Raw genomic sequence first — 138,802 nt, 5'->3', positions numbered from 1 at the left:
TTGATCGCTAACAATTTTCGTTTGATCGCCCCGCGCATTGGCGTAATACAAATAATTATGTAGGAGGGTCAACAGGTTAACCTGTTAGCACCCCTTGAAATCAACGAAATTGGGTTAGATCGTTTCATCGACGTTTGATTGCCAACAATTATTGTTTGATCGCCAAGCGTATTGACGTACTACAAATAATTATGCAGGAGGCCAACAGGTTAAACCCCACGGCAGCCTACCATGGCAACAAATTTGATCGGTATTGGGTCAAATCGTTTCATCGTCATTTGATCGTCAATATCGTTTGATCCTCACGTGTATTGACGTACTGGAAATAATTATGTAGGGAGCCAACAAGTTAATTTGTTAGTCCCCCATGAAACCAAATTTGATCGAAGTTGAGTCAGATCGTTTTATCTTCGTTTGATCGCATTTGATCGTCAGGAATTACCGATTGATCGCCATGCGTCTTGAAGTATTACAAATAGTTATGTATGGGATGGCATCAAGTTAACCTGTTAGCCCACCATGGTACCAAATTTGATCGGAATTGGGTCAGATCGTTTCATTGTCGTTCGATCTCGTTTGATCGCCACACTTGTTGACGTCCTAGACATAATTTTGTTGAGGGGTCGACACAGTAACTGTTAATCCCCATGGAACCCAGTTTGATCGGAATTGGGTAAGATAGTTTCATCGTCATTTGATCGCGTTTGATCGCCACACATATTGACCTACTACACACAACTTCGAAGTATGGGAGCTAACAAGTAAACCTGTTAGCCCCCAATGGAAGCAAAATTGATCGAATTCGTTTCATCTGCGTCTGATCGTGTTTGATAGCTAAAGATTATAATTTGATCACCCCTCGCATGTGAAGTTGTCAAAAGTGTAAATATTTGTTTTTCGTTTTCACCATTTAAGTTGTGTAAAAAAAGAAAACTATACGCCATACATTTTTAGGAATAACTTAAGTCAGAGGTAGTGTGAAATAATACATATTCAGACGTAAAATAGTTTCATTTTTCTGCTGTGGAATGGAGATAATAAGTCTTTATAACTAAAATGTTTTAATTTGTAGCTAAACTTGGAAAATTTAAAATACAATAAAAGATGAAAGTACGCATAATTATTTAAAAAGTCAGTATATTCATTTAAGTGTTAATATTTTTTCTACATGACGGTTCATAAAGAAGTAACAAAAGAACAATTTAAAAAACTACTGAAACTCTTAACTGAGAAAAAAAACTTAGAGAATAGAGTTAATATGTAAATGGGTTAAAGCTTTAACGGTAATATTCACATTTTCAATTAGGGATGCGCACGAGACAAGATTTGTGACTGTCTCGACTTGAAAATGTGCTGTAAAAGTGATGTCTCGACTCGAAAAATGTATATTTCTCTATTGGAAGAGCCGTGTCTCGACTCGAATTTTGTCAGGAAAATCCTGCCTCGACTCGTCTCGTGCGCATCCCTATTTTCAATGTTTTCCATCTTTAACATAAAGAAAAGGTACGGTTATAAATTCTGGAATAAAAATGTAATGTTATCATTTTAAGGACTCTCTAAAGCGAGAGAAAAGTTTTAAATTTTCCATGTTGCCTACTAACCTATGGTTGAGGTGAACAAGAAGAACCTGGATTCGAATTTAATGTAAAGGGTTAAACTGAATTGGATTGAAACCCTGTATATTAGCAAAGTCAATGTTTTAGCAGGTCCGCAACCAGAGGGGAGCTAGGGAGGCCTTGTCCCACCTAAACTCTTCGTGGCCCTTCCGGACTTCAATACAAAATGCAAAATTTAGATATTTGTAAGAGAATTTTTAATGATTTGCTCCCCGTAACATCTTCATGTCCCCCAAACCTCTGTGGCTGGTTTCGGGCCTGTGGTTTAGACGACATTTAATAAAGCTGTGATTTACTACAAATTTTCTGTTAATAGATTGATTTATGTAGATCTGTTTTCTGTGTTTAAATCATGTTGTTTCCCTATAAAGTAAGTTACACCAATTTAACTTTAAATGCCCATATTAAAGTGTTAATCCCACCCACAAATTAAGGTCTTACATCACAATGCGTGATCAGATAAAACGACCTTACCCAGTAGAGATATATAATATATTGATCTGGAGACGACTACCCAGTTAAAAATTAGCATTTATAAAATTAAGTTTACTATATATAGCGTTTCAGATCAAACACTGATGGTGTGTGATCAAATGATCGGCCACTTCCGATCAATTTCGTTTCTGTTCAGGATGTAGGAAGTTAATAGGCGAACCGCATTACAAAAATATGTGTATGACGCTACAATGATGGAGAACGCTCATATAGGGGAATCAAACGATTTAGCCCAATTCCGATCAATAGTGTTTTCACAGGGGGAGAGCTAACAGTTTGATTTGTTAATTACCCCTACAAAATTACGTATAATACGTCAGTACACTTAGCGACTATACGATAATTGTTAGCAAATAAACTATCTGGTCCAATTCCGATCAATATTGCTTCAATCGTGGGGTCACATTTTAATTTTAAATCTTTAGCCCCTCCTACAAATTTATGTGTATTACGTCTGTACGTGGACGTTTGATTTGTACGCCTGGCAATCAAACGATATTTGCTGACGATTAAACACGGTCAAATGACGATGAAATGATTTAAAACAATTCCGATCAAACTTGCATTCATAACAGAGTAACAGGTTAACTTGTCGCGTCCCGTACAAAATCATGTGTAGTACGTTCATACGTGGAGTGATCAAATGATAATGGTTGGTGATCAACCGAAGATGAAACGATCTGAGCCAGTTCCGATCAATTTTGCCTCCATTGGGGGGCTAACAGCTTCACTTGTTAGCCACCAAACTTCAAAGTTATGTGTAGTAGGCCAATACGTCTGGCGATCAAATGATATTTGTTGTTGGTGATCAAACATGATCAAACGATGATCAAACGATCTGGAGGGGGCTAACAGGTCAACGGTCTTTTCTACAATAAGCCGGCTTTTAAAAAACAGAAGATTTCTTCGTTCTACATGATCTGTGGGAAGTTATGATTGAATACCTGCAAAGTGAAGTGATTCATACCCTCAACTATAGGATCTTTTTAAATTTCCGTTTATAATGTATACATTAAAAAAAAAAAACTCAAAAATTATATCATTGGTTTGAAACTTAACACAGGTCCTTGCACAAAATTCACACACACGATATATATATAAGAAGATTAGTTAAATTATACCCTATATACATATACGAGGCAGGATCAGAAACTAAGGTTATAATGCCGATATTTCTGGCGTGCCATGTGTAATAGAAGAATAAGGAGTGTCCTGTAATTGTAATAAACGGAGTTGGCAACTGTGTAGAGTTTCAGCCACCTAGTTGTAGATAAATACAAATGGCGACCCGTATCGTCCAGAAAACTGATCTCGCGAAGAAATCCGCTCAGTTATTCGATTTCTGTGGGCGAAATATGTAACCGCTGCTGAAATTCACCGGCCGCTGGTAAAGATTTACGGAGAGACTGTAATGTCTCGTCAGCATATCGCAGAATGGCGTGGAAAGTTTGCAGCTGGTAGAGAAAACGTCACCGACGAGGATCACAGTGGCAGACCGAGCACGGCGTCAACAGATTTTAACACAGATCGCTTGGAGGAGCTGATTCAATACAACGTGAGTGTGTCCGCACTTAAACCTGTTCCCGCATTTGAAGGAGCACCTAGGAGGCCGTCGCTTCGCTTCAGACGATCAAGTGAAACACTGTGACAACGTGACTGAACGCGCAACGACAGAATTTTTACCAGTACGGAATCTTCAAACTCATCCCACGATACGAGAATTGCTTCAACCGATATGGAGGCTATGTCAAAAAGTAACCTAATGTATGTACCTAATGTATGTCTAATGTTGGCTGTATTTGTTATATGAAATAATATATACACGTTTCACTCCAGGCTTTGTAAACTTCCCAGACAGCATGTTTGCTTGCCGCAAGCTTGCCTATCGCTTTTATTTGATTTTATTTCGCTTTGGCTTATACACAAAAGCTTATTTCTGCTTAGCGCAAGCCGTAGTGCGGGCAACCCACGCTTCGCTTGCGAGACGCTTTTCTTTAGATTGAAGTAAAAAGCCAGCGCGCGTTCGATTTTCAGTTGTTCTCAAAATCCACGTGACGCTGACCTCCTTACTTTCGGCGATATGGTAGTGTTCGCGTTGTTAGTGTCTTGTTAGCATTCAGCTTGAATAAAGGACAAACTTAATTATTTTTTTAATTGTTCCGTCTAGTACTCTAGTCCCACGTACCTATAATATCGCTCTTGATATCCTCATATTTCGGTAACTATGAGGCATAACGAATTGTAGTATTTCGTATAAAGCATAAATGTGAACATAGATGGCAGCAGATTTGAGCCTACTTATTTCGCGAAAGAATACAGAACTGTTGCAGATATTTTAATATAAACTTCAAGTTTAACTTACAGTTTACTATAAACTTTATCTGTACGCTGTGTTTAAAGTATAAACATTTTTCTGCGTTTTTATATAAAAAGATAGAAATTTCAAGTAATCGCTGCTAATATAGCAACATGTTAGATATTTGTAAGAAGCAACGGCGCGTTGCGTGTCACAACTAAACCGTAACAATTATGCTTATTTTGATGTTTTGCAGAAGCGGATGGGAGACTTGGGTGTTTTCATGGTTGTGCATATTCTTCAATAATTGGACAATATATTGTAGCATAGATTTAGTCAGACGGTTAAATTATACGGATTTCATACTGTTTTATCTAAATTCGCTTAGTGCAAGATTCCATATAACTTCTTTGGCGTGTTTCGCTTGCAATAAGCTTAATAAAGCTTGCCATGGATGAGAATACCCTTATACTTGGCTTGCGTTTGAGATAATTTGACTTGTGTTTAACTTGTGAAGACAAGCTTGCCCCAAGCCTTGCCCAGATGTAACTATCTAGCTTGCCACAAGCTTAAAGCAAGCTAATTGGCTTGCATAGTATAGCTTGCGGCAAGCTAATTTACCTTGCAACAGCAAGTTTGTGGCAACTTGCAGCAAGTTTAAATTGCTGTCTGGGTTACTTTCTGATCACTCCTCGCATATTATAAAGGAAAATAACATGATAAAATATTCTTAAAACCTTAGTTACATGCATCCTACTTTACTTTGTTGATTATCTGGTTGCCATTTATTTGAGGATAAGTTTTATTTTCATCAGCCGTTACTGGAATTATTTGAAATTATTTTTTAATAATTAATTATTGTTTTTTCCCCAAATATTTTATACATAAAGACCTTCCTTGAGGATTGTTTTCTCGATTAGTGAAAACTGCATGGGAATATGGTCAATAGTTCTCAGTATAATTGCAAATATAGACACATATGATGTATAATTCAGGTCGGTACACATATATTCATACTTAAAAAAAAAAACGGTTAAAAATATCTGTTTACAACAAGCTCATGGGATTATCCTTGCGTGTTTAGTACAAAACATTCAGCTTTTGTGAATCTTATTTTTTTCTCTCTACACATAACATCCTTATTTCATATGCCTATACACAAAATGATCTGACCTTGTTCATATAATGCAAAAAAAAAAAAGTTTTAAAACGTGCATGGTTACATCATATGGTCTATTTACCATACAATAGTAGACAATTAAACTTCTATTTGAAATAGTTAACTTTTAAACTAACGGCAAAAAATTTTTGTGCTTTGGGAAAAAACTTAATATATATGGCAATTAATTGACTGTTTATATTGTGGTACAGCAAATCATGTTGATAATGTTGAAGGAATAGATAAAAAATAATTAATGTGTACATGGGAATATCCGGTATCAGAACAACACCAACTGTTGCAAATTGTAATTATTCTACGTGGGAAAATCAAATATAAACCAGAATAATTTTTTTACAATTTTATTTGAGCAATCAAAAACAAAAAAGATATATGTAACTTCTCTACATAGAATCCTGAGTTTGTGAATTTATTTAGTCCATCGACTGGACAATTGCTTGATGAGGTCCAAGAAGAAACAAGAAGGCCAGAAATTCTTCTACTTCGTTGTTGTCCTCAAATTGGTGTCCTTCCACTGTTTCTTGCTAGTTTCAGGGTGATAAATCCGAATAGTAAGGAGGGTGTTCGAGAGGTCATCAATGAAGTTCTTGCAGTTTGTTTTCGCGATGTGTGACCTTGGGTTTTTATGGTAAATAAATACGTTGTGGATTTGTCTGCTGTGTTTTTTTTCGCAAAGGCACAAGCAGAAATAATTATCTCAAATATTATGCACCTGTCTGCTTCAATAAGCTCACAAAACAGCACGAATGTTGTCCGCAGTGATGCTTGTCCGTGGTCGTCTGGAGCGAGTCTCGTTTTCCACAGCTATCTTCCGCCACAAACTGTTATGCGATTTATGCACTTGCATTTTTAAAAGGATTTTTCCCCAAGAGAGCGAATGAAGCGTTATTTTTTAAAAAAGAAGATTTGGGGTCTTCTTTTGCGAAAAACTTAATAGTAATACGCTGTGCCACGAACACGTGTATTTCTTGCTTACTCATGGCATTCTAACACGAGCTGTTATAAGGAGTGTTCAAAAAGAAACGAGCCGGAGGCCGAGGAACAGAAACTCTTACCTGTATGTTAGAAATATTGGCCCTGGCTGTTGAGGCACTTGTCCCATTGTGTCACAAAGCGGTGAATGTCTGTCTTGTAGAATTCCCTAGGCTGTGTTGCAAAATAGTTCCGAACGTATTTGACGAGGTGAATCATTTCCCTTCAGAGCCTTTTTAAAGAGACCAAGAATGGCGTAATAGCAGGGACAGTGGTCTGGACCGTACGGAGGGTGACCGAGAACTTCCTACTTGAATTTCTGCACGACTGCCCTGGCTGTGTTGGTAGTATGAAGTCCGGCATTTCCATGAAGCAAAATGACACCACGAGTGAGCTTACCTTGTCGTTTCAATTTGATTGCTTGGCGAAGGTTGGTCAATTTTGCGCGTAACGCTGGGCATTCACTGTTGTCCTGTGTTGCAGGAAGTCTTTCAGAAGGGGGCCGTCTAGGTCAAATAAGAACGTCAGCATAACCTTTTCTGCAATTGTGTGGATGGCCTTTTTTTTTTTTTTTTTTGGTGGTGGTGGTAGTGACCCTGGATGCTTCCACTGGAGACTTTGTTGTTTCGATTCTGGTTCGAAGTAATGACACCAAGACTAATCTCCAGCCAGCAGTTGTGCCAGGAGCTCATTCCATTCCCTGGCATAGCGCTACAGATGATCAAGACATTGGGCCATTCGACATGCTTCCTGTTGTGGTTGAAGACTATTGGGCACCCATTGCGCACACTTTGTACCAGTTCAGTCGTTCCGTCATGATGGTGTGTACACTTCTGACGCTCAAGATGACCTCGGCTGTCCCGGGTAACGACTGCATCAATCAGCTGGACGATGTCATCGGTAATGCGGTGTGGTGTTCCAGACTGCATCATCGGCTCACGACAACCGTCCTTCCCTGAAGCGCTAGTGCCACTCCTTGACCCCAAGGTTAATAGAGTATTAAGGTTGGGCTATAGAAGAAACGAGACGGTGATTGGCTGGTGATATGACGTCACTGCAGAAGCAGAGCGAGAGAAGCGCGCAACCACAGGCAAGACAATGCATGGCGTTTGCGAAAGAATTAATAAATAATAATTTCTACATATCTTTTCTTACTTAGTTGATTGTTGTGGGGTTGATTTTTAACTGTGCATGCCATTGTCAAGATTTTCTTCTTTGGGCAGGCGTTGATTTCTGATACATCTGGATATTTTTCTCTTATTTACGTGGTCAGTGTCATATTGTCTTCCCCGATAAGCTATGTATCCAGCAAGAATTCGGAACCCTTCTACTGAATAATCTGTCTCTTGTTCAACATCTGATGATTGAATAGTTATTCTCTCATCTGAAATAAACGCTATAGTCAATTTCAGTTTTGCCTTCAATCATTGCTAAGGGTTGTGTCATATCGCGTAGAACACCTTCTAGTAATTTTGATGTCAAAAAATCTGAATCATCTTGTGCTACAGCAACTTTATTTGAAAGAAGTATTTCATTTATATTTTCCCCATAAGTAGGAGCCGCAAACGATGTTTGAATTTAGTTGGCGTCGGATGGTCATAAAAACGACTAAGTCCTCGTATTTGTGAGAAAAAGTTCTCCGAACTATCTTGACTTACTTAGTTGCGCTCTCAAAAGATTCTTAATATTTAGCAATTGGAGATCAGAAAAAAGACCAAAGAGCGAATTGTTGTTAGGAAACCTTTCTAAAAAGGCAAGAGATGTAAATTTCCTACGTGCATTCCTTCATAGCAAACATAAAGATCTCGTAAAATTCTCTCTTGAATTTGATGTGTGTCACAGACATATGACAGTTCCTTTTACCATTTCTACATCTGGCATTTAATGTGTCAAATGGATCATTGATAAAAAAAATAAATGAATGAAAGAGTTTAACGTCCCACAATTATGCCCTTTAGGCTAAAGGAGACAATGATTAAAGCAAGTGAATGATGATGGAAGAATTGGTGGAATGCGAAAGTGGAAATAAATTGGAGTACCCCGAGAAAATTCACTGGCACAATGTTGTCTACCACACTTACTTGGTCGGGGATCGAACCAGGGACCCCGTGTACCAGAGATAAGCAGTACTGCTCGCAAATCACGATCGTAATCATCTGCTTTCAAATGTTGGGAACATACAGTGAAAGTTGAAACAATGACGAGGTCTTTCATTCGACACTTAAGAATTTTTTATTTATTTATTTATATTTGTTTACTTAGTTACTTTTTGTAAAAGAGGATTTTTTGGAAAGGAATGATACACTATGTTTGTACCCTTAGGCATGATACACTACGTTTTTACCCTTAGTTTTTCTACTGTAGGCTACGTATGACACCCGGTGACTTCGTAGCCAGGTATTATGTTTACTTTTTCTGTAGTAAATACACACAACACAATGCGAAATAAATGCAAAACAAAATAATAATAATAATAATAATAATAATAATAATAATAATAATAATAATAATAATAATAATAATAATAATAATAATAATAATATTAATAAAATTTAAATTTATCTTAAACACTGTACTTGCACACACACACATGTACAACAATTGAAAAAAAATCAGAAAACTAAAATATTAAGACACTAAACACATATGAGCTTATGCAGAGTCGTTCTTACGCGTGATTGGTACCATACTAAAGAGTTCGACTAACATGTATTTCCTACAGTAGTACGGTTTTCAGTATGACGCTAATCATACGTCTAAACGACTCTGCATAAGGAAGGCCCGTAATATCGAAACAACCAGAAATTAAAATTCAGCAATGAATGCAAAGAATCAACATTTCGATAAGCCGTGAATTGCGAAGCCGAATCTTTCCGCTTGTATTTAAAGGCGCTCTTATCAGTACGTACTCACTTGCTCCTATCATGACGTCATGTGCAAAGCAGAAATTTAAAATGTATTTGCGCATCACGTGAGGAGCTCCTCCTGCTTGACCCTTGCAAAGAGACATGCAGTGTTCACCGTCCACTTGTGACATCCTTCGGTTAATATCCGTTCCTCTACTCCTTCCGCCGTCAGAAAACGAACATCTCTTTGCTCTTCCTTTGACTCCTCCAATTCATTGTTACACTGCTCACAGCACGACTGACCGCGCTGGACGATTGGCTCAACTGAACTGAACTGAAGAGTGTCTGTTTATCCTCTCTGGTGGGAGAGGAACGGACTTCCAGCCAGGGGCTGCTTTGTCCATAAGAGTGGTGAAATTGTTTTGTTAGATGAAGTGAGCTGAAGCAGCATTTTCACAGAATGTGTGGACGCAGAAAAGCAGAGAAGGATCTCTTGGGGAGGTTTGAAGCTGGACGATTGGCAGAGCAGAGCAGCAGAGCAGAGATTTCTTGGCGGTTTTTGTGGTTGATTTAAGTACCGGGCTTGGGCCCTTGCCTTCCATTTGTGTTGTTGACTGTCGTTTGTTTTGCGTGCGTATTTGTTGTGAGAGAGGACGCAACTGTCGCGCTCCTCTTTTGCTGTTCCTATGTCAGTTTAGTGGTTGTGCGTTTTAGGGGTGCGGCATCTTGTAAGTTCGTCTTCTTGGGTTGGCCGTTCCTATGGTGGCTATGTGTTGGTGTGGCGAGGCTCTGATTGTCCTCCAGAAGTTGGCTGATCTGTGAATTCTGTAGTCATGTAGAAATGGGAGTTCCAAATCTTCATGTATTTGCTCGAGGCGAGTGTCTCTCGAGTGTCCAGTGATGGCCCTGGCTACTCTGTTCTGGATGACTTGTAGTTGGCTGAGGTGCGTTTTTGCTGCGTGTTGCCATGCAGGGTGGGCATACATCAGGATGGGACGAATGCTCATCTGATATATATGGCGTTTGGTATTCAGGGTGAGGGATGGGGAGAGGAGTAGCGGTAGCAAGGCTTGATGGCGTTGACTGGCTTTCTTGGCGATGGAATGTATGTGGTGAGCAAATGTAAGTTTCCTGTCCAGTATTATTCCGAGGTATTTGGCATCATCTCGGTTCTGGAGGGTGTTCCAGCCATGGTGATCCTGACGTGAACCCTTCTTCTGTTTCTTGTGAAGTTTACTACTGAGGTCTTCTGTTCGCTGACTTTGATCTTCCACTCTTCAGACCATCGGTGGAGAAGTTCGGCGTGTCGTCTGAGGTATAGTTCAGCGTATCTGATGTTTCCATGGCTGGCAAAGATTGCCGTGTCGTCTGCGAATGTTGCTACCGCTGAGTTGGGGGTTGTGGGAATGTCCGCCGTGTACATGGCGTAGAGGGTTGGGGATAGGCAGGATCCTTGGGGGACTCCTGCTAGGATAGGTCTGGAGGGTGTTAGGTGTCCTGCATGGGCAACACGAAAGGTTCTTCCTTGAAGAAAGGATTTGATGATTCTCAGAAGGTAGTGCGGAGTGCCCTGGAGTATCATCTTGTGAAAGAGGCCTTCGTGCCACACCTTGTCGAATGCTTTTTCTATGTCGAGAAAAAGCCCCAAGGTGTGGCCTCCCTCGTTGAATCTGTCACATATCTTCTCTACCACCCGTACCAGCTGCTGATCCGCGCAGTGTCCTTTCCTGAAGCCGAACTGGTGGTCCGGGATGATGTCATGATCTTCTATTAATTGCTGAAGTCTGCTCTGCAGTACTCTTTCAAACACCTTGCTGGTATGCGAGAGCAGGCTGATAGGGCGGTAGTTGGCCGGGTTTGATCTTTTCTTTCCTGGTTTGGCCAGCATTATGACTTTTGCTTCTTTCCAGGCTTCTGGGTAGTGTCCGGTTCTCATAATGGCGTTGGACAACTTACAGAGTAGGACCAGGGCCTTTCTCGGGAGGTGCTTCAGTGCTTGCGGCGTCACTCGGTCTTGACCTGGAGCCCGGTGTGCATTGATCCTCTTGATGATTGTTTGTATCTCCCGCGGTGTTGTGAGGGCTTCTGGAGGAGGTGGGTCTTCTATTCGGGAGTGGTGGTAGGATCTATGTACTGCTGCAGTGGTGGTTGCTGGCGTGTTGGTAGCGTTGATCTGGAAGGTGGTTTCCAGGGTCTGGGCGAAAAGTTCTGCCTGTTCTTCCGGTTCGTGTATTGTTCCTTGTGGAGTTTGAAGTGTGAGTGTTCTGGGGTTTGCTTCTGGTCTTGTGATGTTTTTCACTAACTTCCAGAATTGCCTGCTGGGTGCATCTAGCTCCTGGAGGTGGAGGTTCCAGTTTCTGATTTTGACTCGAAGGAGCCTTTTCCTGACTCTGGATACTAGGTGGTTCCAAAGTGTTTTGAACTGGGGAATTCTGGTACGTTGCCACTGCTTCCGGGCCCAACGCTTCAAGTGGATCAAGGCTGAGGTGCGTCGTTCTTCTGGAGTGGTCTGGTGTGATGGATGAGTCGTTGTTGAGGTGGTTGAGGCGATGGCTATGGCTGAGTTGATGGCTGCGGTCAGGGACGCAGTGGTGGCCTCTATGTCTTCCGTTGTTTCAATTATCCGGCGTGGATCTAACATGTCGCTGAGCAAGGATCTGTAGTGGTCCCAGTCTGTTGTGCGCAGAGTTGGAAGGGTTCGAGTTGTGAAGTGGTAGCTGATTGCGATCGTTTGTAGAACGGGTAGATGATCCGAGTCGAGGCCGTGGATAACCTGAGGTACACCTAGGATTGCCAGGTTCGCTGTCAGTACCATGTCCAGTACATCAGGCATCCCGCCGTTTCTTGGATAATGCGTGGGTTCCGTTGGAGCCGTGGGAGTGAAGTCTATGGTGGTGAGAGCGTGGTGAAGGATCCTTCCGTTTGCGTTTGACACATTGGAGTTCCACGCCGGATGTTTACTGTTGAGGTCTCCCCCTAGTAGAATCCGGTGTCCTAGCTGTCGCAGGGCTTGCAGATCTGTTGCGTTGAGGTTGTTGTTGTGAGGCTTGTAGGCTGCTATTATTATTATCGGTCCATTAGCTGAGTGGAGGGTGATCCCTGTAGCTTTCAGGGATTGTAGAGGTGGTAGAGGGAGAGGGTCGTACGGGATACTGTCTTTGATTAGAATTGCTGTTCCTCCAAGGGGTCGGTCGGGACGGTCGGTACGGATGGTGGAGTAGTTGCGAATTTTTAGGGTAAGGTGTGGTTTTAGGTGGGTCTCTGACAATAGGGCTATGTCCACTTCTTCTCTGCGGAGAAAGTCCTCCAGGTTGTTCTTCTTCTTTTGGATTCCTTCTGCGTTCCAGTGCAGCACTTTGACTTGTCTGTTGATTCTTCTTTTAGTCGGTGCCATCGTCAAGGATGGACGCGACTACCTCAAACATGATGGTGATTTTGCTTAGTGGGTCTGTCGTTTCTTTCACCTTCCGGAGTCCTACTCGCAGCTTTTCTAGCATTGAACGGGGATTGAGGCCCGAGAAGAGTTCTCGGATCTCTTTGAATGTGTCTGCCAATGATGGTTCAGTGCGTTTGTCCTCGGTGTCTTCTTCTCTGGATTGGGAGTTGTCCTGGGTTGTTTGATTTTGCTTTGTTTCTTGGTTGGGGGGCCTCCTGGTTTTCTGGTTGGTGTTGTTCTTGTCTTCCGGCGTGACTGCTCCTGCGTAAGATGTAGCGTTGTTTCTTCTGCGGCTGGTATTAGATTTTGAGGGAGGGTCCGACTTAGCTGGTGGTTGGGTTGGCTGTTTCCTCTTGGCTTTGGCCGCCTTGAGCGTGGGACAGCCCATGTAGTTGGCGGGGTGTTCGCCTCCGCAGTTACATTTTGCCGGAGTGTCCCTCGTTTTCTTCGGACATTCCGTGGAGAGATGGGATTCTTCGCATTTGATGCAGCGAGGGGTCGCCCTGCATGTTTGCGTGGTGTGCCCTACTCGTTGGCATCGGTAGCATTGGAGAATTGACTGACCCTTGTAGGGTTCCACTGCCACTCTGTAACTAAGAAGGTACTTGAGATCGTAAATCTTGTTGTTCGTTGGGTCCTTGGGTAAAGTAACAAGGAATAGCGGAAACAGGGGCCTGTTGCCAGACGGGTCACTGCGTCCCCTCATCTGGACCACATTGGTTGGGGTGAACCCCTGGTCCTTCAAGTCCTGTAGTATGTCAGCCGTTGGAGTGTCGAGTGGCATCTTCCGGATGACTACTTTGATTGGGCGTGTTTGTTTCGGAAGTTCTGTGGCAAATGATTGTCCGGTCTGGATGCAGAAGGCTTCCATCATTTCAAAGTCGCGCCAGGTGGTGCAGTGGATTTTTATGTATGCACTCGGTTGCAGAATTTTGTAGGGATCCTTGCAGTTTGCGGTTAGCGTTTTTATGAAAGTGTGTCTTTTCTCGACGTCATATATGAAGAGGGGGGGTATCTTCCTGCTGCGGACGGTGTCCTCCGGCGTCTGCTTCTGCTGACTTTATAAGTCACGTGGCTTGCACATATGAGCCTCTAGCGGCGGGTTGTGAACTTCCGCCCTCTTATCGGAACACCTATTTATTACACACGCAACAATATTACAACTCTATCACCGGTGTGTACATTACTGCCTTTGACTCGTTTCTTTTTGAACGCTCCTTTACTTTATGCTGTGGGCACATAATATATTCCCAGCAACATCCTGCCAAAGCAGAGTTACTCTGATTCATATTTGATTTCCTCTCTTAATTTCCCACCACTGACTCTAACTTATACATTGTCCCAATGAGACTCCAATCTGGTAATGAATGTATATCATAAAGGAACTGAGAGGCATGCCCGGAGCCAAAACACTAAGACACAAGAACACGAATTATCCCCGAATTCACAGTTTTTTCTCCAAATATTTGTTCATTAATTGTTTGATGTTTAATAGGGAAGTCAACATTGAGGTTATTTGTAATCATCACAATCAACACGACCGCTCAAACACAGACTGTATGGCTAAAAACGAGCATATTAAAGAAACAACAAACTGCTTCAAAATTTAAATAAAAACCTATGTGAGAATAAATTAATAACTGTGTGAATGTGCGAAACAATAAGAATAGGAAATATATATCAAATAACAGTAAATAGTAATACTAATAGAGAAAATACTTAACAATAACAATAAATAGTAATAACAATAGAGAAAATATATAACAATAACAATAAATAGTGGAAAAAATAAAAAGACAGGAAACGTTTGAGGTGAACCTTTCCAAGTGGGCCAAGCTCAAATATTTGTGACATTCTGTAAACTTTTATTTCAGATTTTGCTATAAGAGTGACATCATCCGTGAATTAAATACACTTGAGACTTCTACATTCAACCGAAATACTTTGTTCCTTTGGCTTTGTTGCTTAGCAATGTACAGTCTGAGCATTAGCACTCTCCCCTTTATTTTTTTTTTTTAAGATAATAAATTTAGTGGAAAATGATTTGAGTAGCGTAGCCATATATGCAGAGAAATGTTTGTTTGGCATTATATTTTTTTGTTGGATACTTACAAAAAGCTTGGACTAAGTCTATATTATAACAACTATTACTAAACATTACACCAAGAAAAAACATGTTTGCAAGTTTATGAGAATGTGTTTACCTTAAAATACTCAGTTCTCTGGTTTTGTGCATGCACTGTAGAAAGAAGAAACGTGTTTTCAGTGTTTCGTGTTTAACTTAAAATACTCAGTTTTTCTGCTTCATCTTGTTCTTATTTTTTCTCACATGCTCAGTCCCATGAGAAAAATTCCGTGAGCTCTCTTCATAATAATAATAATTTAAAAAAAAACGTTTTAAAAAGTTCATGGTTATGTAACACCCAGAACATATATTGTTTATTCAGTAATTAAACTTCAATTTGAGATTGTTAATTTTAAAGGATTTTAGTTTACAAAAAACTACTTCATATACGCTGTCCAGCTGCCCATCCATTTAGGAGAAGAAAAAAAAAACTCAAGAATTAGTTCATAGATTACCTTCAATTTTGGCCAGAACGTAGACAGTCAAAAAATTAGGAATCGTGCTTGTTTGATGGTGATGATTCAGATAGCAGAAGTAGAAATCAACCATATCCGGTTTTAACCTTATCATTGTAGGGTTAAAATTATAATAGTTAGAGACAAACTACTTTCTCCAATCGACTAAACGACTCAAGAGCACATTTTATATCCATTAACCGGAATTGTGGCTCAGTGGTAGAGCGGTCACCTCTGATGCGTAATGTCCGATACAGCTCGATACAGGGTTCGATACAGCTCACACCAAGTGAGCTTTGTGGTGGACAAACACCCGCGTGTGTGTGTTTCCTCGGGGTTCTCCCGTTTTCCTTCCACTTTATTCAATCCACCATTGTATTCAATTCTCATCATCACCATCTCCTTTAGCCTAGCCGGCATAAACATGGTACGTAAAATTTCATTTAATTTAATTTCATAAACGGGAGAGATAGAAACCCACTAGAACTTTCGTTTCAACATTTAGCTACGTACAGCAAAAGCAAATTGATGCAACGAGAAGGAGTTCTTTTTTAAATTAATATAGTTTTTTAGGAAGAGGTAGCATCTTCTCTCTTAATTCTGTATTCAAACCAGAAATGGCATTAATCAACCTCTTCCACTTTTAAATTTGATCGTTGTAGAGTGAAAACGGTAATAGGTAGCGAGACTCGGTTTATTTTTGCAACCCATTAAGCGCCCCAAGAATTGTTCCATCTCTTCTCTTATCTCTCTACTAAAACCGGAAGTGTTAAATATTTAGTATCACTTCCAGTTTCAATATTAGTTGAGAGAATACAACGTCATATAAAACCAAACTTCTTCATCGTCGGGACCGTCTTATTTGTTGAATTAACGATTTCTTAGTACTTTCTTGGAAAACGTTAGAGCCATGGGTAACATAGTAAGGAGGCTTTTCGTTCTAATGGACGATCGAGTTCAATCCTTTGTAAGGGGAAAGATATGTTGTTTCTCATGCTGCCCTTCTTCCTAAGCAGCTCTTTCGGTTTAAACAGCCTTTTTAAACGTGTAGCTTTCGAAACTTCCGAGTAAAGACGACCAGTGCTTTGTGCTGTTAAAATTATTCGATAATTACTCCAATTCTCGTTAATCGAATACATATTTATGTTATTATTCGTATATTAGAATATTTGAAGATTCTATTGCTCGAGGGGCCGCGGTTGCTCAGTGGTAGAACGTTCACCTCTGGTGCTAGGGGTCTCGGGTTCAAACCCTGCTGCCGCCAAGAGAACTTTGTGGTGGACAAACATCGTATGCGTGGGTTTTCTCGGCGTTCTCCCGTTTCCTCCCACTTTTTTCATTCCTCCATTTCATTCATTACTCATTATCACCGTCTTCTTCATTACTCATTATCACCGTCTCCTTTAGCCTAACCGGCATAACCATGGGACGTAAAACTCAAAATTTCATTTCATTTTTTCTATTGCTCGAATTTTGCACGGTGGCTTAGTTGTAGAGCGCTTAACTCTGACGCCTGACACCCGCGGTTTGTTTCCCAAGTAAGTTTGCAATGGATAGCATCGTGTCCGTGGCTTTTCTCGGGTACTCCCGTTTCCTTCCACATTCTGATTGCACCAATTTTCCCATCACCCTTCACCTACCTTAATCATTCGTCTTCCTTAGCCTAAAGGGCATAATCGTGGGACGTTAAACTGAAATAGTTCATTCCATTTCATTTTCGAATATTGAATTGCCTTAATCGCATTAGTGCTGATCTTATGCTGTCGAAGTCAGGAAACTGTGAAGCCTAACGTTCTTGAAGATTGGGAATCACCTCGAACTGTCGCGAATGATGGACACATCCTTTAGCTTTCTTTATGTACCCTACAGAAGTTTTAATAAATTTACGTATGAACAATAACGTAGACAAGCTCTTATGTTAGTATGGCGAAAGGGTAAAGAAAAAAAAAACGAGTTTTCTTCAAGTCTCCAGAATTTTGTTTCACAATATGAACTAAACAGTATTATCTCCTAAGCTCTTTACTAAATTAGGCATTCTTTAAAAACTATGTATTTTGTTTTTTTCTTTTCAGAAACTAAGAAAATACTCCATGGACTAAAGGGACAATTCATTGGTGGAAGGCTGACCGCCATTATGGGACCTTCTGGTGCTGGAAAAACTACGCTTTTGAATATATTGGCTGGACATGAGTAAGTATTGGAACAAGTTCAACCCTCAGAGCTACAAGATCATTTACGTCCCGTAGAACACCAGCATAGGGTTACTTTGGATCCATGTACAGTTTATTACTTGTAAAAATTAGCCTGATTTCGAGAACAAAACCAACACATGTCGTAATTCAATATTTATTTATATACTAGCAGAAATGCCCGCTTTTCGCACGAGAAGAGTCAGGGGCAGATCCAAGATGGACTTCTGGAGGAGCGGTGGGTTGTAATACTGCTACTTAGAACTACTTTTAAGAGCTCTAAACTCTGGGATGGGTTATATATATATAGGCTATACACAATAAGTAAGTTTCCCCTTCTGGGAGGATCGCCCCCTTCGATCCGCTCCTGAGAAGAATAAAGTTTATGCAAAATATTTCAGAGTAAAGGAATGAGCTAAGCATGTAATGAAAAGCAACGTTTTTGTCTTTGGCGTTTATAATGATTTCTAGGCCATCTGACTTTCCACAAGATATATAAGGTTTATGAAATTGGATAGTAAAGAAATGACTGAAAATTAATTATAAATAAGAGAATATGATAATAATTAAAGAATAAATAATAAAGAATAACGCTTGTGGCGTTGCTCTTGCTAATTCTCAGCTAAATTGACATGCCCTTTCTTCAACAAATTTGGGTTTAAATGTAATCAGAATCCTCAGGGATCAGCTTAGACTTGAAAACTATAAATTCAACATTAGTCTTGGTCACTTTGTACATTTTATTTTTTTTCCTTCTTTTCATCACTCATGCCTATAAGGCCTGAGTTGAGTTGAGTTTGAATTTAACGTCCCTTTCAGCAGCGAAGCTATATGAGACGGGACCTACTGATTAACGTGTTGGACTTCGATTGCGTCGGGTATGTCGCTAATCAGTTTAACGAATCCTAAAACTGTATACTCAACAATAATGTCGGTCCATTTTTTATTATTTTACATGTCACCCCATCCCATCCTACCTTGAGAGGTATTAGGAGTGTTCAAGGAACAGGTCCTATGTTAGATCTTATTACTCTATTGTAATCGGGGCATATAGATGCACTACTTCAAGTTTGAGTATTGAATTCGCATAGTTTGGAAGTCTTAGTTTCACATTATAAAACGATACTTAGTTTTTTATACGCAAATTCAAAATAAGAGAAAATTACGTTAACTCTTCAAAACTAATGGTCAATTCATGCATTCTATAGACAGGAAATAATCAAACATCACCCTAGCGTCTTCACACCGTAAAGATCGGATGTTTGAACAAAACTGATTGAAGACATGCGGAAAAGATTACATCACTAGTAGTTACGTTGGTAACAGAAAACAGAATTCTTTATTTCGATTATGACACCAAAGTTACAGACTTTGTTTCTTCAAATCCGAGCACCAACAAATTCGTTCAAATTCAAGATGTGATTTAATGACGCGAATTCCGATATATCAGATACCCAGCATTTGATGTTCGGCTCAGACTCTTCGAGCTCTGTTACACAATTTAGCAAAGTAACTACGATTTGCAGAAAAACACTACTTGAAGCCCAGGAGGATAAAAAGACTAGATAGGATCACATCAAGTATGGCATCGGTTTCTAGAAATTTTATGATCGCATTTTAAGAGTTACAGTAGAAACTCAAACTTTGAACAGTTAAATTCAATGGATGGATTTTTTAAAATTAAAGTATTCGTGTTAGTGAATAGTGTTACTACGAATTCAACACGCCTTAGAATTTGCAGACAAACACGTGAGTAGATAAAGCATTCTAATTGTTATTTGGATATACCATTTCTATCCTTTTTCTCTACGAAAATCCTCTAAGTTATGAATTCGTGTTATTGGGAACAATTATTGTATAGACTTTAATAACAGCCATTCGTAAAATCTTAATGCTTTTCGGTCTATTCACTAGCGATCCACCCGTCGCACACAAGTACTGGCTAGATTTAGGTGCTCTTATTTGTTCTCAATTTGAATTGAGTTATTTTACAGGCTGTTCTAATTAACAATTTCCATTCCATTTGCAATTATTTATAAATCACGATATTCGATCATTTGTATCTATGATAACATCAAATGAAGGCTGAGATTTCGTCGGGACCTCAGGAGAGAAAGGAGTGAAGGAGATAGAACACTGTAGATATGTTATTGCTGGTTTGAGCAATAACATTGTGAAATTATTGCTGGTTAGTTTCCTGTGATTTACATTATTCTTACGGCCAACCAGTGTTTTTCATCCCCACTTTTGGATGCCGCAACGTGTTGTTTTTCTCTCGACAATAACCCATCCCAAAACGTAAAAACAGGCTTCTACGTAGTTTGAGAGCCGCGTAGTGTAGTGCGCCTTCGGTTCAAGGCCCGTCTTGAACCTTTCCCCAAATTTTTCTCAACCCATCGTACTTATGCTCATGTTGTGGATGATGCATAGATTTTTTTTAAATGTCAATCACATGTGCTGTTTCTGAAGGCTACCAACTGGAATCATGACATTCAAGGTTATCTTTATTCAATCAATGTTTGAATAATTCATGATGTCTTTGTATATATATATTTTTTTTGTAAATCACAATGATTTTTATGAGCTGCTGCCTTCGTTTACCTTACACATTATATAAGAGATTTGTTTAGTTAATTTGTACACGGTATATTCTTTTCTCATCCTCGCTTTTCCAATACTATATAGTCTCACGCAGAATTAAAAAAAAAGGATACAGTTATTCTATTTCTCAATCACAAACTGTACTTGGCACTTTTGCCCTTACATTAAATAATATAACAATATGTAGCATATGGGTCAATCCATTTGAAGTGGTCCAAAGATGATGAAAATGGTTGCTCCGAAAATTATAGAAATTGGAGTGTGATGAACCTTGTGTATGAGAAGGTCAATAACAGCATTCACGTTCTCGTATGTATATACAACACAATATACAGTTATCCCACTTTTGACGCATCTAAAAATTATTGCAATAAACTATTTCGGGAATTTAAGGAAACCACTTATCAGATATTGTCTCAAAACACGTCGTTACTTCATGTTTTACATGTAAGACATGCGTTCAATTACGGATGTTAATATATCATAACAATCTTCGGAATGCAACCTTCTATAAGTTTAAAGCAAACTTCATTGATGTTCTTCAATCTTCTAAATACAATCTCAAGGTCTCCGAACGGTTAGAGGATGAATACTTGATGTCCGTGAAAGTACATGAGACTATTTTTTTTTTCGGCAAAATGATTTTATTGGACAAATGCACCGAATTAACTGCCACGCAGCAAATTGGTTTCATTCACAATCGTTTGCTTCTGCACTAAATTGACCGTGTTTCAGGATAACGAACTTCATGGGCTTTTTAATTATTTGATTTAGCTAGAAAGAAACAGACACCGCATTCGAAGCTTCATATCATTGAAAACAATTTTTCACATGGGATCTTGTCTTTATCTGGTTTCTCGCAGCATACTCAACTAGAAACAAAACCACTTAAAGAAAAAAAATGATGTAATTAATCAATCCATTGTTGTAACGTGATAGAATTTTTTGGAGAAAATGGATTTTTTTTATCATGCTCCAGGAAATTACCCTTGGTTTTGAGTACTGGTAAAATTCGAGAGCTTAGGGGATCTCGTTCCCTTATCATTCCTCTCGTCATATATGTTGCTTACTTATTCTCGAACATTGTAAATCCTTTAGCATATATTGCTTGCTTTATTTTTCTTTTTAACCTGTAGACAACCAGGGCGTAACTAAAGGCTTACAGGCCCTTGGCAAACTTTGGTGGCCCTCTCTTCTGATTTCCACAACTAACAATTGGCATTCGTACAAATTTTATAATAATTGAATTACTTTTATAGCCCACATAGAAATAAGCGCAATTCTAAATATGATTTATATACAAAATAAATACAATTTGTTCACAAGTTTGTGTTGTTTATAAATGTAGTATTCTACAGCATTTTTATACTTTAAAATTCCCACTCTCTTGCTTTGACTTTAACAAAGTTGTATGCTATTTTTTCTAAGTCCAGCTTGCTAAGCAATGTTCAATGCAAGAAGTGCTAATTGTTTTAGTCTTTTTTTACTCATGGTGCTACTCAATTAGTTTATTATTATTATTATTATTATTATTATTATATGCTGAAGAAAAATCTTTGTATTTTTGCCGTTAGGCTGTTCATGGCACAGAAATAAACATTATTAAACATTATTATTATTATTATTATTATTATTATTATTATTATTATTATTATTATTATTATTATTATTAATAACAATCACATAGTTATGAATACTGGTGTCAATTTTGGGGATTGCAGGCATTGAGCGACAGCAGAAAACTTATTGAAAGAGATTCTATTAAGAAACTACTAGACAATAGCTATCATAGTGAATATTGCTTCCATAATATAGGTATAAGGATACCAATGTATAATACAAGAAATAGATCAACATTAGTTCCTTTGAATCCGAAATTGTAATTTTAAGAAGATTGACCAATTCTTTTAATTTAGTTTATTTTTATCAGTATAAAAGCATGAATTTTAAAGCTTGCCAAATTTTATTTTTAGTATTTATGACGACTATTTTGAGACTAAAATAATATATTTGGTGTTAATTTGACAAAGAATTATTAATCCGATTTTATTTTACTTTATTTTATCATTATGTTTTATTGTTTTAGTATGAAGCTTATATTGTATGTAATATGTGTTTATCTTGTCTAATAAAGTTCTGTATTTTTGCCGTTAGGCTGTTCATGGTGCAGAAACAAACATTATTATTATTATTATTATTATTATTATTATTATTATTATTATTATTATTATTATTATTATTATTATTATTATTAAGTGGAAAATGAAAGCTCCGCACTCCCAGTTGTGACAGAAATGGTCAGAATCGACATCAAAGCTGTGAGATTTCTGGAAAACTTGATGAAACGAAGTGATTTTTCACTATAAGAAGAGAAGCTAGTTCACTTATTGTTGTCACTTTAGAGATCTCATTGCTAAGTGTCGACTCCATAATTAAAATTTCTTGCAAAAATGCTGAAGAAAAATCTTTGCTGCATGTTTTTGTGAATTCATCAGCTTTATGTGGAGGGGCAGTGTCACTTACATTTTGCAGTATTTAGGTTGCTGCACGTTAATATGTGGCATCACTTCAGTTAAACTATTGAAATGGCATTGCATTTGGTTTGTTATCACGTCTAGCACCGGGAAAAAAATATTATAATATATGCGAAAGTATCTTTCTGAATCCTTTATTCATTCGCTTTGAGAAATTTCGTCGTAGTGACGTTGCAATTTTCTATATGAAGAAATTCAGGCTGAGTGAAGCAGCTATTTACTATTATGTTTGCCTTCTCTTTTTATTCTTTAAAATTTAGTTTTATAATTTTTCAACTCTTCAAGGTACTTTTGTACAAGGTGTACTTCTTTTCATAAATCCACGTTTTTCAATTGAATTGCGTAGAAGACAATTTTGATTGTCTGTAATACTTTAGATTGGAAAATTATTAAGTAAAGTTATAAGTCTCAACAAGCTTTTTCAGTATTTCAAGCTTCATTCTTAAGCCAGACTTGGAACTTAGCAGAATTACCTTACAAACACTCTTTTCAATGTCTTCAAACCTTACTTTTAAGACAAACTTTGCATCACAACTTCAGACTCATCTTGTTGAATTAACTTTCTTCAGAGACGCATTTTGGTCGTCTATAAACTAACTAACTAACTATATAGCCTATAGAACCCGGAAGTTAATACCACGTTCACAAAAGCTTTCCACTGATTTCTATCCTTAGTCTAACTGGATCCAGTTTCTACTTTGTATTCCTATTTCTGCAAGATCCATCTTAATATTGTCCTCTCACCTTCGCTTAGGTCTTTCTAATGGTCGTTTTCCGATTGGTCTTCCAATTAATACTTTGAAAGCGTTCCTAGTTTCTTTCATCCTGGCTACATGACCTGCTCACTTGAGCTTCCTAGATTTGATGACCCTAACAATCTTTGGTAAATTGCATAAACTATGTAGTTCCTCCCCACGTTATGAAGTTTCCAATCCCGTTCCTCTTCGGTCCAAATATTCCTCTCCGGATCATGTTCTCAAATACTTTCAGTTTACGTTATTTCCTTAGAGTAAGCGACCATGTTTCCCAACCATACAGTACAATATGCATGATTATGGTTTTATATATTTTAAGCTCCAAATTCCTTGACAGAATTCGCGACGACAACAGATTTTGAACTGAATAATAACACGAATTCCCTGCTTTTAATCGACATTTAATTTCTTTGTGAATATGGGTTTTGTCTGTTATATATTTGAACCTATATATTTGAAGGTATCCACTTTATTTTGGTCGTCTATGTCGGACAAAACCCCATTGAGTATATTTTACCGTTTGATATTGTACACAAAAACATTACAAGTTCATAATAACATTCCTATACATTACACTGAAATCTTCCGCGTTCGTTACGGTAATGAGTTAAGATTTAAGAATGGCATGCATTATAACAATTATAGACATGAATACCAAGAGTTTATTTTCTTTAATATTAAGACCGTTTTCTGCTAAAATAATAATAATACATAAACAAACAAATAGAAATAAGTAAACAAGGGTACTAGATCGAGGGTGGACCTCTGGCTTTTTGCCAGTCCAATCACCCTGAAGTTACGTCTCCGTTGACAATGCGCTTGATTCCTAGTTCTTCAAAATATTATGAGTACTTCTATGCTTCTAAAACTTCTTCTTGGTCACTATTTCCATTCTTATTTTCTATGTCATAGTTATAACCATTGTTTTCTTTAAATTGTATGTTGATCTTCCCTCATAGTATACAATCTTGAACAAAAGCAAATAACAGTTTTAGGCAATGTTTGTTTATAAGATCTTCAGTTGATAGTGCATGTCCCTGTATATTACTTGAAATATATTTTTTTTTTAGGTGACTACACATCTTCCTTTAATAATGTTATTCTATCATTTTTAATTTGATTTACTATTTAATCTCTTTTTTTCCACTTAGCTCTATGGATCCTGGAGGATCTATTTTGGTAAATGGACGTGAAAGGAATTTACGAAATTTCAAAAAGATGTCATGCTATATTACGCAACATTTTGAGTTTCTGTCATACCTCACTGTTCTTGAGACCATGAAAATTGCTGCAGATCTGAAGCTTGGTTCTGGAGTTAAAGATGATGAAAAATATAAACAGGTAAGTGATCTCTCACAACGTAAATTTCTCTTTGATGACTTTTTAAATGTCTGATAGATCATCCAACTCTTACCCAGTTTAGCAAGGACCACCATGTGGTAGTGATGATGGATTTCCTTGTATCGTAATGTTTCTCGCAAAATGTTTCTCTCATCTCGGCGAAAAGGTCGTAATCGGACGGACGCATATGTCCAGGGAATACGGTGGATGTAGTACCTTTCACCGCCAATTACACAGGAGAACTTTCCAGTGCTAGCTATCTCTCGCTAAGCATTGTAGCACAAGGTTATTTACATTGTTGGCAACAAGAATTGCCGTTTTCTCTGAGTATGGAATGAAACTGATTTTGCAAGTAGTCAGTAGAAGGCTGCATCAACTCTCTACCAGTGACATAGAAAATGAAGCATGATTACTCCATAGACGTAGTGTACCACAAAGAATATCCACCCAACATTGGACGAGAAGATTGAGGAAGCTCCCACTCATTGGATTAGCATCAAATTTCAGCCCATACTTGTCACCTTTCTTCTCGTAACAGTGCATTCAGTGCTGTGCAATTGCATAATGATGTCATTCCTGCACTTTGGTAATTCGGTGGGGTACTTCCGCTACAATTTTACAGAGCTCAAGAATGTTGTGGAGGATGTGCGGAGATGATGCAGCCCGGTTCGGAGGATGTGCAACACAGTATGTCTTCTTCCATTGCTAACTCATGCATGGTCTATTGGCGATTCTTCTTCAACAAGGAAGAAGGACGATTTGTACGGTATTACTGAACGAAATTTCTGGTTTCCAAAATACAGGGTGCTTGAAAAAGAACTCCCTAGTTTTAAGTATAAATTTAATTGGGAAATGAATGAAAACTTACATCAATAAGTACATATCATGAAAGAGAATTCCTTCAAGTTTTGTTTAATGTTGGTAGACTTCAACGTGGGATCCATTTGTACACTACCGGTTTCCTTGAAAGACTTTAGCCAATGATGGATAGTTTTTGCTGTAGGTGGTTCACCATCGTACTGACGCCTAAAATTACGTTGCACTGTTATAACTGACTCAGTTTTCACAAGCCAAATAACACACTGCGCTTTCTGTTGCGGAGTACATATTGTTGCTGAGTTGCTCTGCACTGCACGCCTGCCTGGACTAAACTGAGGAGACAGAGAAAAAAAAAAACAGCACTGGTGCCGTCTCAAGGTCAAGCAGACCTGCCAACTGCAGGGGAGCCAAACTTGGAGAGAGGATGAATGAAACACCACAAACTAGAATAGTGCATGTCACATTGTACAGATTCTAGGACATATTAAAACTAGGGAGTTCTTTTTCAAACACACTGTACTTTAATTCAATGTATCACTGTTCGATGCGGTGCGGTAATGTTCCATAACCACGTGCTTCACGTAGTCCCTGGTAACAATCTTGGCATTCCGACGATGTGGTGCTTCAATTTCAATCCACGCACGTTTCACTTTCGTAGAAATCGCGTTAAAGCTTTTGAACTCTATCCAATAGCTGTGACTATCTGATTATTATCACTCTAGTGATAGTAACATTGTAACTACTTTTATTCAGCCAATGTTTTCTTTCAAAATACTGTACTGTCCTGGATGTTACGAGAAAGCGAAGAAGAAAAAAATCCTAGTGGTTTACATCAGTTGGGAGGACCTTATCGATATAAGATAAATATAAGTACAAGAGGGAATCGAGTTTCATATATTTGTTCTATATACCCACTATCTTTGTATACTTGATGAGCTCATTCTGGAAACCTTGTACGTATCAAAAATTTACAGCTGGATGCTCTGTGACATTAGAGTTTGCTGTTCAGTTTCTCAATAAATCTCTCACATAGAGCAAGGAGAAAGCACCAAACATAGCGTTGATAGAAGACAATTAGTGACAGACAAACAAGACGTAATTAATGATTTTGTAGATGCACTATTCGCGGATTCATGAGTAATTGTGCACTAGCAACACTTGTTTTATTACATTCCACCTACTTCGTTTCCTCCCCTTTTCTTACTCAATCTGTTCTCTTTCTCTCATTTCTTATTGTAAAAGGCAGCTTCTACGTCATACATTCGGGAGTTGGAAATGACTGCTAACACTGTATATCATGTAAATATGTATTTTATCCATGTTTCTTATGAACTATATATTCGTATCTTCTTTTATTTGGAATTGAACTTCCGTTATCGAGACGGGAGCTATATGTGACGTACATATATAGTTTAATGTGGATTCTAAACCATTTAAGACCCGCTTTAGATTCGAATCTCACGTTAAGCTATAGGTCTATGTCTAATATAGTCCGTCCAGATCAGATCTAAACCACTTCTGCTTCAACTAGGCTTCGAATATGTCTTTCCCACACTGAAAAGTAATTATGGTATTTAGCCACGAAGCAGTTTTCATAAATGTTTTTGTTTCAGATATGCCGTATACTAATAGTACTGGGACTAGAAGACGCCAGCAAGACGATGGTAGGCAGTTTGTCCGGAGGTGAAAAGAAGAGACTCTCCATTGCTGTGGAGCTAATTACAAATCCTCGGATCATGTTCTTTGATGAACCCACAAGGTGAAAGACTATTTTCTTTTATGTACTAGTCACCTTCATATTAAGTATCTTCGTTCATTATTTTTTGAGCTTGTCACACCTTGTTCCATCTACTACTGCTTTGGCGAATAAGTTTAAAATAAGTATCACACTAGATGGCAGATCTATGCTGAGCCTAGATTCATAAGACTGCGTCTTTAGACGCACTCTCCGAGAACGGAGAATTTATTGTTATTATGTGCATTTATAGACTCTCTCTCCCCGGTTCAACATCGTCATCAAAGGGATAAAGCCATATTATTTATTTATTTAACAATTACCAGATACAGCTCTGAGGCCATTTTACACTGGATATCTAACAATAACAACAACAACAACAATGGAAAGGATTTGGGAAGGTATCGGTCAGGGCCTGTTTTAGTAGGTACCATCCCGGCATTTGCCTGGTAGGATTGAGGGAAACCCTGGAAAACCCCAATCGGGATGGTCGGTAGCGGGAATCGAACCCGCGACCTCCCGAATGCGAAGCCAACGCTCTACCACTTGAGCTTGTAAAATTAAGAATTAGTAAAATTGCCCTGTTAAGATAAAACATTAATTTCTCAGTTTCATGTTTTCATGTTTCTCAACATCTGTTCATGTGTTTTTTTTTTAACCTATGTGAAATTACTACTGAAAAAGCAAAAATAAACAACAAATAGTGCATTATATTTACAAAGAGTATGGAGCTTATTTATGGCATGTCTGATTACACTGTTGTCCAAAAAAGAATTCGTCTCGTCTCGGAAAGAAGACGAGAAGTACAGTATTGTCTTAAATTCGATACGAGACTAGAAAGTTTACTAATTTCGTGGACTACGTTAGTTCACTCAAGTCTTAGGTCTCAAATACAGTTTTTAAGCATGATTTACGGTATAGAAACAATAAATTGATTGTACGAACACAATTAAGAGTTTTTAGTAATGTTTAAATAAGTTATGATGTAATACCAATGTTTCATTAATACATAAGGAATAATTGCAAAGCTATATTGAGCAAATTAGCAGTTGTACGTAGTTTTAGTTTGATTAATATGTACTTTCATTTAGGAATAAAAGTAGATCTGAAAAGGTAAGGGGACACATGACGTCAAGCCGTTCGGTATCCGTACCTATCTTTGCCCATTGTAATTTTTTTTAGAAAGCGGGAGGACGCCACAGATATTTTCTGGAAGTGTGGGGACAACCTTCCCCACATCCCTAATCAATTTTATCCCTGCTTTCATACCTCTGAAAGCCTGTTCTTGTTTGTCTAGAAAACAATCAACCCCAATCAAACGTTTCATAATGTATCTATCTCTTTATAAACGCGCTGATGGTGTTGCTCATCGACGTATGCACGGGTGGGTTCTGGGGATCCTGACTTCTCCTGAAATTCCAACTTTTCTGTGAATGTAGAGATGATTTTTTTAAAAATTTAATATATCCTTATGCTGAATTTGGATTCCCCCAAAGCCTTACTGAAATAAATTCCTGCGTACGTGTCTGGTGTTGCTGATCTCACTTACCTTCTTTTGTTCATCATATAGTCAACCCTGGATTTTCCAAGTTTTTCTTTTTTTAAAATAACTAGCTGAACCTGCGCTCTCTATACAGCGCATAAATATCCTTCTCATTCCTCACAACATCTGTACATGCCCCTTTACAGACACAAGTGAAAGAAGTCTTGGAAAAAAAATCGGCAAGGCGTATCATAAAGGGGAGATTTTATCAATTATTGTTTTCTCAATATCTCGCACCGTTTGCAAGATTTGAGCCTACTTCCAGTAGGAGTTTCTAATTCATGCATGACCAGTGTTTTCTTTCTTCTTGCATGCAGTATGTAACAAGCAAATACATTACATACACAATTAATTATAATGGCAGTTATATATGGTGTTCATTGGGCAAAACACTCCAAAAATAAAGATTCATCTTAGACTGGAGAAATGGTTATTCATTATTATTTGGCCATGAAATAAACGCCTGAGACATATGCAACCACTATATACAACAGTGTGGTGTTGGAATGTATAATGCGTGGGATACAATGCTTTCGTGTTTTTTTTTTTTTTAATTTCAACACTTCAAGTGTACCAGTAAAAATGTAATAAAGAAATAATGACCGAGTTTTTTTTAAATATTCAATTAGAACTGGACAATCTACGCAAAATTTGCAATCGATCAGTGAAAACGCCATTTTTCTAGAGCCTGTAGTTTCTGAGATCTCATTGTCGAAAGAATTGACCACAAACAAGTAAACGTCCACAACATATAGTTTAAAAGAACTCGGAAGATGGAAGCACAATTCACGTGCATTGATTTTAGAGAAGACATTAAAATACAAAGACTTTGAACAATAATTTTATATCATAAACTTTATGAAAAAGATCTAGTTAAGTAATTTATTTAAAGTACACATACTTAAAACGTTTGTCCCTGTTAAACGTGAAATCACACATAACCGTAAGTGAAAGATTTGTAAGCCAAAGTTATAGGTTGGAGCTCAGGCGCTTTTAATTGCTATTGTAGCATTTTAATAGATAGATAGATAGATTACTGCTTGCAGATGACATTGAGAAAGATTGCTCTTTATTAAAAGCTTTGCGTTCATTATTCACATAATTATGTTCATCATTCTTCCACGTATTCTTATCATTCGGGAAAAAAACTAGGCAATGCTAACAATCAGTCGCGTATGCATAATTCATCAAGGGTGCTGGTTTCAAGTACTCAATATAATATTCTTTCAGGACAAGCGTGATTTTGATACAAAAATAATAGTATAGCAAATGTTTATTATTCCATAATATTTTACTCAAGAGGGATTTAAAAAACCCCATACCCACTGCCAGCAGTATAGTTTATTTGTAGAAAAACAAGCACATAAAAATGAATTATTGAAATGTAAATTAATACTAAAATGTCGAATACTTGTTTTTCACATTAGTGGACGAACTGGACAACTATTCTGGATAATCGCCTTCTTTTCTTTCTTCCTTTTTCTTTTTTTATTTGTTTTCAAATGCTCGAAAAATAAAATTAAATTGGCGAATCCCATAAATTGTACAGTCACCATTGCCTCTATTGTCATTTCTCAGGTTTCTCGCTTGTCTCCGTTTCACGCTTCTCGAATCCATTGCTATAATCAGACACAGCTACTGCATAGCTTCCTCCCATGCAAGTGCATAAGATTGAAGTGTATCACTACGCTAAGAAAACAAGGAATATCGCAGTTAAAATAGGCACACGTCAATACAAGTTATAAATAATTATTATTATTTTCACTGATTTCAGTATAAATTTTGTTCAATGGTAACACAAGGATTGGCGCTTTTTTCATATTCGTTCTGTTTTAAATTTCAGCACAGGTAAGCAATACAAAGAATTACATCCAAACTCATAAGCAGTTCCAAAGAATGATGCTAGAGGAAGCGCTTATGGCCTATACCAGTGTTTCTTAAAGTGTGGGTCGCGAGAAGTTTTTCCTTTTAATTATGAAAATTTTATTTTGATGCAGAAACATATATTGTAAAGTAAATACCATTCAGAAAATGAAAATTGGAAGCGTTTGTTAATGAGGTGAAGAGTAAGTGGTTACTCAGAGCCTTGCCCTGTTGTACAGTCAGTAGAGATGCTGGATTAGGAGGAAAGAGAACGGATAAGTCAAAATTTCTCACGGAGTAGAGCACTGCGCATTACCTGTTTTACCTTTCTCTGAAAAAAATAAACTAGAAATATGAATTACAGAATATAATTGGTTTGAAATAAACCACAATTACGTAGAACGACAATGCGTATTTGAATAAAAGTAGGTGGGTCATAGAATACATTTTAATATTTAATATGGGTCGCGGTAACAACAAGTTTGAGAACCGTTGGCCTATACTATTGAACTGCTACTAATGACAATATAAGAAACTCGCAACAACTATTCAGTTCCAATGTCAAGGAAGGAAAGCAAACGAGCAATTTTGAAAATTCCTTGTAATAGAATAAATTAAAGAAATATTAAGTATGTGGGCTTTATTTTTACGTAGACTCATGTCCAAAATGATTGTCGCATATCTATAATTGTCTTCTTGTAAGAATATAATTTGATAATGATTTTGTAGGGTACTTTTAATACTGATACTATGTGTATAATCGGAAATGTATATTTGTGGTAAATTTCATAGGAAAATAATTATAAATACGAAAATTAGAATGAGTAAAACAAAATGTTGCTAAATGGACAAGGAAGTTTTATTTTCGTTTTATTGTTATTATTTACTGCTCTTTTGACATGAAATTTGCCACATACATGTCTTTGCCGAGTATACACATACTAACATTACAAGAAATACCGGGCGAATTCGTTATCAAATTATATTCCTACAACAACATATTTATAGACATGCGACAATAATTTTGGACATGAGTGTACATGAGGTACCGCCGCTGATATGTATGTATAGGTGTATAAACTTATTATGTATTATTTAGTTTAGCATTAATACACTATATATATATATATATATATATATATATATATATATATATATATATATATATATATATATATATATATATATATATATATATATATATATATGTTAAAGTGTGTACATAACTTTAAACGAACTCTGTCTGAGTAAGCAGAAATACATACATATTCTTCTTTTCTGTCGAATGGTACAAGTTTGCTAGAAATGTATATATACTCAAATAGCTGTCCGGTTCTCAGCAATCTGTTTCTATAAAGCCTAACAATTGGTTCAATACATATGTATTGAATACTACTACTCATAAAGCTTACATCCTATACTTTTCCAAGCGACCTTATGATAATATGATTTTATCTCTTTAACAGTGGCCTCGACAGTGCTTCTTCAGTCCAAGTGATGCTGCACCTGAAATCTCTGGTAGAGGATGGTCGCGCTGTCATTTGCACCATTCACCAGCCCAGTTCCAAGATCTTTGGACTCTTCGACGACCTTTTTATTCTGTCAGAAGGCCATTGCATCTACAGAGGAAAGGCTTGCAATGCTCTACCATTTTTTAAGTCTGCTGACTTGGAATGCCCGCCATTTTATAATCCAGCAGATTTTGGTATAGTAATTATTTTAAATTTTATTTAACTTACTTTTATGTATAGTGCAAGGCTAATGTTTACAGTTTGGATTAAGTAATACAAATCCACACATTTCGTTAAGTAATACAAATTTGTTCCACATAACATCTGCTAGCTTTAAGCGTATATGAGATTTTAACTTTTCCCAGAAACAAGTTTGAATCAAATTTTCATTTGGTGTTCCTAGTGAGGAAATAAATTGACAACTTTTTCAGTGAGGCTTGCATTAATCTCATTTAACTTAGAAGTATGGCTGGAATTAAAATATTCTGCTTTCCAAAATTGTAACGCCAGCATACTGATATCTTTAATCCAAGAAAATTTTTCTCTCTGTTCCTTAGCAACAATTGATTGAAACAGAAATAAACACTTGGTTCATTAGAAAGAAACTTACCTCTTTATCAGGAGTTATGGCGTATAGTTTGGTTTACCAGCCAAGTTAATACGCTAGGGAAGGGACAATAACGTGTAGAACGATCTGAAATTATGCTTGTGAGTCCGTCTACTGGCCAAATAGATGACCGGACGTGGTTTGAATCCTATATAAAAAGTAGGTCCCGTCCTTCATAAATTCGGTGTTGAATAATTGTAATAAAGCTAAACAAACAATCAAAACAACCTTTCTAGGCTTCCATACCAGACTATACATATAAATATGTGTATTACCTAACAAATAATGCTATGCGAAAATGCGGGAAATCTTATTGAGCCCAATGCGTCCGTCCGTCTGTTAACAAGTGAAATAACAGGAACAGTAAGAGGTATTGACAAATCGTTTTTACTCTAGACTAGATACAGTGGAACCACGAGTTACGAACCTCTCGTTTTGCGAACAATTCGGTCTATGAACAAGGATCTACAAAATCAGGTTCAGACCTCCTTTTTCCCTTAGGGATCGACTTTTCGCAAAACCCTATCTAATTCGCAGCCTAGGGTTCATGAAAACATTTATACACATTTCAAAGTTCCTACGACGAAAAGTTTTGAAAATGTGGTGAACAAGGATCAAACCTTCTTTGTTTCCTCAGAGATTGATTTTCGCAAAAGGCCATTTTAACCACAACCTAGGGTTCACAGAGAACATTTCTACATAATGTCAACTTCGTTGATCAAACTGTTTTTCTAGATCTAGTGAGTGGAGTGAAAGGATTCAAGGCCCCTTTGTCTTATTAGGGTTCGACTTTTGCAAAACTCCATCGTATTTATAGTCTAGGGCAGCGTTTCCCAACCTTTTTGAACTTGCGGCACACTGCAGGTGTAACTTGAATTCTCGCGGCACACTCATATATATATATATATATATATATATATATATATATATATATATATATATATATATATATATATATTATTATTATTATTATTATTATTATTATTATTATTTGTAAACATAAAACACCTTGGTAATTTTTTCTGTGATTGCTGATATCTTTTTCACAGACAAGAAAGTTTGATCAGTGGTTTCAATCCGTGGTAAATCATTATGCTTATTTTTCATTCTAATTTAAAAATAAAAAACAATTACAATGAAACATAGGACTCAGGTTTATAAAAATACACTTTCTCTTTCGAAAATTGTACACAACCTTTTACTAAGAAGGAGGATCACTAAATAACGAACGAACAAACAAATCTCTTGTACTTTTAAAACACAAATGAGGGTTATTTGTATGCAGGTTTGCTTTCTCGAAATGATTGAATAATATTTTTAAATTTCAAGTTACGAAGTAGTCTGCAACAATAAAGAAGCAATAATGGTGATAACAAGTATAACAAATACCTTTTTAACATTAAAAATGTACAGAATAGTAACACAGTATGGAACTTAAAATTATAGATTCATAGTAGATGCTCAAAGTAATGTGAAACACAAATATACATTTTTCCTCACAAATATAATGTGAGACACAATGTCTTGCAATTTGATTGCAATAGAATTAATAATTATGTTTCGATTTCCTCGCGGCACACCAGCAGCCCATTCGCGGCACACCAGTGTGCCGCGGCACACCGGTTGGGAAACGCTGGTCTAGGGTTTAAGAAGAGTATTTGTACAATTTTGAAGATTACAAGAAACCAATTGAATAGTTTAATTTTGTTAATTTGTCATATAGGTATTTTATAGTTAAATCGTCCAAGTTGATATGTTGTTCCACTGAATTGCCGAACGTGCATGCAAGACACTTAAAGAGACTGTACAAATGTCTGATTACTTTGTTGACGAATTAATTGAGCAATATTGCAAGTCGAATTGCGAGCGGTTCTCCTTCAAAAATTGATGTAATGTCGGTAGATTGCATTTATACTTTTTGTTTAATGCAATAACTAGGATTAGTTCCTGTTACTTTGTTTGTTGTTGCAATTACTTTGCTATTCGTTCTAAGTTTTGATTTTAACTATACTCCTTTGTTAATTGCTGCCATTTTCAAAAGAATGTTGTCAGACATGTTAACGATTGCATCTCTGCAAGCTTGCAAAGTACACATTGCATCATGTTTACAGAGAATAAAAGAAATAAAAGTAATACACTTCAAAAGTGCATAAATTGCATAACAATGTAAAATACATTTACACAATTCCAGTGTAATGACCAATAATTCCACCTTCAAGGTCGACAAGGATTGGCACACGGTTAAATTTAAATTAATCAGTGATTGCACGCTTCAAATCATCACTTGTTGAAATGGCTTCGTGGTATTTCCCCGTCGTGGTCATTATCTAAACGTTAATTTCGTAGACTTTCCTCGAAAGAAGAAAGTTGTTGTGGTTTTCCCCGAAAAGAACCGCTCCGAAAGAACCGAAAAATACAATCACAGGAGAACGAAATTAATATACATTCTAATTCACAATATTAATTAAATGCATTTAAATCTTCTACTGTTAACAGGAATCCAGGATTGATGTTAAACTACAGCAGTAACATATAATTAAATAGATTGTGAATATGGACCACTCGTTACCTATATAAGACACTACTAATGTAAATACACAAACTGTTCAGTAAATTACTGCAAATAATGTAACAGCCTACAAAAATGTCAATGCTAAACTCAACTTTTCCTCGCACTTTACCCAGGTTTGGAACAGGCTATGGTTTTTTGTACACATAGGCGTGTATAAAAGCCGAGCTTGAAGCTCTTGTTCTGATGTATTAGTTCATTGTTAATGTAATCCACTTTCCATGCAAAGAACTTACAAACTCTTTCGTTGCTACATACATAAACCCATTTGTCAACTGATTGTTTACCGGAAATACTATTCGCCATTAATCAAACTTCTCTATGTATATCCAGGGCCGTGCCGTGGAAAATCAGCGCTTGGGGCAAGAGTATACGGAGCCCCCATACATATATTTCAAGTAATTTTTCCTTTCTTTTGCCCCTTTTCTCCCGATTTTTTCGCCCCCCTTATTTCGGCAACCGGAGCCGTGGCCCCGCTCGCCCCCCCACGGCCCGGCCCTGTGTATATCAATGTACGAATAAACTTATTCAAGGCTTCTTTTTCTTCGTATTTTTCCAAAATCTTCTTTATGTCGTCATCCACACGCAATGATATTTTCCTTTTATTTTGAAATATTCGAATTTCACCCGATTAAAATTTGCTGCTAACGGCTTCATATTTTCGATGGTGAACTATAAGAGAAAGATATAGGAGGACTTACATCCAATTAGAGCTTTGAAGAAGAAATACGAAGAATTATTTTGTCCAAACTATCGATCGTTGCGCCTCGGCTCGGCTATTGGAGAAACGAATACATAGTCTAGTTTATATTAATAGCCGTTAGATGTCAGTTGTCTTCTGTTTTGCTTGGTAACCCTCATATGTTTAAAATGGCTACTCCGCAGCAGAAATCATTTTGTGTTCTCGAGTTTGCGAAGTGCAATTTCGTAATTACAGTGCAAAGACGTTTCAGGTTGAGGTACCAAATTGATCCTCCGAATCGGTGGAACATTCGCAGACGGGATCGACAGTTTGTAGATACAGGATGTGTATGTAAAGGACAGAGTCCTGGCCGCCCTCGTGTTCCTGAAGAAAATGTTGCACGAATTCAAACTGCTTTCCAACGTAATCCTTCAAAATCAACTCGTCGTGTCAGTCGGGAGTTGCAACTGCCGACATCAACAATTTGGCGTGTTTTGAGACGTCGGTCGGTTATGAAGCCGTACAAGTTACAGCTGTTACAAGCTCTGCATCCTGATGACAAACGCAAACGTGTGGCATTTTGTAACGAGATTCTGGATGCTATTGAAAATGGTAACACTTTTGCACAACGCAACGTGTTCTGTGATAAAGCGACTTTCCGTGTTAGTGGTCAGGTAAACAAACAAAATGTTCCAATTTGGGGCCTAGAGAACCCACATGCAGTCATTGAACATGTACGAGATTCGCCCAAAGTCAATGTGTTTTGTGCGATATCCCGATCATCTGTTTATGGAGCATTCTTCTTTAATGGAAACACGGTTAACAGTCAGCAGTATCTCGCTATGTAACAAAACGGTTGTTTCCGAGGTTGCACGAAGACAACTTCATTTTTCAACAACACAGGGCACGCACTGGAGTCTCCAAGTGCGTGAATATCTGAATGAAACTCTATCGAACCGTTGGATTGGTCGTCAATGAGCTGGTGACTTAGCATGTCTCAGCTGGCCTCCGCGGTCATCGGATTTGACCCTGTGACTTCTTCCGGTGGGGTTTTGTTAAAGACAACGTTTAGGTACCATCACTCCCACAGAACCTGGAAGAGTTGAAGAACCGAATCCGCACTGCCATAACATCAGTGACGCAGGACATGCTTGCCCGAGTATGGGAGGAATTTGAGTATCGATGTGATATTGTTCGTGTCGCTGATGGAGGACATATTGAACATCTGTAATTTGAACTTGAGAGGTTCGTAAATATATGTCTAAAGTTTCATATTCGTATGTCTTAAAGTTTAATAAATATATGCATTCGAAATACGTATATTCTTTTTGAAACAGGGTGTATATATACTGCTTTGGTCAGTTGGAGTTTTACTAGATCTAGTACGAAAGTACTAGTGGTGGTCACACTGATGGTTGTTTAAACCAATTTCTCTGATAGAAATGAAAGTTACAACCAGACAACCGCGACTCAAGAAATATTCCCCTCAAAGTATTTATAATGTATTATTATTATTATTATTATTATTATTATTATTATTATTATTATTATTATTATTATTATTATTATTATTATTATTTACAGTGGTTGAAGTAGCAAGCGGAGATCGAGGAAAAGTGACAGAAAAACTAGAGGAATCTCTGCGTAATTGGCACCCAGATGAACAGATCTCAATCTCAAATGGATCCACGGTTGACGAAGAAGGAAATAATGCAACAGAAACAAGTAATGTATATCGTTTTAAAATATAAATTGAATATATAACTTAGTGTAAGCAACAACAACAAACTAATTAATAAGAACATAAGTATTGAACACATATAAGTAATATTTATTTATTTATTTATTTATTGAAAAAAGACAACCTAAGCTAGTGGCGTACATAACGAGGGATTCCGTATTTATTCCATCTTGAGCAAGACATTATGAAAAAGTTGTATACAGTCACCTAATATGATGTGAACAGTGAAGGTTGAATCCTCCCTTTTGTTGAAATTCTACATACATCAACCAAATCTTATCTAGAGGACGAGAATTTTAGGAATGACACAAAAAAAATGGATCAAAAGATTGCGATTTTGACCAAGAATTTTAGGAATGATCCAAAAAATGCATCAAAAGATTGAAATCTTGGCCAATAATTAGTTTTTGGATCAGGGGCCACATAATTTTTGAACGCCCTCTAAATCGAGTTTTCGTATTTTGTACGTAATAAGGACACCATACTGAGTTAAGTGATAGTTTGGGTTTGGCTACACTATACGTAGTTCTCAAGATATAAGGCCTACAAGAAAATTTTTGATTGAAACATATTGGATCTTTTGATCCAAAAATTAGAGATGGGTTTTCAGAAGGAAAGAAGAAATAAAGAAGAGTTATTAGGGAAGCTTAAAGGGACAAAATACCGATTTATCAAACGTAGCTGCTACCATAAGTTGCATGGTTGTGCAACCGCCTATTTTGTAATCTCAAAATATGTTTTTGAAGTGTAAGAGTAAAGTGTTTGGATAAAAATACAAGTTTTCTCTTTAAAAGAAGGCAATGTCGACAAATCACTCAAAAATTCGTGTAGAGAAAAGCTGAAGAAGAGAGCGATTAATTTTCTTAGTTGCATAAGCTTCGTAACTACACGCAGTAATATCCGTAATATTGCAAATTATGGATACGTTAAATTATTATCAAATAATACTTTCGATAAAGTGAATACTTACAAATATCTAGGATCGACATTAACAGACCAGAAACATATTCACAGGGAAATTAAAAGTCGATTAAAATTAGGAAACTCGTAATTATTATTCAGTCCAAACTCTTTTGTCTTCGCGAATTCTGTCAAAAAATTTAAACCTTAAAATATATAAAACGACACTTATGCCTGTTGTGCTGCGTGGTTGCGAAACATACTCGCTTAGCTTGACGAAAGAACGCAAACTGAAAATATTTGACAATATTTGAATATTCGAACGCAAGACGAAAAGGAATGGAAGAAGCTTCATAACCAGGAACTACATAATTTATACCATTTGCTCCACATTATTAGGATCATTAAATGTAGAAGGCGTAATTAGGCAGGTTATATACCCAGAATATACTGAAAATAGAAATATTCTCAAAATTTTATAGAAACCCATTCGGAAAAAGACTGTTAGGAAGATCTAGGTACAAATGGAACGACAGCATTAACCCTAGAACTCACACTCAAAAAACATTACACTTTTACATTGAAGGGGTCTAGGAGACTTCACTCGGGTGTCTCAGTGGAACTAAATATAATTGCATGTTTTGATCACTTCCACTTTTGATCACTTCCTGTTTTGATCACTTTTGATCACTTATTATTCAGTCTCTAGACCCGAGACCTTTTGCACCTTAGTCGCTGATGCTCTTTACTCTTCCACGCCGTTGCTTGATAATTTTACGCTTCGTACGATATATCCGGTGAGTCGAAAACTTTAAGACGCTTTTTCTCTGCTATTTTTTGCTATTGCGCTCTCCCAGCTTGTAATACTAACATTTTAAATGTGTACTACCACCTCGCGAAAAATGGCCCCGAATTTCATTTACCAAAGTCTGCTTTCTCCTTGTAAGATGAATCTTTATTGTTTGGAGTGTTTTGCCCAATGAACACCACATATCACTGACATTATAATTAATGTGTGTGTGTGTAATGTATTTGCTTATTACATACTGCATGCAAGAAGAAAGAAAAACTGGTCAATTTGAAACTCCAACCGCCACTAGGATCAAATCGTGCAAACGGTGCGAGAAATTGAAAAAAAATCTCTCCTTTATGGTTCTCCTTGCCGATTTTTATCATGACGTCTTTTGCTTGTGTATGAAAAGGGACAGGTACACATGTTGTAAGGAATGACAAGGAGATTCATGCTCATATGTATAGAGAACACAGGTTCAGCTAGTTAATAATTTAAAACACTATATATTTCATATTAATTTCTTAAACTATTATATCTGGCTTTGGCCATTGACTTTCCTGCTTATTTTGTTATATGTGCACACCATGATTCCTTCTCCACATGCCAGTCAATGGTTGCAATACAAATTTATCACACAGCTGACATCAGATTAAAAGTTAGTTACTTTGTCTTAAGTAAGAGGTGCTACTATGTACTAGTTACAAGAAACTTCAAAGTTTTTCGCCAAACTTTACGGCTTCTATGTATTCTTTGTCTCTGATGTAAGCCTGTTCGAAATGCGACGGATGCCATTGCTTTCCTGGCCTGCACATCATTGTGAAATATGACTGATAGGACCTTGTTCGTCATAGTCTTCCAAGCATTGTCGGTGTATTGTGAACTTGCATGCAAGTAGCGTGGCACACGATGAACATGCATACAAGCAGCGTGGCAAGTGATAAACTTGCATACAGGTAGTACGGCAGATGATGAATTTGGATACAAGTGACGTGGCAAGCGATGAACTTGCTTAGCATGATGATGAACTTACATAAAAGGACGCGATAAGCGATGAATCTGCATATAAGTAGCATGGCAAGCGATGAACTTACATACAAGTAACGTGGCAAGCGATGAAATTACATACAAGTAGTGTGGCAAGCGATGAACTTACATACAAGTAGCACGGACGACGCCTAAATGCATACAAATATCGTGGCAAGTGATAAAATTGCATACAAGTAACGTGGCAAACAATGAACTTGCGTACAAATAGCGAGGCGGGCGACAAACTTCCATAAAAGTAGCGTGGCAATCGATGAATCCTACATAAAAGGAGCTTGGGAGACGATGAATTTGTACACAAATAGAGTGACAGGTGATCAATTTTTATGAAGTATTGTGGCAAGCGGTGACCTTGCATTCAAACTGCGTGGCGTACGATGAACTTTTATACAAGTAACGTGGCAACTGATGAATTTGCTTACAAGTAGCGGGGCAGGCAATTAACTTTTATACAAGTAGCATGGCAAACAAGGAACTTGCATACAAGTAGCAAGGCTGGCGACGAACTTGCATACTAGTAGTGTGGCAAGCGATGAACTTACATGAGAGTAGCTTGGCAGGCGATGACTTTTTACATAAGCAAAGTGGCAGGCGATTAACGTTTATGTAAGTATCGTGGCAAGCTATGAACTTGTATACAAATAGTATGACGTACGACGAACTTTTGTACAAATACTGTAGCAATTGATGAATTTGTATACAAATAGCGGGGCAAATGATGAACTTTTATGCAAGTAGCGTGGCAAACAATAAACTTGCATACAAATAGCGTGGTGGGAGAAGAACTTCATTACAAGTAGCGTGACAAGCGATGAACTTACATCAAAGTAACTTGACAGGCTATGAAGTTTTTCACAAGTAGAATGGCAGGTGATGGTATTTTATCAAATAGTGTGGTAAGCGATGAACTTGCATCAAGTAGCATGTCAGACGATTCCTAAGAAACACACCCAACGACTATTTGATTCAATGCTGTAAGTATAGAGGCTAAAACGTGAAGATTTCATGCCATACTGATTCATCAAGGTTAGAGATGTGATACAGTTCTGAAATTATAAACATTTCTTTACAGTCGTCTAACGAATCTGTGGTTTAAATTTCACTTCAGTCTCACGTGATTTTCTTGGTGTTGGAATTTTTAAAAACAGCAGCGTATTTTTCTAAAATCTTAATTTCACAATTCTAATGACAATTAAATTAGATTTATGTATTTAGTTTCGATTTCCCTGCACAGCGTGACACTAAAATTGATATTCAAAATATTGGCGATGCTAATGGAAAAGCACAGAGAATACCAGAAGGACCTTCATATGGTTTTAATCGACTTAGAGAAAGCGTATGGTAGAGTACCACGGGATCTTATTTGGTGGGAGTTTATCGCTTTCCATACAACTTGTATGTAAGCTCGTCGCTTCCCACGATACTTGTATGCAGGTTTATCGCTTGCCACGTTCCGAATACATACATCTGTATAACTCAAGATAATGGATATAGGACAGAAGTGAAGATTGCGTGCAGAATAACAAAAAGCTAACAGTTAAAGTGGGTTTTTATCAAGGATCTAATATTAGCCCATATTTTTTTGCAATTGTGATGGACAAACTTACAAAGGGCATCAAGCAGTGGCGGCTAGTGTTAGTTTTGCAGCGTTGCGCAACGACCAAAGTATTTCAAGAAAAAAATATTATTAGCAATAGCAGCAAAGGGCAGAAAAAACTACTTTCTAATACTCCCATATATACTTTAAATAACATATTTTTACTTCTATAACTGTAAAATCCATTAATCCGTTTTAAAAAGCGAAAAACAACCCGTCACAGAATCTCTAATTTATATTGCGTTGCAGCGAGCATATAACGACCAGATTCCCTCAGCGCGGGAATTGGAGTGAATGTTAAGTCGCCTTTCCCCTATCTCAGAAGTTAAGGCTCTGGTCGTTGCAGTGCTTCTGCAACAACGCTGCACGTTTGGCAGTGAACGAGAAGGTTTTAGCGCCAAATAAGATCTCTGAATTTTATTTCAATACCAATTACAAATGGAATTTATTTTTATGCATTCATATTTTTATTAACTATACATATGACGTCAGCAAAAGCTGACAAGTGTTTTTTCATGTCGAAAAGAATTGACACTTTCAAGGAATTGAATGTCCTAAGAAAGGTTATTACCATTGGTTAAACTTTCCATCGAAAAAGACCAGCATGTATTAGACAGATTCGCTCCAATCAAAGTGAGAAGAATAGACTTTACTAATTAAGTAAGGTGACTAATCGGATAAAATGCTCTCTATTTTATTTTTATTTTTTAAAACAGAATTCTATTTAATTTAACACGTCACATAGCATTTGCGTCTAAAGTTATGCTGATTAGTCAATGAGTCAAGTTTATATCTTCTGTCTCCGATCCAGTGTTTCTTCCAGAGATGTTTTTGGGGGGGCACTGCCTCCCCGAAGCTCTCAGAGTGCTCCCGCAAAGGAGACCAAAATAATGTGTCTATAATATAATAATATATAGAATAGTACCAGCAGTGTTCCCCTGGAATACTAAGTGTGTCCATCCGGAACATTGTTTCTTAAAGAAACACTGCTTCGATCGTACTGCAACACCCGAAACCACAATCCACCGGCCGCCACTGCATCCAAGAGTTAGCACCTTGGAATATGCTATTTGCAGATGATATCGTGCTGATGAGTGAGACCAAGGCAACACTGCAACAGAAATTAGATGTTTGAAAAGGAGCATTATAGATCAAAAGGCTTGGAATTAATGAAACCAAGACGGAATGTTTACATTAGCTCTTTAGGAAAAATGCAATCCAGAATGCAAGAATAGACGAAGAAGAGACAGTAATGACGACGAAATTCAAGTAGTTGGAATCAATACAGTAGAAAAATGCAGAAATAGAAGAAGACATAACCAGCAGGATTAGCAGCGTTGAACAAAACAGAGAAAGATGGCAGGAGTATTATGTGACCGTAGGAGTGAGACCTGCCATATTATACGGAGCGGAATGCTAGACGACAAGTGTGAAGTCACGCGGAAGGATAAAATTAAGAATGGTGTGATCTGGAGAATAGTAAAGGTGAGACCACCGAGCGGATGCTATAGAACTGAATGAGAAATGAGCCTGAGGTCGGTCATAGAAGAATAATGGAGAAACTGTGTTAAGAACTTTATGGTGTAGTGTGGTGTTACAGCAGATATAACACAAGATAGAAACAGACAGAGCATAGCTATTTGAAAAGCCGACTCCAGCTAACTAGGAAAAGAGGCTTAGAAAAATAAGAGATGGTGAGGACTTACAGTGTATGATTTTTGAAATATCATTATAGTATATGCTATTACACGAGAAATTTTATACAAATTATTGTGGTTGTTGATTAGTTTAATTTGTTTTGAATTTTTATTTAATATTCCACAGTTATGCCTTTTAGGCTAAAGGAGACGGGGGATAATTGAAAATGAGTTATTATGAAAGAACTGGTGGAATGATACTGTGCAAGGAAACGGAAGAATCTCGAGAAACCCATGGACACGATGTTGTTCAACACAAATACACACAGATGGCCTGGGGTCATAGCTTCCTCTCGCACCAGAGGTGAGCGCACTACCACTGCACAGTTCTGGCTTACACCGAATAATTGTATTGACTTAATGTCGATTTTCAACACTGATGACATTTGAGACGTGAACCTACAGCTTTAAGGTGAGATCCGAACTACATAAATTTTTTCTTCGGAGATCGAAAGAGAATTCTCTTGCGCAAACGCACGAGTGCTTGCCGTTTAGATACGATTAAACTCGGCTGTTGTTTTTGGCGTTTAGGATCTTTTCTCATCACCGAAGCTGTGTGAGACAAGGACTTATAGCTTAACCTATAATCCGAGCTACGTAAGCTCCTGATGAGATTTGAACCCAAGTCTTCTCCACAGAGAACTGTAACGCTACCCGTTTCACCACAAGAAAGCTGTACGTATATATTAAATGTTATGGTGATATTAAGTCAGCAAAGAAGGTACCATAAATGCCTTAACTTAGATGACTAGAGAATAGTAACTATAAAATTATCATGATAGGTAAGAAGTGAGCTCATTTATTTATTTCAAGATATCATCATACAATATTGATGGTAGACTTTACTTGTCTCTTCATCTTACTGAATGTTGTTCCTTTTACTGTAATGAACTTCATTTATTTTTATTTTAGCCGAAATGCTTCCAGGCAACAGTATTGCAATACCCATTAGTGGCACGAGTGAAGCTAACGTTAAAACAAGAGAAAAACATTCATCATCTTCAGAAACATCCGGATGGTTACAGTTCTGCATCCTTTACAAGAGAACAATGTTATGTACCTGGAGAGACATGGTAATTTTTATTCATTTTATTTAAAACTATATAGACTTCATATAATCTGCAGAACAAGGGAAGAAAATTTCACGTTTCTTCCATTTCTCAATAATTGTCCGCAGTCAAACTGGTAGTACTACTTTGCACAAAGAAAGAAATCTGAAATAAAGACCCATATGAGAATTAGGAATTATTCAACTCAGCGGAAGAAAAAGATTTGATTCAGAGGAAGTAATCCTTAATTAGTGAAATCAAATCGGAGATGTATACAGGGATTTTGATTTTGATTTATTGAACAAAGTGGGAAAAATATTATCCAGAACCAATCTTTGTGTGGAATGACTTAAAAGGAATCGATTCCGGAAAATGAATTGAACTTTCTATACCAAAGTAAATCGATCTACAATCCAGCCGCGCATGTTCGAACATATTAATAAATCACTAAAATAGTTCTGTGTTGCGTCCATTTCAGGAGTTACGCTCTCATGTCTCTTAACACTGAGATAAGTCTTATGATGAATAATATATTTTCGGTCATGGGCATCGAAAATGAGGGGCCGAGAGGATCTAGGCTCCACAAAGCTTATGCTTGGGTTCCCTAAAGTCTGAATATATTTATTTTGACTTTTCCTTGTATATATTACAGTTAGACACACACATATCTGAAAGGTCCCCTTTCCCCAAAGTTATACAGAGATCTGCGCCGCTGCTTTTTCCGTGACACTACAAATTTAAATTACAGTTCGGCTTTATTCATCAAACGTCGTAATCACTTATAATAATAACTAAATATAGAGGATGTAAAGGTGTTAAGTCATTTGACGTAGAGATAACGACATGAAGGAGAAAGTAAAAAGTAAATTAGTGATAACAAATGCACGTTACTTTTACAAACCTCTTACATTATATATATCGTCTTGACTAACATCGAAGAAGTGTCCTGCAAATATACATTTTTTTTTTTTTTTTTTTTTTTGTTACACGAAGGTAACAGTGAGGTCTGGCAGACCCCGCAGCAATGACGATTTTACATAGAATTTTGAAAGTAATTAATAAAACTGGTGACTAGAATATGTCTTAATGAGGAGGATAATAAGGAAACTGACGACCTGTGTGCCACAAATAAAAAAGTTAAGAGCGCTGTCTCACCTAACCGGGGATAAGAGAGTTCTTTGAGGAGAACTCTAAAGGGCTGCGGATAATTAAAAAGGGGGATGATGTATCAATCAGCGAGATTCAAAAATTTGATTAAGAAAGCAGAGAGGATAATGTGTCTGGTAAAAACGATGTTAGTTCCGAAAATGTTACACAAGTATTATTAGTACATTTAGTGCTTTGCTCATTTTTGTTTTGTTAATACGTTGTTGAATATTACCACAGATATAATGAAAATATACAAACGGATACAGATAATAAGATCGATAGACGTAATAAACGTGACTAGCATAGTAAATAAGAGGAAAGAGGCTAATGGAATGCTTGTCTTTAAAGTATGAACTAGAACAAAGCTACTAGCGAAAAGATATTTAGAGATAACATGAGAATAGTAAGGTGAGAGTAAGGAAAGAATTGAGAAAATCCTTGTACTTCACCTTCTTTTTATGCCTAATTACCTTGTTTCTCCGTTAGAGGTCAGAGTTCCAGTTTAGAGGTTGGCTATGATAAGTGAACTTCTTCCTGGATTGGGTAAAATATTTTCATTTACAAAATGAAGACGTTCTAATATTAGCTCCCTGCCTAAGCATGCGGGAGCTTATAGTTTCACTTCAGGCATATTCTACGTGTGTTTTAGTGTGAACCGAAAAATGTGAAATTATTTATTCAAGCCATAATACCGCGGTAAAGTTGCAAATTGGGGGAACTAAAAAGAAGTAAGAAAAAGAAATAAAATCGGTTTAATCTTCCGTTCGTGTATGTGCTCTAAAAGTTTCCGAATTTGAAAAAATCACATTTCTATGATACTTTCTTTTAATCTTACTTAACTTGTCAGTATTTAAATGTAGTAGCTATAGTCGAATCTTACTCGAACTGATAATGATTTAGGAAAACGAATTGTTCAAATCGTTCAAAATATATTCATCTCTCGCAACAGCTGTCGATTCTAACATGTAAAGCATTCAGACACTCATTGTAAGAATTGGCAACCAAATTTCTTTATTGAAAATTTCTAGACTATGCCACTTCCTCTGTTGCTCTTATATTACTGCATATGCAACATTACCGAATGCAAGGACCATGTGTTAAGTTCACGGGTACCATTATCTGCATGTTCAAAATTTTGTGAGTTATGGATTTCATGCACGATGCCGCAGAATTTATATGAAACACTGGAAAATTTTAAAATTTTTCCTACGGTTCTAAGTTGAAAACAAGCAGTTTTTTTTAAGAACAAATACTGAAGCGAGTATACATTTTACTAATTTGAAAAAAATCTATGGGCACTTGACAGCATTTTTAAATCATTATGTCGCTCTGTAATTACTAACTCAAAAGAAAAAAAACCATCAAAATCTTGAAACACTTTGAATAATGAATTTTCGAGAAGATTTGCTTAGATTAAATTTATTAAGTAAAAACTACTAATACGTGCAATGTAACAGAAAGACATAAATTCTTCTACTATCCATTTCTTGGTACTTTTACAAGTCAAAAATCAGGAAGCAATTATATTTTATTAAATGACAAAGCGATCTGTCTAGATACTTATAAAGAAGTATGTATTCCCGTATATATTCATTAAATGAACTAGAGAGCAAATGAACATTATCAATAGTTTTCCAAACCTCACAAGATCACCACATCACCAGATATTTATCTTGTGCTTAACTACATAATATTAACACAGTAGGCACATATAAATATTTCAGATCTCGTACTTCTTCTAAACTAAATTAATTAGAAAGCAAAAAAGTGTCAAACTGAAAATCGTTTCAAACTGAAAGATAACTATTATACTTTAGAAGATCACAACGAAAATAACTTCTTTCGGACTAGTCATCAAAGCAACTCCTTAGCAGACATACAGTAAATGTCAAATTTTTGTTTCCTAACTAAACATAGATAAATAGTTATGTAGATAAACAAATATTTGAACTCGGGGTGTTTTCGCATCAGACGGTGATGATCGGAGGAAGTGCACTGAATTTTATCGAAATTTCTGAAAAATAAAGTGGTATAATTTAAAAGAAACACTTACAAACCCTCTACTTTATTGGAACAACTAATTTGAAGATCAAGTTTTTTTTTTTTTTTTTTTTTTTTTTTTTTTTTTTTTAAAGAAGAAGGTTGATCGAGTACACATTTTTCCTCCTTAAGTTAATTTGACAGTCTTTGGCACTTGAGAGTCTTTTTCTAATCTTTTGACTCTCACAATTATTCATATCTTAAAGGTAGAAATATGTACACTCTCTAAAACTAATAGAAATCAGAATTGTGATTACAACATCAGATTATACAGAAAAATCATATTTTCTGTATAGTCCTTGGATTATCTTTGACGCTCAGTTTGGCGTTTTTTGAATCTTACACAGTGTATTCTAAAATGTGTGGACACACAAGCCAGTCCTTTCTTAATCTTGTAACATGCCTTTCCAAACCCAGAAAACTTGAAGTGTCTTTACATGCCTAAAATTTGAAACTCTAGTAACATGGTAATCGCCGTCAAGATCAAAATATATATTTATAACTTATCAATTTCTACATTAGCTATTTCAGATGAATTGCAACCTTACACTGACGATTATTTCCCATCCTACACTGTAAAAAATCGTTGTGTTATTTCAACGACATGCCTATGTGTTAACAGGATTGTGTTAAAATATAACACAAACCATTGGTCAGAACAACTCACTCTCCATTTGGAGTTGTGTGTCAAATGCCGGTAGTTGAAATGACACACAGCCTGTGTATTAAATTAACACAAATGTAGAATCTTCGGTTTGTTTTCTGCGTGATTGCCAAATATGTTGGGCAGCTAATTATAAAGGCTTATGAATTGAAGCTACAGACAAACACAGTATAAAGAAATACTTAAACAAATCCCGGTATACGCAAAATTACAAAATGCAAACCGCGCGATGTGTTTTCAGTTGTTTTACATAATGTTTCTGAAGAAACTCTAACAGCACAAGATGTGCTAGGCATGTGCCATTTAGGTGTTCTAAATTCATCTCCCACATTTCATGCATTTGTTGCTTCTTTTTCTAAGCGATTGTGTACTAGAAGCAACAAACGCATCAACTTTATTAGATGGTGACTGGCACCGATCATTTGAAAGTGAATATGGAAGAACTATAAAATAAAGTAAATAGACAGTCGCCACTTTGTTATAAAATTAGGTCTACATGGCGAGCAGATTTTATCTTATCCCGAAACGGTTATCGTCGAATATACGCGGCTTAAAGGAGCACTCTGCTTAGCCAAATTCAAAAGACCTCAACAATTTATCCCTCTATAAGGGACGTTTTCTTCATTGCCTCCGTGGCCAAGTCGGAAGAGCACGCGGCTAGTAATTAAAAGGTTGGTGGTTCGTGCCCACCCCCCGCAACTTGAGTACAGTTTTTCAGTTTGCCGTGAGCAGCGGTGTAGTGAACATCGCTGTGGTGTGCCTCAGATCTCAACGAGCTTCTTACGTTCGTTTGAAATTGTTTGAATGTTTAGTTTGCTGTACTCAGTCGTGTGTTCTCAGTAATAGGAAATACAGTGTACCAGTGAAAAATAACAGTTCATACCAGTGACAAGCAGTTTATTGAATATAGTACCCAGTTTTGTTTTTTCTTGCCATGAATAACCTTCGGAAAAATACTGTGCGGCTTGCATTTGACAAGACGACACGAAATATCCGGCCTTCGGTTGCGCTCATCCAAACTTGGTTAATTAACGAGTTACAGTTATCGATACACGATCTTGAAGCTATTCAACTTCACAATGATGATTATAGCTTATATTTAAAATTTAAATCGCAAGAGAATGTTGACACATTCTTACGACGACACCCGGAATCACTGGATTTTCGACATGAAAATGGAACAATAATTCAGGTCATACTTTCAAATGCTAGTATACAGTACACTCGTGTACGCATTTTGGATCTCCCGATGGAAATTAGTAACGATGAACTTAGTGCTGTGCTTTGCCCTTTTGGAAAGATCATGTCCATAAATGAAGAAATGTGGCCGAATACCCTCCCTTTTCCCATTTACAATGGCAATCGTATTGTGCAAATGTGTTTAGGAAAACATATTCCCTCAAAAATTGTGGTACGAGATTGTCGTGCTACTGTAATGTATCAAGGTCAACCACCCACGTGCTTCATTTGTCTGGCTCTTAACCACGTTGCAAGTTCCTGCCCCCGCAAAACGAAAGCTCAGATGCCTTCCGTTCCCGTAACTGGATTTAAGATGACCGAACTTTCTACTGGAAAAATGCCCACCACTCCGAACTTTTATCCATCTTTTAGTGCAAAAACCATGACTAATGAGCCTAATGCCCAAAATATGGAATTGGAAAACACTTCAGTTGCCGAGGATGTTAATCTCCATGCTGATAAGGACTTCCCCCCTCTTTCAAGTCATTCTGAACCACTTGCCCCAACAGACCCAGAGGAACGGAAAGAAGATAGTGGTGTCACCTGTGAGCACCCTATACAACGACGAGAGCCACAACACGCTGTGCATACTGTTTCTTCGTCTGAGTGCCCACAAAAACAAGAAGAGTCTGTTAGCTCTCCTTCCCCTTCCCCCTCCACTGTGGTAGTTCCTTCTCACCCTTCAGTGGCTGTAGTGAGTGACCCAGTTTTCAAAAAAAGGAAAACAAAAAGGTTGCAAGACAATGTATCGAAAACAAGTGAGTTGTCTGTGTGCAATTCTCAGACTGTATCGCTGCCAGCGGCAGTGGCACGTGATAACATAGCAATAGTCAATGAATAACACGTTGCTCCGTGTATACCTGTCGATTAACACCAATGTCTCACGCAACAGTCAAAGCAAGTGTTCCATGTAAAGACTTCCTTCCTCTTCAAGGGCAGGCATGTTACTTGTTTATACTTGAGAGGTAAGAAGCTCCTATTGTCCTTCGATCCACAATACATCGCTATCGTTGGTGTTTACATTCTATGAACATAACCATAGTGTTTACTAATGTGTCGGGAAGTCCAAGGTTTTGCAGGGAAGTGTTTGCCCTGTATTGTTTATTTTTTTTTAATTGTTTATACATTGTTTATGCAAGCAATTCCTAATTCCACTTCACGATCCTATATCTCGTTAAATATTCGAGGGATTTCTAGTGATAGTAATCGTAATCTATTACGTAGTTTTATCATGCAAACATCGGCTGACTTCATATTACTGCAAGAAGTAGCGTTTCAGAATTTTGACTTCCTGCCTATGTATCGAGCCTATGTGAACGTGGGCCCTCAGCACCGAGGTACTGCCATCTTGTGCAAAAGAGGTGTCGAGGTTAGGAATGTTGTGTATCTTCCATCTGGCAGGAGTATCGCCGTAACTTGTGATGGTCTTAATCTGATTAACATTTATGCCCCGAGTGGTTCAAATAATAGGAATGCCAGAGAACAGTTTTACAATGAAGACATTTTGCCCCTATTTCCCACTATTCCTACAAAAATAATATTGGCTGGGGACTTTAATGTTGTGAATCGTGGGATAGACACTACCTCGAAGTTCATTCCTTCCCCTGCTCTCCAAAAATTAATTTCCTCCCTTAAACTCAAGGACGCTTGGGTTCAACACCGACAGGATCTTCAGTTTACCTATAAGACTCAAAATATGTCTAGTCGCATTGATCGATGTCATACAACACCTGACTTAATCGCTTCTGTCACCGATATTCATTTACGGATTATACCATTCAGTGATCACGCAGCAATACTCTGAACATGCAAATACAACCTAGGTGTTTCGGTTACTTACGGAAAGACGGAGTGGAAATTAAACAATCAATTACTTAATCATGTTGAAACGAAATGCACCTTTCGTCTGAAATGGGAGTACTGGCTCCGACAACGTCATTACTATCCAACTTTAAATGAATGGTGGGTTAAATACGTTAAGCCGAAAATGCAGAGTTTTTTTTAAATGGCAAGGTGCTGAAGTACAAAGAGAAAAACGAGAAAGTCTCGCATATCTGTATCGAGCTCTCCAGGAGTTATGGTTCCTTCCCAGTTCACAGCAAAATATGATAGCAATTAACAAAACGAAGGCTTGGATCAAACAAATCCAGGCTACTTCGGTCAGAAAATATGCCCATAGCCTGCCTCCTGGTGGTTGTCTTCCCGATGAACATATTACCCTGTATCATTACATGGCTCAACATAAACGTCGGGTTGCTAAGGTTATTGACGTAATAACGCCTGATAATCGAACGATCACATCCCTCCCCGAGATACAGCAGGTATTTTTCGATCACTATAGGAACTTGTACGCCAAACATGACGCACCTCAAGATGGATACCAGCAATACCTGAATCTCCCCCTTCCCGTCCTGTCGGACAGGGAGCGACAGTGCTTAATGTCGCCCATCACAGAAGAGGAAATAAGTAGGACACTGGCTCAGTGTAATCGTGATTCCAGTCCTGGGGCAGATGGATTATCGTATGCATTCTATCAAAAGTATTGGGATATAGTCGGGAAGGACATGCTTGCCCTCTATAATGAACTATTACGATCTCCGAACTTTCTACAAAATGAGGGTCACGTGATATTTCTTCCAAAATCTGCAGACGTCACAGATGAAACACACTATCGGCCTATAACTTTGTTAAATACCGACTTAAAATTGTTCACCAAACTTTTAGTGCAGCGCCTGCGCAATCTCTTTGCTGATAAAATTAGTCCGTTTCAAGCAGCGCTCAATAAAGAAAAGAATGTGTATTATGCACTTACGAAGATCCGAGATGTAGTAGGATACTTTCTTTTTGCTAGGAAACCGGCCTGTCTTGTATCATTGGACTTTCAAAATGCCTTTGATCGCTTATCACATGATTATCTTTTTGCAGTGCTCAGTGCATATAAATTTCCGCTTAGCTTCCTTAACATCATACAGCAACTGTATAGCACGGCGACAGCTCGACTACAGATAAATGGTTTTCTCAGTCAGTCCATTTCACTGAACAGCGGAGTTCGTCAAGGATGTCCAATGTCCATGTTTCTTTTTGGGCTTGCTCTTGAACCTCTCTTATATAAGTTGGCTGCGTATATACAACCTCCGCTTCACGACCTGCAAAATCTCTCCGTCACGGCCTATGCTGATGATGTGAATATTAGTTGCACGACATTACAACAGTTTCACTATATTATTGCCCAATTACGACAATTCAGTGATATTAGTGGTGAACGTATCAATTTCTGTAAAACAAAAGTGTTGACATTTCATAACTGGAAAATGGATGGCATGCCAGAGCCCTTCTCAACTATTGAAGTGGTAGATCAAGTTAAAATATTGGGTGTTACATTTTCGAATAGTGACAGTATCCATTATGAAAGAATTTGGGATCCATTACTGAATACTGTGCGCGGGCTATGTCTCCAACAAAAATTACGCAAATTAGACCTTATCCAACGTATTTGGTATGTAAATAGTTATTTGTGTGCAAAATTATGGTATTACGCTCACATATACCCGATATCGGACCTATATCTTCGAAAACTTCATTCTGTTATTGGTTGGTTTATTTGGGCAGAACTTTATTTTCGTGTCACACGTAATACCCTTATTCTACCTTGGAAACAAGGGGGCTTAGAGCTGATTTCGATACGTGAGAAATGTAAGGCGTTTTTCTTAACCAATAATTATAAGCAATATCAATTTCCTGACAGTATTACACATCAGTGGCTTTCGTGCTGGATGGTCTCATTTCCAGCACCCAACCCCCCTAATATGGAATCCCTCAAAGACGCCCCTATGTATATTAAAGAATGCGTACAAGGTTGGTCGTATCTACCTCTCTTGGATCCCACCAATTATTTCAATGTCAAAATTCTGGGTCAGTACTTACTTGCACCTCTGTACAACGAAATGGTTCCGCACGTTCAGCAAAAGTTTCCCACAAAAAACTGGAAGATGATATGGCATAATGTGCACAATGTCACTCTGTCAACGCAGGTAAGGAGTACCTGGTATATGATTGTGAATGAGCTTGTTCCTACTAATGTTAAATTAAAACGTATTGGAGTACTACAAACGGATATATGTCAATAGTGTGCTCAACCTGATACGATTGAACACAGACTGCAATTCTGTGCTCAATCACCTGATATCTGGAGAACGTTAACACGAATGTTAAGTGTCATCTGCCGTTTACATGCGACTGTGTTTGAACCTCAGTATATGCTGTTTCCAGAATATCGTTTCTTTCCGATCACAAAACACAATACTGTCACCTGGCTAATTGGACAATCACTTTTCTATATCATGGATACGTATCCGTGTGGCAATATGTTTGATTACATTATTTTTCTGAAAAATGCTTGTAAAAGATTTTCTGTACAGTGCGAAAACAAATATTTTGCTCACTACTTACGAATCTTGTATAATGAATATATGCACTGAGATGTTATAAGTTCCTGTAGTGTAACCAAATGAAAATAAAAAAAAATAAAAAAAAGTGGCCAAGTCGGAAGAGCACGCGGCTAGTAATTAAAAGGTTGGTGGTTCGTGCCCACCCCCCGCAACTTGAGTACAGTTTTTTACTTGTTTAAAGTGTTTTTTTTTGTTTTAGACTCAGCATAATGTAAACACATTACGCATATAGGCGATTTACCATATTTTGGGGGAGTAATTTTGTGGTTTATTAACGTTTACGGCACGGCTTAACACCGGTTGTGTGTTAAAGACGTAACACACGCCAGTGTTAAACGCCAACACCGCGGGGTATGTGTTGAACTAACACCGCATAGTGGTAGTCACGCTGGAACCACTGCCCTGTGTTAAAATTGAGTTGAATTAAACCAACCATTTTTTACTATCTACTGTAAGACCCAATTTTACTTTTTGTTCAGTAAACATAGCCAGTCTGTATTTTATATAGATACTCGTACTATTGTTCTGCATGCGTAAACAGTGTTATTCCAATGCAATTATGAAACACCTATTTTACACAAACATTTCTCCGTCAAAACGAAATGATCCTTTTGTTATTGTAACTTTTCCTCGAAATATTTCTGTATGATGTTCAATGCAAATGTTTGGAATGTTGAAACAACTGTACTTGCGAAAAATTGAACCTTTTTTTTTTAAATAGTACTTAGAAAATATTTTTGATTCAATAAATAAATGACATTTTTGCTGAATTGATTTTGCGAATTATTTTGCACAACAGAATAAAAAAGGTGAATATTGTAACTAATAAACAATCTAGAATTTCATTTTATAGTATTTCAAATAATAATAGTAATAATAAGAACTTTACATTTTATGATCGACTTTCTACCATACTGAATTCCACTTTTCGTGAGATCAACTAGTCAAGAGGTGTCGGGTTTGCTCTGAGGAAATATGGGTGGGCGTTCGTACTCATCAGGTGGTGGTGGCATGACGGCGTCTAACCAGTATCGTGATAATAACAGAAGAACTACTTCAAAAAAAAAAAAAAGAAGAAGAAGAAGAAGAAGAAGTAGCGAACTCCAATCTACGAAGTTACCATTAAAAGGCAAAGGGACCATACATCACCATACATTACCCACACAGGCATAAATGCATAAGCCTAGTTGTAGACCCTGGTCTCCCAAGAGCTGCTGCATCAGGACGTATTTAAAAACATTTCACGAGGACTCTTCATACTTACTTAAAACAGTAAAGCCACGATTATCCGCGGAATTGGGTGGCAAGTGCATCGCGGATAGCGAAAATAGCGGATAACCCGAAAAAAAAAACTAAAAATGAGGTGCTAACAACAGGAAAAATATTTCAGAATTAAAACTATTTTTTATTGTATAAAAAAACATAATAACACTTTTAAAATATGTACAGTACAGCAGAAACCTTTGTTCTACGTCTAATTTACTAAAATAAAGTACAGCAAACAAACAAACAAAAAAAAAAAACAATATTGAACGGTGAACAAAAATTGTTCAGTTACGCATTTTTGAAACATTCACTCATTTTTGATTCTTGCTTTGGAAAACCTCTTTCTTTATTCTACATTATACTTTCCTTAAAATGAGTTTTTTCTGCCAGATGTAGCTACGTCATCGGTTTAAGCATAGGGATGCGCACGAGACGAGTCGAGACAGGATTTTCCTGACAAAATTCGAGTCGAGACACGGCTCTTCTAATAGAGAAATATACATTTTTCGAGTCGAGACATCACTTTTACAGCACATTTTCGAGACGAGACAGCCACAAATCTTGTCTCGTGCGCGTGCACTCTCACTCCGCAGTAAACAATGAATGTAACTTTACTATCACGCAAATCATTCTTCCCAATTCTCGTTTTTCTTGCCTTACAAGAATCGGCTTCTGCTTGTCAGAGTATACTTGCAGTTCCAAACGTGCACTATTGTTGGAAATATTGCATTTTACAATGCAAGTTATTTTTATGTTTTAGAACACATAGTACTTATTTGGATGCGGTTTGTCTGTGATCAAGACAATATTTATGTAGCCGGTATGTTGAGTCAAAATCATACTAAAACGTACCGCTTCTCCTTTTTTTTCCCACTTCGAACACTGCGTATAATCGTGGCTTTACTGCATTATTTATCATTTTGCAAAATAACATTTGAGAGACGAGACGCTCCAAATGGCTGAGTCAAGTAATTTCGTCACTCCCGTTGGCAATGAAACTGTAATGTACCTAAAATATGTTGTTTCTGAAATTTAGAGAAAAGTTACAATTCACTGTTTCATTATAAAGAAATTAATGCACAATGTAGCCACTGTAAATTTCGTATGTAAAACGTTACATTGGAAACCATCTAAAATAATAATTTAGGAAGTACTTGCGGAAGTACGTCATGCTTGATCCATCCATCATCTACAATAGAAAGTTTTTATGTTTACACGACAACCTTTATTTATTGTTACAGAAATTGGCCTTCATTCGTGTGGTAGCTCATTTGTTAGTTGGTCTTTACATTGGCGGCCTATTCTATCAAATTGGAAATGATGCATCCGAGGCTCTCAGTAATGTTGGGTGTATTTTCTTCACAATCATGTTTCTTCTCTTTGGAAACACTATGCACACGGTCGTCACATGTAAGTATTTATTAAATAATAAAATAATAGTAATCAATCAATCATTATAGAAAGGGCGTATCTCTATTTATTTTTCCATCTGATCTTTAATTTTAATTCAATGATTCCATCGCTTAGAACTATTATTAAATATGCCGTATATTCAAGGGCGCCGATCCTGGGGGGAAAGGGGACCCGGGACCCGTCAAAGCTCATGTGGGCCCCCTATTGTATTTATGAATATACAATATTTGTCATAATTTGAGTACAATTTGTCTTAAAATCTTCATATATATAGCTTCTTCATCTGATTGGGCGCCCCCTAATTTACAGAGAAATCGGCGCCCTTGCGTATATTAAAAAGTCCGCTAACTGTTTCTGGTTTGCGAAGGTATTACACCAACATTGGCGAAATCTGGCTCTGTCTATTCACAGGAAGGAAGACGACTTACTTGATATCATGAGTCTTTAATTCTTTATTGTTCTCACAGAAAGGTTTAGTTGTTTGCTTTTACGTTACGCTTTTCTTTGGAAAAAGTTTTTACAAAATTAATAGATTATGAAAAATTGCATATTGTAGAAAAATGTTAATTTTCACTCAGATTTTCTTTGTTTTCATTCAAAATGTTTCCTGTTTCCTTGTAATTAAAACGCACACACACACACACACACACACGTATACGCGTATTTGCGTACTTGTTAGCTCCGAGTTGGGAGACCGACTTGTTGGAACCAAATGTGCATAAAAAACTAGAAGAGATACAAAAACGAGAGTGAGGTCAAAATGCATGAATTTTATTCAGATTTGCGGTGGGAAAATACTTATGTCGCTATTTCTTGCAGTTTCTTGGGAAATGCATATGGTGCCGTACTATATTTATTGGATCCTGGTGCCAACATCACCTGCAAGATATAAATGGTACCGGTACCAATAACATATCTGGATGATCTAATGTTACACACTCACACACTGTTAACATTCTTCTACAGAATTGCAGGCGTTATGAGGACCTCTCCAGTGTTGCAAAATTTCAGTTACCTATAGTGTATAATAATAGCACAAAGTAGAAAAGTACACACAGTTTTGGGGAAATAAGTCTACAAAAATTTGAAAGCATGTGAAAAGAAACTACATAGTTGTTTATATTTAAATTACCAGATATTCGTCAATTGAACCTCCTACACTACTCCTGAAGTCTGGCAACAACGTTAAACCGGGAGACACTCTGTATGTTTGGTCTCCACTACGCTTTATCGGAGAAGAAAGGGGTATTTAAAACAAGTTCTACCGGGAAAGAAACAACTCGTTCGAAAACGGGGCGAGAGGCAGTTTGAAGTTTGCTATGACCATAACTGCTCGCTGCATGTGTTAATAAACGCTCAGAAGGATGTTTCCACCTATTCGATTTACTCTCCCGCCATTCAAACAGTTCCTCTACCTTCTGCGTGACGATGACGTAGAAGCATTCTCACGACAACCAGTCTCCTTTTATATCACATTCGTCGATAGAAAGGGAAAGCATAAGACCTTAACTGTTTCGAAGGAAATATGTTAACACAGAAACATAAATAGGATGTGCTGAGAATTTTAACGCGTAGCAACTTTCTGTATTTTCTTGCTAAGTACTTAGACGTTCAATTTGAGACAACTGAAATTGCTTTTCGGATAGATGAATCGGACTTTTGATCGGGCTTTTGTACCGACCAGATCCAACATATGAATTTAAATGTATTCCACATTTGACACTTTAACCCTTTTAGGATTTTTGGTAACTTTGGTAACATGGCGTAGTATCGTCTTTGACCGCTTATTTAGGTTCTATAATAAGTATTTAAGCCGGGTTTTTATTAGTCAAATCAAGGATGGACCAAAAGAACACCTAAGATGAGTTTTGGAACCGCATCGTCAACTTGGCGGCGCCAAGTGGGGGCGGGGGGCGTGACTTTTTATTTTTCCTTAAGGCAAATTTCAAGAAGTTTTAACGCCTTTAGTTTACACGATATTAGATTGGAGCTTTTCATTCGGATTGTGTGTACCTTCGGCTATTTCTCAAATTTTTCTGAGATTCCTATGTGAAACCGAGGCCGGGCTCGAAGGACGCAAGTTTTCCAAAGGGGTGATTTTTTTTAGAACAATTTCCGGTTTTTCCCGATTTTTCCAGTTCAGGTGTATGATACGGACATGTGAGTGGTACCGTTGGAAAGGACTTGTTACACTGAAGAAAATAACTTTTGAATCATGACGCTAGGCTAAACAGTAATGACGCAGTAAATATTTATAATGTTTATACATGTTATAGGGCCTAAATTAAGATTTTCAACAATTTTTTCCGCCCTTTCTTTTCAAGATACAAGATTGAAATTTTGCACACGTATTATGTTCATAACAGCGTATTTTTTAAAATAAGATCTCTACGTCCATCCAGGCCTGGGCCAGAGTGGCAAAGTTTTTTGTTGGGATTTTCTAGAAAACTTCCGGGTTCTTCCCTAATTTTCCAGTTCAGGTATTGATACGGACATGTGAGTGATACCGTTGGAAAGACTCGTTATACTGAAGAAAATAACGTTTGAATCGTGACTCTAGATCAAATAGGAATAACGCATTACATTTCGAAGTATTTTTATATATGTATGTATACATATATGAAAAATATGGGGCACCTTCAGACTTTTAGAACTTTCTTCCGATCTCAGTTTTCAAGATACAAGATTGAAATTTTGCATATGTATTATGTACATAACGTATTTTGTTTAAAAAATCAGATACTGACATGAACCCAGAACCGGTCCAGAGGGGTACAAAAATTTCATTAAAAAAAAAAATAACCTGGTCGTTTTCCGATTTTCCCGTTGTTGGTGTACAATACGGACAAGCGTGTGGTAACGTTGGAAAGTATGATCTATCTTGGGAAAAACGAGGTTGAACTCTAATCCTACGATAAATAGTAAGGAAGCAGAAGCTGTTTGAGTGAAAGTCTAAAATTTACCTCAAAAAGTGGAAATCCTAAAATATTTAAGGAACAACTTAATTACATTGAAACATGAGCACTCAGTACAAAAATTGCACATTAGAAAATGACTGTTACAACTTTGTTTCCACAGTTTGGATGTAAAATATAGAATTAGAAAATATTCTTGTAATAATCCTGGTCACTATGTGAGGTAATTCTTGTGGCCATCATTCTTATATTACTCAATGCATCTCTAACAAGGACACTTACGAAAGTGTAACTCACAGATTTGAATGAAACTTTGCAGATTTGTAGAACATCAAAAAATAATCGACACGTTTTGTTTTATTATTTCGGCAATGTTGCGGGTTTAATTGTAGAAGGTGTTTTTAGAACAGCTGATTCAAAATCTGACGTCAAAATTACAAAATTCAAAATGGCGGATCAATATGTTGGTTACAATTACAAAAGTCTTCTGGTTTGAAATGGTTTGCTGTTAGCCAAGAACAATCGTAGTTGGCAGAAGTACTTATTTTAGCGGTATGTTTGGTGCTCTGCACTTTCACTATTAGGGGAGCTTATTTAAAGTGAGTCCCCTCACCTCTCACTATTTGAGGTGCTTATTTAAAGTGAGTCCCTCGCTTCTCATTATTCGGCGTACTTATTTAGGCACGGTACCGAGACCGAGACGGACTTTTATATACCGAGACGAGACTTAGGTGAGTCTCGAAAGTATCGGTCTCATCTCGAATATTGATATTGATAGCTATTAAAATTACCTTTACTCAAAATTTATTTCGTTGCTGAGTTAGATATGGGAACGGTTGACTGATGTACAGTGGCGTATTTAGGGAATGGCTATCGGGCTCAAGCCCCTCCGGAAATAAATTTGTGATAACTTTTTCGCATTGTACGTACAATACAAATGTTTCTTACTCGTTCCTCAAGCTTCTCCCAAAACAAAATCCACTGCCGATCTACAACGCTCTCTCTCTCTTTCTCTCTCGTTATATATATATATATATATATATATATATATATATATATATATATATATGCAACTGCAGATCCAGGATATGATCAAGGGAAGGACTAAACAATAGTTTGCCGCTTTATCCAATGTGAAGAAAGTAGGATTTTAGCCCGTTTTATCCAGTGTATAATTGTGCGTCAAGTGGGCTATAGCCTCTATAGCCCTCCCCTTGGATCCGCCATATTATATATATACAGTGAGTTCTAACTAAGGTAACAAACCTGGAGGGGTGATAGTACATCCAAAAACTAGCAAAAACTTTCTAGTGTACATAGTGGAAATTCCGTCCCATTTAGGAGTGACAGCATGTCGTAAGCATGGGAACATGAACTTCAGAGGCCAACAGATCGACAGGCTGTCACTCTTTAAGAGACCGAATTTCTCCTACGTTCATTATTAGCTTTTTGCTTCTTCTTGGACGAATTATCACCCGTCCACGTTTGACCCTTTAGTTAGAACTCACCCTATATATATATATATATATATATATATATATATATATATATATATATATATATATATATATATATATATATATATATATATATATATATATATATATATTAAATGTTGGAATTGTGTACTGCGTTGTGTGACATATTCAAGGGGAAGTTCTTCTAGATATTCTGCAATACCACTAGATGAACAAGCGTTGTTGCCGACGCAACATGAAGTGTTTTTTTTTTTAAATTCCACTACGTAAGGTATTACATATTTCTAATTTAGATATTAAATAAAACCACAATACCACATGCATTGTTCAGTGTAACAAAGGACAATACAATATCACTAACATCAACATTTTGTAGATCTCTAGTAACTTAAATGGTATGGACGGTGACATGCGCATCAATTGTATCTTAGCGTCAAATACTATGATCATGGCATAATGTATTTCGAATGAATGAAGAAACAAAGTTACAACAAATGGAAAATTTAACCTTTTCAAAATAATTTACTTCGAAAACGTGCTGACATGTCATTTCTTATCATGTAGATGTGTCCAAAAGACTTAAATGAACATAATGCCATTTACAATAATTGTTATTTCAAAGTGTTTCAGAGATACCAAACACATGTATATTGCTCAAATGACGTATTTGTGCTAAATATTTATAATGATCATTACTTTCCTTTCCTTATTACAATAGTTTTTGGTGGTTTTAATTATAAGTCGTGGGGTTGCGGTGGCTCAGCGATAGAGGGTTCACCTCTGGTGCACGGGGGCCCGGGTTCGATCCCAACCCCCGCCAAGTGAACTTTGTGGTGGACAAACACAGTGTACGTGCGTTTCCTCGGGGTTCTCCTGTTTCCTTCCACTTTCTTCATTCCACCATTTCATTCATTTCTCATCATCAAAGTCTTCTTTAGCCTAGCCGGCATAACCATGGGACGTAAAACTCAAAGATTTCATTTCATTTCATTTTTTACAACAAGTCGCAGTTACATTATTTCATGCAGTATTACTATCCTAAATAAATTGATAAATATTATTCAAAATATAGTGCAAATAACGTAGCTAAACTGCAAAATATTCTAAAATTTTAAAATTACTCGTAATTTGTTTTATGGTGCAAGAATGTTTCCAAAGACGACGTTTTTCATAGTCTTTGGTCTACTTGTCAAAGTTTTCGTTCCAGCAATACACGTAAATGCAAATTGTAATTAAAATTACCTAGGTAAATGTAACTGATAACTTTGCAGTCACACTAGTTGTTCCCCCTAAGCCTTAGGACCGGTGTACACTTTAGATTAAAACCGTTCTTAATTATAAGTTCTAATTACACCTTAAATACATTTCACTTGTTTTAGTTTGATCACCGACCACTTCAAACTCGATCCATACCATACAGGTATGTGCAATTATTCAAGGACTTACAGTTAGTAGTACACATTGTATTGATTTTTGGTTTGGTTTGTTTTAGTTTAACGTCCCACGCTTATGCTAAGGCAGCTAAAGGAGACATGGAGCTACTGATTATAGTGGAATCCGAACCACTTCGGTTGTTCAACATTTCTCCCACCGAGAATCGAACTCGGGACCACGCGAACTGAAGTCTAGCGTGCTAGCCGCTAGACCAAATGGGGGTCCTCACATTGTGTTGATTCAGATCATAGAGTCAGTGTTGCTAGATCCAAAGATCAAAAAGTAGCGTGTCTGTGCTCCAAAAGTAGCGTGTCTGTGTTTCAAAAGTAGCGGATATGAACTATGATGTTTGGAGCACAAATATATAGAAATGAATTTTTTGGCAACTAATAACTGGTACTAATGAAATAATTTTTAACATGGGCTGCAAAATGTGCTGGACATATTGCAAGAAGAAATTATGATCGATGGACGAAAACAACGGATAGCACGAGACAAAAACAGCCTAGGAAACGTCCCCATACAAGAAGGCGTGACGAAATGAAGAACCACTGGAAAGTAACCTGTATAAGAATTGCCCAAGGTAGATAGTTGTGGAGGAGGCTTGGAAAGATTTTCATCCAGCAGTGGATTGGTAAGGGTTGATTATGATGATGGTGATGATTATTCAATATATGATGATTATGATATTCAATGTATGATTATTCAATCTTTCATGTTGCAGCAAAACTACGAAAATTAATATAAAAGGAAACTAGAAAGTTAAGAATCACTTTTTTTGGGGCGAGAGAGAAAATAGATACAGATAGCTCGAATTACTTATATACTTATATAATATTATGTCCATGTTTCGCAAGAAATTTTCAATCAATTTATACTTCACATAAACTACTGCGAAGAGTAGGATGAAGAGTAAAACAAGATATTTCCGAAAAGAAACAAGTTAGTGTTTTGTCCTACTTAGTTCAGTAACAATAACTCTGTGGGTCCAAAAAGCTGATATCGTCGCCACCGAGGGGTGACATTTTTCCTGTCGTAAAAACATGTAAGTCTGCGATGTCCTTGACAATTTATTCAAATTAAGCACTAAATTCTTCAATTTCTTAGATATTATCCTTTTTTCCGTTCTCAAAGTAGAAATTTTGTAAGCCTGACTGGTTTTTTCGAAGCCGTTATGAGTGAAAGTCCCGGGGCACTGTCCCAGTTGCTCCTGCCTAGTTACGGCACTGGATATACTCGTATGCTTATGAAATGCATTACGACCTTATGAACATATATAAGAAACAGAATGTATATAAAGTGAGACTCGAACTATGTGAAACATCGGACTTTGAATCTAACTTGTTTGGTGATCCAACTCGTGACCACACATAGCAAAGATGAGTGCCGTAGCTCCCACCACAAGGTTCAGGAAGTTCGTGTTGTATTAAACACGGAGATGTGAAACGTAATAAAGCATTTGATCAATTTGAAACAAAATATTAAAGTAATAATTTACCCTATTTGTTAAGATAATGAAAGTTATAGGCACATTCTGTTTATAAAATGACAGTCACAGCAGAACGTATTGGATAATAAATGAGAAATTGTAAAATTTAAATTTCGGTACGATTAAATACATTCGTGCTGTTATGTGTTGCATTATCCGTTAGGAGATTCTGAACAATTCTCATTCAAAGGAAGGAAATAAACTACTGTATAGTCCTGGAGTTAATTTAATAGAATTTAATTGTATAGGTAGTACTGAGGCTACATCAGACAAAGTCTATTGCCGAAAGCAGGGTTCCTACGGGTCAGGTAAGTCAGAGACGTCAGGGAATCTCAGGGAAAAGATTGTAAATCAGGGAAAGTCAGGAATGTTTTATAAAATATATTTTTCTAACATTAATTGTACACCAATTTCAGTTTAGCCAACCATTAATGGTCACAGTATGAGACGTTGCTCAGATTTTTATGGGAGGTAAGTGGAATGTACGTATGAGCAATTGATTATTATTTGTCTCTATAGAATAAATGTTCTCATATATAAATATTCACCGTTCTCTATTCTTTGTTTATATGTCAGCGTCATCCGACATACGTCATGAAAGTCAGGGAATTTCCTGCCAGAGGTCAGGAAAGATCAGGGAGAAGTCAGAGAAATTGATTTCTCCAGATCAGTAGGAACCCTGTGAAAGTGAAATATGGGCTACTCTTAGCGTCTTATCCCAGGTATGATATACCAACTGATGATTGAACCTTGAACACATGAAAAGAAAGCATTAGCGCTAGCAAATTAGCTATGAAGAGGTACTACACCATAACATAATTCTGAGTCAAGAATGAGGACAAAAAATAAGAAGCGGAAACGACAGACTGTACGATAATAATACTTTCAGAATTTTAATGTCACATTATTGTTTCGAGACTTTCGAGACGAGACTGAGACTTGGCCTTCGAGACCGAGATCGAGGCAACAATCTGTTGACCGAGACGAGAAAGAGACGGCGATTTTTGACGAGAGACGAGACCGAGACCGCAACTTATCAACCGAGACGAGACTTTGTGATCTCGTCTTGATACCATCCCTATAACTTATTGAAAGTGGCCCCCTCGCCTCTCACTATTCGTAGTGCTTATTGAAAGTGAGTACCCTCGCCTATCACTAGTCGGGGTGCTTATTTAAGTGATGGATAGCATATTTCAGTTCCGAGTTAAACCTCAAGCGAGTATCTCAAAATAGAAACAATTCCTGCAAGAACAACGCTACTCAGCATTTTGACATATTCTTCTTTAGGCCCTGGAAAAAGTTCTTGGGACATTTTTCTGACATTGTCCTTCTCTATAACATGAATTTACATCTCCGTAATAATATAATTAAGGTCCAATCACTGATTCATAATCAGTTTTCTTCTTCCACATTTATAAATTATATTAGGTATCTGTAGTACGACAGCGGTTATTTGGAATAAAAACCACCTGCTTTTGACAATTTGATCATTTGACAATCCCGTAACATTTTATTTCAAAGATTGTGCAGCATTTTGCAATTTGTGCGCAGTTATTGCTGAAATAAGGTGTGTGTTGTGTAAACTATGTTTATGCATCACACATTCTTTTACGGAATATCATTACTGGAAAACGTCTTCTCAACAGATTCATAACAATTGAGGATATATGAAACTGACATACTACAAGCGAGAGCACTCACTATAAACAAGTACCTCGAATAGTGAGACGTATGAAGACGCACTTTATTCAACCATCTCGTTAAAATAAGTACAAGAAGGTGTTTCAAATCGTTCTGCAACCTTCTCGCAGTAACCACCGCCAACTGTAATTGTTTTTGGCTAACTGCAGATCATTTCAAACCAGAAGACTTTGGTAATTGTAATCACCATACTGGATCCTTGGAATTGTAATCACAATGTTGGATCCGCCATTTTGAATTTCCTAATTTTGACGTTAGATTCTGAATCAACTGTCATACCCCCCCTGGCAGTTTGTTTTCTTCTACATGAAATGATTGTTTTCCATCTATGCTTCAAGACTATCCCTAACGAACAAAGGGTTGTTTCTACCCTTAAACTCGCACCACTGCCGAAATAAAAAAATACGTGTGGATTATTTTTCGATGTTCTACAAATCTACAAAGTCTCCTTCAAATCGGTGAGTTACACTGCCGTAAGTCACCGAGTTACACTTCCGTCTCCCTGTGAGATAAAAATCTTATCTATAAATGTTTATTTGTCTCTAAAATTAACTTTTTAGATTAACATTTATCTAACACATGCATTTTATATAATGTTTGACAATATATTCACTGTCGCTCCCGTACCCTTAAAAAAATGTTTAACGTAATCTTTTGTCGTGCGGAACGTAAATGGATATCTCGTGTACTTCTGCAGCTTGATTGTTTGGTTGGTTCGGATTTTAACATGCCTTTTGAGCACTGAATCATTTGAGGCGAACTTCCATCTTTCGTCATTTCCAAACCCTTTAAGTTTCCACCGGGAATGTTGTTGATTTTAGTTTAGCGTCCCTTTCACCAGCGAGGCTATATGAGACGTGGAGCTACTGATTAACGTGACAATCGGACCACATGAGCTCCCGTCAGGAATCAACCCGCGTCTTGCGCCGAACGTGCATATCCCTACTAACTAACTCTATGGCCTATGGAACCAGGAGGTTCAATGCCGCGTTCACAAAAGCTCTCTACTGACTTCTATCCTTAGCTAACTGCATCCGGTTTCTACTTTGTATTCCAATCTCTGCGAGATCCATCTTAATATTGTCCTCCCATCTGCGCCTAGGTCTTCCTAATGGTCGTTTTCCGATTGGTCTCCCAGTCAAGACTTTGAAAGCGTTTCTACTTTCTTCCATTCTAGCTACATGACCTGCCCACCTAAGCCTCCTAGACTTGACGACCCTAACAATGTTGGAGGGGCCGCGGTGGCTCAGTGGTAGAGCCTTCACCTCTGGTGCTTAGGGTCCCGGGTTCGATCCCAGCCCCCGTCAAGTGAACTTTGTGGTGGGCAAACACCGTGTGCGTGGGTTTTCTCGGGGTTCTCCCGTTTCCTCCCACTTTCTTCATTCCACCATTTCATTCATCACTCATCATCACCGTCTCCATTAGCCTAACCGGCATAACCATGGGACGTAAAACTCAAAGATTTCATTTCATTTTCATTTCCTAACAATGTTGGGTAAATCGTATAAATTATGTAGTTCCTCGTTATGAAGTTTCCGCCATTCCTCATTCCCGTTCATCTTGGGTCCGAATATTCTTCTCAGGATCTTGTTCTCAAATACTTTCAGTCTATGTTCTTCCCTGAGAGTAAGCGACCATGTTTTGCAACCATACAGAACAACAGGCATGATTAACGTTTTGCATATTTTAAGCTTCAGATTCGTTGACAGAATTCGCGACGGCAAGAGATTTTGAACCGAATAGTAACACGAATTTCCTGGTTTTAGTCGACATTTAATTTCTTCGTGAATGTGATTTTCCTCTGTTACTGTTGATCCTAGATATTTGAAAGTATCCACTTTATCAAAAGTATTATTTGATATTTTAACGCATATATAATTTGTCCTATTACGGTCCCGACGCACTCCTATGTATTTAGTTTTCTCTACATTTACTTCTAAACCCATGTCCTTGCAAAAGTTTAATAAGACCTGTGTATTTCTTTTTATTGTTCTCCCATCATCATCTATAAAATCTACGATATTCATTATAATGGTCTGCCGCAGATCATCAGCATATGCCATAACCTGGTGAATATCGTTCAGCTCTAGGCCCTGGTTGCTATCTTTGATTTTCCTTATAGCGTATTCAAGAACAAAGTTAAATAATAATGGCGACAACGCATCTCCTTGTTTCAGGTCATTTTCGACGTGAAAGCTCGTGGACAAAAATTTTCCTACCCGGACTTTACTTTAGGATCATTTAAACATATCTTAATTAATCTAATTAGCTTTCTCGGTATTCCAAGTTCTGTAAGAACGTTGTATAATGTTTCTCTCCTAACCGAGTCGTACGCTCATAACAATAAAGGAAGCATGTGTACGTGCAGCGTTTCTCTTGGAAAATTGCCAGCTTGTGAGGTGGAAGTGGTCGGATCTGAATCACAATCTAAATCGGTTTTTGAATTTTATTCGAGATCTCGAATTAAATTGAAATTGGAGATATAGTTCTTTTGATTTCAGCGTTAGTAGACAAGTAGTTACCCATCTCTTTCCGGCTTTTAAATCATATCAATATTGGTAAATGAAAAGTATAGGTAACATACCGAAATAGAACATTTATATTTCTTTACAGATAATTTCAGTGAAATTAGGGTTGGCATCCTTCCGGCGTTTGCCGGGCATGTCTGGCATCTTGTGATTTTTCAATATGTCCAGACGTCATTTCAATTATTTTTGAATAGTGTGACAATTAATCATATTTCTATTTGTTCAATATTTTACTTTAAAACCTGATATGTTTCTCAGTTTGGTTAGAAAGCTGTCCTTCGTTGGTTTTTAATCAAATCTTTATTAAAATTGATTCTCCTAAATCTGACAAAGTCCATATTTGATCTCCTCTAACTCGGGAACTAAAAGCCAGCACATCATAGTATTTCATAGGAGTACAACGTCGTCAAGATTTATAACCATGCCAAGCTAGATTCAGATTGATGTGTTTGGATGAATTCATACTGTATAACTCTCTTTGATCTTTCCGAAAATAATCAATGAAAGACGAAACAATAAATGATAGAAGTTTTAAACCGTTTGCGTTACCGGTATGTAAGTAGTTAAGCATATAGCCTAGACCTATGTGTTCCTTATCTCCTTCATTATGTGCCCCTTATCTTATATGAGTTCTTAGTCTAGAATGAAAGTTTAACTTTTGCTGAAGAGTAATGATGAGCATTTATCAGAAGCAGTGGCGTAGCACCCTTTTGCGGGCCCTCCCGCAAAGTATGGAGAAGGGCCCTAGTTGTAAAGCCTATAGAAGTAAGGTTTAGGTTTTACTTCTTTAAATCTTTATTCATTGCAAGACTTCGGGGCCCCCCGCACTGCGGGGGTTGCGGGGACAGCTGCTACGCCACTGATCAGAAGTAACAGTAGGATTGAAATTTCCAGTGAACTGTACCAACTTTATTTTGCAATTGTAGCAGTACGGTAATGCAGCGAGTAAAGAGTGTTTTTTTCTAATCATTGCTTAGTGAAAAAAGAAGCTCATTAATACAGTCAGTTAGGGGATCGGTCATTGTACTAAAATTACGTAGTTTCATGCACATGAATTATGAAGAATTTTAGAAACACTTGTTGCAACAACATAATGCATTACTTCTGTGGCAAGTACAATTCTGATCCAAGAACCAATGCAGATTCAACATCATCCATACAATTATAAGGTAAAATGTTTTCAAATTTACATGTAAAAACGTCCAACTTTTTAACAAAACGTTAGCAATTTTCTGAAAGAATGTCCACTGTAGACAATTTCGATGTAATAATCTTACAATACGAAAGAAGAAAGAATGAAATGAAAACAAATATTGACCAGTTGGTAAGTGTATTTATATACTATACTCCAATCAAAACATCAAAAGCACACTTTCCACTGCTCCATCAGTAAAAAAAGAATCATAATAATAAATCAAAATATGACGTCAGATAATAAATAATTAACATGAATTTCAGTAACTCTCGAGATGAACCTAAATAGACGATATATTTCTGAGAATCGGATATGAAATATTTCAACCTCTCTAGTTTTAAACCAGTCAACATATCAGTATCGGGATAGCAGCTTAAGCAATGCACACGAAAGCACAACACCAGGGCCGAACTAAGGGAGGGGCTTACGGGGATATAGCCCCTGGCCGCAGGTGGATGGGGGCCTCCAATCTGATCAAAATCTCAACTGGCTTTCAAAAAAGAATCATGAAGATAAAATCATCATTATCAAAATAAAATATGACCAAAAATATTCAACATATTCCCTTAACTTTCCTACTATACTTTGATATAAATTATTAGGTGAAGTCAGAAGGGGCACATATTTTTTCTAGCCCCGGGCCTCCAGATATGTTAATCCAGCCCTGATTAAAACCTTACGTGCGAAAAAGCATTAGAAAAATGAAAATATTTATATTCTTTTCACAGTTAATCTATCTTAAACTAGACTCTTAATGTGTTATCCTGAAATACGGAAACTGAAGTGACGTTCTATTAAAACAAAGATTCTTCTTCTCTTGTACACTTTAAAATTCGTTTTACATAGCACGAGCGCACAAAAATCCGAGCAGTGGAGAGAGTGCATTCAATTGATTTGGATAAGTATTCTTATGGCTGGGTAGAACCTAGATACTAGGGTCCAATCAACATAGCATGCAGTGGTGACACCATGATCTCCATCCCTCAAGAAATTCAAGATAGTGCAATGAGCTGGCAAGCTTATGGCAACTTTTTTTTTTCTGGGAGTGAGTATAGTAAGGGTATACTGTTCATTGATTATCTCCAAGGTCCAAAGACAATTACAAGTGACTACTATTCAGAACTGATTCCAAGAGTTAGGCAGGCAATCAAGAGGAGACGCAGAAGGATGCTACATATCAAAGGGCTGCTGCTGTAGGACAATGTTTCTACTAACAAAAGGGCCGCGGTGGCTCAGTTTTAGAGCGTTCACCTCTGGCGCTTGGTGTCTCGAGTTCGATTCCAGCCCCCGCCAAGTGAACTTTGTGGTGGACAAACACCGTGCTCGTGGGTTTTCTCGGGGTTCTCCCGTTTCCTCCCACTTTCTTCATTCCACCATTTCTCTCATCTCTCATCATCACCGTCTCCTTTAGCCTAACCGGCATAACCGTGGGACGTAAAACTAAAGATTTCGTTTCTTTTTTTTTCAATGGGAACTGCGACCTGACACAGTTTAGGTAATTAGAGCAACAAAGTGTAATGTGGTGGCGCATACCTTTTTAAAAAATCAAGGCTGTAACTTCTCCCTACTCCTTGTTTACCAAATCAGAATTCTGTCCTTACTAGTTACTCAAAACGATAATTGTATCATTTTCATTACAGTTTCTGTTGTTGTTTTAAGGTTTAGTTCATAAGCATTAAGCATTAATTTTATAATCATGCATCAAATTAAACATTCATGTTGTAATTTTCAGCGGCGATCGTGAGATTTATAATCAATAAAATCCTACTGCTCGTTTTCATTGTATTTAAATCAGTGACATAGCCCAGATATATATTTTGGGATTTCGACTTTATATGGAAAATAAAAAGAATTATCGAACATACATGCACAGTGTGAGTTACCATCCTCGCCTTACTAATGTATTTCCAAGTCCTGACTTGTTTGCTGGTGACGTCACCGGGAATCTAACTTGCAATGACAATGAGTATTATATAAGATATATACTGTATACTCGTATATTTTTCAGATTAAACAGAAAAACACAATTAACGTTTAACACCGGACGCCTTACAGTGTGAAGCGGAAACGGCTGGAGCGATTGGAATAAAGCCGAGATATTAGATTGAAAACCTTCTATTTCCAACAACTTTCCTTTTTCTGTTGCTGTATCTTTATCATAGCAAAGTTTCGGTCTTTTGATACACCCAGTATATTAGGCCAGTGATATGCAACCGGCGTACCGCGGCGCCACAGTGCCATGGCAAGGTGAAAGATCTGATGCGAAGTTTTACACATCGTAAGAAGTTAATTTTTTAGTTATTATTATTGTTATTAGAATCTATTATTATTCCAGTTACTATGCTTCATACGCTTGTACAGTATTGCATTCTCTGTCGCACTTTATTCACTATATATTAATTTCGTCGGTTGTTGGAACAAAAAACGAAACCGTTTATGATTGCTATGCTGTGATGATATTAGAGGGGAGCAGGGGAACGGGTGCCTTCCGATCACATCATCCGCCTTCCGTCCTCCCACAACCCCCCAGGCATGCTGTTATCATAGGTGCTGTTATCGCAGTTTTTCGGTACACAAAAATACAAGTGGGCTTCCAAAAATGTATCTGCCTATTCACAGACACGCCTTCTCCCAAGAAAGTAAAGCTGGTGTCGTCTACTCCTAAGGTACGTGTTACGCAAAAAGTACAGAAAGCTAATTATAAGATATCCGAACTTATTGTTAAGACCAATAGATCATACACAACAGTTGAAACGTTGTTAATGCTACTTGTAAGAACATAGTGAAAATAGTCCTAGGCGCAGCTAATTGTGAAATTTCAAACTTTCTCTCTCAGCCAACAGTCAGTCTCCCAGTTCATGTTCAGCTAGGTAAGGGCACGAAAGATACAATTGGGTTATTAAACGGACTTACAGCTGCAGTTTGTAGAAGGAGGGACTATAACAGAGGCCAGATGTTGCATTGATGGCATTCTCCGTTATATCCGTTTGTTTTATGTAGCTATCGGTCCAAAGTTTTGCTTTATGAATGTCAATGCTTGTCCACATCGTACAGCTGCCGTGGCCGCTCTCCTTGAGGAAGAGGATATATTCATTAAATCTGGTGGCCGCGTACTCCCCGGAGTTCAATCCCATAGAGTATGCTGGGGTGCTCTAAGGATCAGTGTTGCCGAGCGTATACCTCCACCAAGTACTCTTCCAGACTTTCGACAAACTCTCACGGAGGAGTGGCGGGCTCTGCAACAAGAACTGCTTGCCAATCGTTTCCAGTATGCCACGTCGATGTCAGTAGTGTGTTTCTCTTCGAGGAGAGCATATTCCATACTGAGTCCTGCATGTGAATGCTCTAATGTCCTAGCACATGAGGTCCTAGCATTTTGCACATGAGGTTCGACATAAGATATGGTTTCCTTAAATATTGGCAGTATTTGATACACTGTTTTGGTGCAGACACTCCATGAATAAAGTGACTATAATGCTTTCTCATGTATTGTATTGCTGACGCAAACTGACATAATGAAACCTGGTATATGCGGTCACTTTATGTTTAGGGCACGAGTGTATTATTTTTCTTACAACTTTCTTAAAGGATTATAAATTTGGTGTGTACAAGAACTTACTTAAAGTAAAAATGGAAGCATGCATTAAGAACATACTTACCCATAAATGTAAACATAACTCTTAAAATAGTATCCCATAAAAATGATTTAGACGCGAGATTTAAACTTACAGAAATGAAACAGTAAAGAATGTCTTGTAATCATGCTACAATTGCTTTTAATCCAAGTGTTACGTTTACTGTAACCTACGTCAAATGCTTCATGTTCTAATATACTTCATGAATGTTTCAGGGTGAGCAGGGGCGTCATTTCAGATCATGTTACATTTTAGCGGGGAGAGAGTGGAGCAAGATCATTCATCGACAAAAGATTTTCACGTTTTATATAGTATATTAGTATACGATTTATTAAATTGTACGTATTTGTAGAAAATGGTAATGACAATTACTCTCTATGCCCTCCCAAAATGTCTTTCCTGGTGTTGACGACTTTTGTATTCTAAAACCACGATTATTTTGACGAAGCTCTAAACGTAATAAAATCACTTTAAAATTTGGCATTCCCAATAGATATTATTTAGTATTATTTTCGTTTACATGTTATTAATGGCCTTAATAGCCTTAGCCTCCACTTAAGAATATAGGACAGAGCAGAACGAGAAAAATTTATAGAATACTCGTATTCATGATACGAAGCTAAATCTGCTGAGACCTCAGTTGATTAAGTAATGATAAAAAGGAAACTGGAACTTTATCCAAACCAAAATGATCAACACAACTTTTACATACATTTTTATTAGGCATTCTTGTGTTTGAAAATAATTGAATTATCCAATGCTTCAGAATGGACTAACATTTTAAGATAAAGGTAAACATTTCTGTAAACACTAAAATGACGAAACGTGTAAGCGCGTCGTGACAAGGGTTCTGCTGAAGCTATAGGCTACTCAATCGAGAAATATGAAAATGTATATTTAAAAAAGCAAAAGAACAATAGCTCGTCATAACAGACAAAAGGTTACCGGATGAGCACAGAATAACTTCATATAAGCATGGGCGTCTCTTGAATGTTATAATTGATGGGTACAATAAAAGCATTATAATGCTTGTAGATTTAACTAAATTTATGTTGAAATGGTAAGGCAAATGGATGGATATTTGAACTTACAGCTAGTGAGTTTCAATTTTTAGATTTCCAAACTATGCTGTGCATAAATATCGGAAGTCTTACAGAACGACTATACCCGTCCTTCCGTTTGTCGACGGGGATTAGAGCAAAAATCGTTAGACATATCGAAAAGTGAGTTTCGAAAATCGATTCAGCGTCTCATGAATAGGCACCATCTTCTCCGTTAATCCGCTATTTAAGTCCTAAGAGTAAAAGTCAACCCTATGCAGTTTCAACATTGATCGCCTTAAAACTAGCAGTAATAATCAAATATTTTTCAAATGGCAAGTTACATGGCCTTAGTGGACTTATGCTACACCCAATACCAGTGGAGCATCTTTGTCATTTTGGGGCAGTTGACAGTACATAGGCACACGGATTTTTCGCACTACTATGATTATTGTCAATACCAGATGAGCTACCTAGAAATATCTCGTATCACTCGCTACCACTCATGTAACTTCTCACTTGGAAAGAGCTGCAGAACAAGTTGGTGTTTTCGGGAATCAATTCAATGTTTGAAAGATTATAGAATCTTTATCCATATGGTATTCAAACCGAAAGCATTAGAAATTTACTACTACTTCCGGTTTGAATATTGATATCCATAGAAAGAAACTGGTAAGATATATATTGAAAATCAGTTTTTTAATTGAATCAGCGTCGCATGATAGATTCCTTTTTACTTCGTTAATATCCTGTTCAAACCAGAAATGCTAGAAATTAAGCGTTTCTGGTATCATTGATTGGCATAAAACAAAAACTGTACTAGATATTGAGTAGTTGTTTCCAGAAATCGATTCAATGTCTCTAAAAAGAATCTGTATCTCTTTAACATAATCCGAAATTGTAATATTTTACTATTGCTTGCGGTTTCAATATTAATCTATATAGAAAGAAAAAGAGAGAGAGCGAAAGTAAGATATAGAAAGAAGCGATTTCTGAAATCTATTATGCGTCTGAAGAATACATTCAATCCACTCTGATAACTCTCTATTCAAACCTGAACCGAATTACTATCTAAAACCGGAAGTAGCAGAAATCGACCTTTTACGGCTTCAACACTGATTACCATAGAACGAACGCAGTAACAAATAGCGAGAGGCGGTTTTCTAGAATTAATTGAGCATCTCAAGAAAATATACCATCTTTATTCTCTCTCTAATAAACCGAAAATGGTAAAGAAATTACTACTGCTTTTAGTGTCAGTATTGATCCCCATTGAGACAAAACTGAAAGATGTGTATGAGAATCAGTTTTCTGTGATCTATTCAAGATCCCAAAGATCCATCCCATATTTGAGCAATTTAAATAGGAAGTGGTCAAAGTAGAAAATTTGGAAATAAATAGCGAAAAGCAGTTTTCTGTATTCGATTCATCGTCCCGAGAATATATTTTTTCACTCTTATCTCGGCAATAAAAGCGAAAATGGTAAAACCGAATACTATTTTCGGTTTCGTTGTTGATCTCCATAGAGCAAGAACAATAATATACAGGGAACATTTTGTTGTGGATTGAGCGTCCAAAGAACATGTTATCTCTAATTATATTCATCTATTATAATAGAAAGCTATACATCTCCTGCTGCCGGTTTTAATATTGAATGTACATAGTTTCGAAGTCTACCGTATTCACATTGTGAAGGAAATACAGTTATTGTCTTTACCACACTATTATATAATTCATTATAGCTCTTTGCCATTACAAGTAGCCCACTTGAAACGAATTTTCATCATTGCGATTCTCAGCAAATTTTCGTCCTAATATGCGAATTGTCAACTTTAATACCACCATAAATTGTAGTATTTGTCTCTTTCCCTCCCCCATGTATTATTGCCTCTCCCACGATACAATTTGTTCAGCAGTGATGGCCTAGCCTATTGTGGTCTCCAGTTATGTTCTTTCCTTCCCTACTATTCCCTATGGGCTCTGGTGAGTGGGGTTCTTGGTTCGATTACGCCAAATGAACTTTGTGGTGGACAAACACCATGTACATGGATTTTCTCGGGGTTCCTCAGTTTCCTCCCATTTTCTTCATTCCACCATTTTATTCATTATTCACCATTACTGTCTCCTTTAGCCTAGTGGGCATAACCGTGACAGGTGAAAATGAAATATTTCCTTTCATTCCCCATGGGCTCTGGTTTACGTTTTGCACAGCTACAGTCGCATTTTTAACAACACAAATATTTTGGATAATTCTTTTTTTAGCTCTCTTGTAGCTAAATCACTGTCGTTACTGTCTTCGATGCGGAAAACCTGGATTCTAAAACCATGACTCAAATAACTCAATAAATTAACCAGCGCTACTACCTATAAGCGCTACCTACAAATAGCTTTACAGCACCACTATAAGAAGACAATCAGACGGCAAGGCCATTCGAGAAGAGATTCTGTCACTCATGGTGCAAACATAGGTCGAATGCCTGCATGTCCCAGGTATGCTTATCGCTTGCATGACCTTGTATAGAGCTACCGAGTAGTCTATCTTAAATTGTCATAAAGGAAGAGTCCAGGGGAAGAAGGGGAATGTCCATTTTTACTACTTTTTTTAGGAAACGATTTTTAAAGTTCAAAACATTTTATTTCCGAAAGTAATCGTACAAAATGCTTCAAATTTGGTTTGTAATTTCTTTATTATATTGGAAACTAGCCTACAAAATCTTATGTTCAACGTATACTATTGTAAGTAAAAGAATACAAGAAAACTGACATGAGGTGGTGTATACTGGGGAAAACGGGTCTATTGCAGGCAAAACAATAGAAAAAAGAGGCTATTATTTTTTAAATTATAAACAATATTATTAAAAATATAATGTTTTCTTCGTTTGTCATTTTTATTCTCCTTTTCTCCCCTAATTACTTCTTTAGGAGTTCCTTATAGAAGGTTTGACCATATGGGCTGCATAACACATTCAAAGCTTACAGATCCTGCCATTTTCTTACGAGATAGGCAACTTCCCTTTAAGAAAGAGGGAACGATCTTGTAAAACACACCAAAAAATATGATGTTGGTCATAGAAACCTGTTCAAACTGTTCTCAACCGATTTAACACGGTTCTTTAACCCTTGTACGTCCCTCGATTTACGCATACAACTTATGTGTTAGTTTTTCTACTGTGACGTAACAGGATGGAGTTTTGAATTGAAATTTTTACAAAACACATATTTGGTAAAATAACTAAAAGTCACGAAATATGATGATCACAGCTTACATAGTGTCCGAGATAATCAAGTTGAAAAATCGCTTTGGGTCAAAATGGACCCGAGGGACGTAAGAAGGTTAATGTACAACGAAAACTTTGGAAATGTACTTTTATTCTCAAATGAGTTTTAAGTAGGGGAGACTGGGACAAGGAGAACAAGTGGGGTACAAAAGTTCATTGACTTTGTTGACCTGATAGTCAACGTCGTATAAACTACTATTTGACATTGCTTACGGAAAGATTCAATTGCTTAAGCTTGACGACATTAGAATTTTAAAAATCAGGTTCTGGGGCAAGAGTCATATATTTTTAACTCACTTAATATACGGTATAATAATTCATCGAATATACCTGTAGTTTTCTTATCTCATAGTAGTGTATATACTGGCTTTTGCACATTATTGCGAAGTGTTATTGTAGTAAATTACACCATTAATACAATTTATGGTATAAGCGTCCAGCTTTTCGCCGCGAGTTATTTCTGTATGTAAGAATTGTATCTCCAATAAATCTGGTTGCGGTGGGCCATTTCTTAATAGTAGGTGAATCACAGAAGAAAACCAAAGTCCATTATAAGTGTCCCTATGTATCACAATTCTTGGGTGACTTTTCTCTATTTGAAGCTCCATGATTGGCCTAGAGTGAAATGAGCATTTTCTCAAGTATAGTGGTTGTAAGAATGATATCCAATCTCGAATCATGAAACTGTCAAATTCACTTACTTGATATGGTGTAGGTTTCACTTTGCTGCCTTCGATCACATTATTCCAATCCTCTGGTATCAGCTCTTGAATTTATGTTCACCAGTACCATGTTCTTATCACGTCCCAGGTAGAAATGACACGAACTGGGAATGTTACTTGACTGGAAATGAATCTCTGGAAATGTCCTTCGTGTGCAATGTAATGAAGACATCGGAATAAAGTAAAATCCATATTTTGACCACTGCAGGAGTCGCAGAAGAGCTCAAGATGATGTATGTTGGGAGATATTTTGTTTTACTATTTTTTTTAAAGAAATAGATTTTTGAAGCTGCATGTAGCTGTACCATTAGTCAACACCGAAACATAAACACAGTTGAACATTATCGACGAAAGAGACAGAAAAATAAGAGTAAAATGAATGCACCTTTCTTCCAGTGTAAGTGATAACGATACCCCTTCTACCATTTTACAATGATTTTTTATACTGCTATAGCAGACTAGCCGTAAACCTTTTCCCCATTTTTGATATATTGAGTGGAACTCACAGCGTGCTCTACAAGACGGCATGAAAATCGAAATTACGCCCAAAGTGGACACCCCTTTTTCCTCTTGGACGCTTCAAATATTAATTAGACGGTTGCTATATCTTCTTTAATCAAGTTTTTTCCATACAATAACATTTTTCTTCGTTTCTAAATTTTTAATGCTGTGAACTAATAGGTTCGAAAGAATCATGACCTTCGTTGATAGTCGAGAATTGAATACTTGGTTCATAATTTTGGTACAAGTTCCCATTCCTCCCATATTTTGCATGTGAAGATTTGTAACAGTGTGTCAATGACACTTTGCTCTGTCTGCAGGGTGCTAGGTAGGGTGAGCTTTTGCATTGCCCACCCATATCGCTCCTTTGTATTCAATGGGTTTTCTCGGTGTTCTTGTGTTTCATAACGGAGACAACTGGACCATAAAGTACTAATCACGGGAACAGGCGCAACCGGTATGCGTCAGCACATAACCTACTGGAAACAGGATATTTGAGTCTGCAACGCCCCAGAGCCGTCGACATGTTTCACTGTTGACATTGTGCTAAAACGTCATGGTCCATTATGAAGGCCATCCATGTCAGGTCATATTCATGTCATGTAACTTGGCAGACTGTGATTGTCGACGCCGGTTAAGGAAGGTGCTAGATATGTTTCTCCATTATTTGCACTGCCTCACACGAGGATTCTGAGTAACAATATGTCGTAATGCCTGGCGAGATCTGTCAACGGCGATTTTGTTCCATCCACTGTTTAACTTCACGAATGAGGACTTGCCGTCAGTTTTGTAGATTGTAATCACTTTGGACACTGTCCTTTGCGGCACACCTTACAGATCTGCAAGTTTGGTCGCGTTTGCAGAACTTGACGCAGCAACAATTTGCCTTCCTTGAAAACTAGTTAGAACGCTCATTTTACACTATGAATGTCTGCTCATCTCACTGTCCATTCACGTTCCACTGCTCCTCACGCAGTACGGAGTTGGCCCCAACAGGCCACTGCCATTGGCTCAGATCTGCGGGAGCCGTGGTCCTTGGTAACGCAGATATCTGACGTGTTTGCAACTACAGGTGTAACCGTTAAATAGGTAAGCATTTGTAGATCTGGAAGAACAAATATTGGTACGTTGGGTATATGGACATAAAGTGAAAGTGTATTTAGTGAATTCGTAGATAGCCCATAGAAAAGAATTTTAATTTCGGATACTCTAAGAAAGACACTAGATTTCTGCTTTCAAATTAACTAGTGGCTACATGGTTAGCATGTGCGCCTTACGTACATGAAACCCGGTTTCGATTTCTGGTGGGAGCTCATGTGGTTAGGATTCCGCGTTAAGCTGTATTTCATTTTTCCTATAGCCTTAGCTGTACGGGATGCAAAGCCCTGAATCAATCAAGAACTCTTACGTAAGGATCTGAAAAACGGATGAATGTGATGGAGATATGTAATGAAAGAAAAGCTGAAAACAAAAACTACCAAAGTTGGAGTAAGGTTGGGTGTTCGAAATCAAAAGGTTTTAAGTGCGCTAAGTGAAAGATGAATTTGTGTATTCAGAAAAATAGAAACTGTCCTGATGATTTGCATGCATAGCAAAACAGATAGGAAATACAGGAGAAAGAAGAAGCGACATAATAATAATAATAATAATAATAATAATAATAATAATAATAATAATAATAATAATAATAATAATAATAATAATAATTACCATGTAGACATCAGACTCGGCTCGGGAGGGAAGTTATGTCCGTAAAAATTAGAGGTTTGTCCCATCAAACTAACAGAAAAATGTTACTTACTGTTCTTATTTTGTTCTCAACAGTCAGAACACGAGAAATTTTACGTCTGTTTGAAACAGTACAACTTTATATTTTACTGTCGTATAATTTACCTTACGAGCCGCCTTTGGTAGACACCTTTAACATAATGTGCTCGTATTTTGATAGTTGAACAAGACTAATATACATAGTGCACTAGATAATAAATAAACTGAAATTCACACGATTTTTTTTTCGATTATGCAGCTTCGGGTTATAAACATAAATATACCTAGGTACTGTCTCCTTACAAAGCATCATTTGCATATTTTATAGTACTCCAATTTAAAAATATACAAATATGTTTTTTCTAAGATTGCAGATAAGTACCTGTGATTGCAGAGATTAAGTAGAAAATATCGAAATATTGTGAAACATGAACATATTGAAGCATCAAAAGTATTAAAGAATCGTAATATCGTAATACTGAAAAACACCGAAATATTGAAAAACATTGAAATATCAAAATATTAAAAAAACATCGATCTTAAAAGTTTTCGATATTTGAAAATATCGATCGATCGTTATATGGAAATATCGCACAGCTGTATGTGGCACCTGTCACCGAGAGTTTTCTTTTATCCACTGTTCCTCTTCGAGGATGTGGTTTCAACGTAAATTTTGTAGGATTTCATCACTTTGACCGTCATCTAAATGTTGTTCCTCGCGACATACTCAGGGCACTTACCACTTTCATCACGCTCACACCGCATAGCCGAGCTTTAATAATTTGGCCTCTTGGAAATTAGAGTTAACTTATTTTACTTTGTGACTGCTTGCTCGATACAAGCATACTACCATTCTACTGAGCCTCACAGAATACGGAGATAGCCCTATCACCCCTACCAACAATCGGGCTGCGGTCGCTGCCTTTCCTTTGCCAATCCAGACCTCTTACGTGTTTACAACTCCATATGTTTGAATTAATTTAATGAATCTGTACACTACGTATTGGTAAACTACGATTGTGAGTTTTTAATTCTTAAATGTTAAAAATAAATATTTAGTTTATTATTACGTTTAAACTAACGGCTTTTCTTTGACAAAAGAAGAAAATAAAATACTATGAAAGTCGGAACATATTTATTGTATGTAGGTATGCACGAATCTCTGATTTGCAAATGTGCTTTTGAGTCTTCAATCTTAGACCATTCTAGTGTACATCTTACCATACATTTGTCTTTGCTCTTATTCAAATGGATTAACTTTCGCTTTAAACATCAGTCTCAGACCTTGTAACCTGGAGCAACAGAAAGTTGAACTACTTTATGTATATAGAAACAATAATTGTGTCCCGATAAGATCACGCGCTGTGTATATGTTTTACGTTAGCCTGTTTTCCATTCACTTATCACTATTTTTGTTTCTGTTCCCATCGTTTCTGGAAGTACGAGTTGTGAATATACGCATATACGTTTCTCCAATTGTGAACAATACCTCCCCTTATTACATCCCACCTTCTGCTCTTTAATTATGTCATGTGACAGGCAGGCTACTGAGAGTCAACGCGACTGCGCAAAACGAAAGTTTCAAGGTTGTATCGGTACCAACAAGTACTGTGCAAATTTACTTGTGTGTTTATTCCCCCGCACGACTCACCTCCTCTTTCCACTCCCCTTACGTTTCTCCATCCCGTAAGCAGAGCAGTGCCAAAAAATGCGGTATGGGTCATACTTACACACCGTTTCTTAGTTAAAGTGTGAGACCACCAGGAGGCAGGTAATTCGCCAGAGCATACACACGGTTTACACAGATTCTCACATTTTTCTATAATTATTGGGACCTTTCCAAAATTCGGCCAGGAGGCCCAGGGGGTCGCCAGGATGCCTCTGTAGGCTTAAAAATTGTTGGCACCGGAAAATGTCCCAACAATTTTTCCGGTCCCAACTGGTAAGGTGTTAAACCATATGCAGGTACCAACAAGGATAGGAATGCGGGAACACACACACACACACACACACACACACACATATATATATATATATATATATATATATATATATATATATATATATATATATATATTCCTTATAATGATGGTTAGAACATATACTCAAGATCTGAAAAGTACCTACTTGTTAACAATAATATGTGCTATATCTATATTCTGTTCATAACATGTAGTTTTTCTTCAACAGTTCCTGCCGAAATGGATGTATTCAAACGAGAATACTTGAATAACTGGTATTCACTGAAATCCTATTATTTTGCCAAATCACTAGTGGACTTACCATTGCAGGTTAGTTGATCTGTTTAACTTTAAGCATGAATTTCAGATAGCTTTCACGTATCAAAGTTATTTCAGCAGAAGTTTGAACTAATAGTGACCACATGTTATTCATTACTCTCCATTCATTAGGGGTATCTTGTTATATTAGCAGAACATTTATATAAAGGAATATCTACTGTGGGTTTTATTATTTTCATTGGTACAAACATTATTAGACTGTCTATTAGAATCGGACGCATCATTGTTCTGATATTCTGTATAATATTTAATTGACTAATAAATCATATTTTTTTCTTTTTCTAGATTATCTGCCCAGCAGTATGCCTTATCCCTATATATTTTCTATCCGATCAGCCAATGGAGGTTTCAAGATTTATGATGATTTGGGTACTGTGTTTGTTTGTCGTTGAAATTGGACAAGGAATGGGACTCTTATTTGGTGCAGCATGTGGTATAGAGGTATATTCTAATGTTTTAGTATATTTAGCTTTGTGAAACCTTACTCTCTGTTATTTGTTATAGTTTTACACTCCCTTCATGAGTTTATTTTTGTGTTTGTTTGTTGGAGTAAAATCTTGTAACTTAAGTTCTACGCACTTCCATAGAGCTCTAAAATTTTGTACAGATACATACACTAGATGAAAATTTAATATTTCCGCATAATGTTCACTCTAAGTTAGTGGTTCTCAACCTAATTCCTGCCACGACCCCATTTTATCACATCCTCTTGCCAGTGACCCCATTATAATTTTTGGTTTGTAATAAGCTTGTGTGGGAGTTTTAATATACCTATTGCCAAGATCTCACGATATCTATCTATTTCTATAATAGTAGAATCAATTTCTTATACAGTGTGGATAGAGTAACTTCCCTGAAAACGAATGAATTAAAACCAAATTTGCTCAATTCATTCATATTACACATATCGAATACGATCCATCATACTGTTTCAAAATGGAGACCGTTTGAAAATTTTAAAACTTTATCGGGGCTACTCCCTAAATTTTGGGTCAAAAAGTGATTTCTAATTTTGGTTTTTTAAAACTTGGACAGTGTTTAAAAAAAAAGTTATTGAGTATTTTAAATGACTTAATAATGTGCGTCACGAAGATTGAACCGGACATTGCCGCATTAGTGAAATCACACCATGCTCAGTTATCTCATTAGCTTTCAATTTTAATTGTATTTCAATATAGAGGTTTTGTTGCATTTGCCATGAATTGATTTTTAAACAACTCTGTACCTGCTGAAAATGTTTAGTAGACCTATTTTTTGTTGTTCTTAACAGTATATATAAAAATGAAAATATACCTATCAGAACAAAATTAAAAATATTTAATAATATTTTCCGGTATTAGATTCTAATTATGTTTGTCTCTTCCGCTTATCTTTGCGACCCCTATGAAACTTTCTCGCGATCTCCCTAAGGATCGCGAAAGCATTACTGCAATGGGTAGCAGAGCGATTGAGTCAGGCTTGCCAACCATACGATTGTTTATGTGATAGATCCCTATATGATAATTTGAGAGTTAATGCTAGATAATGCCCTTGCGTTAATAGCTGAATATACGATAATTTTAGAACGTACATTTTTTTCAGTTTTTTTTAAATGTACAAGTAATTATAAATGTGTATTAAATAATTGTAAGGCAAACACACACACTAACGCTTTTAACAGCCATTCCTGCTAAAAATAAATCAATAATGATTTCAGAATTGGCAAATGGCAATTCTGCATCCCTTCTTTAAATTCAATTACGTCTCGTTGGTGTAGAAATGTTGTTATTGTTCAGAGTAGCATTAATACGGATTTTTTGATAAATAATGAGAACAGTGAGGACGATTTGGAGTTCGAAACTGAAGGTTACTAAAGAAGTTTATCATATCGATATATTATTGCTATATTAGTATTATTGTACTTGTTTCTACAATTATCACGTGCGTAATGAATATAGAATAATTTTTTGTCATAAACAATAATTTTAAACACGGAAATGGATAAATTTTGTTCTCTGAAATTGGTAACTCTGAGTTCAATGCTGGTTCGAGATGAGTGGCAACTTTAACGGAAAATAATAATATGTAAAGCTCTCACGTTGAAATCATGTAGTATTTTCCAAGTTGAGGAAGTTAACATCAAATAATTGATTCCAGGCACGGACTGGCTAGCCTACTCGGCTTACTGGCAATCCCCGAAATGGCCAACATGATAAAGACGATAAGTGTCAAATTCTAGGTGAACCGACTCTATTGGTGGCTAGCAGTGTCTAAAGTGGGTTGCCCAAAAGTTGACAAATCCGCCCATCATTGTAGGATATTTAATAACCATGCTTTTGCGAAATACATTAAAAAGGAGGGAAAAAATATTATTTCGTCGAGTTAAAATGAAGGAATGGGACTAAAACTAAAATGCATTGGGCGTTTTTCCTAACCTTGAGAACGATTGTTTTTTTTATAGAAATCAGGGAAGTGGTTCACTTGCACCCAATGCTTTCAGTCGTAGTCTCATTTTTTTTCATATTTACTCGAACATAAATATTATTTTCTAATTTTTTTAAGTGCATGTATTTTAAACTTTGGTTAACAAAGCAATCACACTGAATTATTCCGTGAAAAAAAATTACTTTTTGTGTTCTATTGCATTTTATAAAAGCATAGGGAAAGGGCATGATGGCTCAGTGACAGAGTGCCTACTCTGGTGCGTGGAGTCCGTGGTTCGATTTCCGCCCAAGTAAGTTCGTGTTGGACAACATCGTGTCTCTGATTTTTTTCGGGGTACTCCCGTTTCCTCCCACAATCTCATTCCACCAATTATTTCATCATCATTCACTTGCATTAATCAAACATCTTCCTTAGCCTGTTAAACTGAAAGATTGCACTTCATATAAGCATTGTTTTAAAAAGTTATTGTTTTTGTCCTTTTCTTTCTTTCTTTTGTTCTTTTTCATTTGACTTTTTAGCATTTGTTCAATATTTTAAATTACATTACAGAAGACAATACTTTCTTTCGTCTTATTGGAAAAGAAAAATCCTCAAACTTGTTGCTGTCAAATTAGCAGAACGCTTATCCATCAAAAAAAAAAAAAGTCAATGTTTAGGTTATACAAGGATCAGTAGCTTAATAATTATTTTTAAATAATTAACTTTGTAATAAAAATGATAACCTACAACAAACATGGTGTAAATATATTATACTGGTATCAGTTTTTTTGTATGTGTACAACATTTCAGATTTCTTAGTTACTATGAAAGTAAGTACGTGAAATTTAAGTTGTTAAGTTTTAATTCTAATCTAATTGATTATGATTAACCAACTAAACTTGAGAATAGGTATACATTTTAAACCTATGGATCGATACAAAAAGCAAAATTGCAGAAAATAAGTAACATACACTCGTCCAAAACACCCAACTTAAATTTGATGGACGTAGCTAATAAGATTTGGGTGCAACAGAAACATAAAATTTTGTAATTCAATAAATGAAAGCATAACTCCCAAAATGTAATTATCTGTTCAAGCTTTGGTATTAAGTTAAATTTCAGAGACCATTTAATGAACTGAACTTCTCAGAATTTGAATGTGTAGTTGGCTTATTAAAAAAGCATCATAAACTATAATATAAATATCGAAGAGTAAAGAATCAAATTTCCCAAAAAATATGTATAAGTCCCTTAGAAGAAGATTCCAGAGAGTCAATCTATTTTAGATATGTTAATTAGTAAGATTTGCATAAACCTATCAAAATGATTCTATAATGTAAACATATCATAATAAATTGAAACATTTACCCCCAATAACACTGTATGGCACATTTTGAAATTTGTTGAGTTACCAGTGAAATCATACGCTGCAGAACATGACTGACTTATATTGAAATGGTGTTTTCTTCACTGTTCAAGATATGCCACTAGTATACATAAAACTCTGTATAGAATATTGCTGTGTATACAGAGTGAACCATTTATCTTGAAACGCCCTTAAACTAATGGACAAAATATTCAAGAAAATCACGATGCAAATACAGGGAAAGGAGACATTTTGGCATACTCCGTGATACCACAAGATTGTACGACTATGGTAGGTCACCATAGTTTTGTAGCTATGGACCTTTAAAGTTCATTTTTCCATGTTTTCGGCAGTCTAAAACTCCGAAAGTAAAGCATTTGTGCACCAAGGTTGGTCTATACTTTTTGTCTTATCTTGGTGTCAATAATAGCCTCCAAAACGTTGTCAGTGTTGTTTTGAATCACCCTGTATATTTGAAATCTGCATGTTAAACAAGAACTTACGATGTTAGATTTATTATTCAGTGTTGAAAACTAAAGATGCTCAGTATCAAAAACATCCAAACTTTGGTGGCCTCTACACCAGTAACAACGCAAGAAAGACAAACTTGACCTTCCACATCTAAAATACTTCAATGTCTAATACGAGCATTATGGTCATGGTGTGACAGATTTGGAACGAATATGAACAAAGTTACAAGGAATTAAATTTCGAGTCTTTTTTTTTTCAAAAGCCTATATTTGGATAAACTGCTTAGATAAATACCTCATCCAATTCCATAGATGATTTTCAATAGATGTGAAGATTATAGGCAGTTGAGAGGAATTTGATATATCAAACCGCTCTGGAGGTATGATAAACGCTGTTAAAGTTGGGGATCTGCTAAAAAATTATGTAATTTCGAGAACTTTTTGTAACTGCACCTACAAGAAAGTATTGTTATAATGTTATAGAAACAATGTAAACGAAAAAGTGTTTCAAAAAATTTCCAAAAATATGCCATTTTAAACAATACATAAAATTTTACATGTTTTTGTATCTCCAAAGTAATCTGAGATATTAAATTGCGGTAAACGGTATTACGATTTTTATATATATTTAAAAACCATGTACGTAATTAAATGTGATATTTATTTAAACGCTTCTCAATTTGAAGTTCTTTGAAAAAATTAAATTTTGAATTTCTCATAACTTTGTTTTTAGACCTACTTGTTCGAAATATGTTATCTGATAACCGTAGTATTTGAAATACATATTCTGTTTGTTACATATTTTGGAGTGAAAGTGCATTACCCGGTCTGTCTGTCTCGCTTTACTATTGTTGTAGAACCTTCTTTTTTTTTTTTTAAAAAAAAAAAAAATGGTTGTTTATAGGAAGTTAGTGCTACTGAAGTGCCCTTAGTTGCAACACTGCACGATAAGTGTAATATTGTAAATTTTCACTTTATATGTAAACTAGCATCAATTACCCGCTTCGCTGGGTTAAATTAAGAAAAAAAATAGTAATATGTTTCGTTAGTCAGTCACTTTTTACTAATACTAAGGGGGCGCGGTGGCTCAGTGGTAGAGCGTTCACCTCTGGTGCTTGGGGTCCCGGGTTCGATCCCAGCCCCCGCCAAGTGAACTTTGTGGTGGACAAACACCGTGCTCGTGGGTTTTCTCGGGCTTCTCCCGTTTCCTTCCACTTTCTTCATTCCACCATTTCACTCATCTCTCATCATCACCGTCTCCTTTAGCCTAACCGGCATAACTGTGGGACGTAAAACTTAAAGATTTCATTTCATTTACTATTACTAAAGCGCTTCTTGATATTGGTCATTTTCGATGATTTTTAAGTCATTAAGTTTTATTTATTTTTATATATCTGTCCCCTCCTCTCCCTCCCCTAAGGTCTACCGTCAAAGTGATATGATAAAAACCACCTCAGGTCCGAACCTCATCTATGTTGCTTTTTTTAAGATTGGTCGAGTGGTTTCAACGTGATGAAATCACAAAGACAGTCAATTTATTTTAAATTTTTTGACAGATATCTCCCCCTCCCCTTACTTGCCCTGTAAAAGTGAAATGAAGAAAACATCCGAGGTCCGAATCTTATGTATGTTGAAAATTTGATCGAGATCGGTCGGGTGGTTCAAGAGTTATTAAGTTTTATTCATTTTCATATATTTCCCCTCTTCCCCTCCCCCTTCCTTAATATCTACTGTCAAAATGAAATAATAAAAAATCTCCCCAGGTTTGAAATTCATATATGTTGAAAATTTGATTGAGATCGATCGGGTGGTTCAAAAGTAATTAATTCACAAAGCTAGTCACTTATATTTTTATATTTATTGATTTTTGTATATCTCCCCCTCCCCCCTTCCCTACGTTGCTCTGTCAAAATGAAATGATGAAAATCATCCCAGTCCCGAACCTCATCTACATTGAAAATTTTATCAAGATCGGTCGGGTGGTTGAAGAGTTAAGTTTTATTCATTTTTTCTATGTCCCCCTCCTTCCCCTCCCCTAAGTTGTACCGTCAAAGTAAATAGCTAAAAACACTCCCAGGCTAGAACCACATCTACGTTAAAAATTTGAACGTGATCGGTCAGGTGGTTCAAGAAAAACACAAACATAGTCACTTTCAATTTTATAATATAGATCCAAAATATGTAATTATCTGACATAATGTTATTTGAGAAATACAACTTTATGTTGGGTTGGTAAAATTATTAACCTTGTGGTATCACAAAGTATGCCAAACAATGTTCCCCTAGTCGATATTTACACGGGAGAAAATTTCAGCGTTTTCTGTATATTAGTTTGAAAGTTACAATAGCGTATTAAGATAAATGCCCACCCCCCGTACTGTTTTCATAGGTTCTTTCGGTTTCATTGAAATGTGTCATGCAATTAGGTCTATTCTCGGGAATGCTTCAGTTGTCAAAATTTATGTACAGACATAGGAACTAACCGTAAAACAAGAATTTTAGTAATGATCAAAAAAGATGGATCAAAAGACTGCGATCTTGACCAAGAATTTTAGGAATGATAAAAAAAAAAATGCATCAAGAGATTGCGATCTTGGTAGGATCAGGGACCACAAAATTTTTGAATAATCCCTAAATCGAGCTTTCCTATTTTGCGCGGAATAAACACATCGTACTGAGTTAAGTGATACTTTGGGTTTGGCTACACTATGTGTAGTTCTCCAGATATAAGGCATTTAAGAACATTTTTGATTGAAATATATTGGGTCTTGGATCAGGGACCACACATTTTTTGAACGGCCCCTGAATCGAGTTTTAGTATTTTCTACGGAATAAGCATATCATACAGAGTTAAGTGATAGTTTGGGATTAGTTACACTATATGTAGTTCTCTAGATATAAGGCGTACAAGAAAATTTTTGATTGAAATATATTGGTTCTTTTGAAAAAAAAAATACTGATATCAGAGTATTTTCTGAAATAATGTGAAGAACGCAATAAAATGATCTGATTTGTTTCGCGTTCCATCCGTGTTTTATTTATTTTATTTTAACTTTACATTTCAAACGCACTGACCGCATTCATCGTCAGCGTTTTATTAGTCAGTGAATTTGAAGCGTAAGTTAAAAACAAAATAAATAAAACACAGATGAAACATCAAATAAATAAATTTATTTAATGAAAATTATGTAGAATATATAGTGTTAGATAACTTTCAAGCATCTCTTAGAGCATTACCGTATCTTACAATTGAAAGTTTTTCTTGGGAGGTCCTAAGTGGTTATTATCAAAATTTTCCCATTAGTAATAGTACATTCAAATAATTAAAATTTATTCTTTTACATTATTCTGGGGTGATAGTGAGGGCAAGTCAAATTCTAAAATTATTGTGAAACGTAGCAGCTGGTGCGAGATTATTCATTTAATTAAGCCAGTGTACAAATCAATTCTAACATGTATCGTGATTGACTTCTCATGCCACAGACAAGGGCGCCCATCAAGGTTGGTAAGGTGGGGTGCTCGCTCCACCTAGAGGAAAGTGTACTTCAGAATATCGAAAACCCAATAGAATTTTTACATTGCTTACAGCAAAATTTGAAACTATATTTGAAACGTCGCTTAAACTTGCTCCCCCTTGGAAACCACAACATGGGCGCCCTTGACCAAAGATCCTCTAATTTTATCAAAATATCTCTGATGTGGGCTTTGAAAAAATTTAACTCTTCCGACTGAGCCCCTAATTCCTTTATGAGCCGAAGGAATAATTTACTGTACTTCTATTGTGCCGTAATTGCTTAAGCGAAGTTACCTATTAGGCGATAACAAATAGTGAAACGTGTTCTAGTAACATTTCAATCTTGCTTTCTACGTACTTGTCAATGCAACATTGCCTTTTAATACATTAAAACATTCCTTTGATACATGTAATTCAATTCGAATATTTCTCAAACATGACATATTTATACATATGATACATTTCAGTTACCAAGAAGCTCATATATTTCTATGACATTTATTTGTGCAACACTAAGTAAGGAATTCTTGCTATTAGTACAAGTATATATGCGTACAATAAACAAACAAAAACAATGCTTTCCACAATTGAATCAGGAGATGTAGGAAACAGTAATATCAATGGAATGTGTAGTTGTATTTTCTACCAGAACTAAGTGCGTGAGCCAGAAGCAAAATGTATAGAATTACCTTTGCTTTATTTATTGAAAACCGAGATATATATATATTCTAGTTTTATTAGGACTTATAACAAAAGCAATGTTACCATGACATAAATCGAGATTTCTCGATCAGAGTATTGCTGAAAAGAAATGCGAAAATAATTGCCTTTACAAAGTATAGGAAGAGGAATCACGTTTACCCTTTTAGAAATCCCACTTTTTGAGGTAAATTTTAGGTTTTCACTCAGAAAGCTACTACTTCCTTACTATTTATCGTAGGATCATGGTTCATACCTCGGTTTTTTTTTTCAGAATACAGCATAATTTTTAATGGTACCACTCGCTTGTCAGTATTATACACCAGAAAAGGAAAAATCGGGGAAAACCGGGAGATTTTTCGAAAAAGAATTCTTTCAATTTTTTTCACCCCTTTAGCCCAAGCCTGGGTTCACATAGGGATCTGATTTTTTAAAAAAAGAATATGTTGTTATGTACACTCATGTCCAAAATTATTGTCGCATGTCTATAAATATGTTGTTGTAGGAATATAATTTGATAACGAATTCGCCCGGTATTTTTTGTAATGTTAGTATGTGTATAATCGGCAAAGACGTGTATGTGGCAAATTTCATGTCAAAAGAACAGTAAATAAGAACTATAAAACGAAAATAAAACTTTCTTGTCCGTTTAGCAACATTTTATTTTACTCATTTTAATTTTCGTATTTATAATTCTTTTCCTATGCAATTTACCACAAATTAACATTTCCGACTATACACCTAGTATCAGTATTAAAAGCACCCTGCAAAATCATTATCAAATCATATTCTTACGAGAAGAGAGTTATAGGCATGCGACAATAATTTTGGACATGTGTGTACGTAATACGAGGTGTGCAAAATTTCAATATTGTATCTTGAAAACAAAGGGCGGTAAAAATGGTTGGAAGTCTGAATTTAAGCCTTATTAGGCCCGCAACTAGAGAGGGGCTAGAGGGCCGGGCCCCCCAAACTTTTCATGGCCTCTCTAGACCTCAATACAAAATGCTACTATTAATACAAAAAAACATAATTTAGATATTTGTAAGAGAATTTCTAATGACTTGGCTAGCCCTAACATGTTCATGGCCCCCCTGAACTTCTGTGGCTGGTTTCAGGAATGGGCCTTATATAGATACACATATTATAAAAATTTATTGTGTCATTATTATTTGGCCTAGAGTCATGGTTCAAACATCACTTTCTTTAGTATAACGATCCCTTTCCTACGGCACTACTCACATGTCCGTACATCTGAACCGGAAAATCAGGAAAAACCGGATTTTTTCTGGAAAAATCACAGCATCGAAACACTTGCGCCCCTCGGACCCGGCCCCGGTTTCACGTAGGGATTTCAAAAACAATTGACAAATACCCAGATATACCGGTACACACAATCCGGATGCAAAGTTTCTGTCTGATATCTTGGAAATTAAAGGCGTGAAAAATTTTTGGAATTTGCCTTACGAAAGAAAAACAGTCACGCCCCTCTGCCCCCACTTGACTCCGCCAAGTTGACCATACGGTTCCAAAACGCATCTAGAGTGTTCTTTAGTCCATTCTTCACTTGAAAAAAAAACTGCTTAAATACCTGTTATAGAACCTAAATAAGTGGTCAAAGACGATACTACGCCATGGTGTAAAAATATACCATAAATCATAAAAGGATTAAACAAACTTTCTCAGCCATTACCTTTGTGTCATTAAAATACAGTGAGATATTGATTCCTTCGTATGATGTCATACGTATTTCAATAAAACGAAGTTTTACGTTTTTGTCGGAAAAAGAGTAATTTGCTAATGTTGAATTCTCCTTTCTACAATGGCACAACATTACACTAAATCAAAGGATAGTGATACTAAACCGTATTGTAGTTCAGTGTAATAATACTCCCTCCCCCCCCCCAAAAAAAAACAGATCACTTGTCACAAACAATGATCATTAGGCTCTTTGCTAGCACATAAATTGTGTGTTTTCTACCGCTAATTGCATTTTCTATAACTACTCAAGCGAAATCATCGCAGCTATATCTCAATGAAAGAGATAGATGAATCAGTGGTGTAAAAAGCATAGTACTTTTCTTTAAGACGGTATAACTCTAAACATCCAGAGTAATGAGGACGCGTGGAGTTTCTCCGTGGGCATTTAATGAAAACAAAATTACAAGATAGTGGGTCAATGATAAACTACTCACATTTCATCTCATGACATGGTGGTTCAGTGATAAAGTATATTGTACGATTTCTTGTGGTGAAACCTATAGCAGAACTGAATGCTACAGAGTTCACTTCTAGCTCAAACATAATAAACAAGATAGTCAACATAAGGCAGACCATAGGCAAAAACCTGAATCTACGACTAAAGATTCCTGACGTCCACAAGAAGTAGTATGACACTAAACCACTCCTTTGAGGAACACCTTTTGTGGAGAAATCACTCTGAAAGACTAGAACCCACATGCACCCTAAAACAACGTTCTTCCAGAAAGTTCAACAAGAATGCTACCATGTTCCATAGAGCATAGAGTTAGTTTAGTTAGTTCCTGTCAAAAACACGTTTTAATATACCGTAACAGCATGTTTGTGGTATAATCATTCTTTAAGCCGAAGAATATGGCAAGAAGGACTCTGCAGTAGGTCTGAAATGATAAAATCTACAAGCAGAGAAAGTGACTCCATATAACAGATACTTGTTGATCATGTACTGAAAGGGCTTCCAGACGCAACTTGTGTGAGCAATTGGTCTACAGACTCAGGAGCGTCATTTCAGATTTTGTTGGGGGGGGACAAGACTAGGGGTGTTCGGAATTCGATTTCGTATTCCGGAATTCGGAATTCAGCTAATTCCGGAATGTTCCGGAATTCCGGAATTCCGGAACGTTTCGAAATTCCGGAATGTTCCGAAATTCCGGAACGTTTCGGAATTCCGGAATGTTTCGAAATTCCGGAACGTTTCGAATTCCGGAATGTTCCGAAATTCCGGAACGTTTCGAAATTCCGGAATGTTCCGAAATTCCGGAACGTTTCGGAATTCCGGAATGTTCCGCAAATTCCGTAACATTCCAAAAGTTTGGAATTGTGGAATGCTCAAAAGTATGAATTTCGGAACTGTTTTCAACACTGAAATTTTGAAGCTCACTGTTGATTCTGGAATCGTAATATTAATATTAGTTCGAAGTTTGAATATAAAAGTTCGAAACAGTCCTGAGGCAATGGTTCTCAAACATTATTACAAGGCTTTAATCCCACAAATTTACTCGCAAATACTTTCTCGTTTTCACTTTGGTATCTATGAAATATAGTAGCAACATGTCTTAAACAGTTATGCATTCTGGTATTTACAATTATTGGAATAAAGTACTGCATTTTATCTTTATCTTTTACATTTTTTTTCAATCATTGCCATTTTGTATTTTGAAGTACCAACAAGGAAACAATTTACATGTTTGGCATTTTAATTCCAAAATATTTGTTTTACTATTAAGCAAACAATACAAGAGCACACGAAACATTTGTAGTCATGTCATTTGGAATTATATTAATGAACTTTTAATCTAAAGTACAAGGAGTACACATGAGTAATACATAATTGTGAAAATTTTGACAACTGAAACCCTGAAATGGTATAACTGATGCTACCTGAGACGTCATCAAATAATGCAACAAAAATGTAAATGTAAATTACTATTGAAAGAAAAAGCAAAATTTCTGTGCTACAAAATAATACTGTTAGAGAACAATGATGTGGATAAAATATTATAAGAGCATGTATTAAATGTCAATTTTCATATAAATGCCCAGATGATTTTTGTAAAAAATTAGGGGAAAGTATACTTTAGACGATATTAGACAAGGCAATTATGTATGCAAAATTAGGAGACATGCATTCAAATTATTTCCTGTAATAAAAATTAGAATTCAACTTTCCATGTTAGATTGCATATGTTCTATCTCCGAACAAGGTGAAATACGTGCAATTTACTATGGAAAGTTGAATTCTAATTTTTATTACACGAAATAATTTGAACGCATGACTCTTAGCATGCAAGATTGCATAGAAAATTGCATCGCATAAAATGTGCTTTAGGGGCTTTTAGCTTAACAAACTTCTTTTATCTCATTGAACTTTTTTATCTGATTTATTTGAGAAATCAGGAGAAAGAAAGTTTTCGTCAACTTTTCTACTCAAGGAAAGTAAGACATCAATTTTTGTAAAGATCAATTTACGCGAAGTACGAATAGTTTTTGATACAAATTAATTATTTCGTAAGAGCGAAATATGAACATTAGGCTAATACTTTTAATGTGAATATTAACATTTACGAAATGATTTCTTTCATTTTTAACTTTTACCATCGCTACTCACAATTTCGGGTGTACTAATTGAACATTTACCTTTCTTGTTGTTAGTTAGTCATTGGTGCAGACCCTTTCATCTGAATGCATAACTACCCTTCATATTGCAGCTTTGTATGAAAATGTACATATTCTGTTGGCTTGTATCAATGTAATTGTTTAAAGAAAGTAACATGTTTTTACATCAGAATTTCACAACATTGATAATATATTGGTGATTAATACAATTTCTCAACAAACCAATTTTAAATGTTTTTCACTCACACTATTCATTTATCACCTTGCATAAAATTATGATTAGTAGAGTTAGAACTAATCTTCATACGTAGGTTCCAATGCTTAGTATTTAACTGATAGACACCTTTATTTAGTTAGTTATTCAAATAAGTGTCGCAGGACAAGAAAAGAGTAGCGCGTACATGTGAATAATTATAAGATATTATGTAAAGTTTGCACCTCTATTCGATTTACTCTCGTTGTACATTTTGACAAGTTATGCAAATAATGCTTGATAAAGCTTTCATTAAAAAAAAACAGCAGTAGCATCATTATTATAGAAGTTACAAAAAACATTAAACAGTAATCCCTTGTTCTAAGAAATTTTTTGCTGTTTACAGCAGGCAGTATACTAAATACAATACAAGCGATGCATTATTAATTTTAGCTTTGCGTGATTTGAACCTGAAATATGAAATACTGATTCTAGTTTCCAAAAAGTTCATGCAACATCAATAATGCATATTTTTACATAACACGGGCAGCAGCATAATAATTGTACATTTATATATCTGAAGATAAAAGAATATTAAACACTATTTTGTAACAAATTATGTAAGATACTAAACGGTACCACAATAATATCTGCCTACCAGCTATAACATCATAGTATTAAACTGTCATTACAAATTACTAGAATTTTGTGGTGTTATGAAAAAACTTTATTGAATTTCGACTGGTTGAGTTTAAACTTGAATGGCTAAATTTGAATTTAGTTTTATTTTTAGGCAACTAAGGCTAAAAATAAAGATAAAACTGTCGCGCGAGAGGCGTAGGTGTAACGAGTAGAAAGGCAGAGTCCTGGCCGTACAGCTTTATATGTAACTTTTGAATAGTTCGTTATAGTTAGTTCTGATGAGACGATCCATGACCTCAGTGCTTTCTTTTCCCATATTATCTCTACTTTATTCATTAATAAAAGTTAAGGAGATTTTTCTCTTATTTTGATTTTTCGCCATGCCATTTTGATTTTTCTTTTTCCGTAATTAAAAAATATTTTTACTATCTATATTTGCAAGTAACAAGCTCACAAGCCAAGCTTTGATTTTGGCGCGATAAATTCGGTGCTTTGGGTACGTCATGTAAATTCGCTTTTATCCCTTGTAGGGTATTATTTCAGATTGTTTAATACAAAAGCGTCTTATTTCCAAAAGGACACTGCTTCATAGCTGTGCACATGCTATGCTATGGCATACTGAAAACCCACGAAAACTAGACTCTAGTGTTCACGTCATGTTACATATGCACATCAAGCTTTAGTCAACGAAATGATCTATTTGTTCACAAAACGGAAACACCTGACTTAGCGAAATAATATTCTGTGCACTATTGCAGATTATCACAAATTAAAATGCCAAGCCATCAACCAACTATCAAGAAAACAAATCTAGCAACAAAGCACGGACGTCGGTGGGTTGGGAATCATGTTCCTCTTTAGATTATTGACAAATAATTTCTACTTCCCTCCCAGTAAGCAGGGGTGTGGGGCCACCGGAAATACTGGTCAAAATTTTTTTCAAATATTGCAGACTATCGTATCCCTTTAATTACTGAAAATCGTATTTTCTTTTAAGTGATTCTTTGCCCCTCCTTCAGGTACTTATACTTAACAATGGCCATACATCAAAAGATATGCAGTTCAATTTCTTGTTAGGGTTGCCTCGTATAAATGGAAAAGGTACAGTCGGTATTCATTTAAAAAAGAATACACAAAGTGGTTTATAAAAAAGGTGTTTCTTGGAAGATAAACCAAACTACAGGGAAGAACTAGCTCGAATTTCTGTTTTCCGATTTCTGCAACAAACAAAATCACGGAATTTACACCGAATCACTTATGATTGAGACTTTATGGATAACCAGACAAAGTTCCAAATCTTATGCGCAATCGTTCACAGTGAACGGATCTAGAGAATGAAACAAACCAGTTGCCGTGGACCAAAACTCCTTCCTTCAGCACAGCGGAATCAATATCCAGTTTCAAAGCTAAGCTTTGCGCACACCTCTCAGTTCGGGGTAACAGCAAAAATTATTTTTTCAGTAATAAGTTCCGGAATGTTTCGAAATTCCGGAATGTTCCGAAATTCCGGAACGTTTCGAAATTCCGGAATGTTTCGAAATTCCGGAATGTTCCGAAATTCCGGAACGTTTCGAAATTCCGAAATTCCGGAACGTTTCGAAATTCCGAAATTCCGGAACGTTTCGAAATTCCGAAATTCCGGAACGTTTCGAAATTCCGAAATTCCGGAACGTTTCGAAATTCCGGAACGTTTCGAAATTCCGGAATTCCGGAACGTCATGAAACTGTGTTCCGATTCCGGAATTGGAATTTCCGTTCCGAAAAATTCCGGAATTCCGGAATTAGGAACAGCCCTAGACAAGACCCCTTGATTTAAGTAAAATTTCTCGTTTTTCACTGATTTACCATTATTCTCTTGATAAAATCTATATAAATCTCAAACTCAGGGGGGGGCAATTGCCCCTCCCTGCCCCCCTAAATGACGCCCCTGTACAGACTGTGGTAGTCGCTGTGGGGTTTTTTCTGGTTTCAATATAGGAAGGACTAGATCTTCTTTCCATCATGGAGGAAAGTAACCTGCAGTTAGGTACGATTAAACAGCTGCAATAATGCAAATTGATTATTACGTTAGACGTTGAGCGCAAATATACGATCAGCCCCTGGAGTACTATTGAATGATTGACGTAAGGCTGGGTCGAACTCGATAGCCGTGAAGAGAGCGTTATAGTTCGTAGCATTAGCACTATGGATCAGTATTAACATGATATTCTGTACAAATACAAAAACTAACTAGATGGAATCATATACAGTCAGATGCAGAAGAAAAGTGTTTATCTATGTGGGGTTAGTCTCCATGGCCCTGTCTACTATAAAGGCAACCAATAAATTTCTGCCGCTTTTTCACCAACCACCTTAGAACATCGATATGTCACCTAAGACGTACCTCGAAGATCAAAAATAGTCCGCATCAGCATCGACGACCTTCTGCCAACGTTCTGGAAGGCCATGGATTCCATGATGGTAGAACTTGGTGGGCCATGAAGCGAAGAAGGTATCAAGTGCATTTTGCATCTCTAATAGGGACTCGAACTGGTGTCCTCTAAGATGATTGTCAAAGGAATGGAACAAGGGATAATCGGACGGTGCAATATCCGGACAGTATGGCAAATGCAATAATGTTTCCCATCCAAGGTGTAGAATAGTGTCCCGGGTCATCCTAGCCATATCGGGCTTAGCGTTGTCCTGTAACAGGAGGACCCCTTTGCGATTCAGAACTGCTGGCTCGAGTCTTTCTTGAACACGGCTCCACTGCTGAGAGTACACAGTTGCATTGATGCTCTGACCAGCTGGTAGCAGTTCCCGATGCATGATGCCGCAAGCAGTCCACCAAACACACAGGAGGACCTTCTTCTGTGCAGTATTGGCTTCTGCTGTTTTATAACCAATTCATAAGATGGTAACCAATAACGACGGCGCCATTGAGCTTCGTACAGGACCCACTTCTAATCACATGTGAACACTCTGTCCCGAAATGGCTTCTTCCTCAGACGAGACAGCAAAGAAACACACGTGTTTGCTCGCGTTGTCTTCTGGCCTGGAGCCAAATCATGTGGGATCCATCGACCCATCTTGTAGTGCTTTTCAAGTTGATGAAGATCCTGCCGTATGGTTTCTCCACTCACACTGAATTGTAGTTCCAGTTTCTCACATGTCTGGCCACTGTTCTCCTGAATTAGTGCCTGCAGATCTTCATTTTGTACATGCATTTGTCTTCCGGTACGTAGTGAGTTTTTGACTGTTTCGTTACAGTCCACAAACTTGTTAAATCACGTAGTCATGATACTCTCGTCAAAGGACTGACATATATCTGCAGAGGCATTTGACCCCAGTTTGAACTCGTACAGCATATACAGCCTTATGACATTCTGTGGAGGTCTCATGTTCACTCTGTCTTACGCAAGTTCACGGTGTAACTGAACTGCCACAACCAGGTAGTATGTTGGATATACCCACACCAACAACTGACCTTCGTCTTATCTACATTCACATTCAACTCACGGTGTGAGTCCAATGGAACACAGACTTCCATAAATAGCCACAGAACTTTTTTGGTTACCTTTATATGAAAGTAGAAGAAGTTAGAATAGTAAGGTCACTTAGTCAAATGAGGCCATACTTAGATTTGACTTCCTGTTATATCACTTCATTCTACTGTACCTAGCTCGTACTGTTGGAATACATTTTTAATTATGTTTAAATGTCCTATAACTCCATTACATATCTATAACTACTCTGTTTTTACTTAAGTGTATGCATAGATATGTAACCGGACGTGAATTATGGCAATGCTGAGAGAAATGCTTAATATACTCTGTGAATGTAAAGAATTTGATAAACCACAAGATCAGTGGCATCACAAGGATTCTTGATCCTCTGTATCGTGATACACACTGGCGTGAAAGTTGAAGTTCATGTGCCATACTTATTAGCAGGGGCGCCTTTCGAAAATACGCTACTACCTCGCAGTTGCTTTCGATAACTTCTCCAATATCAACATTTTACCTTATTTGTAGATATGGCCTTATTTGGCTCAATGACTTTATTATAGCCATTAATTGAGCGAACCTTACGTAATTTAGTAGAAATGAGTGTCGAACTACTGAGAGTGTTCAATTTAGGGGCTTCGAAGATTTAATAAGAAATTTGACTCGAGCACACGGAGTAGGAAAGTGTTGGAGACTTTCAGCAATAGGGTGCTCATTAATAGTGGCCAAGGACGAGCCAGGATAGCCTCGCAGATAGCTGCAGAACACCGTAGGACTCACTGCTATCTACTATCGCCTTCATATTTTAGCATGGAACCACAGTATCTACAGTAATCTGTTTCAGAAGGTCTAGAGGATCAGCTATAGAGAACTCATCAAGAGGATGAAATTCACTGAACTCCCGAAATGTCAATCATTACACTTTCAGTTGGAAAATGGAACTTGATTGAGAATGGAAGTAATAGGCAAACCTACGGTGAATAAGGGAAACCACGCAGATTGAAATTATTTATCCATGTTAATGTGCCAACGAAGGCAATAGTGTAACCTGAGTTCGATATACGAATATATGCTGTATTGATAGTGAAATGAATGGAATTACCATGATATTGAACAAGCGTCCCACTCTCTTAGCAAAAAGGCAGTCACTTGACAGGTTACGATTGTCTGTCCGAATACAGTTCTATAGCTGGCAGTACCCACTCAGATCTCCGACAATCGACAAGGATACTCAAGTTAATGAAAAACATGTCATAGATACTTATAATTCTCTTTACAACAAATAAGTCCGGCAGTAATATTCATGGGTGTAAGGTTAGACAATGAGCATGGGCAATGAATGAATGCTAAATTAAGCTGTCCTTACAGCTCCATCCCTTTCTCTGCGTTGAGGGATCACTGCTTGAACAGGTGAGACCAGTCTTAAATGAGAATTATGTAATATATAAGCATATTCCACGATAACTAATAGCATTTGAAGTACTAGGCTTCTTCGTGGAAAATGGTTAATTCTTTGTCTTTGGCGCGTAAGAACCGGATTCCATTCTCAGTGGGAATATACTGTACATGGTTCAAATACCACGTTAATGCTTAGGTCCATACAGCTTGTGTAACGAATTTTTATCTCGAAACAAGCAATACAACTTGATCGTTATTGTGTTTAAAATGTGAGTAATCTTTACAACGGAGGCTGTATTTTATACTCACTTACACATTTAAATATCAAAAGTCGTGGGATAGTGGTATGGAACTAGTTGGTGTTGAAGGAACATGTTACATGGCAGAAAAAAAAAGTCTGTAAGTACTCATTTTTCTTGCTGCTTGCTCTATAGCCCCTTATTGACCCTTATAGCCCCTTCACAACTGTAATTTTCTGTACTTTTTCTAGTTATTTCATGTATTAATTTGCAACCCTGCATATTTATTTAGAAGAAGATTATATATTCTTCGTGTACCTCAGTTTCTCCTCTAAAAATTCGCTTTTGTTTGGTGTTCGTCTGTTTCGAACGTCCTGAGCAACTGTAGTTTTCGTAAACGCTTGCAGATGCAAAAATTGACACTCCACTGACAAAAAAGATTGCCGCCATTCAGGAACAATTATCCATACGACAACGTGAATAGTGTTATTGACCTTCTCATACACGAGGTTCATCGCACTCCAATTTATATAATTTTAGGAGATGGTCGAGCAACCATTTTCGCCACCTTTGGACCACTTCAGATGGATTGACTTATTTTGGATAGAGGAAAGAAATTCAAGTTCAGTTTTGTAACTTTTTCTGTAGTTGTTCACCAAGTAACTGACGTATGATAGAATCATTTTGTTCTGTACTGTATCATCGACTCATTTTCAAATTACATAAAGTGTTTTGTGTGTTAGATATGTATGAACTGAGAATGATTCCTGTCCGTTACGAAGAGGTTGTTAAAGTATTGGTAGTGTATAAGAAGATTGATAGTAAAAGTGAGGGTCCTCACGTAATAATACACACATTTTTGCCAGGACAAAAAAAAAAAAAAAAAAAAAATCATATCCTAGAGGTATTTTAAGGCAGAATCTCTGCACTTATTTTGTTTTGATTTTGGTATAAAGTTCAGTTTGAACTATATATATATGACATAGGGTAACTGTTATTCTCAGAGTTACAACAAAATGTAAGAGGGGAAACCGTCTCTAAATATGATATTTTCAGTCTAAAGTAAAGGATTTTTTTTTTTTTTTAATCGGACGAGCCGTTTGGGCTGTACACTCTTTATGCACCCAATGTGAAATGAAAATGCAACATTGCCATTTACCTGGACTTACAACATAAGTGAATGAAGTTACTGTCTTTCACACTAACGTATCCATGGCCACCTCCTGTTTCAAACAGCACTCATTGCATACGATTTAATCATAAGAGCTATAATATTTCTTGTTCTGTTCATTAAAGCACGCAGAATGTTATATTTTAATACCTCAAAATCTATTTTAAATCTAAGTTTTCAACTTTTAAAGCATTAAAATGCTACCACGTAAAAAAGATGGTTGTTTGATTTTCCTCAAGTTTGGTTTGAAAATTGTTGAATAATACAGACTGTGGAGACAGTTTTCACTTTTACATTTTGTCGTAACTCTGAGAATAACCAAATTACCCTATGTCAGGGGACTTTTGAGACATTATATATATATATATATATATATATATATATATATATATATATATATATATATAGATAGATAGATAGATAGATAGAGATAGAGATAAAGATATATAAAACAACTTACAACTGTCTGCACTAGTCCTTTTCTTGCACAGGAATTGAGTGAAGCCTAGCTCCTGCGAACTCCTAATTGTCTTCATTTATTTTATTTTTTATTTTATTTTATTTTATTTTATTTTATTTATTTATTTATTTATTTATTTTTTCTTTCAGATTGGAATATTCCTTGTAATTATGAGTGCAATTCCAATGATATTGGTTTGTGGATTTTTTCTCCACTTGAAAGCTATGAGTATCGTTGTACGAGCCCTGTCATATTTGAGTCACATTCGATATAGCTACCATGGAATGATGCTGGTTTTGTATGGATACGATAGAGAGAAGATCCATTGTTCTACGAGTTACTGCCATTTTCGATATCCATCGAAGCTCTTACAAGAGTTAGCTATTGAAGGCACCTATCTTGAGTGTGTTATAGCACTCATTGTATACGATATAATTTTAAGAGCTATAATATTTCTTGTTATGTTCATCAAAGCACGCAGAATGTCATATTTTAATACCTCAAAATCTATTTTAAATCTAAGTTTTAAACCTTTAAAGCATTAAAATGCTACTATGTAAAAAAATATGGTTGTTTGATTTTCCTCAAATTTGATTTGCAAAGTGTTGAATAATACAGATTTTAATAATGTGTTCGGGGGGATTTCTGCACATGGTTTTGTGATTTCTTCGCGAAGGTCCAGCAGCGAATCCGGTTTTCTGTAATAATGACATCTTTCAAGATTCTCCAAAGATAAAAGTCCAGAGTGTTAAATGTTCAAAATTGAAATGTCAATTTAAAATAAACTTTACTTATACACGAGGGCAAGTCAAAAATTATCTACACTTTTCATTCTACAGTTTATTTACATGAAGCTAGGGTTATACTATGCACATCATTTTTCTACGTAATCTCCCTCCTTATCAATGCACTTGGCCCAACGGTCAACGTGCTTACGTATTCCTTCCAAATAAAAGGTTTTCCGCTGGTCGTGAAGCCACTTTTTCACCGCATTTTGCACGTCTAAATCTGAGGCAAACCGAGCTCGTGAGGGATGATTTGATGGGCAGAGCCATGACTGATGTTCAAAGCAGATGCTACCTCATCGATAGTCTCTTCGCCTATTCGCCAGAACCATCTCTCGATCTTGCTGAATGTTGTCATCCGTAGTGAAGGTTGATGGCCGTTCTGCTTCCTCTTCATGCGTTACAGTTATTCGGCCACTTTTAAACTTCTCGAACCACAAAAACAGTTTCACGTGATAGTGCACTTCTCCCATATTGCGATGATAGTCTGCAATGAATGTCTGACCCTTTGACACTCTCCAACCAGAGGAATCGGATCACTGCTCGTTGTTCCTCTTTGATGCAAACTTCTCATGGAGCAGCCATGATATATCTGCAACAGAAGGAAGAAAAATGGAGGAATTAAGATCACACTTTCACAGCATCACCACAACAGTATAATAATAAAATATGCGAGGACAGAAGACAAAGTGCGCAATGTAAGCAAAGTTATGACAAAAGTGTAGATAATTTTTGACTCACCCTTGTATATTGACATGTTCTTTTTTTACTGTGATCTAATCTTGCTTACACTAGGTTTGTCACCCACCTCAAATTAAATAACTTATTCGGACGTCTAAAAGACACACATTATATGGCGGGACACTCAATTATCCAAAACTCTTACAAAATTTTGAACTACATTCTTAGCAACATTTGTAAATTTCGGCCCGTAATGTGTATCTATGGCTATCAATGTGTCTTTATTACTAATATTTATTGTGGTAGTAACAGTGAAATTACCGTCAGTGATGTGATTCTTTGACCGGTTCTGTGGTTCATAACTTCTGTTCAACTAATCCTCAACAAGTCGTTATTTGGTCGTACAACGTTACGAGTTTTTTGTGTTTTTGGTTGAAATTTTCATTTATGAATATATGGATTTCTTTGTTATTCTTAATAAATTGTTTCATGTATAAATTTGTGTAAGAGAAACCGGTGACTTGCACATGTTTGATAAGTGTGTGCTGCTCTAGGCTTACTAAAAGGTGGCAACCCTATCTTATACTAGAATTTGAGAAATAAATGGAAAAGTAAGCACATTTTAGGACTAACCTTTGAGGATTTGGATATAACTGTACATTGTACTGAAACTATTTAAAAAATTATTACAACTTTTAAATTAATTTCTATAAAAATGCAGTTTATAAATTAAAGAGAACAAATGCCATTATTATATATCAGCTTATATAATTATTACATACAATTTTCTTAGTTGCACAGCTTATGAGTACATACTTATATATGGGCACAGATAGGGTCATCTGGTACAAATGACGTTCATAAGACCGAAAGTGCAAACAAATGATCTTACGGACTTTTGCAACTTAGGACTATTCATATTCTCAAGAATTCGCTTCTCATCTTTTTGAACTCGTGCTCTTTAGGGCCATGACTGTGGAATAAAGTTAAGACTTGTAATATACATGTTCTATTTATTTGTTGCAGTGGTTACTGCAGTCACACAGAGTTGCAACGATATTGTTAATGTAGAAATGCGATTAGGAAAGCGGTTAATAGAACAATATTATAGTTATTTTACGGTAGTAATGATATTATTTCTTTATTTATTTTTCTATTCTGCAGGTGCGTATGGATTGTAAAAATTACTTACTACATTGCAATGAAGCCAATTAAAACATTATTTTTAAATCATGCATAAGCTATTTCTGAATATAATTTTTTCACTGTCTTGGGTGATTTCTTTAAAGAGATTTCCAAAGCCTTGCCAAGAATGCATGGGTTTTTCATAAGATGGGCCATTCCATCAGAAATACGGAAAATTTTCGAAGTTTATCAGAAAAAGAAAAATTTTGTTCTTTACCTCATCTACAGAGTCAAAGAAATCATTACAGCGAATATCACCTAAACACTTTTCAGGAGATATTATTTCTTTAATGAGGTGAACCTATTTTTAGAATTTCTTGCAATTCATAAATTGTGAACAGTCCTATATAGTTTCACTTAGTAGATCTATTTATCTATCTACCTATATAAAGATCTTATCCTACAAACTATGAACTTTAACATTTGACAAAACATGATATTCGCTCCCTTTAAAACTCTTTTGATTCTGTTATTCTAGTACCACATGAGAATTTTTGGACTCTTGCTCTTAGGACTTGTAGAGAGAGATGATTGAGGAGTTCTAAATATTCTTAAAAGTGAGTATTGTTGTACTCCAAAACTTCTGAACTTAGAAACAGTGATGATGGTCGAATGTTAGGACTTTTGCATATTGACATTTCACTTAAACATTTGTGTATCAGAGAATCGTTTGCAATTACAAATTTGCACTTCAGACATTTTGGCGTGACCCTCTTACGTATTAATTCGCTTCCCACGTTCACTTTCGAATTACATGAGATTTACTCATTATGTCAATTTCTTCAACGACTCCAGTCAAAAATTGAGTTAAAATTTTAAATTACATTATATTTGAAATAAAAAAGTTACTGAACACTTTAATTCCGTGTATAAAGAAACTCGTGTATTTCAAAGTTTCTTTCAACATTTAAATAAATAGTTCATATTACGTCTTCGTTTTTTTTTTCTTTCCTTCAAAATAAATTGCTATTTTGTGCGAGAAACTCTGTAAGTGTAGAATGAAGTCGCCATTTAGTAAATTACTAGTCTAGTCTCAGATGTCCGTCATTTGTAAGTATATCAAGATCGGTTTCATTTTCAATGAAATGTTCTCTTAATGTTGGACAAATGCGGACATAATCTATTTGTGTCAATTCTGACAAAACCCTGCAATTACGTTTCTTATTTTCGCAGAATACTATTAAATAGTCCAACTTCTTTCACTTATTTCTCTAAGTAAGAAAATTAGAAAGAAAACTTTTAGTTTTGGAGAAAATTCCTTATTTTACTGTATATTTCCATTATTGTATATAAAATCACTCCTCTTTATTCGATTACATATTGTTACTTAAACAGTCATTGAAGCTACTCGCAACTGTAATCTTGTAGAAAACAAAAGACAAAATGTTGTTCTAGTACATATTTGATCATAATTTCACAATTATAATTAACACAATGCCATCTTAATGTGTACAAAATAGACTGTGAAAGGAACAGTACAAATTAATATGGAACGTAAAAACGTGAACATATTTTCTTCAGCAAACTATTCGTTATAAATAATGTTGCTCAGTCGAAAACAGCAACTATAATAAAGATTTATTCTTAAACAAGGAAGAAAATACTACCAACTTACTTCTCACATTCATACGTAAGAAATGTTAATATTTCGACTATCAATAAAGGTCTGCATTCCCCATTCAAAATTTGAGTTTACCTTACTTAATTTCATTTGTAGGTAAGAATCTAGAGCTTTACAAAGAGAGGTGAGTGGTCACATGTTTTAAACAAGCCTATACTAGCAAGAATATACTAGCTATGGGATAGAACAAACAAAAAAAAAAAAAAAAATAATAATAATAATAATAATAATAATAATAATAATAATAATAATAATAATAATAATAAGAGTTAGACCTATGTATCATGTCAGCATAAACTGCAGGAAATCGAGAAGAATCCATGATTGTAAAATGCACATAGATGAAAGAACTCTAGAAATAAATGAGTGCAATAATTTATAACGATGTTTTCTATCTTAGTGACATTAACCTTACAATGCATATTGTATCATATTTGATACAAAATAAATTATGGCTAGTATTAGTGTTCATTTCGTGAGGTGTATCACAAATACGTATTGTATCATATCTGATATTTCTCCTGAGCACATAGTTCACCATATATCCGGAAGATGTCAGGAAAACGTTGCTTCAGTACAGAGAGAAAAAAGTCATGAGTGTGTTTAGTGAAGATGAGAATATGAGAATTTATGGGTAGTCTACTCTGAAGGACAAAGAATAGTTTCGAAGTTGCAAAAATTCCAAGTTCATAAAGTAAGTTTATTAATTGTTTTTACGTATGCTATAATTTGATTTTGTAGAAGAGAGGAACGTGAACTGTTGATGCATAATGTACCATACAAGTGTACCTGTAAGTGATACAAAGTATTTTTATATTTTAGCACGAAAAATTACTTTAGGACATTTTTCTATTCGGATATTAATTAGAGGTGTCTTATCATATGTCTGTACATTATTTCAATTAAATACAAAAAATCATGCACTGCAAGGTTAAGAATTTCTACGTAGCTATAGGAACTTTATACATAATCTAACTTTACGTTTGTAGTCCCTTACAGTGACGAAACCACAAAACTCATTCTTTTTTTCTTTTCTTTCGTAACTCTTTTAGGATTTCCATTTTTGAGGTAAATTTTAGACTTACACTCAAACAGCTACTGCTTCCTTACTATTTATCGTAGGACCATGGTTCCGAACTCGTTTTTTTTTTTTTTTTTTTTTTTCAGAATAGAACATCCTTTCCAACAGTACTACTCAATTGTCCGTATTACACACTAGAAACGGGAAAATCGGGGAAAACCGGGAGATTTTTCTAATTTTTTTTTTTCAAAATTGTTGCGCCTCTGGCTCGAGTCTGGGTTCACGTAGGTATCTGATTTAAAAAAAAAAACTACATAGTTACGTATACAATACGTGTGCAAAATTTCGATCCTGTATGTTGAAAACTAAGGTCGAGAGAAATCTTTGAAAGTCTCAGAGTGATCAATTTTTTAATAAATATATATATATATATATATATATATATATATATATATATATATATATATATATATATATATATATATATATATATATATATATATATATATATATATATATATATATATTTACTGCGTCATTACTATTTGACCTAGAATCATTGTTCAAACGCATTTTTTTTTTTTTCAGTATAACGAGCCCTTTCCAACGGTATCACTCACATGTCCGCATCAAACACCTAAACCGGAAAAATCGAAGAGAAAAAAAGGGATTTTTTTTCTTAAAAAATCACCCCCTCGGAAAACTTGCGCCCCTCAGGCCCGGCCGTGGGTTCACGTAGGAATCTAAAAAAAAAATTAGAAATACCCAAAGGTACACACAATTTGTATGCAAAGTTCCATTCTGATATCTCGAAAACTAAAGGCGTGAAATTTTTTTGAATTTTGCCTTAAGAAAAGAGTTACGCCCCTGCGCCCTCATTTGGAGCCGCCAACTTGACCATCCGGTTCGAAAATTCATCTGGGGTGATCTTTGGTCCATTCTTGACTTTACCAATAAAAATCCGGCGTATATACTTGTTATAGAACCTAAATAAGTGGTCGAAGACAACACTACGTTGTAGTATCTAAAGATAGCATAAATCCTTAAAGGATTAAACGTACAAGAAATATATTTTCTCGTTCTCGCTTTGCCAGCGCATTTCAATACTGAACGACATTTCATTCACTAAAATAATCCTCCTCATTTAAAAAGAAAAATCCGGTAAATGGACACGATTTCATTGTGATAACACTCATCAACGTGAATCTGCCCATATCAAAAAATATAAGCAATACTCTGAAAAATAATACATTGGGTTGATAAAAATAATACATAATAACAAAATAATAGCACAGAAGATACAACAAGAATTTTAGGAATGATCCAAAAAAAATGGATCAAAAGATTGCGATCTTGGCCAATAATTAAGTGTTGAGTCAGAAGCCACAACATTTTTGAACGGCCTCTAAACCGCGCTTCCGTATATGGTACAGAATAAGCACATCACACTGAGTTAAGTGGTAGTTTGGATTTGGCTGCACTATATGTAGTTCTCGAGATATAAGGCGTACAAGAAAATTTGTAATTGAATAAAAACCATTGGATTTTTTGGATCAGGGGCCACAAAAATTTTGAATGCCACCTAAATCAAATTTTCGTGTTTTTTTACGGAATAAGCACATCACATTGAGTTAAGTGGTAGTTTTGGTTTGGCTGCAATGTATGTAGTTCTCGAGATATAAGGTGTACAAGAAGCTATTGGATTGGAAGCTATGAAATATATTGAATTTTTTGGATCAGGGGTCACAAAAATTTTGAATGGCCCCGAAATCGAGATTTCGAATTTTTTAAGAAATAAGGACATCATACTGAGTTAAGTGGTAGTTTTGGTTCGGTTACACTATATGCAGTTCTGCAGATATAAGACGTACAAGAAAAGGTCTAGTTGAATGAAATATATTGGATTTTTTGTATTAGGTGTCAAAAAAAATTTGAATGGCCCCTAAGTCGAGATTTCGTATGTTTTACGGAATAAGCACATCATAGTGAGTTTAGTGGTAGTTTTGGTTGGGCTACACTATATATAGTTCTCCAGATAAAAGGATTATAAGAAAATTTATGCCTGAAATATATTGGATCTTTTGATCCAAGAAGAAAATTTGTAATTGAAAAAAAAAAAAACATTGGATTCTTCGGATCAGGTCCATGTTTTATGTTTTTCCATGTCCATGTTTTACCATCTTCCGTTATTGGTGAAAGGAACTGGGAAAAGGAAGTTGAAGTATAGGGATACTCCTTTAAGTACTAATGGTGCGTTCGTTTCGCTGGTACCGGTGAATTCTGAAACGTGGATATTTAAATAAAGAACATACTAGTTCCTGTGTAATTCTTTAAACCGATTGGGATAGACCTATAGTCTAAGTTAGGGAGTTTTGAAAATGATTTTTCGAATTTTCAATGGATCATAACTTTGAAAGGAGGCATTTTGCGGCCCATGTTTATTAGAACTTTTTTCTTTCATTTCGTACAAGGAATCGCCTCCCAAAGTTTGTCGGTGGAGTTACCTACCACCCTGTATATATTTAGTTAGATAGATAGATAGAGTGAATTTTCTAACTTAATACTTCAAAATACCTGGAGAAAGAACTTTCCGAGATAAAAAAAAATACTAATATTTTGGAGAACAAAATATATCTGTGCTAAAATTAGCCCCTCTCACTGCCCTGGGTGTGGGATGGGGACAACTGAAAACTTAAATGGGGAACTTAACTTTTTTCTAATTGCAGATTCGAATTCTACGAGAAAACGTAAGTAAATTTGATTCAAAGTATGTTTTTCGATTCGTTATAGACGGCGCTGTAATAAGTTAAAACTGATTTCTTCAATTGGGAGCCGCCACGTTTCAGAGCGAAATAAATCTATGATAAACTGTGCCAATCTTTTGTCTTAAACGTTTTCTTGACTCGTGGAAGGTGGTGTGAAAGCTGGCTCTGCGTTTGGCGTGAATTCAGAGAATTCAAATGTGACAGTGCAATTTGGTTGTACTCCCCGGTGGTAATCGTTTACAATACAATATTAACAAATGATAACTCAACTTTCATCTATACAGGACTTTGTCACCAGTGTTAGTAATGCAATTGTTTTTACAATTCCCAATGGGATTCACAAACCTGACATATCTGACCCATATTTCCGTTATTTTTACGGAATAAGGCCATCATACTGAGTTAAGTGGTAGTTTGGATTTGGCTGCACTATATGTAGTTCTCGAGATATAAGGCGTAAAAGAAAATTTGTAATTGAAAGGAAAGCATTGGAGTTTTTGGATCAGGGGTCACAAAAATTTTAAATGGCCCGGAAATCGATATTTCGTTTTTTTTTTTTTTTTTTAACGAAATAAGGATATCATACTCAGTTAAGTAGTATTTTTGGTTTGGATATACCATATACAGGTCTATAGATATAAGACGTTCAATCAAAGGTTTGGTTGAATGAAATATATTGGATTTTTTGTATCAGGGGTCACAAAAATTTTGAATGGTCCCTAAATCGAGATTGCGTATTTTGCGTATCATACTGAGTTAAGTGGTAGTTTTGGTTTGGCTGCAATGTATGTAGTTCTCGAGATATAAGGTACAAGAAGATATTTATTGAATGAAATATATTGGATTTTTTGGATCAGGGGTAACAAAAATTTTGAATGGCTCGTAAATCGAGATTTCGTATGGTTTTACGGAATAAGGACATCATACTGAGTTAATGGTTAGTTTGGTTTGGCTGCACTATATGTAGTTGTCGAGATATAAGGGGTACAAGAGAATATTTGATTGAATGAAATATATTGGATTTTTTTGGATGAGGGACCACAAAAATTTAGAATGGAACCTAAATCAAGATTTAATACTTAAGCACATCATACTGAGTGAAGTGGTAGGTTTGGTTTGGCTACAGTATATGTAGTTCTCCAGATATAAGGGTTACAAGAAAATTTATAATTGAATGAAACACTCTGAATTTTTTGGATCAGAGCCCACAAAAATTTTGAATGACCCGTAAATCGAGATTTCATTTTTTTTTTTTTTTTTTTTTGCTGAACAAGCACGTCATACTGAGGTAACTGGTAGTTTTGGTATGTCTATACTGTATGTACTTCTCCAGATACAAGACGGGCAAAAAATGTTTGACTGAGTTAAATATATTGGATTTTTTGGATCAGGGTCTAGAAAAATTTTGAATATCACCTAAACAAAATTTCATATTTTTGGCGAAATAAGCACATCATAATAAGTTAACTGGTGGTTTTGGTTTGGCTGGACTATATGTAGTTCTCCAGATACAAGGCGTACAAAAAATATTTGATTGAATGAAATATATTGGGTTTTTTGGATCATGGGCCACAAAAAGTTTGAATAGATCCTAAATCAAGATTTGGTATATTTTACAGAATAAGCACATCATACTGAGTTAAGAAATATTTTTGGCTTGTCTGTACTATATGTAGTTCTCCAGATACGAGGCATACAAAAATATTTGATTGAATGAAATATATTGTTTTTCTTTTTGTATCATGGGCCACAAAATTTTGAATAGACCCTAAATCAAGATTTGGTATATTTTACAGAATAAGCACATCATACTGAGTTAAGAAATATTTTTGGCTTGTCTGTACTATATGTAGTTCTTCAGATACAGGGCGTACAAAAAATATTTGATTGAATGAAATATATTGGATTTTTGGATCAGGGTCCACAAAAATTTTGAATGAACCGTAAATTGAGTTTACATACTTGTACGGATTAAGCTCATCATATTGAGTTAACTGGTAGTTTTGGTTTGGCTACAGTATATGTAGTTCTCCAAATCTAAGGCGTATAAAAGAAAAATATAATTTAAAGAAAAACATTGAATACTTTTCTTCAGGACCTTCAAAATTTTTGAACGGCCCCTAAATAGATATTTCGTATTTTTTTACGGAATAAGCGTACCATACTGAGTTAAGTGGTAGGTTTGATTTGGCTGCACTATACGTAGCTCTCCAGATATGAGGCGTACACGAAAATATTTGATTGAATGAAATATATTGGATTTTTTGCTTGAGGGACCACAAAAATTTTGAATGACCCCTAAATCAAGGTTTAATGTTTTTTACGAGTTAAGTGCATCATACTGAGTTAAGTGATAGATTCGGTTTAGCTACAGTATATGTAGTTCTCCAGATATGAGGACTACAAGAAAATTTCTTTCTAAAATATATTGGATCTTTCGATCCAAGAAGAAAATTTCTAATTGAATAAAAACATTGGATTTTTTTTGATCAGGGACCATAAAAATTTTAGGTGGCCATTAATTCGAGTTTTCGTATTTTTTTTTTTTTTTTTTTTTTTTTTTTTTACGGAATAAACACATCATACTGAGTTAATTGATAATTTTGGTTTAGATACATTTTATGCACTTCTCCAGATATAAGACGTACAAGGAAAGGTTTGGTTGAATGAAATATATCGGTTTCCTTGTATCAAGGGTCACAAAAATTTTCGGAGGCCCCGAAATCGAGATTTCGTGTTTTTTTCCGAATATGGGCATCATACGGAGTAAGTGGTAGTTTTGGTTTGGCTCTAGATATAAGGCGTACCAGAAAATATTTGATTGAATGAAATGTATTAGATTTTTGGATGAGGGACCAGAAAAATTTTGAATGGCCCTTAATCAAGATTTAATGGTTTTTACGAATTAAGCACATCATACTGATTTAAGTGGTAGATTTGGTTTGGCTACAGTATATGTAGTTCTTCACATATGAGGCTTACAAGGAAATCTATAATTGAATGAAAAATATTGGATTTTTTGGATCAGAGCCCACAAAAATATTGAATGGCCTGTAAATCAAGTTTTCGTATTTTTGTTACAATAAGCACATCATACTGAGTTAAATTGTAGTTTTCGTTTGGCTACATTATATGTAGTTCTCGAGATATAAGGCGTACAAGGAAATACTTGATTGAATGAAATATATTGGATTTTTTGGATGAGGGACCACAAAAATTTTGAATGTCCCTAAATCAAGATTTATTTTATTTTATTTTATTTTATTTTACTTTTTATGAATTAAGAACATCATACTCAGTTAAGTGGTACGATTGGTATGGCTATAGTATATATAGTTGTCTAGATATTAGACTTACAAGAAAATTTATAATTGAATGAAAAACATTAAATTTATTGGATCAGATCCCATAAAAATTTTGAATGAACCCTAATTCGAGTTTTCATATTTTTTACGGAATGAACTCATCACACTGAGTTAAGAGGTAGTTTTGGTTTGGCTGTACTATATGTAGTTCTCGAGATATAAGGCGTACAAGAAAACATTTGACTGAGTGAAATATATTTGATTTTTTGGATGAGGACCACAAAAATTTTGAATGCACCCTAAATCAAGATTTAATATTTTTACAAATTAAGAAGATCATACTCAGTTAAGTAGTAGGATTGGTGTGGCTATAGTATATATAGTTGTCTAGATATTAGGCTTAAAAGAAAATTTATAATTGAATGAAAAACATTGGATTTTTTTGGATCAGATCCCACAAAAATTTTGAATGAACCCTAAATCGAGTTTTCATATTTTTTGCGGAATGAACTCATTATACTGAGTTAAGTGGTAGTTTTGGTTTGGCTACAGTATATGTAGTTCTCCAGACATAAAGCCTACAAGAAAATTTCTGCCTGAAATATATTTGATATTTTGATCCAGAAATGAAATTTAATGGTCCATAGCTCCAAGATAATGGAACATAGCGTAGTCGGGTCAAGATTTTACCTAGGAATTAGTAATTGCCCTATCAAAATATCCGTGTTTCAGAGTCATGCGGTGCTTACGCAGCAATTTTTATAGAGGCAGTTTGGGTAATTTGAAGTACCAACCAACCACATCTATAAAAATTTTTGCGGAATTACTGCAGGATTCTCTAACATAAATATTTGAATAAGGCACATACTAGTTCCTAAGTGAAGTCTTGACCTGACTACGGTAGGTCATATAATATTGGATTTATGGACCCTTAAGCTTAATTTTTTCAAGTTTTCGGGAGCCTATAACTCCGAAAGGAAGCATTTGAACACCCAGGTTGCTCTATACTTTTCGTCTTATATTGGTGTCAAGAATCACCTCCAAGTGTTAGCGGTGTTGTTTTGATACATCCTACATATATATAAAGGTAGATAGATAGATAGGGTGAATTTTCTAACTTAATACTTCAAAATATCTGGCGAAATAAGTATCCCATTAAGAACTTTCCAAGACAAAAAGTAATATTTTGGAGGACAAAATACATCTGCGATAAAAAGAAAAAAACAGACACTCTCACTGTAATGGGCGTGGGACGGGACAACTAAAAACTTAAATGGGAAACTTCACTTTTTTCTAATTGCAGATTCGGATTCTACGAGAAATCGTAAGTAAATTTGATTCAAAGTATGTTTTTCGATTCGTTATAGACGGCGCTGTAATAAGTTAAAACTGATTTCTTCAATTGGGAGCCGCCACGTTTCAGAGCAAAATAAATCTATGATAAACAGTGCCAATCTTTTGTCTTAACCGTTTTCTTGACTCGTGGAAGGTGGTGTGAAAGCCGGCTCTGCGTTTGGCATGAATTCAGAGAATTCAAATGTGACAGTGCAATTTGGTTGTACTCCCCGGTGGTAATCGTTTACAATACAATATTAACAAATGATAACTCAACTTTCATCTATACAGGACTTTGTCACCAGTGTTAGTATTGCAATTGTTTTTACAATTCCCAATGTGATTCAGAAACCTGACATATCTGCCTTTGCGCCTGATCCTTTCACATGATTGGTTAGCAGAATTTTAGTACAATTAATAGTAACTATATTTTATACTAATGCTGATACATTGAACCTTTCACATGATTATCTAACCGAACATCAATTCATTAAAAAGTTTACTTTTCAGTATAAAGCTGCATGTACCTTGTTTGAATATCAAATAAGTTATAAACAACTTGGTAGTACAAAATCTATTTTATTTTATTTTTTTTTAATTTTGGCAAATCCCAGTTAGGATTTTCTCTATCTTTATCGACTTTTACACTAGTTTTCCGTGCTTTAATCTGAACTCTTCTCAGTTTTCTGAGGGGTCGGATATTTTTTTATTAGAAATTCTAAATTAGGAGACCACACTGACCTTCCGGTAGTGCCGGGTTCTCGGATATAGTGAATAGTAAGATTTTCCTAAAGCCCTTGTCTTTGTAAAAATCTTATTCTGGGCACGGACTAGTCACGCACTAGAAGGTATTTATCTTAGGCTACGCATTTAGTAGGCCACTTGTTTCGGCAAATTGAAAAGTATTTTTGGCTCTGAAGTTGACGCTTGTCACATGTTTAAATTCGACCATTTATCGTTGTAGTATTTAGTGTTCTAGCTTTTTCCTTTGGCGCGCCGCTTCTTCTCTTCTCTAGCTATTTTTCTATTTTCTTCTCTATTTTTTTATTTCTCAACCTACTTCCCACCCGTTTTAACTTGACATATTTTAACCATGTAACATAAATCATTTGAACTTGAACATTCAATTGAGATGTTGCGAGACACGTATTCACTTTCATCAGATATCAAGGAACCGTTTCCATTGCAATTCGACCCACTGCACTCTCGAGCGATTGTTTGGTAGATAATCTAACTTTGATTTCGTCTTCTTTAAAAGTTTCTGATTGGAGTTTACCGTTGTACTATTCGTTGTCTCTACTTTTGTTTCTATGAAGTACAATAGAGATGAATTTCGTGTGGATGCTTGGGCCCATAAGTGTTGTTAATTTTAAGGTTTCATCATCCAATGACAAATTGTCAAAATAAAATTTATGTTTTGTAATTAAGTTTACGTACCTGCATTGTGCTTTGAATGTCCACTACTTCGAAATCGTCCAGAATATAAATGTTTACCGTAATGTGCGGTTATTCATTCGTCATGTAGTGGATTTTATATTATTGTATGTAGAGTTGCAACCTAACAATCTTATTGAGCGGGATAATTGATTTAAAATGTTAAATAATGCTTAAATATATGTATGTTGAAATATAAATACGTAATAATCAATGGTTTTGTTACCGACCCCGAACGGTTAAGTTGATTGCCATAATTTCAGAAAATTCGACAACTGTAAAGCGTAAATTTAGAGTATACCGCCTCATGTTAAACACCATCGTTAATCTTGTAGCGTGGTTAACCTATATGTGCATGTATTAACATCTTCTGTTGTTGTACTCATTGCATGTGGCATATAATTAAGACAGGTTGTCGTAACCCTAAGCTACCATTAAATTCATCCTCAAGTCCATAAACCTAGAATCTTCCTGTACAGTTGTCTTTCCATTTCATTCGTCATCTATAACCTTCGAACCTGATTAGTGTTTTCCGATTTAGTGATTGTGGTCTCGATACGGAAGTGCCTATAACCGAAATCTCTTTGAATTCAGGAAATTTTTGTCTTCTCTACATTTTATTGATATTACTGCCAATGTGTGCACCCAACATGATATGATATGATGGTGTTTTAAGAGTTTGTGAATTGACGAGATAATAAAATGATGTAACGAAATGTGTGATGTTTCTACATTAAAAGTTACGGCAAAAGACTTTGCTTTTTAATTTATGAATTGGAAAAATGCATAAACAAATGATTCTATAAACTGAATGCGTATAATTTCCAAATGCATAGATATAATTTCCTGTGTGTACCTAAATAAAGTTGTAACGTGCATTGACGCCAAAATGGTGCATTATGGACACGCCAGTGGCGTATTTACGATTTTGTTTCGGGAGGGGCTTTGCTAACTGTCGGGGAGGGCTTTGCCTGAAAATGTGAAAATTCTGCGAGATATACTAAGTCAGATTTCGGGGGGGGCTTAAGCCCGGAAGCCACCCCCCTAAATACGCCACTGTGGACACCCAAGGCAAAATGTTTTCTGAAACTACGAGAAAAGACTCGTCTAAATATAATATTATTTTTTTTTCTTTCCTCATACAAGATACAATTTGATGTAACTAAATTTTCAAATTTATATATATGTGCGTTTTCTGTCATCCTCCTTTTAATATTGAGTCTATATTGATGTAATTTAAGATTTCATGTGTAATGATATAACTATATGTATACTCAATTGCATGTCATTAACATTTTCTTTGTGCTTATTCTTAATAGGTGTAATAAATGTTTACAAACTGTAGTTAGGAAATAGTTTTCTTCAAAGCTGATTTACCTATATCAATACATTGTCCTGTATGTATGCTTGTGTGCGTGAATGATTGATAATTTTAGTTTTTAAGTGGTAACCTTTAATCTCGATTTACAATAATAGTGCTTACAATATGTGTGTATTACTATAATATGTGTGTATTGGTTCATGGCCGAGGTCATGAAGGATAACTAGTTCTAAACTAATACAAATCGGCTCTGAAAGGAAAGCCGAAGCAACAGAATGAGCTGTGGATAACAACAGTCTTTTCAAGAATTCCAGGAACTCCAAATTGTAGAAAACATGTCTATTATGTGATTTTTTCTTTCCTTGGCTAATTCAATTGTGTATTCGATCTCCACTATGGAAATTCAGCTACTGGATAAAAGTTGTTTACTGTTCAGAAATAACAGACAACTAATTAAATTAATACTTCTCATCTACTGGGCTGGGTCAGGGCAACTCCCACTTGTGCAGTTAACTGGATCCAGGTCAGAGAAGTATGAAGGAACATGTGTCTCACCAAGAACAATTCAGAATTGATTCTCGAACAATATAATTCGGGTATGAATCACTCTTTTAATACTTATTTAAGCCTTCTCACTATATTTCCATAGTTATCCATTATTTCTTCATTTCTAGTTTCTTTCTTTCTTTCTTTCTTCTTCTTCTTCTTCTTCTTTTCTCCTTATTTATTTATTTATTTATTTATTTGCTTTCTCCTTCTTGACTTTCATATATCTCTTCCTTACTCTTTCGTACTTTTAAATAAAACTGAAAAGAAGCCGTGACTCGGAGTTGTCGCTATAGACACGGTCAATAAATTCATTTGATGTTCTCTTCGGAAGTCTAATATTAATTAACTAATAACGAAACATATGTAGGAAAGAAAAAGTAAGATTTAGTCTAGTTTATTTATTAAATTATTAAATTGAAGTTCAAGTTAGCAACAACTAAAAGAAAGGGGTCGCTACTACAATTCCCAATAACGACGACCTCTTTCAGGTGAGACAATCTAAAATTTTATTTCGTGGAAAACAAAAATTGGAAGCCTCCAGGAAAGACTTCACTTTAGTTTACGCTTTGCGAGTCATGCTGGATTTAGTCAGGGTCACCTTGTCGTCCCTCAGCACTGTGACTCTGAATGTTAAGCAGTAATGTTCGACAATCTATCTTTTATCAATGAATATATGTTTCTTTGTTTATTAAAGTTTTCCGTCCCTTTCAGCACCGAGCTATATGAAACATGGACCTCAATAGCGTCATTTTAAATTTTGCTTGGGGGGGAAGCTAAACCCTAGATGTCAGTAGATTTTCAGGTCTTTCATTGATATATTATTCTTATGGATCAAAATGTATACAAAAGTCAAACTAAGGGAAGTAATTGCCCTCGTGGAGACCCAAATGACGTCTCTGGTAAACTTACAGCTTAAGGTGAACTCCGAACTACTATAATGGATTCAATGCTCTTACACCAGGAATCAAACCAGGAACCACGCACACCAAAGGCACACGCCATAACCACATAAACAGCGGGGAGGTCATTTTATCGTTGTGGTTATTATCAATGTTTTGATGTGCTGCATTCGCAAAGAAGAAAAAAATCACAATCAGCTGAGCTTACATAAAAATTGAAATATTTTCTATAGGTTGAGCGTATTCCTTCTTTACCCCAACTGATTTCCATGCTTTTCTGCCTTCCAATTATTCTTAACGATCACAGTTTCAACCTGTGGTCCGACTAAGGAGAGGCAACTGTGCCCTAGAAAGGTAGATCACTCCTCGCTCCCTCTAATTATACTGGTTACCAATCTAACGTTTAGCAAACAAAATGTTCACAAATCATCTGAAATTTATAAGAAAAAGAATTCGTAAAGTTTTAGCTTTTCAAATAATATTCCAGAACCCTCTGCTAGGGTCACATGCTCCCCTTTTCTCTACTAGTATCATCTCTGCAAAGAAGTACAACAAAGGGAGCAATGGATAAAGTTTTAAGAAAACCTAAATCAAAGGTAGATTCATTCCACTCACTGATCTGCCATCTATATAATCAAGTTGAACTACATGAAAATCGAGGCACAATTTAGTAGCGTTTGTCAACATGAGATGACTGTGTGATCAAACTCTTGTTCAAGAATACAGCAGGGTTACCTCTAGCATTCAAAATAGGGGCGAGAAGGAGCAATGTAAGTTATCGGTCTCTAATCGGATTAAAACTAGAATATTCTTTTGCATCGCACTTTAAAGTAAATCCTCTCTCTACATAAATCTTACTGGAAAGCATGTTTAACTCCAATTACTTAATCAATATTTTTAATAATATATTTTTATTGTAATATTTTTACTATTCGATGTCATATACACTTCATTTCCCAAAGCAAAACCTCGCAAATGTATAGTGGGCTAGTGAATATTATCAAATAAATTATCATTTAGTTTACGTAAATACTGCATCGCCTGATTTGAAACTCTGTACTTTAACTAATAATAATAATAATAATAATAATAATAATAATAATAATAATAATAATAATAATAATAATAATAAAATCATAGTCATATCTTATAAGAATTTCAGGCTTACACAATAAATGAATTCAACGTGGTCTCTATTCGAAGTTCTATTTATTCGAATCCGATAGAAATACAAAGAGGAACTTCGAGAACAGGTAAAAGAAAAATGTTACTTTGGTGGGACTGGAACTAACCTTTAAGAGTTCCTTTCAAGTTACAAATGCCTTAGACACTTTGTTTCTTGTCTTTAAGTTAACTGGTTCACTAAATGTATCTGAGTAAATTGCCTTTATTTTCTACTCGGTTATACACGTTTTACAATCATTTCTTTTAAGCTTGAACGACAGGAACACGAATGCAAAAACATTTAGGTTAATTAAAATTCCGCCACCGGGAATCGAACCGTGGACCCCGTACATAAAATGCACACGTGCTAGCCACTAGACTAGCGGTAAGAACAAATGAAATCTGTTTTAAAGTGTCTGAAATTTATGCCTATTTCGCCCTGATGTAATATGTCTATTGATGTTTTTATGTTTACCGTATTCGTTACTTTGAGGAACGATATATGTTATTTATATAGGTTCTATTACGTATTCGTCCAAAAATACTATATAAATTATCAGAATTATTCATGATCTTTCATGGAAATTTGCTGGTGCATGCACAGTGTAATTGGAAGGTGAGTTCAACAGAGATTGTGTATTTCGCCGAAATTACTTAATAGCTATATAGAAGAGATAGCGAAAACCAGTCTACCTAATGAAGATGGAATTTCGGTAGGAGATGAAATAATGAGGTGTATACAGTTTGGGGTTGATATAGTTGTTGTTGCAGAATCTAAAAAGAAAATTAATAAGATGTAGAAAACTTGAGAAAGGCTTCTGAAGAATATGGGATGAAAATAAATGTTAGAAAGACAAAATCCATGGTGATTGAAACGAAGCGATCGGTGTCAAATATAGAAGTAGGAGCGGGAGAAAAGAACAAACGACTAGTTTTCGATATCTGAGTAGTACTATTAGTGATGATATGACATGCGAACGTGAAATAAAAGCAAGGATAGAAATGGCGAAAGAAGCCTTTAGGGTGAAGAAAATACTATTTTGTGGGACCTTGAATAGAGTTGAAAAAAGACTCATAAAATGCTTCGTGTACTGTATTTTATTGTATTTATAAGGCAGAATCATGGACATTATGCAAAATTGATGAGAAATAATTGAAGGCTTTCGAAATATGTGCATGGAGAAGAATGGAGAGAAATAGCTGGGTCAAGGGGAAAACGAATGAGAGGGTGTTAGAAATGGAAGGAGAAAAATATTATTAAGAAGAGGAAGAAAAATTGGTTGGGATATTGGTTAAGAAGGAACTGTATCATGAGGGATGTGCTAGAGGGTATGGTGGTAGAAAAGGAGGGAGGGGATTAATTAGACTATATAGAAACAGAATTAGGCTATTGGCGATATCAAAACAGAAAAATCGTATGTGAAGATGGAAAGGTTAATAGAAGATCGTGGAGCATGGCAGTTTCTCAGTCGCGGTAAGCGACCCGCTGGTAATGGCGGAATACTTCTGATATAACAATGAGGATGATGCACAGTAGAAACAGAAAAATCCACTTTACTGTCATTGGTAATACGGATCACAATGCAAATTTCTACAGGCTGTCAAAATGCCTTGCTCTAAAGGCTGTAGAGAACTATCTGTTACTCTGAGAGGGGAACTGTTACTATTAACTATCCGTTACTATCAACTATCTCTTACTGTAGGTCGAGTAACTATGGAACAAACTGCCATTCAGATAGCTAGGGGTATGGGCTATGACAAGAAAGCAGTGAAGAAATTGATGTAGTGATATGAAGAAGGTGGTGAATATTTCACATCTCTGCCAAGAAGTGTGAGACCAATAATAATAATAATAATGATAGTAATAATAATAATAATAATAATAATAATAATAATAATAATAATAATAATAATAATGTCAGGTATTTATATTTATTTAAAGCAAGTCTTTAGCATACCCTCCTAGTACAGTATTATTTTTTACCGGTCATTATAAAATTGTCAAGCTAAATTTTAAAGAGTCATTATAAGTAGTGCTTTATTTATTTATTTATTTCACAATTCATTTCTGCCAGTATCTTTCGTCCCTTACTCCCTCTTCATGCTTAACCAGGAGAAAGCTGCGCGTCCTCAGGTTGGGAACAACTGCTTCCGTTTGATAGCCTGTAGAAATTTGCATTGTGATTCGTATTAGCAATGACAGTAAAGTGGATTTTTCTGTTTCTACTGTGCATCATCGGCATCATTATATCAGAAGTATTCCGTCATTACCAGCGGGTCACTCATCGCGGCTGAGAAACTGCCATGCTCCACGATCTTCTATTAACCTTTCCATCTTCACATACGATTTTTCTGTTTTGATATCGCCAATAGCCTAATTCTGTTTCTATATAGTCTAATTAATCCCCTCCCTCCCTTTTCTACCACCATACCCTCTAGCACATCCCTCATGATACAGTTCCTTCTTAACCAATATCCCAACCAATTTTTCTTCCTCTTCTTAATAATTTTTCTCCTTCCATTTCTAACACCCTCTCATTCGTTTTCCTCTTGACCCAGCTATTTGTCTCCATTCTTCTCCATGCACATATTTCGTAAGCCTTCAATTGTTTCTCATGAATTTTGCATAATGTCCATGATTCTGCCTTATAAATACAATAAAATACAGTACACGAAGCATTTTATGAGTCTTTTTTCAACTCTATTCAAGGTCCCACAAAATAGTATTTTCTTCACCCTAAAGGCTTCTTTCGCCATTTCTATCCTTGCTTTTATTTCACGTTCGCATGTCATATCATCACTAATAGTACTACTCAGATATCGAAAACTAGTCGTTTGTTCTTTTCTCCCGCTCCTACTTCTATATTTGACACCGATCGCTTCGTTTCAATCACCATGGATTTTGTCTTTCTAACATTTATTTTCATCCCATATTCTTCAGAAGCCTTTCTCAAGTTTTCTACATCTTATTAATTTTCTTTTTAGATTCTGCAACAACAACTATATCAACCCCAAACTGTATACACCTCATTATTTCATCTCCTACCGAAATTCCATCTTCATTAGGTAGACTGGTTTTCGCTATCTCTTCTATATAGCTATTAAGTAATTTCGGCGAAATACACAATCTCTGTTGAACTCACCTTCCAATTACACTGTGCATGCACCAGCAAATTTCCATGAAAGATCATGAATAATTCTGATAATTTATATAGTATTTTTGGACGAATACGTAATAGAACCTATATAAATAACATATATCGTTCCTCAAAGTAACGAATACGGTAAACATAAAAACATCAATAGACATATTACATCAGGGCGAAATAGGCATAAATTTCAGACACTTTAAAACAGATTTCATTTGTTCTTACCGCTAGTCTAGTGGCTAGCACGTGTGCATTTTATGTACGGGGTCCACGGTTCGATTCCCGGTGGCGGAATTTTAATTAACCTAAATGTTTTTGCATTCGTGTTCCTGTCGTTCAAGCTTAAAAGAAATGATTGTAAAACGTGTATAACCGAGTAGAAAATAAAGGCAATTTACTCAGATACATTTAGTGAACCAGTTAACTTAAAGACAAGAAACAAAGTGTCTAAGGCATTTGTAACTTGAAAGGAACTCTTAAAGGTTAGTTCCAGTCCCACCAAAGTAACATTTTTCTTTTACCTGTTCTCGAAGTTCCTCTTTGTATTTCTATCGGATTCGAATAAATAGAACTTCGAATAGAGACCACGTTGAATTCATTTATTGTGTAAGCCTGAAATTCTTATAAGATATGACTATGATTTTATTATTATTATTATTATTATTATTATTATTATTATTATTATTATTAGTTAAAGTACAGAGTTTCAAATCAGGCGATGCAGTATTTACGTAAACTAAATGATAATTTATTTGATAATATTCACTAGCCCACTATACATTTGCGAGGTTTTGCTTTGGGAAATGAAGTGTATATGACATTGAATAGTAAAAATATTACAATAAAAATATATTATTAAAAATATTGATTAAGTAATTGGAGTTAAACATGCTTTCCAGTAAGAATTATATAGAGAGAGGATTTACTTTAAAGTGCGATGTAAAAGAATATTCTAGTTTTAATCCGATTAGAGACCGATAACTTACACAATACTATTTACTTCATTAGTTCTATAAACCTTTATGCTTATCGTATTATAATTATCTTTAAAATTATGATTTTGTCATTTCAAAACGTAGAACGAGAAATAAATGTAATATTCTACCTAGGTATTTGTTAAGGAAACCTCTGAAACAGTGATGATTTCAGGGCATGACCTGTGGGAGAATTTGAGGCCCTGTCGACATAAATTCATGGCCATATCTTCGATCATACTCAAAGTGGACTAATAATGTTCTATCAATTTCCTCTCATTCATATATTGACCATTACCGGGGGAGAATCTTCTGAAATCATCAATGCTTATAATTAGTTTCTCATTACAAATCTAAGGATAATAATGAAATATTGAACATACTTAATATTTTGTTTTCAGTTTTGGATTTTAGATTTGCAATTCATATACCGGTAATGTTCCCTTCTAATCTAATTTGAGAGAAAAGTAATTGCCAAAGATGTATTCAAAGAAATGCTTTCAGTCCTCTGATGAAAATAAGGAACACAATTTTAAGGAAAAGAAGCGAAACCAATACTTCCTACAGGGTTTGAACAGTTAAACGTATGATTAATAGACTATTGACCCAAACCGCTCGACCAGTTTTTTTTCACTTGTTTATTGTTAATAATTGATATTACATATCAGCGCAAAATTCAGAAAAACAATAAGACTACAAATTGGTACAGTTGGTAATTACAAAGTGAATATATATAGAAGAGCAAATAACAAGAACTTTACATGTCAATTATAGTGCATACCCATACAAGAGGTAATTCAGGTAATGCGCAAAGAGCTTTATCTTTCTTGGTGGTGGTAATTTACCGTATCGTAAACACAGGAAATCTTTGTAGGTGTGATGTGCTTGAGGAGAACTAGGGGACAGAATAAATTCAGTGGTATTAGCAGTGAGCCATACAACAGAGTTTTGCTTCTCATTAGGAAAAACTTAAAATCAGGAAACAAAAGCATCTGAACAGTAATATAATCCATGCTTATTTTACTCAAATATTGAACCATTTCTCTATAGGTTTTCCAAACTGAGGTCGATCCGTTGCAGGTGGTGAGACGGTGTTCTAAAGTATCAACTTGTCCACAAAGAGAACACTGGTTGTCATCTGTAATATGAAGGTGATGTCGTTTAGCCTTAGTATCTATAATGTTATTAACAGTTCTGTACCATTAAGAGGGGGCTGAGGAAATTGTAGAGGAAACAGTAGAGGAAATTGTTCTCCAAATACGTTGCCAATGTGCAGATGGGAATTTTGTAACTATGTGAGGACATTGGCTTGGTTGTTCTTGTAGAAACAAGTTATAGCGAAGTTTCACTCTGTGAGGTAAGGTGTGAAGGTCACGGGCAGACAGGTAGAAATAATTACATATTACATCTTTAAAATACCAAAAGTTGGGAGGAATCTGAGATAAGTTCACAGGTAGTACTCCATCATTCAGCTCTCTCGCTGAAAAATTCCATAGCTACGAGAGACGAAAGAACGGTCGTGCTGAGTTGATCTCCAATACCTTGAATGTTTTGGAATCCTCGGTAGGAGAATAAAGCTTTCGTTTTACTTGCAACATGGATCAAGTTGAGCCCTCCTGCACCATATGGTAAACATGAAGCTGGATATTGTACTCGAAAAATCATACCTGTCCACACAAACCAGTTACCAATGCTTGTAAACTTCTGAATGTAAAATGTAGGCATAGGCAAAATTTGACAGACGTACCACAACTTGGAAAATGCATATGTATTAACAAAGTAGACACGAGATATTAGCGACATGTGACGAGATGTATGTTGATGTAAAACAGAGCGAACCTTCAGAAAAAGATCTTCAAAATTTTTTTGCTATACTCTCATCCAAGTTGCAGGAAAAATAAATACCAAGTACTTTCATAACCTTCACTACCTGAGGAAAATTGGTATATGCATTCGTAGAACCATTTCCTAATGGCATAAGTTTAGATTTTAAGCGATTAAGACGTGCTCCTGACTGTTCAGAGTACTTGTGAACGCAATCTTCAACTACTTCTAAATCCTGGGAATCACGAAGGAAAACATGTACGTCATCAGCAAAACTATGCACCTTAACAGGAACATTGCAGATAGTAAGGCCTTGGATACGTTGCGCAATGCTGTGTAGGAAGGGACAGATGGAAATTATAAAAAGAGTCATGCTTAATGGACATCCTCGCTTAACGCTGCGTTTGAGTTTAAGAGGTGTAGTCAGGAACCCATTGATTTTTAATTTCGATTGAGCGTCACCATACAGGACGCGAATCCAACGGACAAATAAGTCTCCAACGCCCATATGGTTCAATACTGATCACAAATAATTGTGATCTACACGATCAAAGGCTTGGTTAAAATCTAAGGATAGCAAAGCATGACTATTAGTGTTAGTCTGAAAATTTGCAATAACATCTCGAACAGATTGAAGTACGTGATATTTTTTTTTCACTCCGACTCGTGCATATTGAAATGGTCCAGCGAGAATATCAATATAGTGGGAGAGTCTGTTGTTCAAACAACGAGCAAGCAACTTGTAATCACAATTCAGGACAGTGATGGGTCGATAATGAGTAACACTTGTAGGGTGTGCTTGCTTAGGGATAAATACTGTGACACCAGGACTTCTATACAGTCTCTGTGGGTTATTACTGAAATATTCATTAACGAGAGAGGCCAGTGTTTCACCAATTAGAGGGAAAAACTTAACATACCATTCTGCAGATATGCCATCTAGTCCTGGAGATTTACCTTTCGGAGCTGCGAGAACAGCGTGATGTACATCTTCAATGCTAAAAGCTCGAACAAGAGATTGCTGTGCTGCATCATCAAGAATACCAGAAAGTGAAGCAGATAATTCCCCAGACGTTGTAGTAGTGTCTGCAATACTATAGAATTCTGAGTAGTGCATCCAAAACATATGTTTAATGGAAGCAACATCCTTATGAAGATGTCCGTCGTCATCTATGATTTGATGGATCCATTTTCCTTGGCCTCATTTGATTTCTGAGAACATGATGTAATGATGGCTCTTCATCAGCATCTATTATGGGAACCTTGCTTCTGACCTTGATGCCAGCTACACGGCGACGATGCAAATTGAGAAGCAAAGCTTGATAGTGCTTAGCCTGAGAGAACATAGATAAGTCAGAAACAGCAGCACAGCGAGCTTCTCGCAAACACCTGGTATAAAAGTAAAGCAGATGACGAAGATCTCTGGATTTTTCAGATGAGTACCACCGACAGAAACTTGCAAACCGTGGTTTGAAATAAGTATTCCACCAGTCGCCTACTGTGGGAAAGTATTGACGTTGCCTAAGCCAGTAACGCCATTTGGACTGAAACTCAGCACAAAATTGATCGTCTTCCAATAACGATGTATTGAATTACCAATAACCTCTACCTCGTTCAACTCTTAGATCAGGAAAGCTGAAAGATACTATATAGGCTGAGTGATCAGAAAAGGAGGTGGAGGCAATTTCAACGTGCTTAATGCACGGTACCAACACAGGAGATACATATATGCGATCAAGGCGAGAGGCACTCTGGTGTGATATATAAGTGTAATCCCGTGCTTGTGGCTTCAGACAGATCCATGTGTCTCGTAAATGAAGTCCATTGACTAACTCGTGGAGGGTATGGCAGTAGTTAAATCCCGGCGTTTGATCTTCAGGCCTTAAAACGCAATTATAATCTCCAGCCAAAATTAACCTGTCAACATTGGGTCCAAGTGACAGAGCAACGTCCTGGGAAAAGAAAGCATTTCGCTTGGTGCAAGCTTGTGAACCACTCGGAGAATAAATATTGACAAGATTGATGTCTCCTAGATTACTTCGTATTATTCGAGCAGATGGATGGAACACAGGTGAAGAAAAATTTGTTGAATGTCGGTAAGCAATAGCTGTACCTGTGCCACTATTGTCAAAGTTATTTTCTACGGCATAGAATGGACTAAGATTTAATTCAGAAATACCAACCTCTTGTAAAAGGGCAACGTCAATGCCCTCTATGCGCAAAAAGTCACAAAGAGCAAACTGCTTGGCTGAACTTTGCAAATTATTAATGTTAATCGTAGCAATTTTAAGCATCATCACACTGGTAAGCACAGAAAACCACCGACACAAAAGAATGAGCAGAGAAAGTAAATATAACGACATAATTTCTGACAAGAGAAACAATAAAAGAAAGCTTAAAACATCTAAATGACATACATATCAATCTAACGTATTATAGAGGAAGAGACTAACGTGTCGTAAGATACTTAAACTGAATTCATTAAAATATAGCACATGTACTGTATTAAGAACCATATTACGACATAATGTCAGTATTTGGAGACAGAATAGACGCATTCGTGTCATTTTCAGACTTTTTAAATAGCTTTTGACTCAATTCATTACGTTTCGTACGCTTGCGTCGATTTCGATTGTCGTCACTAACTGTACTTACTTCCATGATAGGAGAAGCGACCTCCGACTCACTACACTGAGATGGTGGGGGGAGAGGGAGCATGAAACCTTTCTTCAAGAGAACCACACTTTGCTTGGGAGTCAGGTGAGCAGCTCTCATTACGATTAACTGTCGTAGAAATCGGCGCAGTAGAGAAATCTTGTCCCCCAGGAACTGTTTTGAGATCAGAAACCGAATTAGCCCTTAGGAGCTCTTGGCTTTTTGGGCTATTCTTGAGACTTTCAGTCAAGCAGCTACTGCATCGTCACTATTTATCCTAGGATCATGGTTCATACCTCATTCTCTTCAGAAAGAGCTGGCTTTCAAATGGTACCACTTGCATGCTCATACCGTATACCAGAAGCGGGAAAAAATGTCAAAGTGAAAATTTCGAAGGGAAATTATTTTTTCTCGAACTTTGGCCCCCCTGCCCCCCCTGTGTGATCGTAGCCATCTAAAAAAATCTGATAAATAGTACTTGGTTTACTGAATGTGTGCCAAATTTCAAATTTCTATCTTGAATAGTAAGGGCGGGAGAATTTTTATCAAAAATTCCCACAATGCCCCAAATCACCATAAAACACTATGATCTCAGGGAAAAAAATTCCTGAGACATCCCTAATTACCCTAGGACTATAATCCGCCAATCATTCTCTTCAGAATAGAACTGTCTTTCAGGCGGTACCATTCACGTCTCCATCATGTATCTAAGGCGGGAAATTCCTGGAAAAAAGGGATTTCTTGGGCAAAATTTCCCTTTTTTCAACTTCTGCCCCTCTGGATCCCCCCTGTTTTTACGCAGAAATCAGAAAAGAAACTTCTGGTAAATACTGCTCGGTGGACTGAATGTTTGTGCAAAATTTCAATCTTCTACGTGAAAAAATAGGCCCCGCCAGAAAAAATTTCCCTACCATGCCCCACTTTTACCCTATACAGAAGTATATTTGGATAAAAATTCACTGAGACGGCCCTAATTACCCTAGAATAATAATTCGACCGTCGTTCTCTTCAGAATGGAACGGCCTTTCAGACGGTATGACTCACGTGGTCCTATCGTGTATGTGAGGCGGGAAAATGACGACAAACGGGATTTTTGGGGTAAAAATATCCCTTTTTTAAACCTTTGCCCCTCTGGTTCCCCCTGTTTTAACACTGACATCGGAACAAAAAATCTGGTAAATACTACTCGGTGGACTGAATGTTTGTGCAGAATTTCAATCTTCTACGTTCAAAAATAAGCCCGCCAAAAATATATATACCGACAATGCCCCATTTTTCCCTATATAGCAGTATATTTTTCAAAAAATCCCTGAGACATCCCTAATTACCCTAGAATAATAATTCGACCGTCATTCTCTTCAGAATGGAACGGCCTTTCAGACGGTATGACTCACGTGGTCCTATCATGTATGTGAGGCGAGAAAATGACGACAAACGGGATTTTTGGGGTAAAAATATCCCTTTTTTACCCCTTTGCCCCTCTGGTCCCCCCTGTTTTAGCACTGACATCGGAACAAAAAATCTGGTAAATACTACTCGGCGGACTGAATGTTTGTGCAAAATTTCAATCTTCTACGTTCAAAAATAAACCCGCCAAAAAATAATGAACATAGGCTTAAAAAGGGAAAAAATACATTTTAAGATTATGACGTCATCACCTCCCATGTCTGGACGCAGGACGGTATGAAACCATACGTAATGTCTTCTACAATGTCTCTGGACTTGAAAAACAAAACAAAAAAAAAAAACCGGACGAAAAAGCTCAAATAGAAGAGAAATAACGCAATGTACCATGAAAAACGCGTATGGTACAAAATGTACCATAAGATCCCCAAAGGGTTAGATAAAGGTGCATCAGATGGGAGTAGTAACGGCTGTGAATCATCTTGTTTTTCAGTGGAACAACTAAAACACACACTTGCGGACGATTCGGAGGAAACACTCTTAGCACTGTTCGGCTCGCAGGAAACATTCGTACTTGGTAGTTCCGGAAATTGAGAAGCTTCTATTGTAGGTACATTTGCGTCAGATGAACACAATACACTAGTGGTGGGTTTGTTCCAGTGTCGGGAATGAATGGGCAAACTGTCAAATTTAGGCATAACACGCTCTGCAGGATCGTTATTGCGAAATATAGGAGCTACCTTCCCTGCATAACTGTTGGGATCACTGGGAACTCGAAGAGGACAATTGGAGTACATATGAGCCCCATTGCACCTGAGACATGTTCGGATCTGGTTGGGGTACGTGACACAAGACTTTTGTCCTTGGATGACAACAAAAGATGGAATAGGCCTTTTTACTTCCATACGTATTAATTTACGCCCAGTTCGTATAGGGTAAACGTGATCAACGGAATATAGTTCATCAGAAATTTTAGAGATGATCCCATAGTCCCCAAGAACTTTCAAAATCGTCAAGTTCCATTGGTGTACAAAGCAATTTAACTGTTACAATTTGCACATCAGCCCACAAAACTGGTACCGCATGTTAACCATCTGTATCACTATAGTACACAGTTCCGTCAGAAGCACGCAAAACGTTTTCACACAGTTCTTCGGTACGAAGTTTCACATACAACAATTTATGATTAACATCTATTTCAGTACTCAAGACCAGAGCCCTGCAAACCCAGGCCCGAAGACGGCCCGGCCCGACCCGAATGGATCTGAATTCTGTGCCCGGCTCGACCCGGCCCGGCCCGAATTTCGAGCCGGGCTCTAACCGGGCCGGGCACATTTCGGGCCGAGTCGGGCCGAAACGGGCCGGGCACAAATCGGGCCGAGCCGGGTCGGCCCGAACACTGTGAAAGACGGATCGGAAACTAATATTGGCAGCCTGTGTTAATCGTGGGAAATTAACTCTTTATTCAAGACTGTAAAGTACTGTACTTCTACTACTCTTATTACTACTACTACTGCTACTGCTATTATTATTATTATTATTATTATTATTATTATTATTATTATTATTATTATTATTACTTCTACTACTACAACTGCTACGAGCGTCAGAGTTGACATGTCTGGTGGTACATACTTTACAATCTAAGTACAGAAAAAATCGAAGAAATACTAGTTATTATGGCCAGTCTGCGTAGTCTGGCCAGTAGAATGCATTCACATCTGGTGCTAGAGGTCGTCGGATCGATCCCTCCTCGTGTTATGTGAGCTTTGTGGTGGACAAACATCGTGAGCGTGGGAGTTTTTGGATTAGCCCGTTTTCGTCCACTGTCTTCATTCCACCAATTCATCCATCATCATCCATACGTCTTGAGCCGTAATTGCCTAAAGAACATAAGAGAAAGTCAAGTCCTTGACCTACTAATTTGAATTTGTTCCGCTACCATTAGACCACGGAGACCGAAACCATGAACTGGCGTGTTCATGAGATTAGCGCAATTTGTAGTAATGTTCAATTAGCACGGCAGATTCCAAATCATATTACATGTTCCTGCATTCTTTATAATTCGATGCTACAATAATAATAACAAAAAACAATGATCAAATAAACACCCAGACCCCAGGATCGATGAAGTGTTCCTGGAACGGTGCGTAACAAGTAAATAACAGAGCTATATGACGGAATGCGAGGCAGTAAATCAAAACAAAATCCACACATATCATTGTTGATCAAAAAATACCTCAAAAGTCCCCTGAATGAAAAATGTATAGATATCAGCTATCAAAAATGCCTCTTAACATCACATATAATAGAAGGGATAGTTGATATTAAGAAAATGAAAATATAAGGTTTCCTAAGAAACCAATAGTGCAAAATGAACATCGCTTTAATGTATGTCCTTGTACGCATCGAATAGCACGGAAACAGATTCAACAGTTTCAGGCTTTACAGCATTTCTCCGTTCCTGAGTACTAAAATCTCTTTCAGTAGACGCACTAGAAGCAGGGATGACGAGATACTGACGCGTTAATTTACACAATTTTGGTAATGTTTGTTCTTGTTGCTTCCACCACTGCAATATAACTAGTTCTCTTACACATGATGACATGTTGAGGTAGATGTCTACTTCATCATCAAATTCACCAGAGACTGAATGTCTATCTTCCCAATCCATTAGTTTATTCTTCTTGGTAGGTGGTTCCAAGTTATGCCAACTAGCCTAAAGGAGACGATGATGAGAAATAAATGAAATAGTGGAGTAAATAAAGTGGAAGGAAACAGGAGAACGCCGCGAACCCCCAACACGGTGTTTGTCCACCACAAAGTTCACTTGGCGAGAACTCGAATCAACCACTCAACCACTGAGCCACCGTTCCAGGAACACCTAATCGACCCTGGCGATATGGTGATTTATTTGATCATTATATTTTGTTATATTTGTAGCATCATACTATAAACAATACATGAACATGTAACACCATTCGATATTTGCCTTGCTAATTGAACATTACTACAAATTGCACTGATCTTATGAGCACGCCAGTTTATGGTTTTGCCCTCCGTGGTCCAATGGTAGCGTACCAAATTCTACTTACTAGGTCAAGTACTTGACTTTACCATACGTTCTTTAGGTAACTACGGCTCAGGCTGAATGGATGATGATGGGATGAATTGGTGGAAAGAAAACAGTGGGAGGAAGCGGGACCACCCCAGAAACTCCCACGCACACGATGTTTGTCCACAACAAAGCTCACATAGCATGAGCAGGGATTGATCCGACGACCTCTAGCACCAGATGTGAGTGTTTTTTCTATTGAGCCACTATTCTCCCTCGTAGATCAAGCATCGGTTCACATTCTACGCAGACCGGCCATAATAACTAGCATTTCTCAATTTTATTCTGTACTTAGAAGGTAAATTCGGTACCACCAGACATGTCAACTCTGACGCGAAGTCGTAGCACTTGTAGTAGTATTAGCAGTGGTCGTAGTAGTAATAGTAGAAGTAGTAATAGTAATAGTAGAAGTAGTAATAGTAATAGTATTACCAGTACATCACAGTCTTGAATAAAGAGTCAGTTTCCCAAACACATTACGATTAACATAGGCTGACAGTAAGACCGTACAAACACGGCAAAAATAGAGGTAGTGGAGGACATTAAAAAAACAAATAGGCTGACAACATTAGTTTCCGAACCGTCTTTCAGAGCATCGGGCCGAGCCGGGCCGGCCCGATTCGGCCCAAAATGTGCCCGGCCCGGTTCGGCCCGATTCGGCCCGAAATGTGCCCGGCCCGGGTAGGGCCCGGTCCAGTTTGATATTACTTGAAACGGGTCGGGCCGGGCCGGGCACCAGGTCGAACCGGGCGCGCCCGGCCCGTGCAGGGCTCTGCTCAAGACATCATCAACAGAAAACTTCAAAGAATCACTGAGCCACTGATGGAAACTCAAGGTACTTGGTCGCTGTGAAACACCACCAAAATCATATTTTAATGTATTGACCCTTTTTAACGACATGGTTCATTCAACGAATTCACTCACAAAAATAACAGAGGAAAAAAAAAGAACGAAAAAAGAACAAGAGAAAAACTGAATGCTAAGAAAAGCACTGTTGAAGGTAAACACGTCAGAGCTTGTTGCACAGAGCGAAGACACGTCTACTCACTTCAACAAGCAAACACAGTACCGGTATGTCCAGTTCGTACGTCTTCATTGAGTTGCTTTAGACTTTTTTGTAAAATAGTTTCCTGTTCCACACTTTTTTTTTTTTTTTTTTGTTTATGTCGATACCACTATAAGTTTGTGGTGAATATTTGGGTGTTACAGGTCTTGCAATGCATTAAGGTCTTTTTCGTATAAACTACATGCAATTTTACGTCCTAATAACTTATATGCAACAGGTTGAATCTGTGAAGTGTTTGGGGTTGGAGTGATCGTAAATGTTTTCATAGTTAGGAGCCTGAATATGCAAACCCGCTTAACGTGGGGATTTACTATTATGAAATTTGGTACTATCTATTAATATATTATGAACCTTCTTGGTACCCATATACAGTGTCTTTAGCTCATGTATCACCTTCCCCAGACTGCTAACAGCCCTACTAACACCCAGAACTCCTTCGTGTCTAAGCGGCTAGCGTACACTCCTTTGGTGTGGGAGACCCTGGTTCAATTTTCTGTGGGAGCTTATGTGGTTCGGATTCCACGTTAAGCTGTAGGTCCACGACTCATGTAGCCTCGCTGCTGAAAGAAATGCTAAAATCAAATCAAGTCACGCTTATTAACACGTGTCCTACCTAACAAAATACCGCTCAGTAAACTTGCAGAGTATATCAAAGGAAGCGAGACGGAATTAAGAACTATTTCTAAAACAAATGAAAGGTATGGCCCCCCCACACCAAATTTTCTCACTAAATTCAATCATATTCTGTTATACTTATTACGAAAACGTTTATTTGCAAATAAACAAAAAATATAGGCGCTTTAGGAAAACTGTATCGAAGAAAACACTTTCAAGAGCAAACTGCCCCTTGCATTTTTTTAAATGAGAAATTATTCACGCCATATTGAAGGGTTATTAGAGAAATGTTAATTTATGGAATACGATCAAAACTGCCTGTCTTTTTATAAGAAAATAATACGGGCAAATCTCTCCGCAAGAGTAAACTATTCCTTCTGAATGCTTTAATGAAAAAGGGTTTATATCATATTGCAAGTTTCATAATACGTACTAATGGAACATGAAATACTAACTATTTATGAAATATGAACAAATTGTCTTTTTTAAAAAAAGAGAAAATCACCTGCAAGAAAAACTCACGCCGACAGTAAACTACTCCTTCTTTATTTTTTTTCCCAGAAAAATTGCTTATACAGTAGTATAGAGTTGTTAATAAATTATTGATTTATGGAAAATAAACAAAATTGTTAGAGCAGAGACTTTTTTTTTTAAATCACCATTCTCATAACTATCCTTGTTTTGGGGATACGAAGAAAATTTTTAAAAATGATTATGGAGAATCGAGTAAAAGTCTTAAGTTCAAAATTCGGTCTCGATATGGTGAACGGTATTGCGCCAAGGCGAGTGTATATACATCAAAACGAACAGACGGATATCGAAAAATCAATTTATCGGTTTGTAGGGAATATGAAAAGTGAAAATCAGTTGAAATCTTGAATTTCATTTTTTCTCGGTTATCATATTTTCCTCTCGAAAGTAAAAACGGACCATCGTCTCTCGAAAGTAAAAACGGACTAACATGTAACCTACTTCATGCTCTTAGCTGCCATCTATGATTTGAAGTTGTAAATACGTGAACAACAAGTTTTAATTTAGTGGCATTTTTGAACACGAGATGGCTCTGTGTCCAAACTCTTGTTGACCAAAGTTACTTTGAAAGTAGGGAGTGGAGGAGTAATCTTACATTACGAGGATGTAAATTTTAACTCAGAACAAACAAAGTGGATGATTGCAAAGCATTACAGAAAATAAACAGCATATTGCACCAAATTCAAACAATCCCGTTGCACAGTGGCGGATCTAGAAGGTGAAAACTGAGGGAAGGGGCAATCAGAACCCGTAGTATGATAGGCATGGTATCCGGTCAAAAGAGCACAAGGACAAATACAACTCATGCAAAAACAGCGCGTGAACGAAAACAGCGCATAGAGAGATGTGGCACGGACAAAACCAAATAATGAACAAAACGAGCGCGTTCTTGATTAATAACTTGATATTATGTATTTCCTAAATTATTTTCAAATGAAGTTCGACATATGTCAATATATTTGATTGCGTTTGGTAATGCCAGCTTCCGCTGAGAACTTAAAAAAAAAATAACTTCCTGTTTATCTGTACATTCTCTTCGAATAGTTTAACCAAACAAACGAAGTTTCACATTGGTCGACGTATCTAACTTCTTCTTCCCTGGCCACTTACGCCTATTTAGAAAAAAAATGAGATTATTACTTCATAAACAAAATATGTTACACTAAGATGTATGTACACTTCTGTCCCGAATTTTTGTTCCATGTCTTTAGAAACTACATAAATAGAAATAACTCCTTCTTGTGGTAACAAATGTCATATGTCTTCTTGGAAATAATCAGAAAAAGAAAACACATATTTCCAAAAGAACTTCAATAAAACATTAAGAAATATGCAAGTTATAATTTTAAAAATCTCCGAAACTTTCATCGCCGGGTTCTATTTTCCATTTTAGTTCCATTCTAAGTTCCATTTTAGTAACCGTGGCAAACGTGCAGCGAAACTTACAAAGAGGGAGAAATTTTATGCTTTATTAGAAATACAACGTAAATATGTTACAAGTCTAATAATCATTGATATTAAGCATTTTACACGTAAACAAAGGACTGAATAGAAATAAGCTACAAAATATGTGAAACGATCAGGCATTTTGTGTTATTGATTCCCTTATACACTTCTGCCAAGAGGTCGAGACTTAACTTACCTTTGTAGAGTGATTACTTAGCGCGTGCTCTTTACGTACTTTATTTTCCACGATCATCAGTTCAAATCCCATACCCTACAGTGACTTTTTTTGTTTTAAAAAAGCTTCTTCTGTCATTTCCTTAAGCAACATTGTTTTGTTCTAATAACGTTGCA

At 36.4% G+C, this 138,802-nt stretch overlaps 1 protein-coding gene across 1 annotated transcript; it reads left to right on the top strand.

The window, feature by feature from the left end:
- The first annotated feature begins 17,505 nt into the window (after positions 1-17,505).
- Positions 17,506-104,152, top strand: LOC145689296 (ATP-binding cassette sub-family G member 4-like). Its single transcript, XM_081763436.1, has 10 exons — positions 17,506-17,611; positions 24,652-24,841; positions 27,274-27,419; positions 32,268-32,506; positions 37,755-37,895; positions 44,855-45,015; positions 57,039-57,207; positions 83,084-83,184; positions 83,479-83,634; positions 103,757-104,152. Exons 1-10 carry the CDS (start codon positions 17,556-17,558, stop codon positions 104,150-104,152), a joined length of 1,755 nt encoding a protein of 584 aa, XP_081619562.1. The 5' UTR covers positions 17,506-17,555.
- The last annotated feature ends 34,650 nt before the right edge of the window (positions 104,153-138,802 follow it).

The sequence above is a fragment of the Thermobia domestica genome, chromosome 7 (genome assembly GCF_964235325.1).
Source record: "Thermobia domestica chromosome 7, izTheDome1.hap1.1, whole genome shotgun sequence".
Lineage (NCBI taxonomy): Eukaryota > Metazoa > Arthropoda > Insecta > Zygentoma > Lepismatidae > Thermobia > Thermobia domestica.
This window is presented reverse-complemented; position numbering and strand designations above follow the sequence as displayed.

Bases quoted from the DNA above. Each gene is read 5' to 3' on its own strand.
- LOC145689296 (XM_081763436.1), top strand. From the start codon at position 17,556: ATGGGACCTTCTGGTGCTGGAAAAACTACGCTTTTGAATATATTGGCT. The intron at 17,612-24,651 runs GTAAGTATTGGA...TTTTCCACTTAG, and splicing joins AATATATTGGCTGGACATGA to CTCTATGGATCCTGGAGGAT. The intron at 24,842-27,273 runs GTAAGTGATCTC...TTTTTGTTTCAG, and splicing joins ATGATGAAAAATATAAACAG to ATATGCCGTATACTAATAGT.